A 143085-nucleotide genomic window follows, 5' to 3' on the forward strand; every position below is an offset into this window, starting at 1 on the left:
GTGCAATTTATACAGCCTATAAATCTTGACATTTAATTTTTGTCTTTTAACTATCAAAGATGTATCAGAGGGGCGCCACTTGGCTCAGATGGGTGCGCCCCATGTACAGAGGCGGCGGCTCTCATAACATTTGTCTACCCACCCTTTGCTACACGTCCTACCCGATCTCTCCTCCCCTCGATCTCTGTCTCTTTTCAGCTGTCCAATTAATCAAGGCCAAAAAAAATAAATGCAATAAACTGCAATAAACTGCAAAACAGCTTCAAGAAAATACACCACCAATGGTTTTGAGCAGCATCATGTCCTGATGATGAGGAATCATTTATCCAGATGTGTTTTTTTCCCCCCTTTAGCCTTTGCTGCTTGTCATGTTGTGCACAATGTATAGTCCCAGTTTAAAGACTTGGTCATCGTTTGCCACTCAGTGTTGCTCAGACTTGTCACAAAAACTGCAGACACCTCATCTTCTACATTTCATGTCAAAAGTTTATAATACGACACCAAGAACATGGTTATTCTGGTATCAGCTGTCAGAAAAGTTTTGTTGCAATTTTGTTAAATGCCCAATACCTCCAAACACATCCCATCCAGGCCTAAACAACACACTGGGTGGCATGTGATGTGTAGGAGGGCAGCAGCAGGCAGTAATGATCTTTATAATGAGGGGAGAACAGGAGGGGCTGCAGAGAGGGGGAGACGGGTGCCTCCGGAGGGGATGAGGACCTGAGAGTCTGGAAAAACAGAGACCGAAGCCTCAAATTACCTAAGAAAAAGAAGCACTGGATTATTTACAATGGAGAGGTATGAGATAGACAAGGTTTTGTTTGTTACAACTTTAGCATGAAAGTGTCAATACATAAATTTACTCTTCTGTCATTTTTAAAACAATAACAACAGGATTTCTGATCTGGTCTGAGACTTTGGTTCACTGGACAGGACAGCATCACAATCAGACCTTTCCATTAAACCAATCACCCCCCAGGAGCTCTTATAACCTTTCCATTCATACATTTAGTGATGGTTTCTGTGAATTTACTTACAATGGAAAAGAGTGGCTGATTGTAAAGATGCAACACATTTATTTCAGAGAGGCCGACAATTTAATCTATTTCAAGGTTTAAATACACTTTTTAAAAAATATGCAGGAAGTGTGAGTTTTTATTCTGTAAGTTTAACGCAGAAAAACCCTTAGAAAACAAGAAGAAACTTATATTTGTGTGTTGAACATGGTACTTAATTCAAAGAAGAAGAGCACTTAATGAGACAATTTCACTGTCCTCTTCTTGTAGTAAATAAAGGGTTTATGCAATATATTTCAACGTGTTCCCCCTGTTGTCTTACCTGAGAAATTTCTGATAACTTTGAGAGGTAAAACTTCTCCTCTGGGTGTGTCCAGCTCATTACTTTTGTGTTAAGAGCCAAGGGGAAGCTTTCTACTGGAAACGTTAGCGATAAAATAGGATATGAAAGAAGCAACACATTTGTAATAGACTAAGTGTGAAATTTAACCTTTTACCAAAAAGAAGAAATGAATTAAAAGTTGCTTATATTGGCCTAGTCAAATAATCTTGTATTACTTCGCCAACTGACCAACAAGTTTACATCGGATGTATTTGGCACAAAAAATCTCATCAAAACCCAGTACTGTAAAGAAGTGTGAATCCAGCAAAAAGAGGCTGATCTCTGTAAGTCCAGCAAATCAGTCCTTAAGCAGATAATTCCTGGACTAACATCTGTCCGCTGGATGCTTAGAGGGGCACAGCTCCCTGCTCCCTGCTTGTTACCTCCTCCTGATTGCAGCTCCGGGGGATCAGACACCCAAGCGCTGCTGCTGCTGCTGCTGCTGCCCGAGATGTGAAGTGAAAGGCTGCCCTCTAGCAGCAAATAGAAATAAAAATGGAAAGATTAAAGAAGATAAAAACAAGAAAACAAAAAGAAATTCATACCTTAATTCATCCAGTAATAAAAGCTGCATGAAGACCAGTGGTAACAGGAAAATTACCTTTTTGTTGTACTACAGAAGAACTTAACTTTTCAGACATCTGATGACCAAAAACATTAATTAAGAGGAAAGTTTTTCTGACTGCGTAACAGACTGTTTAAAACCAGTCGTCATCTTATAATGCTGCCTTTTTTCTCTTCACTCAGACTTTACATTATTTCCTTTTTTATTGAGTTTCTAAACTCTGAGTAGATTTTTTTTTTTTTCATATTTTGACCTTTTTAGAACCTCTTAAATGCCCTGTTCAGTGTTTATGGTTAATAAAAACACCTCATAGTGTCCCAACATGCAGGAAAACAGGCTCTGGTGCCTCCAGAATTTTCTGCCAGTAGAGAAACTTCAAGAAATAACATGCAAGAAATAGAAGTAGCATCCGTAGTATGGTATGGATTTATTTATTTATTTATTTTACTTTTAATGTGAATTCGAACCTAAGACTTGCAAGGTTTTACACACTTAAACACAACACAACCCTGTGTATTTTTCACTCAGTGTTTCAATGTTTCCACTTTAGAAATGAGATACCTTCACGACTGAAACTCAGCATATGGTGTGCTGCAGGTATCTGTCTTGGGACACCTGCTTTTTCTCGCAGTGACTTGTAGGTTATCCAAGCTCCTGGAAGTTCCCCACAGAGCAAAAACAATAGGACAGAGGTCGAAGTAGCTGCTGAAGTTAAGTTATTACCATCCTTTCACAGAACTCTGGTCCTGGTCTGTTGCTGTTTACTCCAGCCTCTGTAACTCGAGAGCTATATCTGATCAATCTACAGTGGTTCAATAACCACTTTAAAGAAGTGAGGAGAATTGTCGATGACTTGAGTTGAAGGTTGTGCTTTTATTCACAAAAACTTTGCCAAGTCGAGGTCTCCAGAGGCAAAAGAACAAAGGAAAAAAAATGTACATACAATTATTTTTGATACAAATGCCACAGTACCTGCAGCAGTCACTCATCTACCCTCTTGAAAGCCATGTTGTCCAGAGACTTTTAAATGCTAAACCCCTTCCCCAGCTAGAAACAAAAACTACTCTAATAAACCACCATAGATCAAACTAACATGAAAACTTAAAGCAGATAAATGGATATTATACCATGTATGTGGTCAAATTATGTCTTACTAAAATATATTTACAATCAGCATATGCACCCAAAGAAACAAACCCTGCTTAAGTTTGAGATGGTTTCGTCCCCAGTCAACACACCTGAGCCACTGCGTCCTCCCCCCTTTAAAGCAACACCCACAGCTCTGGTTGCACCAAGGGAACCTGTGGAGGAGCAGAGAAGCAGTTTGGGTAAATGAAATCCAAACTACAACCACTGAGGGAAAAAAACATGTCTGTGTGAGTGTATGTGAGTGAGTGTTTATGTCGAGTGTCTGATTCACTTCTGTCTTTGTCACAATCCTTTACTGTAATGTTTTATTGATCCCTGAATCAGGGGATTTGAGTTACTGTTTTGATCTGTGGCTCTAGGAATCATCTTACTGGTCAGTGTTTGAACGTTGCCTGCGTGCATTTTGCGGCATCTTGATTTGTCTTTATATTTTTGTAGCTGATTCACAGGCTGGAATAAAAACATGCTTTGTAGAGGAAGGTGGAGGTTTCAGATGATGGATCAGCAAATATGAAGCTGGATGAACTCACTGACTCTTAAAATCTTTCACCAGTTCATGTGAGGACATGTGAATGTATTTACTACCTAAAACCCTCTTGTATAAAAATCACCCACAATCTTCATGATTGCAGGGTTGAGTAGTCAGTTCTCAGTTTTTTCGCATAAAGTGTAACTTCCCTCCTTTTTTGACTCAGTCAATAAAATTAAAACACAGAGTTACAGTGTTGTGAGGCAAAGTCTGCATTTATAGATTACAGTAAGAGACAAGCATGATGAGGTTCACATTTAAACACTGACAGTGTTTAGTCACACTGGCAAGAGGGGTCAATGAGTGTGACACATCTTGGCAGCTCTGCTGTATAAAATACTCATTAAGTAAAGCTTTGCAATTTGTGGGATCTTGGCAGAGGCATCCTGATCACAGATTTGTTCCTATGGCACTGCAATAGCTGAATCATTGAAAACTGTTAAAAAAGAGAGATAGAACTTTGACGTTTTTATTAACTACTTATTTTTATACTCTTATTTTGCAATGGGCTCTCTACATTTACAATACTTGAGCAAAGCTGAAATGGCTTGACACAAATATCAAATGAAAGTAGCTAATGTTTCCTAGTGATGCCCGAATATTTGGGCTGCTCAACAGATTTATTTGTTATTATCAAAAAATGAATTGATGGATGGATTGATGTATGTCTGTATGTCTGTCATTCTTTCTTTTTTTCTTTCTTTCTTAAATAGGCGACAAGTCAGGACTGCTCTTAGGCAAGTTTGGCACCTGAACTCTTCTAGGGCTTCTTTGGAAAAAGCACTGTCTGGATGGCAGTGTGTGATTTTTCAGATGTCTTAGCTCCCCATACCCCATCTGCCTATTTGTCCCCATATCATCACAGACACTGGCTTTTGGAGTGTTTCTGATAGCAAGTTGGGTAGGGTCTCTCTGTTTTAGAGGTGATGATGTGGCATCTATGACTTCCCAAAAGAAGTCACATTTGATTTGGATAGTCTCAGTCAATATGAAATGGGCTCAGAAAAGTCCCCAGAGTTTCTGGATCATGTTTTTACACTTTTTTCTTTACATGGAAACATTCTAACCTGCGTTTGTGGATGAAATGTCAATCCATGTTTACTGACTATGGTTTTTGGAGGGGAATCTGATCACATGCTGTGATTTCCACAGAATCCCTGAACTTTTGACAGTTTTATGTTTCGGAACATTGTTCTGAAATTGTTGATCTTTATACTCATAAAACGCTCAATGAGTGTTGAGCCTGCTTGCTTCTAAGAGACTCAACCACTTATTCATGTTACTAAGCTGATGCATCTGTTAACTTCATTAGTCAGGAGATATTCCACCACGTGCTGCTCAACTCTCACTGTTTTGTCGTCTGTGTCCTAACTTTTATGAGATGTGTTGCTGGAGTCAAATCTGAACTGAGTTTTCACCCCCTTTAAACAAACAAACAAAAAGTTTTCTTTTCACTGTTTTACATAAAATAAAGGGATAGGACTGAAATTATCTGCAAGCCTTGAAATTCTGTTTTGTCAACATTTTGACAGCACCTTGGGTTGTATTACAATAAGTGTTAATTTTGTTATTCAGTTTGGGCTGTTTTTGTTGAATTTTTCCAAGGATGTTGTATGTTTAATGGTGAAAAAACACTCAAATAGACTAATTTGGGAAGTGACAAGACTTACCCTGGGGGCAAGATGATCTGGTTATATGGTATAAATGATGATCTGGTTGGAAGCTGAGTCACATTGACATGGCCCATTAAAAGGACCCAGGATTCCCATCACTTGTCAGCCCTGCAACCACTTTTTAGCGACTGTTTTTAGAATAAGCTTCAGGCAGAGTGTGTTTGCTGAACGCAGAGGCCTACAGGGGGAGTAACTGTGCACTGTGAAGGAGGCTTAGTCAGCAACTGCTTAGCTTTTGGTCTCTGATGTACACTGCTTACTGATCACTATGCTCCGCTTATCTACTGGTTGGTCAAAGAAAGAAGCCGATAACTAGGTAGAGGTTGTATGACTTTGATCATCATGGGTGCAAAAGCCACTCACAAATGCTTTCCACTTCCACCCCAGCCGAGCTTCCACCTGTCTCTAAGTTAAGGTATGGAAAAGTACTCCACTTCAGTGTGTAAGATAGACTGTGTAACACATGGACACAGTGTCAGTGATGGGAAGCCAGTGGCTGATGGCTGCCATGTTGGAAAGGCTGACTCAAACTGACTTTTGCCCTTAAGCCTCACTCCCCAGCTACAGTGATCCCACCTGTTACTGCCTGTTGTTCAGGGATGATGCAGAGAGTTGCTATGTGGTTAGTATATGATGAATCTTTCCTTAATCCCGTCTGATGTTCCCCTGGAGACGGTTACGAATGATAGACTGTATAATACATGGACACAGTCTCCATGACATCACCCATGTATTTCAGATACCAGGTTCTGAAGTCCATTGTCAGAGGGTGCTATCTAGAAAAGCTTAACCCAACCAAAATTTGCCCAAGATACGAAGCAAAGAGGCGGGTCTTTGGCTTGTTTGCAGGCAGAGTCCAATTCTTTGCTTACCTGTTATGAACCCCCTCAGGATACTTTTCCTATCTGAGCTGTACCTCCTGGTTGTGAAGAGTTGGTCATTGTTGTCTGAGATCAGGTTATTAGGGTGCGAGTAAGTCCAGTCAGTTTCAGTGTGATGTCATATGTTCCTTTGAGTCTTGGCAACTTCTGTCTTCTTTGTTAGCCCCTCAACCTGTGTTTATTTACCCCTCTTGCTGTTTAAACTTCTCTGCAGCATCTGTTGAGTTCTGCTGAGGGTTTCTTTTGCTTTTGTGTCCTCCTCACTGAAGTCCCTTACATGTTAAACATCAAGGAGCATGTAGATGTTCCTACTCCCTCATGAAAGTCCTTCCCTCTCTCCTCTTCTACTGTAGCTTGATGCTTTCCCCTTGAGAGCATGTCTTTGAAACTCAAGCCATGAGGAAGCTGCTGAGGTGCTCTTCTCCTCTTCTTGTTCTGCAACCTTCAATGATTCTTATGAACTTTTTAAAGATGAATTTGTGGTCAGTTTGTGTGTTTGTAACAGCCTGTGACATTGAGATTGTTTTGTTTGTTGGTTGTTTTATGTTTTCTTTATTTTGGCCTTCAACCTTGGAGGTGAAATCCTCCATCAAGATAGGGAGGTCTCTGCGTCCAACATGACAAAGTACACGGTTCAAATCACCGCATACCTGGCCTTGATCTTGGTCATGTGACAGATGTTTGTTCAGCTGGGAACAGAGACAGTGGTGAGCAGGATCTGTTAAAAAAAAATAAAAATAAAACAAGCATTAATAACCTTTTATTTAAAGACCACCGTCAAGAGGAAGTAATATCATGTGTCGATACATGACACATTCTATATCTTATCATATTTGGGAGAATCTGTATCTTTGACCTGTTCAAACAACATGTATAACACATATCACCCAGATGCAAGGCAAAAAGATATCAAATCAAGTTATATATTTTGAAACACAAGTCTTATAATATGCATTTCTGTGAGGAAACAAGTCAGTTAAAACTCCTTATACAGGTTCTTGGGATAGTTTAAATTTTGTTATCCTTGTCATAAATTTTTAATTTTTCTTGAGGGCATATCTGCAACTCAATAAATCTACCAGGAGAAAAGTGGGTTACAATAGATCCTTGAAAAACAGGCCTGGATTCATTCCAAATCTTTCCCCGCTATACATGCAGCAGCAAGCTGAACTGAACTGTGTGGGAAGGTACTGCATGGTTCAGGTGATGGGTGTCACCTGGGCAGAGCTTGCAAGATATGAATTGGCATAACCACAACATGTATTTAGATGCATCAACTTTACAAATACAATGGTGGAGAATGAACATACAGTTACTGAGGTGAATCAAAAAGAGTTAAAGGTTGCTAGAGTTGGTATAACATGAAAAAGAAATAGGGAAAGTTTTGACAATGTGAAGAAGGTGATTCAGAAGTTAATTTGCAGCTTCTGTAAGGTCATTTTTAATGTTCAGTGCATGTGAAACAGTTTTATCTGGACTTCCCCTCAACGCACGTGGCATGGTGAGAGACTGACCAGTGTTCAAATGAGGGATGCTTGTTTCACCACGTACACACAGGCACACACAGGCACACACACACACACACACACAATCTCTCTGGGAATATATATATATATATATATGTATATATATATATATATATATATATATATATATATATATATATATATATATATATAACACATGAGTGTGTATGTACTCGTCTGCCTTGTTTCCTTTATATACACAGACAGAGCAGGAACAAATGGAAAGACAAAATGAAGAAGGTAGTACACTACTCTTTTCTGCCGCAACCTACAGTGTGTGTGTGCGCGCGCGCACGTGTGTGAGTGTGTTTTTGTGTGTGTGTTAGGGGGTGCTGCCGTTGAGCTCAAAGCTTGACGCGGGACGTTTCTGGTCTCGAGCACCGCGGATTTACTCCACCTGGCACGCGCACGATGATGGGAATGAATATGGAATGATAACGCCAAACAACGCAAGATGGGCAGGCGTTGAGATAAGCTTTAACTTCCCACGGTGGCGGCACAGCTTCGATATGGTAGGAGAAAACCTCTTTCGGTTTTGTAATGTTGTAGAGTGTCCCCTAAGATTGGTGTGCTGCTCCGTGTTTTCCCAAAAAAAGACGCAATGCGAGGAGTTACGCAGCTGAAAGTGGAGCACAAAAAGGAAACCGTTGCTCTGACTGTCATCAAGCCTATTTGTCCAATTTAACTGTCCTGTACTTTAAAACAGCATCCGAACATTGCACAGTATTTTGATATGCAACGTCTGCTTGTGGAGTGATATGTCACAAAATGCCTACAAAAAATCGAGCAAATAAAAGATGATGAACTCGCCAGCAAGTCAGCTTACCTCCCACAACACAATTAAACAACTATTTTATTTGTTAGGAGCTGTTCTTTAATTCGGCACGTATATGATCTGCACAAAACGCTCATAATAAGAATTGTTCTACACTTTAGCAATTGGTCTACCCGGTCTTTCAACTGGCATCTTCCGTCGAAACCACTGTACAGGGCGGAAGTCAGCAGTGAGTAACTGTTGAAAACTTCACATTTTGTTGACATAACGCGTTTTTGGTGAACAGATTCTGAGCCGAATTGGCCGAAAAGAAAGTTGAAATTAATAATAATGGAGAGTTTCGTCTTAGATTGCAAGTGTATCCGTTACGAACACATTTTGTGGAAAGTACCATATTTTTGAACGGAGTTTTGAATGATGTCGCCTCCGAGCCGGAGAACCAGGATTCTTGGCTATAAAAAGGATCTATCCCACTGACAAATGTGGTTTCCGACCCCTGGTGGTGCACTACTGAGTGATCAACGTGCCGTGGTTTGTCGGCCTGTGCCAGAGCGTGTAGTCCTGAGTGAAAGTTGTTCAGTTTGTGGCTTTTGAAGATGAACATGCAGTGGCAGGCCCATCTGCCCCCTCTCCGTCATCACGCGGGACGGCGGAAGGCCAAGTTGAAGTTCAGTCGAGCCTCCCATTGGCTCGTGCGTGTTTATGTGTGTGCTCGCGCACGCGCGCGTTTCTGTGTGTGTGTTAGTCAGCAGAAAATGGCCGCAGTTAGAGCCAGCCGACTGACTGAGTCTGTAAAGCCGACAGAGGGCCTCCTGTCCCGGCATACAGCTGGGGCAGAGAGCCGCTGCGAGCAGATGCTGCTCTTCTGTATCCATTGTCTCCTCCGAAACGTTCAAGTTTGGATTAAAGTTTTGAAACTCGTCTCTGCACACACAGATGCCAAATAAGAGTTACCTTACTCCTGCATCACCACACCAACAGGATGACACATAAAACTTGTAGATTGACCATAGGTGTCTGTGGGTAAACCCTCACAACACAGATCCCATTGTCCACAAGGCTGATAGCATCCTAGATAAGACCGTGTTGGTTTTGCAGTTTGAATGTTTTGAACAAGTCAAATTCTTCAGCAAATCTACACTCTGTTTGGGCTGCTGATTCTCCTCGTGGTGGCATTTTTTTTTACCATATTCAGTTGTGTTTATACTTTTAGAAACACATAAAACTGTACCTAACTACTCACCTGCATTAAAATCACAACTAAAACTCCCTTTATGAAGGGAATTTCCCGATGGAGGGTGAATCCAGGTATAATGGCCCTGCACTCATGGCATGAACTACAAAACATAAACCAGCATTTGAGAAATTATGTTCCGCAATGTGTCCACATTGTTCATAGAAAGAATGAAATGTGTTTAATTGTTGTTTAAAAGCATGGCTTAACCTTGCATGTAGTTGGCAAAAAATATACCATTTTCTGACCTTTGCCTTAAATCCTATGTAACTGCAAAAGATGTTTCACAGAGTGTTTCTCGCCTTGCTTTATACTTCTCTGCACTCATCATTGGCTCCTTTGATTTTTTTCCATATTCAAATGGTTTTAAGTTTTCTTCCCTCAATTCTCCACGGTCCTTTGCACTGGCATTAAATCAAGTATGAATGGAGGATGAACCATGGATTAGACAAAGAGGCATTAAGAAAATAACGTAACCCGTAACATTGAAGCTCAATTTTGTTAAAGCTTTAATGTATTAACTCATCACATTTAAATTTTCAAGTCCAAGTCAAGTATTACAAAGGATAGTTTGAACAAATTGCAGGGTCTAAACATGACAAAAATGAGGAATTAGCCTATAGTTAAAGTTTGTTCATAACTCATTACAATTCTTTTCTGCAGCTCTGTAAATCTGTGCTGGTAGAGAGGTGAAGTCACTGTGATTTAAGGCTTTATGAATACACTAGTGTTTAGGTTCATTAGCCTCACTTAAAACCCCTGTAATGCAAAAGCAATACGCTCAAAGCCTTACAGCGGCTTCTTGTTTTGAGATTTTTAGCAAAGTTGACAAATTGTCTATTCCTAGAAGAAAATGTAAAACATGTTTTCAGATACAGCCCTTTTTAACAATGCTATTGTAATGTTTGGAATGGTACTGCTCTGGGTCTGTCAAATTTTAGCCTTTTTTTAATATAAAAAACAACCAAAAACAAAAAAAAAATACATCTAATAACCTAACCAAGAAAATTGTATGGTGGATATTTGCACTCAGTTACATATTTTTGACTATTAACGGACAGATTTGGACTTGTGTCTGACTGTGGAGGCCACCTCACGGTGGTTATGCACTCGCTGGTCTCTTTGATGAACTGCACAGTGTTCAGGGCAATAAGCAAAATACAACAGCTGTGGCTTTAAGCCCGTCAGGGCTGCCGTTGTTTGGGATGGGCTCAAGTCAACGTCATTTTAGTTCCCTTTCTTTTCCTCTTCGCCCCCTCATCCCTCCTCTCCTCCCCTCTCTCTGTCTCTGTCTCTTAATGACACAGTTCCTCTGCTGCGTCGCACCTCAGGCCACGCTAAGAATGATTATTCCTAACTCCCGCTCCCCGCTTCCCCCTGCGGAGCATTATTTCGGGTCCCTAACTTTTCTGCCGTGTCATCATTTCTGGAGTTAAGGCGGTAGAGTCATCCGATGCGACCGGAGCTCTCCCTCTCCCTCTCAGGATTCGTCAGAAACAGAAAAAAGAAAATCAACAGCCCAGGGAATGCGGCTTTCTCTGGAGCCCGGAGGTACAGCTGCGCAAGCGAATTAGTGAGGACGATCATGAACAAGGCTGCGAAAACCGATGAGAAAGCAATGGACATTTAAAAAAAAGATGTTTATGTGCACCTATATCCTGGTCTGATTCAGCTCCTGTCAGCAAAAATGATGGTCTCTCCTCTCCCTCTGTGCCAGGTAAAACCCCAGCAAACACTGCGCCTCACGCTTGTTCTGTGCTGTTGACGTCTGACGTTGTTCAAATAACCGAGTTAATCACGTCGTTGACCTTTAAAATGTGTTCAGTGGTGGTGCAAAGAGTGTGTGTTAATTTGATCCTTTTGAGCGATCTGTGTCTCCAGTTGCTGTTCATCATGTTATACAGTTATCATGGATTAATTTGTTGGAGGACTGAATATAAGTCGAGCTGAGCTGGGACTTGAATAAACATTTTACTGGAACATGCTGAGAAACTTTGGTCGATTACTGTTTTTGCTCCTGCTTGTCTGCTTGCAGTGGGCAACACTATAATTGGGCATATGTTTGCAAGTGTCTCTGCTTTATCTGGGGCAGAAAACCTCCTCTTCTCAGCTTCAGAGTTGACTTCCCTGGTCAATATCATTAATTGAATTCTCATTGCGCATCATTTAAAATTTTGATAGTAATTTTTAAAAAACATCAGAATTTAGTTTGATTTTCTTCTGTGTGCACATAGAGCGTGAACAGAGTTTGCAAACAAGTTTGCTGTGTGAATTTTAACGTTTGTTTTTAGCCACAGGTTGTAAAACCTGTGAGTAGTGCTGGTTCAAAGGGTTGTGTAAGTGTGTCATAACATGACCTCCATGATCTCTATATTCCAATTCAGTCTGTCATGAATTCAGCTTTTGACAGGCACTGCCTTAATGCTACTGCACTTTTGATTAGGGGTGGGTACCTTTCACATTTGAAACGATACCGTACCGATGCCTGGTACCTGGCAATCGGTACCGGTACTCAACAGTACCGAGTTTCGGTACTTTTTTATGTTTATGTGGTAAAAAATATCAATTTGTTTAATAATGAAATATAAAAAAATTAATTTGATATATTTATTCTTCAGTATATAACCTTGCAATGCTGTGTTCATGTCCAGTATGAAAAATCTCCTACTCTTCCACTCCCTCACAGTCACAAGGATGCAATAAGGTACCCAAACATGGTACCTTTTAGTTTTACATGAATCGATACCCCGTACTTTTGACAGAATTTGGTCAGTACCTATAAAAGTACCTAATTCGGTACCCATCCCTACTTTTGACAAAACAACACTTGTCCATAAAAAAGGAGTTTATATTAAACCCAAAACACAATAGGGTGGTAACAACAGTGCTCGCACAGGAGTGGGGATCTGTTACAATAGAAATGATCATTTCAAGGATTTTATGAATTGGAAAAAGATGTATTTCAGTATCTTTTTGTCCAGGTATATTGGTTATTTTAGATTTATTTCCAAAGCACATCATCTAAAAATAAGCCATTGATCCTCTTCTAACTGTAGTTTTGAATGGGATGTTGTTGATGCAGGAGTATGCATGAAAACAGCATAAAAACTACGGCTCCACCAGGGACATTTCATAGCTCCAATATAAACTATTTCCCAACATAAATTATTCAAAAATTAATTGAAAGAGTTTTTTTTCTTGGCAGAATATTTGTTCTAAATTTCAACCATCACATGAATCCTGTTCCTTTAATCACAAAAAAAGCCAACATCATTACTGTAATTGTGACTCAGTAAGTTACCCACATTGTTTTTTGAGATACATATGTATGTATAAATACGTAGAGAAATACATATTTGGTACCAGTGTGTTGTGTAGGCCAGAGCCTTCTCACTGTTTCTGTATTTTAATGAATATGAGGTGAACTCAGCTGTCACATGTCATCATGATGTCAGTCTAAGATCATTTTGCTGAGTGATGAGTTGTGTTTTGGCTTGAGGCGGGCTGTTGTGGTGCTGAATGGAGAGTTCCTGAATTGCACTTTTTAGAAACACACTTTTTGTTTTCTTCAGTTTTTTTTCTAGGGAGCAACAGAGAGGGAGAAAGAGGAAGAGAAAATCAGAAAGACAACCAGCACATATCTCTGGACAGTGAGAATAAGCACTGTTGCCCCACATCCAGAAGGTTCCTGGTTCAAATCCCCGTAGCATGTTCTTCCCGTGCATGTGTGGGCTTCCCCCGGGAGCTCTGACTTCCTCCTACAGTCCAAAAGCGTGTTCAACAGCTCAACCTGTCACTCTAAACTGAGTGTGTGCATGATTGGTTGTCTGACTGTACATGTCAATCCTGTGAGAGGCTGGTGATCTGTACAAGGTCTACCCTACCTTTCACCCGAAGACGGTGAGGCAGGCTCTAGCCCCCCACCACCACAAAAAGAAAAACTGGTTAGAGGATGGATGGGTATGGAAAAAAAAGCACTGTTTGTTGAATGATGAAAAGCTTGGTGTAGCTCGCTGTAAAGCTGTCAGTAAGGTTAAAGAAGTCCACAGCAGTCTGGAGTCTGTTCACAGTCACACGCAGAGTGACAGCTCCCTCTAACAAACACGTCTCCTACAGTATCAGAGGGTTTTTTAGATCTAGGGCTGAAATGATTCTTCAAGTAACTTGAGTAAACTAATCAAAGCTTTTGTATAAAGCAGACTTTACTGCTTATCGTACACTACACAAAACTTCAGCTATAGAACAACTATTAGACCTAAGGCCTGATTTAGCCTTACATAACTAATAACCTTCAGTTATCACAATAAAACACTTGAAACCAACCAACAAGATGAATTTATTTTCTTAAGTAATTAATTTAATAGTCTGTATGATTGTGCACGGACAGACAGTGCATAGTGCCAACCTGCTGTGCCGACCAAGATGCCTTTTGACTTCATCTTCAACTTCAACTTGTGTGAATGTTAGTCTATGGATTGTATGAAGTATTGTACACCAATGGCTGCCTGACAAGTGAGATTGGTTTATTCCTCAACTCTGAAGTCATAGGAGCTACTGTATTCAGCCACTAGGTGGCAGTATATGAAAGCTGTTTGACAAAAAAATTCAGACCTCATGCGACCCCACTGACTCTTCTTTACATTTGTTAATGAGTACCATGGAGCTGTAGTTTCAAAATTTTTGTTTACATTTTGTAGTATGCCTTTTGTTTGTACTGAGGATATAATTGTTCTCATCAACCAAAGTAAAATTTGTTATGAGTCTTGTTAACATTCTGTATTTACACTAATGCCCAGTTTAAACTCATTTTCCCTACCTGTAAAGGTGGGATTGTCTTCAGCTGAGTGAGGGGATTTCTCAGTTGTTATAAATTGATTAATCGTTCCATATAGCCCTAAATCACAAAAATTGCTTTCTCAAAACACTTAAAAACCAGAGCAGGTCTAGATGGTCCTGTTACATAATTCACAAGGACCCAACTCCAACACAGGAAGAGATTGAGTCTCACCTCAGAGGCAACAGTTTTTCCTCATTCTGATCCAACATGAGCAGAGCACTTTTCAGCATGGCAGAGAAAAACTTCTTCCTCCTTCTGCCAAAGAGGTTATGTTTTTGGGAGATTTTGTTTGTCTGTGAACAACATAACTAAAAAAGTAACAAACAGATCTTGATTAAATTTTCAGGACATGTTCAAAATGGGAAAAGGAAGACGTGATTAAATTTTGGAGGTGATCACCGTCTGGATCCAGGACTTTTTTTAAAGGATTCTTTATCATTGTGAGATCAAGCCGTTTTCACCATATGTGTATATAACTCCACGATAAATGGTCGCATTGTTTTGCGAAAGAATACAAGACAAGGTCACCATAATTACTGACAGATGTAAAAGTACAATCCAGATCCTGGCAATATTCTGGATACTAAGATCTGGGATATGAAATATGTACTGGGTCATCATAATTTTCAACACTATCAGGTAACAAATCATCAAACAAACCTGCAACTAACACCAAATTGTTGCAGACAGTCTGCTGAAAGGGAGTATAACATTAAAGTAGGACTAAAGTGTTGGTGACAATCACAATATGCTTGGTGGAGGTCTGAGCTTTTCTAGTGTCTTTCTTTTACCATTTGATTAAGTTAATTTGCAGATCAAATGAGGTGGGGTAAATAAGTCCACCACCATAGTACTGCAAGGGTGAGGCACCAAAGTTAGTGTTGCTGTGACTTGAGGTCCTGTTGTGTTTTATTGGAGCTGCAGCTCTAGGTGAGGGATTCCAGGCAGACAGCAGCTCTTTTAGTTGAGTGACTTGTTGTTTGGGATTTGTTGCAGAGGTGCTGCGTCCAGGATCATGTTCATAGGTTCCATCGTGCATGCAGGGAGGTCTGCCACCGTGTTGTAGTACTCTGCACCTTTTAACAGGTGCTCGTACCAGACCACATGGACTTAAAGTGTTAGTTTTTTAAGTTCCAGGCGGACTCGGGGGGTTAATTCAGATGGAGATATTTTCAAGGCTTGATAAGATGTATGTCTAGACTCTGGCATTTTCACATGGATGCTGTGTGTGCTAAAATGTTCATGAATATGCACTGTCCCCTTAAATAAAGAAATAAAAAATAAATGATATTTAACAGTAGGGATGGGTACCTTTCACATTTGAAACGATACAGTACCGATGCCAGGTACCTTGCAATCGGTACCAGTACTCAGCGGTACCATTTTTCGGTACTTTTTTGTGTTTATGTTGTAAAAAATATCAATTTGTTTCATATTAAAATCTCATTTTTTTAAACATTTAATATATTTATACTTCAACATATAACCTTGCAATGCTATGTTCGTGTCCAGCATGGAAAATCACCTACTCTTCCACTCACTCATAGTCACAAGGACGCAATAAGGTACCTAAACATGGTACCTTTTGATTTTACATGAATCGATACCCGGTACTTTTGACAGAATTTGGTCGGTACCTATAAAAGTACCTAATTCGGTACCCATCCCTAGATAACAGTGGTATAGATTGAAATAATAAGGGGACTAAGCACTGAGCCTTGAGGCACCCCTAATTGTAAACCGTATAATTTGCAAAGTTGACTCCCCCAAGATGCTGTAAAAAATCATTGAGTGAGAAAGGACATGAACTACTGTGAGGCAGATTGTGGTACATGCTGTGTGAAGATGAAGATGATGATGATGATGATGACTATGTGTTTAAAAGGGTCAAAGGCAACAAACAAGTTCAACAGCAACTGAGCTGAAGACTGATCTGTAACTCTTGTAAATAACAGAGTGCAGATTTTGAGACTAAGAAGGCGGCAAATCATGTTAAGAAGACAGTGATCTGACGTGATCAGGGACGAGAGGTGAAACAGGGTCACAGTCAGATTAGCTGCAGAGCTTTTCCTCGCCCAATCAGATAAAGAGTATTTCTTCTTTGTGTGTAGGAGGGGTTGTTTGAGACAAAAGAGGACAGCAGAGACATGAGGTTGGTTTCTCGGTTCTGTCAGCCTGGAGGTTTGCGTTTACCATGACCATCAGTATTGTGCCATTGTCAGGTATGACAAGGTACAACAATGAGTTCCCTTTTTTTAAAAAAAAAAAAGAAGAGTGAAAATGGGGACATATGTCTCTGAGGCCTGTTGTGTTATTCTTTTCCTTGTTTGTTTGTTTGTTTGCTAATGCAACACACCCCAGGACAGTCGGCTCTCCCTCCAAGTTTCTTCATCACCTTCTGAGCTTCTGTGAGATCTTATTGCCCCAAATGTTAAGTGTGTGGCGTAGCAGTGTTGAGAAATAACCTTGTGTGTGTGATCAAGAATTACCATGATAAAATTAGTTGTTTCAGTCCTTGAGTATAAAGGCTCCCCCAATCTTACTATCAGCTAAGATCTGAGTAGTAGTAGTGCAAGCAGGCAAAGTTTGTGAATACAAAACTCAGAAAACAGGACAAACTGTAAGCAAACGTGAGAGCTGGAGCCATGTACCAACTGAAAAAGCTAGGATACTCTGGCTGCTTCTACACTGCTACAAGGGGCACAAGAACAGCCGCTGATCACCAACAAGTCTTTCTGAGAGATCTGAACAGCACAGCCAGCAGCCTGCACAGATGGGGGGATGAAAAATACAGGACAAGACAATTCTCCAAGTCAAAACTAAATAAACGAAAGAGTTGCTAACTAAAAAAAAACCCTTACTAACAAAATACACTGACACAAAATCTGCCATGACAGATATCATGGATCAGTAATTGGTTTTCTTGAATCAACCATACACGTTTTCAAGTTGTTTTGGCTACCCATAATTCTGTGTTTCTTATAAGAGTGTGTTGAAGTTTCTCTGTCTTTCTGTTTTGTAGGATGAGTTTCATCCGTTCATTGAGGCTCTGCTACCCCAGGTCCGTGCCTTTGCCTACACATGGTTTAACCTCCAAGCCAGGAAAAGAAAGTACTTCAAAAAACATGAGAAGAGGATGACGAAAGAGGAAGAGAGAGCGGTTAAAGATGAACTGCTGGGAGAGAAGGCAGAGGTAAGAGAAAAATGAAGTGGGAAGTGTATAGGTGATTTATTAGTAAGAGGGTAATAAACCTACATTACTTAACAAATGCTGGACAATTTATCAGTTAAAAAAGCTTTCGTAAAAGAAACAACACACGCCCCTATGATGTGATGATTTCCCAGGTCAAACAGAAGTGGGCCAGTCGTCTTTTGGCCAAGCTTAGGAAGGACATTCGACCTGAGTGCAGGGAAGATTTCGTCCTGTCAATCACTGGGAAGAAAGCTGCATGCTGCGTCCTGTCAAACCCCGACCAGAAAGGGAAAATGAGGCGCATCGACTGTCTCCGACAAGCTGACAAGGTAAGACGGACTCTGCCTGATAGAGGACATTCTTTTTCTGTGTTTTTCCAGACAACTGTGTTTACATCAGAAATGTAAAAAAAATAATAATAATAATGATGGAGATTTAGACAAAAGAGTATGGTACATTTTGTTCACACATAACTTAAACCTACACTTTAGTGATCCAAGATTTTGATTTTATGGCATTTTAAGGAGAGGCTAAGGAAAAGACAAATGATTTAACCAAAGTAACTTTAGAGGATTTAGTGCTGCAATTATAAAAAAAAACATTTCCGTTTAGAATTATTACTTCTTGGTAATAAAACATCAAACTTTTAGTAAAATGTTGTGAACTTATATCAGGAAGTAATAAAAATTTGCAAACTGATGTCACTGTTTACACTTTTAAACATTACATTGCTCCACTGTGTAACAGTAAGTAAAACGATAAATAGGAAGAATCACATTTCAGTATTATAAAGTATATGAATGTTTTGTTATTGTTTATGAAATTTTGTTAAAACTATGAAGTCAGTTATGTCGAAAAACCTTTCCATAATCATATGACATGCAAGATTTTCTTTTGTCAGTGTTCATCGTGTCATTTCTTGCTCAGGTGTGGAGGTTGGACCTGGTGATGGTGATCCTGTTTAAAGGAATCCCGTTAGAAAGCACAGATGGAGAGCGACTGATGAAGGGAGGCCAGTGCTCCAATCCAGTCCTCTGTGTCCAGCCTCGACACATTTCTGTCTCTGTCAAAGAGCTTGACCTCTACCTCGCTTACTATGTACAGGAGAGAGGTATGAGCCACATGCTTTTAGGGTTTTTTTTCTTATCAAGTTATTTATCCGGGCTGTTTTGCCTTTATAAGTTAGGACAGCTGGAGATGGACAGAAACTGCTGTGACCATGAGACAAGGACTGCAGTGTTTGTACACGCGGCCCCTACTTAATCTACTGAACCATCTGCACCTTAAATGTTTTATCATGATCTTTAGTTGCTTAGCTTGCTGCACTTTCAAAGCAGAGAAAGGGTGATGCTAAAACAGCCAAAACATAATATTAAAAAATAGGAGGAGGACTAGTTTTTTGTTTGCTCCTCCTATTTTATCCTGTCTGTCATTTCAGCAGTGAATGTGTGGAAGAAAGGATGAAGAAAGGCAATCTGAAGCAACATTTCTAGGCAGTACACAAATGTTAGGAGACTGATTTGTATGCAGAAAAACATCTACAAACCCACCAAGTGTGACAGCGGAAAGACCAGCTAGCTGCACATCAGTGCCGGACCAAACACCAAGACTGCAACCACAGCACCTTATTGCATCAGTCGCATTCTGGCTTCACAAGAAGTAATCAGAGGACAGCACAGTCCAGAAAGAAGTGTTTACACTTTTATTTTTCACTTCTCCAACTTTGAGAGCTGCTCTTACTAGTCCTGGGTCTGGTAGCCCTCGCTCAAGGGAGACTCTCATGCTGCAGACCCTCAGTCTTTTACAAAGCACAGCATGGCTCTGCCCTTACCAGGGATGCACTCACCCAGAACTGGTGTTTGATATCAGTCTGACTCTGGTGAACATCAATGACTAAAGAGCATCTCGTTTCAATTCAATGAAATGTTTGGATCAATGTGTATCAAATACATAAACAGAGCACAAGCTATTGTCATAGGTGCCAGAGTCCTGCATCTTTTAACCAAAATTCACTAGGAGCAAGAAAAGTAAGAATACCTAAAAACATGTTTACAACTGATTAACATTTGACCTACGCTCTGCTTTTTCATTGCTTTGCGGAAAACATTTTTAAAATTTTTTTGATGCAATCATGTGCTGTGTTCAAAAGTAACCACAAGAGTGCAGTGTTCACAACAGAAACAAGCGAGCCTGAACCTCACAATAAAGCATCAGCTGTAACAACTCATGATACGAGTTACATCAGGTCAGAAAAATAGGAAATTCACTGACTGCAGATTTAACATGTTCAAGATCACGTCAGAAGAACTAACGAGGTTTGATTGCAGGATGTATTAAGGGCAAACTCTGTCTCAGTGGCATCATAAGCTCAGGTCTAAGGTTATCACACTGTGGATTCACAGACAGCTTTGATCCAGCAACACCATCTCAGAGAGGGTTTGAATGTTTGCAAGAGACAATAATGACCTGAGCCTTTCAATTAAACTAATTTATTGATCTGAGGTTATTGTCATTTATTAAATACACCTCTGCTTAGATTTATGAGACACTAATTCATAGTATCAGCTCTAGATGTGTCTATATCATCATCATTATACGATTCTGGCAAAGCTGCAAATCTGGCTCTAGAGTCCAGAGTAGGGGTGACAGATAGAAATATGATAAATCAGGATTTTTTTGTTTGACAATATCAAAATATGGATTCTTTGTCTCCAAATTTTTTTTTTTCAAATTCAAATTCTTCAATTCAGTTTTTTTTATAAACTGGATTGAAAAAAAAGTTCTCCAGCAGTGAAATGTTTCTCCCTGATTCACGTGATGTGCATTTTATGGGAAAATATGGCTCCTGTTATAGTCTGCAGACATTATCATCATCATTTAACTTTTTCACATGGTCTGGTGTTAAAAAAGTGAACTAAAAATTGCAAAATCTTGAATTATGAAAAACCGTAGTTTAAATCAAAATCGGGGCCCCAAAAATCGTAATAGGATCAAATCCCGAGAGTAGCATATTGCCCCAGCCCTGGTCCAGGGTCTCATGAAATACTTGCTGAAGATTTATGACACCACTGAACCAAAGTCATATTGAGTTAAAAGGGTTAAAACCAGTTTTATCAGTGCTCATCTTAGAGCACTGGCATACATCGCATCTGCCAATTTTTATTTCCCTGCTGTTGTAAGCCGGTGGGTGAACTCCTTTTTTTTACCTGCTCATCCATTTTTATTGATTTATGATAGGAGCAAGTACAGCATTGTCGTAAAAACTGTAATTTATCAAGGAAGTTATATAAAGCAATCAAAGAAGAAAATCTCAAGACAAGTAGTTTGATAAACCGACAGGCTGACCAACGCCCCACATGGACATGGTCTGTTCGGAAGACATCTTTTCTAAGCAGATTAAATTTCCCCCACAACAGGTTTTCATTGGCTCTGAAGAGTGTATGACACGTTTTTAAAAACAGTCTCTGTCTGCCTGTCTCTCCCTCTTTCTGTCTGTCTGTCTTTAGAGGCAGAGCAGAGCAGCAGTCCAAGTCGCACAGGAGTGGGCTCTGATCAGGAGGACAGTCGAACGGCTACCATGGGTAATGCAATGAATCTTCTGTCACAGAGCAGAAGGAAATGGCCTTTATATTTTATTTAACCAGTGTTACCTTGTAAAATAAGATCTTAGTTCTTAATCCCCTGTGTTCATGCTCATTTGAACTTTTTGTGCTTTTTTGTTAGTCCTGGGAACAAAAAAACAAAAATAAAGCTACGGTAGATACATTGGCCAGTCAGTGAAGTTTTCTGTGATAAGTAATTCTTCTTTTTACAGAAAGCTTAAATATTAAAAAGAGGATTGTGATCAATAAAATCAACTTGATGGGGCACAGATGTAGCCTTGGATATTAGGTCACGCGCCCCATGAGGTTAGTCCTCAGGCGAGTGACCCAGGTTCAGATCCAGCCCAGGGCCTCTTTCCTTCTTTTCACCTTGTTTCTTGCTCTTTTATGACATGTCCTGTCCAATGATAAGTTTGGCTTAAAATCTTCTGACTTTCTCACCTGCTCTACTTGTTTTTTTGTTTTTATTAAGAGAGGACTTTCGGCAGAATTGTCAAATGAATAATTGTCAAGTTTGATGTCGTTTGACCTAGTATGACCCTTATAATTACCCAAATTAAAGCATAACTTTGACGTCAAGCACAGATAGATCTGTACTTATCATTAAACTCTCATTAAACTCTGTCAGTGCCTTACTACTGCTGTGTTTCTACAGATGGTCCAGAGTTCCAAGAGAGTTTTGTGACATCAGGTGTCTTCAGTGTCACTGAGCTGGTCCAGGTCTCAAGAAGTGAGTCTGAAGTCGGATGTGTGATTGTTAAGATGACTGATTGACTGAAGAAAACATTAAACACAAAACTTTGTCTTCCTACAGTTAGGGGAATTTGGTTTCAAGTATTAAGTTAGCTCAACATCCTGTGTTTCAAGGAGGAATCTTCAGTGTGTATCTCATGACCACAGTGTGTTTTCTCCCTCTGTGTTTGTGTGTAGCGCCGGTTGTCACAGGAGTGGGACCTAGTTTCTCTATGGGGGAGCTCCAGGGTCATCTGGCGTACGACCTCAACCAGTCTGTCAACCAGCCAGTAAGCCTCAGACGATCACTAGCCAGCACCTCATCTAGCGGGTAATCACACATAATGACCCAACACTCTACAGATTACACATCCCTTTATATCTGCAGGTGTTACATGATTTGAGTTTTTGGTACAAAGCCCTATTTCTTTACACAGTCCATCTCAGAGTTTTTGGATAAACTAGTGAGGAAATACTCCCCCTACTTGAAAGACACAAAACAAAAACAAATCTCAATGGCAGATTCTTTTTAACTGTAACAAGCAATTCAGACCTCATTTTTGTCTTTAAATAACTTGTAACAAGACATTTTTTCTGGACTGGTCAGTTGAATGTGGCTCATATTAAGTGTAATAAGACAACTTTTACTTACAATAATACAAAAAAACTTAATAAGATTTTAGTTTTTTGCAGTGAGAACCAAAAACTCCTTTTACTGATGTCCACACGAAACCATGAAACCGGAGTTTTCTAAAACCTTCACTTTGGCCAGAGTTTTCAGAAAACATTGATTTTAGTGACAAAAATTGCATTTTTTTGTGGATGACAGGCATAAACGTATGAAAATATATGTGGTTTCCCAGATATCGCTACATGTGGACATGGCCTAAGATAAGCTGTCAGTCAGTCAGTTTTCAGTACCGATTGGTCAGGATGGAAAGACATCCTTAAAAAGAAAGTGTGTTGAGACCATAGACTGTAAAAAAAAAGGACGTCCGCTTGCTCGGCTCGAAGTGAGGTCTCCACAAAAATTGCTCTCCCTGGTGGCTGGCTTCTGTATAGGTTAGAAAAAATGGATTTCCAGCCATTCCAGATGGGCTGTGGTCAAACTTTAAAAAAATAATACTCCTCGTGGAAATGTTTCTCACATCCGATTGTTGTGGTGATTTGAAGATATCATTTGGCTGTATTGTATCCAAGTCTCAATGCCAAGTCCTCTTTTTCTGAAAAGTTTTGTTTTCATTAGTTATACGAGGTTAAAAACGAGGCTTTATGTAACGTTTAACGATGATTGACAGCTGCCTTTCTTGTGTATTTTTGGGGGGGGATTGTAAAATATGTTGGGAGGTTGAGTCAAGAAGTGATTAGACTCTTGTAAGAAAAAAAATAGTTTTTATTTTTGTCACCCGGCTCCACTTAGATTCTCCCAGAATCCCTCATCGTCTCTACTGCGCAGACTCTGGCTCCAAACTGCTACAATGGTGCCGCCTGAGACGGCGGTATTTTGGCTTCAAAACAGTAGAATGATAAATGGCGGAGCCACGCTGTCCACTCTATATACAGTCTATGGTTCAGACGTGTAGAGCTAGAGGCATGATGGACAGGTGATTCATTATGATTCAAATATCAATAATGCACTTTGTGTATGTTTGTCCTCACTCAGGAGTAAGCGTCACAAGTCTGGCTCTATGGAGGAAGAGGCCGACAGTCCAGGAGGGGAGTATTACCACTCACCTTCTTCTCCTGCCAGCAGCTCGAGGAACTGGACCGATGACATGGACGGAGGTAAGAGAGTAAGAGAAACACTGAAGAGGCTGAAAGGGTTTAGTGTCTGCTCTATGTACGAGCGATTGATATACTTAGTTCAGTGTTAAGATTTAAGATGAACATCTCTGTGTTTGTGTGGTGTGGCAGGTCTTTCCCCTCCTGTGAAAAAGGCAGAGCTGGACAGTCCCTCTCCACAGGAAGACTCACCCAGAGTGGGCTCCTTCACCCAGCACCACCGCCCTGTCATAGCTGTTCACAGTGGTCAGTCCTACACCCTCACACTCAGTGTTTTTCTCAAAGGAGAAAGAAACACTGAGTACAAAATATCACTTCCCTCTGTCCTCTCTCCGTCTCTGTCCAGGTCTGTCTCGGAGTCCACACCCCTCCTCATCTCTTCATTTCCCATCATCCTCCTACTTCCCCCATGGAGCAATTCGTTATCCTCCTCACCTCGCCCAGGATCCCCTCAAAGATTTGGTCTCATTGGCCTGCGACCCGGCCAATCAGACCCCCAGCTCTGTGAGTGGAGTAAACTAAACAGCCAGCTTTAAAAGAAATAAAATGAGTTTTTTGTTCAGATAACTAAAGTTCTTGTAGGTAAAGGAAAAGAAGAGGAGAGAGATGCAGTACAACATATCTCAAAAACTTTTTGCTGTTGTGCTTTCATCAAAGTACCTTCACCAGTATCTTACCACTGCTACTGTTGTATTGTATGAAGGTTTAAAATACTGCAGGACTTGTGAAATAGGAATGAATTTTGTCACTGTCCTTTTACAGCTAAATGGCAGCAACCAGGTTAAGGTTCCCAGTCACTACATATCCTCTCAGATGTTGGGACCTCCTGGACCAGCATCTTCCTTGGTTCCTCCTTCATCCTCCCTCCCCAGGCCAACACTGCCTCCTGAGTCGAAAGCCTCCACCACCTCCTCTGATGGGGGAACAAACTCCCCCACATCACCAAGTATGTGATTCAAAGTAGGGCTTATCATGTTAGCATTTCACTCTTCATCCTCCTTCGAATCAGACACAGTTCACTGAGAGGCAGAAATGTAATTTCTAATATAATAGAAAATAATAGAATAGAATAGAAAATACTTTATTCATCCCCAAGGGGAAATTCAGGAGGAGTCACAGCAGCAATCAAGAAAATAAAAGTAATAAAGTGTATAGAAAGTGCAAAAAGGTCCATAAGAAAATAGATGATGACAGCTTGTTCATCATTCTCCAGTTCAGCCAGCCTCCACCTCCACAGGGTCCAGGACTGAGCTTCTTCAGCAGTCTGTCCAGTCTCTGTCTCCTGTATCCTGTCTGCTCACAGCAGGTGAAGCTCTTCCAATGTGGTGTTGGTGTCTGGTGTTAGCTCCGTTAGCCATGCCTGTGAATAGCAAGATGCTACTATGCCTTCTGGTACTCCCTCTGTTGCTGGGTTAGCACAGCTAGCTTGTCCATCTTATTGGAGATAGATCTTACGTTCCCAATAATGATAGATGGACGGACAGGTCCATGTCGTCCCTTCTTCGCTCACACCTCAGTACCAGCACGTCGTCCTCACCTCCTTCTCCTCACCTTGTGGGAAAACATAAGGCCTTGCACCAGTTAGCATTGACATGCTACAGGCTGCTAACAGCTGAGTTCACATGTAAATAATGCAGCCATGGTTACAGTTATAGGATCCCCAGACAAACACAGGAACAAAAATAGTAAAAATATTACCCAACACATGTCCACGACCAACAAATAAACCATAAAAAGTAATGATCCACTCAACAAAAAGCAAACACCAGTTAGTAAGAGATTTGCAATTCCATACAACCGTCTTGAGCTTTAGACACCAGGAGCTGTGTTTTACCTGTATATAAAAATGTCACTTTTTACTCAGTTTTTTATTATTTTGAGTGAAGATTGAACTAAATGAGGGTAAATTACGATTTTTCATCCATACATGTATTTTCACTTGTCACCTCCTGCAGCATACTCAGCCCCTGGAACCCCCCCAGCCAACCGCACCTCCTTTATCGGAGTCAGCCCTCGAGACCCAGCTGGACTCTACCAGGCCCAGGTCAGTGTGTCTGATGTGACACAGGTTACAAGGGTGTGTTCAAGTTAATTCAGACTGTTGACAGAAACAAAGCATATTGGAAGTTAATGGTAATTAAACTCTTCAGTAAACTCTTAATTATCCATCAGAAGAAACACACAAACGCACATACTTATAAACGGGGAAGATGAACATAAAGATGAGAGGCGCTGGTCTGGATCAACACTAAATAAAAGTTTCTCTCACTAGATTTTAAAAGATTTTTATTCATGTGTTTTTAATAAATATAAGGTGATCCTCCATTACTCAAGTTTTAAAATTCATTTATAATATAGTTATTAGGGCTGTTGATAAATTTGTATAAAAAATTGCAAATATTATCATAACTGTCCACATCAAAGTTGCATTTATTTGCCCATTAAGCTCTTACAAATATAGCTTAGAGATATATTTAAGTTTTTAATACTCCTTTAAACATGGGAATGAACAAATATTATCCTTTTTATTTTATTTTGTTTTTTACTTTGAAAGTTTGGGCGACAGGGCGTTAGAGTTCCTGTTAGGAAACCACACAGATTATAAGTCCATTTGTAGTTTTAGTTTTTAATTCCTGGTAAACTTACAGCATTAAAAAATTGTTTAATTATATTTTTTTTGCTAAACTGTGGATTTTCATTCAAGTTACTTGACATTTTAACGCCTTTAAGTCATTATCCAACTTGATCTTGAAGGCTACTCCAAGCGGCAACCTCCGGTCCAAGAAAACACGTTTCTCGTGTGTCTGCTTGAGGCTGGCTCCAGAAGTACCGAAAGTCAGATACACACCAGGCCAAAAAAAGAAGTTTTCAAAGCAGAAATTGACATATTAACAGCGTCTCCTGTCTGAATCACTAATTTTAACTATCTGCACACACTGTACGGGGGGGGGATTTTTTTTCTATCTCTGCAGTTCAGAGGAAATTAAGATCATGAGTTCGCCCAATCAGAGGCACGGCTCAGCCCATGTTAATGATGGGTGCCCCACAGCTGTTAGTGTAGACTTGAAGCCTGCGTCTCTTCCAATATGGCCACACTTCAAAAATCAGTTTCAGAAACAGACGGTTGATGTCGGGGAGACTACGTCCATTAAATATACAGTCTATGAGACTATCTAACTATGGTTCTATTTTTAGTTGGGTCACAAGTCTCTGTCCTGCTGATTTTAATCCAGACCTCATCTTTAAAACTCAATTTGTAATTTCAAGCCTCGAAACAAAGTCCCAATAATAAAAGATTGTTTCGTCTGCTTTGTGTAGAGGAGGGAGACTTCAAAGATATTGCATTCAGTCAAACTTTGGACCTTCTCACGCATCCAAACATCAAAATTTGTCTGTGTGTAACATAATTCTTTTCAGCGTTTTTGTTCAAAGTTATTTTTATTGACTTAAATTTTAATATTATATACATTAATGTTTACACAAAAAAAAAAACATTGTATACATTAAATACCCCCCCCCCCCCAAGCTGTCATTCCTGTATTAAAGCTCTGCACTACTTGGGAACATTCCGTTGGTGGCTGAGATACAAAACTATCTGTTAAGGCACATAGTGGTAAGTAAATAAATAAATAAGATAAACATACATAAATGCATAAAAAAGGAATCAATAATAGAATACCGATGTATAGAAAAGATGGAACAAATAAATACAAAGGAAGTTTAAAAAAGACATAAAAATAATGACAAATGAGTAAAGTCCAGAAGCAGCATGACTAGGCCATAAAATAGAGTGTGTCAAGGGCTAAAGCAAGGACAGTGAACTATTTATTCCTGTATAAGTGTAGAGGGTTCGCTGAAGAATGTAAGGAAAGATCTCCAGGTTTCATTAAATTTCTTTTCAGAACCATGCAGTGTGCATCTGATCTTTTCAAGTTTCAAACTAACAATGACATCCCTTATCCAGTGAGAGATCGAAGGTGGGGCAGTATCCTTCCATCTCATAAGTATCAGACAGCGCGCCAAAAGGGTGGTGAAAGCTACAACTCTTTTCCCCCCAAATGGTAACTGTGTCCCCTCAGGAACTACTCCAAAGAGAGATACCAGAGGATCTGGATTAATTCTAACAGTAAAAACAGTGGAGAGGGCTTCATAAATGGCTTTCCAGAACTCCTCTAGGTTAGGGCATAACCAAAACATATGGATTAATGTGGCTTCCTCAGTCTTACATCTGTCACAAGTAGAATTAATTTGCGGATACATTTTTTCTAGTTTGGATTTAGACAGGTGTGCACGGTGCACTACTTTGAACTGGAGCAATGAATGACGAGCGCACATTGATGAGGAATGAATTGTTTTCTAAATCCAAGCCCAGTCTCGCATATCAATTGTCTCAATTGTCATTTGGAGGTCTTGCTCCCATGCATTCAAAAGAAATCTTTTTAGCTTTTTGTGTTACTCTTGCATTACTTTGTGTGTGTTAGTGATTGGTCAATAAAAATTTGAGTTAACTTATGATTGACTTTCTGTCTTTGGTAAATCGCCATTCAGTGGGAAGCCAAGCATTTGAGACACACGTTACATTCTGCTTAGCCAAACTGAGAGACATGTTTTGTATAAAATGTTGTGCATTTATGATTTTGTCATTTTAATCCTCTTGCTTTGTGTGTCTCCTTTCCAGTCTTGGTATCTGGGCAACTGAGTGACCCCCCAGGGAAAGACGATTGTCAGGGCTGTGCTGTCATGGAGAAATGGAGACAATGCTGTCCAGACATTGCCAGAGGAAAAATAAATTTAGCTTTATAGAAGCCTAACAGGTGGTTATACATACATATAAATATAAAGTGCTGCATATTTATACGTGTGTATATACCAAGAAGACACAGCGTGGACAGAAGAAGGATGCTGCTTTCTCTCAGCCATATTGCAGTCACAGAATGAACTGCACCAAATGATGCTACATGTTCTCAAGAACGACAGCTGATGTGAGTTGTGATTTTTAAGTTACAGTAAGGGATGAGTGTTTCCTACAGAAGACCTGCAGACCAGAGCCAGGCCTCAACACACCACATCTGGAGGAGCCTGTGATCGGACTGTGTGCCAAGGAAGGGGTCTGTTTCCCTCGGATGGATGTCAGCCTTTGTTCTTGCACCCCAGGTCTCCACACTAAATCTAGTTTAAGGCCTCCCTCCTGGGACGGATGTAGACGTCATCTCCTCTCAACACCCAGAATGCCCCTTACTGCTGCAGGTGCTGCTTCAAATATATGCAAATAAGCCTCCCTTTTTTTCCCAAAACTGACTAGAAAGAGAGATTCTCTTGATAATATTTAATGTTTCTTTGCACTTTTCAATATATTTTTGCCACATTTGAAAAACTGTCCGAAAAAAAAACGCTCTTTTTTGATCTTCCCAATTGAAGACAGAGGCTTTGTCTTTTTATTGACAATCATCAGCCTACAACCATTACTTTGCTTACTAGGCTCATGTTTTAAGACTGTTTGATTGTGCTTTTTTAATCAGAAAACTGTGGAAGATATGAGTGGAATATAAGAGCTATAATCACGTCTCCTCCAACGCTAGAGACAATGCTACAGTTTGACATCAGTTACAAAAGCTCCATGGATACTGGTATTGGAAAGGAAGACTGCGTTGATTTAAAAGCAGTCTTTTTCCTTTACCTCAGTAACAGATCTCTTTGTGACGCAGTGGTTAACTCGGCTGCTGAAGTCAGAATGTTTGGAGGAGAAAAAGAAACACCTCAGTTGGTCTGAGAAGAGGCAACAACAGATGGAAACCTGGATTTTGTGGCAAAGCTGTGTGTTTTTACATGTAGCATGGAGGTGTGTGTGTGTGTCTGTCTGTTTCCATGTATGTCAGAATGAAGTGGTGTGTTATGTGTTTGTGAACTCACCTCTGCTTCCTCGGCTTGGATTTGAGACGTGGGTTGGGAGTTGGGAAGAAATGAAGCAGGGATTGCACTATGAGATGAAAATGAGAGTGTTGTATTGATGCAGCATGTGTCTGAGCTGGCAGGCTGAGCTGTGTTTTTTTAATGAAGTTGTTGATTCCTGATACGAGGTGATGTGCGGGCTTATACAGGAGCTTTGGCAAGGTTTGGCACTGTTTAGCTCAACCACACCTTGACGGTCTGTTGAGGAACAGCAAGGGTGTGTTTGGGTTGGAGATGAGGCAGCTGGAGACCATAGTTGTTTTTAAGCCACCTTTGATGATTAACCACTGATGAGCAAGATATCAAGCATTTACAATTTGATTTGAAGGTCGTAACTCGGACTTTAGACCCATTCAAAATATGTTCTTCATAACACAGCTTTTTATGAGCTAAAGCAATAGTCCCATTTCTGGCTTCTTGCAGCTAAATTTAGTCAACAATCTTTTGAAAAGCATGCTATAGGTAAAGCTCTTACTTGTGCATTTGCACTTTAATGTTGATCAAAATGATCTGAAACGTAAGACAAGAAAAGCACTAAAAAAGTCCAAATATTCCTTAACTACTGTAAAGGCAACATCTCAGAACCATAGAGAACATGTTAAGAGTTAGTTCAAGAGGTAGAGACAGATCAGTCTGTACATGTAGAGTTAAAGAAACTCCAGAGTCAAATTTAAAAGCATAACACCATTGATGCTGGTGCATCTAGTTCAATGCAAACTCTAAATGCAAAAGTGATAAAAAAAATTTATGCACCCTGGTCATCAGATATTTTGTGAAACATCTCATTTAAAGTTAATGAAATTTGTAGGGGACTTTTTTAATCCTTGGTGTTTTGCAACCCTAAAGCAGTCATTTTTAGATTATTTGCCTTTCAGTGTTTTAAATTTGATGTTTCTGTGTGTAAGAGAGGTCAGACTAAATGTAAGAAAATGTTGCCTTCATGTGTTCACATAAATTTGGTTGCTGCAGCGTTCCTGCAGACATTTTCCCATGATTCGTTTGTGTTCCCTGTGCGTAAAACCCCCAGACTGAACCTTTTTACATTTTGTGCCATTAATTTTTTTTTTTAAACCCTGATGGTGTTTTTCTGATCTCACGTATTTCTTCTGTTTGTGAGGTAGGATAAAATATTTGTCAAAGGCAAAAGTGACGTTGAGTTCCAACATGTCTGTTGACTGTCCTGCAAACTAATGCAAACCAGTGAAGGGGAATGAGGCGGCGTGGCATGGTGAGTTCACAAATAGGGCTATAAAATGTCCAAAACGCCAACCAGGCACAGCCTCACCTGCTTTCGACTCATACAACATGTTCAAAGAGAGCAGGGAACTCCGGTTTAGCCCGAAGTTGTGTTTCCCTTCCTTTTTTTATGTTTTTGCATTCAAAATTTTGAGTCAGTCATGGAAGAAGTTACATTTTGTGCATTTCTCTTTGTATGCACAAAAGCATCTCCACCTGGTATAAGCAGCTCTATTTATACTGTTTGCTGTCCAGATGCATCTCAGATGTGTGTTTGGTGTGAATACCAGTGAGTGTGTCTTATAATTTTCCTTTCCAAGGCTTAGAGGTCAAAGTTAGCAGCAGTCAGTTGGATTTTGTACTGGAGGTGCTGATGTGAGCTCAAATATCTGTGGGGGGAGGTTTAACGTTTAGTTAAAGTTGGCTTAAGTTGGCTTAAGCTGATGTATACTGCATGGTGCTGCCATGGTCGCTGTGCTGACCAAATGAATGCATGGCTAAAACTGATGATACCTCTTCCTCTCTGTCCTGCTCTTTCTCCTCCTCTTCCTCCTCTTCCTCTCTGTGTTCTCTGTACTGAATCAGAGGGCATCAGATGGAAGGACTTTGTATTTCTTTACATTTTAATAATGGCCCTGTTGTTAAACCTCTATTTTGCACGATATTTCATATAACACATTATGTGCCTTGCCTTTAGTTAAAGAACAATAATACAGTATGGGAAAGTGATCATATTTTCATGGTACAGCTGGAAGCTTAAAGCATTAAAGACTAAAATATATATATTAAAAAAAGCTGCATGTGTGAATGCTCGGCGTTACCCTGTGTAGCAGGTACATAGTTTAGGTTAAACAGTGTCGGTGTATGAACTACCGGCTGGGATACTGGCTTGAATGTCAGCTTTGTAAAAGCTTTCATTAGTTTTAGAAATGTTCATGTCCATTCATCTAAAAGTCAACACACATTTTTACAGCACAAGAGAAACACAATGACAGTTTTAGAAACATACTTTGCTTTCATTCACTACCTTCGACTGTAGCTTTTAACCACGCCTGACAAACAGCCTCGTGACTCGGCTGAAGTCGGTGATGAACTGTTTAGTAGCTCCAGATCCTTTTATTGATTTGAAGATTACGGTCTGGATATTTGTCAACTCGACACAAAAACTTGTTAACAAAGTTAACAAAGCACCGAAGTTCTTTTCTTGATTTAATCATGACTGAATTATGACGATGACAGCTAAAAAAACTTGTGTGTAAGGTTGAACTGGACACACGGACACTGGATATTGTGGTTGATTTCAGCAAAGAGCTGAGCTTTCAGAAATGTCGGCCTGCTCCTTTAAGTCCGGATTTTACATGCCAGCGTTTCACTGATTGCACTCAGAGACCTGATGGCTTAAAAGTGTGCAGGCAAGTTATTGACATTAACAGTGTTGATTATCAAAGGGTCATTGTTCCAAAATGTGGACGCTGTTGTTTTGTTAATCATCCTGTATGTCAGGTATGGTTAGAGTGTGGATTACAAATGTTTGATGGGAGTACAAACAAAAAAAAACATTCTGCATGGATCTATAAACATCCTGCTTTGATAACAAGTAGCAAACATTTTATAATATTTATTGCTGGGATTTTTTTTTTAACTTTCTTGTGAATAGTTGTTTAGCCAATGTGACAGAGCCGCCCATTGATGTGTAATAGAGGAGTGCAGGATTGGAGTTTAAGGCTCAGAAGCTCCATGATTGGCTGTTTGAACACCGTCCATTTGCCTGTTTGATGATTCTGTAACTAATCACATGACCAGGCATTTCAAGAAGCTGCAGGTTAAATTTCAGTTTGATACGGATGCATGCACGTAATACTACTAAAGTTGGCTTTAAGGTTGTGACTTTCTTTCTTGAGTTTTTATCATGTTGCTTATAGAAGTACAGTTTTCAACACAGCGGTGTGTATAAAAACATGAAGAGTAAATAAGAGTAAGTTACCCATAAAATGGGCTCATTTCAAAGTTTGGTCATGGGATGAATGATGTTCGGTGCAATGATAGTGTGAAAGAGAGACAATCTTGGAAGTGAAGTTAAGTCTGAGTAATCAATAATGCACTTATAGACCACAGAGCTCTGCTGAGGCTCCACAGCCCTCTAAACGTCCGCTCCGCCTCACAGCAAACTTTGCCCTTCAGAACCGTGAATGCTGAATACTGAATCTTCCCAGGGCGTACATAACAAGGGATAATTGTTAAACAGAACACTAATTGCACAATAGTATCATCCATGTCTATGTGTCAGCACAATTTATGAAATGGTGCATTGTTTGTAAGATGTTTTATGTCATAGGCCGTTTCTCAGTGTGTTTGTGTGCGCTAAACATGCCAATTCAAACAATTAGCGACAAATTTGATTGAAATTAAATGATCAATTGTTAATGAAAGAAGGGCTTTATATGAAAAAGATATAAAATCTGATTTTATCATTACTGATATTGATGGTAATATGAATTAATATGGATTGTCTTAACCTGGATTGTCTTAAGACTGAACTGCAGAGGTCTCAGTCATTACACATTTAAGCCACAGCTAGAAAGTCTGATCCTGTTCAGAGAGAGCAAGCTGGTCACACTGAGACTGACCGCCAGTAAAAAAGAAAAACTGAGCAGTGTATTTTTTTTTTCCTTCCCATCCTTCCTTTTATTTTTTAACTTGTGTCTAGTCGTAAAAATAGCTGACCACCTTGTGTCCCTCGGTTACAAGACTTATTTACACAGGAATCAGAGATCTGCAAGCGGTGATGTGGGGCCCGTCCAAAACCAGGTGACCTGGGTCTTGACTCAGGCCTTTGGCAGTTGTGAGGCCTCTTGTTCGGAGCGTTCCCAGAAGTTTTGGGCCAATGTAAAAAGTGCTTTTTTATTGTACTCATAGACTGCTTCTGATTTGAAACTGGCACTAACTTCAACTTTTTCCACAAGTAAGAAAACAAGTTGAAGTTTAACTATGCACTGATAGTGACAGGCTAGATTTGGAAACTAGGTCAATAGTATCATTAATGGAATTATTTATTTATGTTTGTATTCCCTTTTTCAGTCAAAGATATTTAATGGTTAAAACTTTCCTTAAAATCTGTGCAGTGATGAGCCCAGTTAACACCAGGCATGAACCATGCATGTCTATGTGGCTGCCTTTGAAGCTATAAGCAAAAGGTTAAAGGCTATTTCTGTAAAATGTTGTGGGACTGGGATCTGTCTGAAATGAGGTGCCGGCTGTGTGTTTGTTAAATCCAGGAACAAAAGGGAGAATCTCTGAGTCCAAAGACAAAATAATAAGGAAGCAGTTTGACAGTGAATTTTAAATTCAGGACATTTTTATCAAACTGAACACTAAAAAATTGTAAATAAGATACCACAACTAAGAGAAATACAATACGACATTCACACAAGTTCTTTTCAAGAACTGCACAACAAAATCTGGAAACCATGCAGCTGCCTGCGACACTGTTAGCATCTAAAGCAGGGGTGGCCAACCAGTCAGAGACCAAGAGCCACAAAAATTACTCTGGTACTACAAAGAGCCGCATCACACATAAACAAAAGGACATAAGATGAAAATTAATACACTTCCAATTTTTGAACTGACATTTATTGGGTTTGTAAGCGTGTTTCAATTCGTACTTGGAGCCGTGTCTTAGACAAGTTTCTGTTTTTACTGCAGAAGAGACAAAGCTACATCCATCTATCTATCTTTCTAGATTGTAATGAGCCCATGTGCGATGTAGAGAAAAGAAACTGAAACTTAAGTATCAATCTCATCATCCAAGTATTGATCAATACTGATCACAACATCAATGAATCAATAATTTAGATTGATTGGTACACCACTACTCATAACAATAATGAATGGATCAAAGAGCCGCACACCGAAAGGCAAAGAGCCGCATGTGGCTTGCGAGCCACAGGTTGGCCACCCTTGATCGAAAGAGTAAAATTCAACCAACCCTTGTGTTTTAAGAGGCTGTGTAAAAGTGCAATTAAGAATTAAGTATAATTTTAAGACTATCGTGGTCAATGGATAAAAGCTTGTTAATGATGTGGGAACACTGTTTTGTTATTAAACCAACCTGCACACTCAAACTTTATGAAAGTCTAAATTATTCCATCAAGCAGTGCCTTTGATTTTACTGCTAGTTTCATTTTAGTTTTCATTCATTCACAGAACACGTACATGGGTGTATGTGTGTGTGTGAGACACACTTCTATCTCGGGATTGGTGCTTAGCATTGAAAACATCACCAGCCCTGGCCAGTAGAGACAGGCTGGGTAGGTCCTAAGATGACAAAGCCATAAATCAACCCAAAGAGTTACAGAAAATTTGGAGGACTACTAACAACTGACTGTCTGCTTTTTTTTTCTGAGGGAAATACATGTGAAGTGGTTTAATGCGTCCTCATTTTAGGTTAAATTATATTCAGGGATTACAGCCGTGTCCTGTTTTGTTTCATTTTTAAGGTTTCACGTGAGAAAGGCTGAAGCAACTTTAAATGCAGCTTTGTCATGATGCCTCTGTACAAAGGGAACAACAACACCATGTGTAGTTACCAAAAAACAGAGGGGGAAATAAAAAGAGTTGGAGCAGTAAAATTGATGATCCTTTAAATCAATGATAACTTTTTTCAGCTGCTCAATATGTCAGCACGCAGACCTCACAGGTCTCTGTCACAGAAGGCTTTCATGTGTAACAGTTAAACAACACAGGTCTTAATAATATAATGAATGATGGCTGAAGCCAAATAAACCAATTCAGGGTCAGTGTCCTGTATTTCAAAAGTCTTTAATTTATTCAGAAACTTTTAGTGAACTGTCCAGTGATCAGAAACTCTTTGTTCATTAATATGAATAGCTGCAGTTGGGAACGACTCAAATTTTGTAAACTTCATGATTTAGTGTGTTAGGAAAATTCATATTATCCAATGCTCCTTTTTTCTCACTTTGATGGGATTTTGGACAGCTAGGATACATAAAAGATTTTCCTTTTTGTGGTACAAGCTGAGCTCTGTGTTTACCACTGTTTGTGGAGAATGTTCAACAAATATTTCTGTTTGGATTCATCTTATTTGAACCATAACTGCTTTCTAATTCTGACAGATGGGCTGTGGTAGGAAATGAGTGGATTGTATCCGAAGCTTAAAATCTCTTCTTTGGCTAACACGAGGGCCACCTGGGACTGTGAGATGCCTGATAACCTGTTTATTAGGGTTGGTTTTCTAAGAGGGCTCTATTCAATAAACTTGCAATGTTACTTGAATCACTTCTGTTGCCCTAAAAGCTTTTTGTAGATCGAGAATCACAGCAGTTTGACTTCCTTTTTGGTAGTTATTGAAATACATTTTTGTTTTCCCTCTGACAGTGATGCCATACTGATTCAGTTCTGTATCGTTGGGGTATCTTGCATCTGCACTCTGTGTACTCCATGTGCTGAAGAAAGTTTGTAATTAAAGAAAGAGTTGTTTCTCAGAGAACATTTTAATGCAGTCTCATATTTTAGAGATTTTTTTCCTTACCTTTTCAGATATTAATGTAAAGGACTGCTTTGCTTGCTTCCAAATATATATCCCTTACATCAGAGAGAGCGAAGGCATGATGAGCTTTCAACAGTTATTGCATGACTACAATCCACACAGACAACGTCCTTTCCACATGAAGTGTTCATCAGGACTATCAGTGATTTGTTTATGTTTTTTTCGGATTTCAACACTAAATCTTTGGTTGTCATCGATACACCAAAATTTCTTAATATTTGAGGTAGAGGGCAATTTCTCTACAGGTGTGCACCTTTATGATTTATTGTCACTTTCTAAAGAACACACTAAACAGTAGTGTTATCACCGATTCCCTGTACCCCATCAGAGGACTGTGGCACAACGTCATCATCTGACCCAAAATACATGTCTGACACCTGACAGCCAACATGTTACATGCAGTGTTGCACCTCTTGTTATTCAGATACCACAAACAAAAAAAGGGTAAAGGAAAGTTGTGATTTTTATGCTGAGTTTATATTATGCACCAGTGAGCTGACATGAACCCTGGCCTGAGATGTTCACTGTGTAAAGGGCTAGTGCTGTGGACTGGATGTAGTTTGTAGCAGCTTAGCAAGAGCTTTAAATACTTCTTCTTTTGGATGTTTTTCAGTTGAAACAAATGTCAATACTCTACCTTTGTTTGCACGATGTTAACTATTTCTCTACGATTGCATTGAGACAAGAACAGGAAATCATGTTAACACTGTGGCGTAGTGTTTTTTTCTTCTGGTCATCTAAACTGAAGTTTTAGACTCACAGATGTTTCAAGATTTGACTTTCTGTTCCTGTTTGAATGTATCATAGTCTGAGATGGCTGTCTGAACCAATGTTTCTGACCTAATATTGTTCATCTGCTGTGGGGGATATTAACATCTTTGATAATATGTCATTGTAACCATATTTAGCCATTGCTATCAGCAATTGCTGATAATTCATTACTGGAAATGAGTATGTTTCCCTATGCAAAAATATACCATTAATAAACAAGCTAAACCACAACTCAAGAAACAACTTCCTTTGTTTATTTCTTTTAGATCTGCTCATATTCAGGGCTGTGCTGAGACTTTTGAACATGCATATTTTTACAGCTCATCAAAAGAAAATGTGCTACTGTACAATGAAGCAAAAACTACAGTTGACCATTCCTGGAAAGCTCTGCCACAGGTAAGACATTAAATACAGGAGTTTGGAAGGTTTTGGGTCCATAACAGTGTTAACTTAAACTGTTTCAGTATGAGACAGGATGTTACCACAAATGACAAACTAAGAAATTGTGGTCATGACAAGAGGTAATCAGTTTTAGAGTTTGTCCTTGTAGATTCTCATTAATCCAGGTCATGGTTATTCTGAAGACTTGAAAGCAAAGCACCTGGACTTTATAGAGTTTGGGAAGACGTTTCCCCTTTCATCCAAGAAGCTTCATCAGTTCCAAATTGCAGGTGAGAGAGGTAAGTTTTTGTATTTGGTTAAGGGCTTGTTAGGGCCTGATTTGTAACAACAATTTGAAATGTAACAGCAACCTGATTTTTTTTTTTTTTTAATAAAGTTTTTACATTTTGGGTAGTAAAAAAAACAGATTACATTTTGATTCAGTTATAACATTGTTGGTTTTATCATATTTTTTAATAACATTTTGGGTTCAGCACTATGGTAGAATTTTTATATTGCTTTATGCCTCTTCTTAGTTGATTTTGTAAATCACCTCTAAGTGTGTCAAATAGTCCCAAACCCTCTAGTTGGCCTTAAACTTATCTGTATACAGAGACAGTTTATCTTCAGTCTGAGCTGGATCAGATTCACATGTTCCTGTCTCCTTGAACACTGTTTCACACATTGAAATCCCAAGCTGAATCCATAGGCTCATAGATTGACATAGCAATCCCAATTTCAGGAATGATAAATACTGAGCACTCAGACTGGTCTGTTGGAGTTGACCCTGCATTACACTGGACACCCATGTGTACCGTCTGTCACTTCCTCTCAATCAAGCTATATAAACTATTTTAACTTAAGCCACCTGAGTCTCCTGAGTCCTCTTCATCATGTGGTCAAGATTCCTGAAATTTCCTCAACAAGCACTTTTGTTAAATTATCGACCAGTTATTACATTTTGGGTTTTATTACATTTTTTAAAGTACATTTTCGGTTGATTTTACATTTTGGGTTCCTGTTTTATATCTCTTTTACAGCTCTTACAGGCTGTCCTTCAGGGGCTGTTGTGCGATGATTCTGAGGCCCAATCACAGAGAGGAGCCCAAAGAAATTCAAGAATAATTATTTTCTGAATCAAAACAAAAAATCATGAAATGTACAGATAGTTGCTGTGTTTTAATGCCAATATATACCAATTAGCCATGACAGTAGGACCACCAGCATGATGGCATGATACTGTTTATATATGTGGCTATGCAGTCAGTAGAAAACTACTTCTTCAATTGCAGTCTTCCTACTAAACCTTCTGATATATCATTTTAAAATGGTAATAATAATAATAATAATAATAATAATAATAATAATAATAATAATAATAACAATAATAATAATAATAATGATAATAATAATAATAATAATAATAATAATAATAATAATTATTATTATTATTATTATTATTATTATTATTATTATTATTATTATTATAGAAGAAGAAGAAGAAGAAGAAGAAGAAGAAAAAAGGTGGAAAATCTATATATCCAATACATTTTTCTCTGCAATCGAGCCACACACGCGCACGTTACACTCCCGGTCAGAAGGTGGCGTTACGTGTCAGCATACATTTTTACGACGGGAAGAGATAAGTCACGTGATTTCCGTTTCCAGGGTGATTCGGTTGGCGGGTGCTAAGCGCCAGATTGAAAATTAACCACGAACAACAAACAGCATCTAAATCTGGTGTTTGGTGGGGAAATACACCTCTCAGGATTACCAAATTAAGGTTTATCCATGTTTTTTAATCAGGACAGGGACCAGTGGTTTATGTAATTATGGAGGCGCTCTTTAGCAAAGTGTTACAAGTTTACGTCAGGTGCAGGGATGGAGATGAAAGGTAAGCAAACTTTTATGCTGACGTGCATGTGAATGTATGTTAATTATGACAACATTTACAAGAGCAAGAGCTGGAACTCCACTGATAACATTCATTATTAAAACGTGACAGGGGAATCCTCAACGTGTAGTGGTTAGTTTCAATGTGTGAAACAGGAAATAATCTCTGTAACTGATTATCCAAAGCGACAGATTTCCAGTTTTGTTGGCCCAGTCTGACCAGTCTAATGATACTGTTACTTTATCACTTGCTCCAGAGCAACTGTCTAGTACAACTACTACTGACATGCTGATAATGTGTTTATCACGTAATGCCTCTAGCCAATAGTATCTTTTTGTTTCATTGTTTTAATTTCATTTATCTAATAATCAAGGCACTTTGTAAAATCATAGGTTTATATTTTGACCCAATACTTAACTGATTCGCATAATCTAGTGTAAGAACCAGGATGCAGTTAGAAAAGACTATGCATATAAAGCACTTCTCAGCCAATAGGTGACATTAACCAAACTGTGGGGTCAGGTTTTTCCGGGTTTTAACAGTTTAATTTTACAGGAAAGCAAATATCCGTGTCACCATTGAACTCCAACAGACATCAAGTCCAGTGCACAAAAGGGTGAGTAGAAGTCTGACTTTCAGATGTTTTGCTATGGTGTTCTCAGCTTACAAAAGAGGAGATGTAATTTATTTCACAGTTTTGATAAATACTTTTGACTGCTGCCACCAGCTCAGTGTCAGCAAGCTGCCTTTGTTTACTTTTTCCTTTTCATGGCAAAACCCGCACTTAGTGACACATTTTACTGTTAAATAGAAGTAAGGTAAGATTAATAGTGTAAACTAAATAATAAATTGTGTGGCTTTGTACGCAAACAATCGGAAGTTGCTCTCATAGACAGTGAGCTTTGTTTATTGTGACTAACTCTCTTTTTCATTTTCCCAACGTTAGGATCTTCTTGTTAAACTAACAGATGATAAAGATCCTTATTTCCTCTTCAACCTCTTTATATCAGAAGAAGACTTTCAGAGGTAAGCTTTGGTCGATTGAGTAGTATTCAAACAAGCTTCTGAATCTCTCACTGAAATCTATTTTCATGTCATTTCTTATAGTTTGAAAGTACAGCAGGGGCTTCTGGTTGACTTTGCATCATTTCCTCAGAAGTTTATCGACCTGCTTAATCTGTGCCACGGTGAACAGGAGTCAGACAATCCAAGGTGTGAAGACCTGCAAACAGACAACTGGCATTGCTCTACACAACATAATGAACTCAGTTCAGGATTTTTAAACAAACTATTTGGTTTCACATTTCAGGAAAGAATGCAGCACCATGTAGTTATCACACTGTTTATCCTCTTTTTTTTTTTCTCAGGTTCCTTCTGCAGTTGTCATGTCAGTCTCAGGTGCTCGACGGTCCTGCAAACTTCAGTGTCGTGGAGACGAACCCATTTAAACACCTGAACCACTTATTTTTACGGCTTGCTCCAGGCTCTGACAAAGAGATTAAAGACTATCTGGCAGTGTGTCTCTCGTCTCTGAAGGTTAAATTTTTATCATTTAAATCATATCACTGTGTGGCTTTTTGAAAAGACTTCTGATGTTAAAGACTGGAATGTACCTGATAAATTGTAAAGTTTTCTTGTCATTAATCCAAACAACACTGCAACACGACAGCTTTCTTGGTTTCTTTCTTCTTTCATATCAGCAAAGTCTAAGCCCAGTTTATCGTTACAGAACAGCTTTTGGTGGCAAATCTTTGTTTCTGGAAAATACAGACTGAAGTTGCACATGTTAATTTTTGTTTCAGGCTGACAAACAGGCCCTGGAGATGAAGCTCAAGAAGACTGAGGACGACCTGACCAGGCAGCTGAGTTATGTTCAACAGGTGTGATTGACTGATGACTTCCGGGAACTTGAATCTTTTATTGTACATCCTAAAACAAGAAAAAAAGCTTCTAAACCCATCGCTGTCTCTAATAACTAACGACGGCTGGACACAGAGACTTTAAATGATGTGCAGTCTAGCTTTTCATTGTGTTCTGTTGTGTTTTTGTGCTGTTAGAATAAGAGTTAATCAGAATATAATGATAATATATAAGGAGGGAGTTGTAAAACAAATCATAAACCTGTAGATTTATAAACTTATCTGTGCCACTTCTTTCAGTAGCTGCATAGTTAGGACATAAATCAGTCAACAAACATCCAACAGCCCATCCATGCCACTCCAAACCCACATACATTATCACAAGTTAACAAAAGTTATCAAAAGACAAAGGAAGCAGAAGAAATAAAAGCCAAAAATGGAGTCACAAACACAGTGGTAGTGCTATCAGAGTGGAGCTGTGTGAATAGAGCTCTTCTTATCTTAACATATCTGATTTTCCTACCAGACCCTGTCTGAGAAAACTAAAGAGCTGGACAAACTGCGTTCAGAATGGACAAGTCAGAGCAGCTGTCTGTCCAGCCGTCATACGCAGGAGCTGCAGTCAGAAAGAGAAAAGGCTTTAGAGGTAAGACTGCTCTGCTGCCTTCATGGATTTCAACATGATCCAGCACTGAGCAAACGTGTCTATTGTATCAAAGGAGTTGGAAAAGTTGAAATAAGAGGTGTTTAATTTCTAATTATCCTTGATCATTCAGTTACAGACCCGACTCCAGCAGCAGACTGAGCAGCTCCGCCAGGAACTGGAGGCTACTCACAAGAAGAGCAGCCAGCAGCTTCACAGCAAAGTGTCTGAGCTGGAGACGTCCTGCCGAGAGCTGACAGAGAGGAAGTACAAGAACGAGTCTGTCATCAGAGACCTGAAGATTAAACTCGTGGGTCTAGAGGAGGTAGGATTGGAAGACTAATCCATTGGTTCCTGGGTCATTTGAGGACAGCAGGTTATAACAAAACAACACAGACGTTTGACTGTGAACTGTTGGAAACGAAAGAGTAACATCCTTTGGCCCCTGTGCTGTGATGAGTGTCTCGTTCTTTGTGTAGGAGCTCCAGCATTCGAAGCAGCAGGTTCTGTCTCTCAGAAGAGAGAACAGCACTCTGGACACAGAGGTCCATGATAAAGAGCGTTTGGCGAGCCAGCTGCAGATGAGAGTGGCTGTACTTGAACAGGAGGTCAAAGATAAGGAGCAGCTGATGCGTCGCACAAAGGAAGTGCTTGATGCCACTCAGCAGCAGAAGGTCAGAGCTGCAAATTCACATGTGCTTTACCACATCAATAGAGAAGCCACAAAGGGTTCAAAGACAGCAGCACTCTTTAGTTACCAGTTAGCCTTCATGGAGCTGTGGAAAGTCAAAGAAGACTGTCTGATATGTTAGACATGAAAGTTTAAAAGTCTCTTAATGAGCCTGGTGAAAGATTTAAAGCCTTTCAAAGTCTCAAAACACATCAGTGGCCTCTGCAATGCCTTTCTTCTCCAATGCAATGTCTTTATCTAACTCCAATACATTATTGATGATTGCATAATGTGTACTTCATGATGATTTACTCAACTATTTATTTACATTTTATTCATCTTAAAAAAAAAAACTACAAGTGCTGAAACTAAATGCTTGAATAATGTTAACTTAAAACACATCCTGGAGGACGATACCTTTCTTTTTTGAATTGCATGAAAAAAAAAAAACACAAAAACAGATCGAAGGAAGTCCTTTAATAGTTTTTTTCCATCTAGTATTTCCATTATTTTTCAAATGCTGATAAAAACATTCAATTTGATGCAGAAATCTCATACTGGAGTTAATATCTATGGGCAGGACATAGAATTTAGAGAGTAATGTGAAACACAGTAAAGCCCTGCCAGCATGCGATTAGTATTACCTGGGAACCTTTGAAAAAATTGTTATAACTACAAAGAATGAGTGTTTTTATAACATATGAGTAATAAGAATCCAGAAATTAATGATAGTTGTTTCTTTTTACAGTGGATTTACAGTAGATTTTCCTGCCTTCTTTCAGTCAAACATGATACAGGACACTATAAAAAAAAGGTGTTGACAGCATTTTTGGTGCAAATTCAGCTGTTGTTACACTTCCCTTTGTAGAGACATTTCCACATTTTTTTTGTTGCCGCTGAACCCCTGAGGTGACTCAGCCAGGATAACAAAGTTATCAGCAGCAGCTGATTAACTTCTTTTTTTTTATTGACAAATGTTTTCTATTTCCCAGGAATCCATTGAAGGGAACGCAGAAAGTAAAGAACTTCAGATAAGAAAACTTGAAGCAACTGTAAAGTCACTGTCTGAGGAGCTGATAAAGGTATGTAAAGCCTGGATTCTTCCCCTGTAGTTTAACTCCACAGCTGTCAAAAGGCTCAGCCCAGCAGATTTGCACCTCTGAAGATTTTTTGATTGAATAAATGATGGTTCCTTCAAAGATACAGATCACACTGCTTTCGGGAAAAGGAATCTGATGGGGTCTGGGCCGTGTTCCCCCGGAGAAAGATTTAACCAATGAACTCCTGATAAATGCTCCCATACATACAATATATAGGATATCACACAGTCACATGTTTATGAAGTAGCTTTGGTTGAAAACAGTTTAAAATCTAAATTTAACTAGATGTAAACTTGTCTCCTGTGTATGTTTTTCCAGTTCAGCACTCACCCTCTTTTTATGTTGTTTTCATCAGGCTAACGGTATCATTAAGAAGCTGCAGGGGGAAGTTCGAGGTCTCGTTGGAAAACTAAAAATCAAAAACACTGTGACCGTGTCACAGGAGAAGGTCCTCCAGGAAACATCAGAAAAACTTCAGACTGTTGAGAAGAGTCTACAGAGCGCGCAGCAGCAGCTCACAACCAGGGATGAACAGGTATGTCTTTAAGTCAATCGGACAACAGACACACTGCAATGTGTCCTCCTTTAATCTCCAGTTACTTTGATATTCAGCAATAATCGTTTGAATGTAAGGCTAAAAATTAGCTTAGCTGTAAAGTAGAAATTCTTAAAAGACATCTTTTTAACTCACATATCCAGAACGTGGGCTCTGCTGAAGGCCCGTTCCATCGTGAACTTCAAATTTGGAGTCTTTTTTTATTCATATGTTTTACAAATTGCTGTAGTTCACCCACATCCCCCTCAAATGGACAAAATATCAATTAGATCAGAGAGAGAGACCAGATCTCAGCTGCCCTCAGTGCCACAAACTTTCACCATGAGCCACACCGGCTCTCCTTCTTGCATCCTTTTTTTTAAACTGAACATGAACAGACACGACATGAAGCACCGCCACTTACAGTTCAGGTTGCTTATTAGGGTCATTTTTAACTGTTTGATTAAAATTGTGTGAGCTGGATGATATTGTAATGTCATCCTTTGAATGTCACAGGTTTCAAAACTCAAGGAGCAGCTGGAGTCAACCGTGCAGAAGCTGAATGAAAGCAAAGAGGTGCTGAAAACCAATGAAAACGGTGAGCGGTCATATTGTTCTAGGTGGGATTTTTATTCCTAGATTGGCCAAAATGTAAAATTTTCTTCCTTGATGTATGACCATTTTGATATATCTTTACTTTCCCTTTGCTACAGTCATTAGTTGGTTGAACAAGCAGCTTAATGAGAAACAGCTCATCAGAAAGCCACAAACTGCAGAGTATCCTGAAAATCCATCAGTTTTATCCACAACAACAGGACTGAAGGTATGAAGTGCTTAAAGTCAAGCTGAGTCAAACTTGGTAGCTGTTTGTCTACGATAGTGCTCTTTACTTCTATGCTGTAGTGAACATCAATACTACTAATACGATTTTCATCAACTATGACCACTAAAGCGTCTCAGAAACTCCCATGTGTCTGTCTCCTCAGGCCCAGTTTAATCCTCAGTCAGTCAGACCTGCTGTGTTTTCTGTGGGGGCTCTTGATGTTACTCCTGCTGAACAGAAACTGTCTAACAGACGGATGTAAGTTGTTTTTTTAATTTCTCCCCCTTTTTCTTACACATAGATTTGTTTAGTGCTGAAATATTTCAGGTAGAAGCCCTGAATAAGTATTTATAGAATGTAGATACACGGTGGTAAGCTTAAAGTATGAGAAAGGACTGGTACATGTTTTGTTTTCACTCTGATATTTCTACTTTTTCTTGTTTATTAGAGAAGACTCCGGTGGCCTGGACACTAAGTACTTTGAGAGAAGAGATCAAAGCATCCCCGTGTATGGATTACCATCAAATTTACACAGAGGTAATGAAATATTCAGGCTCTTGTTTATTTCTTTTGTGTGTGAGGCACTGGTAAAAACTGTGTGAGCATGGTTCAAGATAAGATCATCACTAGGCTGATGTTTTTCCCCTTCCATCTGATTGGCCAGCCTCCTCTCATCAATTCGGCCAGTCTTGTGGCATTTTGAAACAGACCATTTAAACCAGTTTACAGACAGATTGAGGCATTTCTACAATGAATTAATCTGCAGGTGTATGAAAATCTACACGTTCAGTTTGAACATTCAGTATTGCTACTTTATAACCGTTTAAAAAATCTAGTAAAAAAGGATGAATTCTTGTCTTAGTTTATTTCTTGTATTCAAAGACTTTCTTAGCACCTCAGCTTCCCACTTCGCTTCCCACAGCCTGAAGTTTTTGCTCGCTATTGGCATGTAGGAATCTTGAAGTATTAAAGAAAAAGCGTTGGATGGCATTGAGGGTAATAACACGGAGGCTTTCAAACGCTTCCTGTTTTTCCTCTTGCAGAGCTCCCTCAGGGATCAAAGCCCACAGTTCCTTCTGCTTATTTCTCAGCATGAGGCAGAGGCAGCAGATTTGACAACCTGAGTCCAGAATGAAATTCCTGATCCAGGTGCTGTGTTAAATACTTGTGTTTTTAATGTATCGACTGTGAAATTTAATTTATGTTTTCTTTTTTGTTCATTCTTTTTAGTTGTTGAAGTAAAACTATTTTAATGCATTTAGTAAATGTATCATTATGATTGATTAATTGTACAGTTTTTCTCTGTTTTTACACTGATGTGCATATATTGTGTTTTTGTTTTGTGTCATAATTCATAAATCAGTTGTATTTTATTAAACCTCTCCTTCAGCCTCGAGTTAGTTGAATCCAGTAGCTGGGGGAAGGATTGTTCATATGTTTTTGTGCCGCTCTGACCAATCAGACCAGCCTTCCTCACTGCTGCTGCTGCTCTGTGGGAGGCGTTTCATGTCCCTCCTGGTCGGTGCACTGCTCACACACCCTCAAATAGTAAGAAAGAAATCCTCACCAAAAATCCACAACAAGACAATAACACAGGATATGCTTCGTTGTGAGATGGAATATCATTAAACTTGTGTTGCCGCTCTTTCACACACACACACACACACACACACACACACACACACACACACACACATACACACACTCTAGATACAAGAGTATGTCTTTTGTCTTTTGAGGGGACCATAGGAGAGATTATTAAAAATGATCAGCACCTTAATGTTTTTATTTTATATGATGCAGCGCTGAAACTTTTCTCGAAAACTTTAGGCTTTAATGATGCGGCCAGTCGCAAATTGGATGGAACTCTAGACCGGGGTTTGTATGGCAGGGGTGCATGTCTGGAATAGATGGGGGTCGGGGGGACAGCCCTCCAGGAACAGGTACTACTGGACCAGGAGGTACAGGAGGGCCAACGTTAATAGTAGGAGCTGGCAAACATTCAGACTCCTCTCCAGTGTGCTGTTGAGCATAGAGACAAAAAAAAGAGTTAGCATTTATTTCTACATAGCTTCAACATATATAGGTGAAGATTATGTAAAATTTGATTTAAAAACTGATCATTTATACTTCACAAGGAGAACTGGGTTGTTGGGATACACATGTTGAGCACATTTCATATAAACACACTGTATTTGAACTTTGGACCTACCGCTGGTGGATAGTATTCACATTCAAGGTGTATTGATCCACTTGATTTAGAATGAGTTGCTTTGCAGAAAGCGAGTGTCTTTTGAGAGAGCAGAGAAAGAGAGCAGTAAGTAAACCATTGGAGTGACAATAAACAAAATACTTCCTCTTCTTACTGGAAGCTGCTTCTCTAAAAATGATTGAAGTCTCAATAAACAACTAGTTTTTTGTTTTTATGAAATCAGTAAATAATCTCCTCGATCTTCTCACACTGTCATAATCACACCTTAGTCTAATTCTGCTGCATTTTTTTTTCAAATCCAAATGATATCAGTCCAAAATGTGCAGACTTCTACAGCACACACCCAAAAGTGTCATATAACATTATCGTATAGGGGCTGTTTATGTTTCTAGGTTGAGTCTCTACCAAGGTTATAATAGTTTCGGATTTGTCATTATAGTTTAGTTTTAGTTAGTTTTGACATTTTGTTTTCCATTACAGTTTAGTTTTAATGAGTTTTAGGGCAGGCATTCTAGTTTTTATTTAGTTTTGATTTTTGCAACAAGGCTTCGTTTTAGTTGTAGTTTTTTCATACCTTATTAACCAGGTGCAGGATTCAAAAAGGTCAGAGTAAATATTTTGTCATACTGTTTATTTTCCAGTCCAACATAGTGCTCACTGCTCAGTCAATGCTGATACTGAACTGTTGGCTGCTGCCTTAAACACATGAAAATAATACAAACTTAGTATAAAAAATATAAAGATAAATTATATAAAATTATGTTGACATAAATTACATAAAAATAATATTAACATAAATTATGAAAAAAAACAGTATAATATGAGCTTCAATAAATAAAAACTTGGACTCTGTAACAATGAAACTATTACAGATGCTCTGATTCATTGCTCCACTACGTTTTGTTGCAGCACAGCGCACAGCCAGTCAGTGCAGTAAACAAGCTCGTCCCAGTACGTTGCTATGATGGTGCTGTGCGGCACTGACAACTGCCGAAAACTGTTGTAAAATTGGTTGGGAAAATGTGTCGGATTAATTCAAATCCTAAAGGCTATTAATATTGTCAAAAACGATAACTAAGGGAATTTTGTCTATAATTTTAGTTAGTTTCAGTTATTTTTATGAACACAAGATACAGTTTTAGTTTACTGATCGTTTTTGTTTTCTTTTCTAGTTTTTATTAGTTTGAGTTAACTGCATTGTATTTTAAATTTTAGCTTTCCTATTTAGTTTCGTTTTAGTTAACTATTACAACCTTGGTCTCTACTTTTTTTTCGGTCCACTGACAATGGTAGTTCCTCCCTAAATCCCTGTTAATGGTTTCAGAAGTAAAACCATTCAGGCGTAGGGCTGGGGTTTAGGTCTCTTGTAGGAAGGGTTGGGTGGAAATTGATAAAGGAGTCACAAAGTACAGAGACAAACATGAAATCATACATCATGTTCTCTCCAACATTCTGCACACATCATGTCATACACCAGGCTGAAGCTTCTCTATGAATAAACTACTTACCGCTCTCTCAGGACACAAAGGAAGGCACGCAGAAGGGACTATCCTGGAATGCATTGGGCAGTTAGACTCCTGGAGAAGGATCTCACTGTAGTATTGCATCCCTAATCCATTAATGTACTGAGAGACACAGAAAGCAGGAGAGGTTACTGAGCTACATGAGTTATAAACTCTCAAACATACAGTGCTGTTGTAAATTGTGGATGCTATAACCTAATAACTTGAGATAGCTGCACTACAACAGAGAAAACTGTGCATTCATAAGAGTATGACAATAAGAAGTTCTCTGACCCCAAGACTGATCCGGCCCACTTCCTTCAGGATAAAGTAGTGCTGGTTACTGGTGTTCTGGTTGAATTGTTGCACAGCTGCCTGAACAGACGCGAGGCCTTCAGTGTCGTTCAGTGGGATGAGTGTAGGACAGTCTGGGCAGATCATCCCCAGTTCCGCACCTGTAAGCGCTACAAACATACAGATGTATTGTTAAGACTGTGTCTGCTGTGTATGAGATCCACTGAGCTGATTAGTAATATTAGGGTCTCTATAAAACCTCTAGTGATAATCAACCACAACCTCAAATACATTTTCCCCTCAGAGCCAAAATCACAAAAACTGCTCTCCAGAAAAATGCCCCACAGTGGGAAAAGTTTTCAGTGTTTGATGTAAGATCCCAACAAAGAGACATCTGCCACAAATCGAGTGCAGCAGGACAAGACCGGAGGTTTTAGCACTGCCAGCCTGCCTGGCTTCCCTCAGACAGACTAAAGGGGAAATAGAATTATGACCTGTTCAGGCTTTAATGTCACAGGTTCATTATGTTAGGGCATTTCTTCAGCTTCCTTAGAAGCTCATCCTTCCTGTGGGAACACACATTATTCTGTATACTTAGCCTATTTCAACCAGATTAATGTTTTAGCTGTTGAAGGACTGGTAAAGGAATGAGAAAATGCGGAGGTGCTAAAACCTGATGTTTCTCAGGTGTCCGCTTGAGGCTGGCCCTGAAAGTACTGGAAGTCACATACGCCAAGCCAAAAAAAAGCTGTTTTTAAAGCAGAAATTAACATATTTACAACCTGGTATGAAAAAAAAATTTCATCTGAATATCTAATTATCTGTGCCGGGGGGTTCTAACTTTTCTCGAAGCCTGCACCACCGCCAGTACAGCCAATTTGCAGACTGGTGATGTCGGGGAGACTATGTCCATCAATTATACGGTTTATGGTGAAAACTTGAAAAGGAATAAGGGCACAAACCCACAAGACATTCCCCGGTTTCTCAGATGCAAGAGGTTCAGGGTGTAGAGGGTGCCCTCAGCTGGCTCATCCTCACCCTGGCCTCCACTGTCACCAGTGATATTATTAGCTAATCCTTGGAAGCCATTCACTCTCACTGTCACTAGTGTTGTCCTCATTTGTCTCAAATGCAAGCTTCACTCTTCTATAGGCCTTTCAATCACGCCATCAAACGACACAATGTGAGGTCTCATTAGGATTTCCTCACAACCTAACATTGATTCTTTAAAATATGAAAATGAAGAAACCTTTGATGTTGTTTGATACTACAATTCCTTTTTTTCCAGCAAGAGTAAGAATGAAGGACCAGGTAGACATTAGAGGTACTTTGTACTACCAGCTTGGCTGGAGGTGATCTTGGTTAGGAGCATAGACAGTGATAAAAATGGACGTTCTCTTGCGCGGCTCAAAGTGAGGTCTCCACAAAAACTGCTCCCCCTGGTGGCTGGCTGCAGTATAGGTTAAAAATCCGGCTTTCCAGCCATTCCAGATGGGCTGTGGTCAAACTTTAAAAAATTAATACTCCTCATAGAAATGAATCTCACTTCCATGTTGTGGTGATTTGAAGATATTATATGGCTGCCTTGTATTCAAGTCCTCTTTTTTCTGAAAAGTTTCGTTTCCATTAGTTATAAGAGGTTAAAAGATTTGTCACCCAGCTCCACTCAGATTCTCCTAGAATCCCTCACAGTCTCTACTGCGCAGACTCTGGCTGAAAATGCTGCTAATGGCTGCGCCTGTGACGGCGGTATTTTGGCTTCCAAACCGTACAATGATAAATGGCGGAGCCACACTGTCCACTCTATATACAGTCTATGGTTAGGAGGGGAAAAATTGCAAACAGTGGTGCCAGTGATCTCCATTCATGAAGGTCTTTTTTGACTTGGATGTACATTTCTGTTAAATGTCAGTTATTTAAGGAGAATGACAGGATTTTTGCAAAGTTGTCCAACATGCAAACAGTGCATCCAACCTTTTTGTGTGGTGCAGGTGAAGCTGTTGACTTTGGCATCACTATCTTCTACAGTCATCTTTACAGTGCAGCTGGCTGTCACTGCCTACATGGACACAGAGAAACAGAGATGATGTGTCACATTGGAAATCTCACTGATAGATGTTTAAAATCAGTCTGTCCAACAGCTGACTTTAGATGAATGTGATGAAAGACTTTTGAAGGAGCCATCTTTGACCAAAAAATGTTAGTTCAGTACCTACCCCCTCTGACTCTGACCGGAACTCACAGTCCTCAAAGTGTTTGGGGCTGACAGTCGGGCATACAGTCTCCCCAAGCTTCATCTCTAGCTCCATGGTACAACCTGTATCAGTCTGAAGCAGGAAAAAGGAAAATGTTTGGTAAAAACTTCTACGTGGACTCTCATACGCTGCCTACTTTTGATTATAAATACTTCTACATCTTTTGTATTCTTCTGAGAACATATCTGTTAACCGTACATTCAGAGCCAGAAAAAAGCTTTTCTTCTTTTTTTTTTTTTAAATACTGAATAAAAATAATTGAAAGACATTTCCAGCTTTTGAAACTTTTAAAAACAGTTTTTGTGGAGCAGTGGACAGAATTGTGCAAATTTTTCAACACAATTACATCCTGTTGCTGATTTGTATGAGCTGTCAAAGATGAGGTAGATAAGCTCTAAAGGTAAAAGTTACTCAAAAACTAAAAGAGCAGCAAAACAGTTCACAGAAGAGCTGTCAGAAATTCAGGTCTTGGATGATATCTGGGAGCTACTGATTTCAGAAAACAGTATGGAAAATTAGTTTGAAAAGATGCTCATAACATTTTAGTCTGTGGGAATTCTTTTGCATATAGCCTCAGAGAGTGTTTAACGTACTCCATCTGTTAAAAGGTCTCGCTCAGTGTGTGTCAGAGAAACTGTAAAAGTCTCCACTGAAATATCCCAACTTACTGGAATCTCCAAACTGGACCTATTGACAAATACAGGTTTTTCTTAATTCCATACCTTTTCAATTGAGCTGGCGTTGCCCTGGAGGAGTCTGAACTTGTAACCGTGATCATGATGTTTATTGCCTTCATGCATTGCCAGACGCGCTGCTGCAGCAGCGCTTTCTTCGCTGCATGTCACTGGCTCCAAAGCTGGGGCAGCGCTGCAAAGCAGCACCACTGAGGACAGCAGCAGCAGAGTGGAAAGGGCCTTCATGATGCAGAGGAGAGACAGGCTGACTGCTACAGATAGAGAGCTTATATAGGCAGGGACAGGTGGACAGAGGCAGACATGGAGGAGGACAGAGAGCTGCCAAAGTAAAGGAACAAAGGTACAAAGGTACCTGTTTAAAACTACAAACCGCAGCCGTCTGTCCAGATCTTCATACTATCAAACATCAGGGACACTGTTAACTTTTCTGCTTCAACTTCAACTTAATTTCATTCATATGGCACTTTTTGTGCAATTGTGCAACACAAAGTGCCTCACAGAGGATAAAAACAAAAACAAAAACAAAACAAAACAAAGCCAAACAAAATAAAAAAGAAACAAAGGAATACCATTAAAGCCCAAACCTCCCACCCCATAAATATACCCATTGCAACACAGTTATTTACACACCCACGCACATACATAGACATAAGCACAGACATACATAGCCGCACACACAAACATACACACACACACACACACACACACACACACACACACACACATACACAGGCTGTTGATGAGGAGACATGGCTGGGCACCAAGATCTGAGGTGAGGAAAAAGCTACCTTTGGGGTCTGCGCAGACCGGGAGGAGCCATGGCCCATGGCTAAAGGGGGGCGCCACCACTGGAACCAGCCCAGCCCAGGCAGACAGGAGGCTCCACACCAAGGTGTAGAGCTCTCTAGCCACCAGGGCCGGAGCCATCCACGGGACAGCGCCCCAATCAGTGGACCAGAATCAGCTCCCGGTGTGGCAGGCCCCCAGGAAAACCGAGGGACTAAAATAGTAGAATGTGATAAAAGGTAAAGAAGCTAAAACTGAGGGAATAAAACAGAACAGATTAAATAGATAATGTGAAATAAAATGAATCTGTGTCCTAAGTAAAACATCAAAATAAAATATTGAAATAAAACAACAACATAAAAAAAGAAAAAAAGGATAAACTAAGCTAAATAAATAAATAAATGAATGAATAAATAAATAATGATAAAAGTATAAAACAGAATAATGATAAGAAGTGTAAAAATAGGGGTAAGCATTAAAAGGATTAGGAGGAGTTAATCTAGTCAGTTAAAAGCCTGATTAAAAAGATGGGTCTTGAGCTTCTTTTTAAAATATCAACAGTCTCTGTGCCCCTGAGGCTCTCCTGGAGGCTGCTCCACAATCAGGGACCATAGTAACTGAATGCCGCCTCCCCGTGAGCTGTAGAAGTCTTTCAGGTATCGTCACATCACACCTTCAGTGCATTTATTCCTCCAGCTTCTGATTCTGTGAAATTGTGTAAAATGCAACTCTTCTCTTTGCTGTCTGATATAATTTGTACAAAATTCTGGTGCCGGGATGCTTAAAGAGGACTGATACCAAATGTTAGCACAAGACAGAGTGGGAAGGGTGCATCCTTAGTCATCAGTAAAAGCTTGTGATTGTGAAATTATTGCTTCAGTCCTCACACCTTCAAGGTCACTCTGCAGAGAGATGAAGCAGCGCATGCTCTGCTGACACCACCACTAACATATCCATCCCAGAGCTCCCCGTTTTCCACCATCACTGTCACTCTTTAGCTAAGACAACACACAGAACAGACAGACATTAGATAGTTTCCACTCCACTCCTCAGGGCCCGTCATGCAGAGGTTGTGTCGGGTGACTGGGGGGTAAATATGAACATCGATCCAGTAACCTCATGGTTACCCAACCCTAGTTTCTGACCTTCCCTTGTCTGTTTTGGATCTTAGCCCACCTGCCTTTGCCCGTCAGTCTTGTTTGTCTCGGCCAGTTTACCTGTTATTGAATCCTGGTGAACTTTGTGCTTTTCTTTGTGAGACTTAATGTAATGAGTTATCATTTGTTTCATTTTGTCTGGGTCAAAGCCTGATCACCTTCATATACTGAAAAAAAACAAGTTGTTTCTGTGCATCAAAGCTTTTTTATTATGTGTATGATTAATAATAGCCTATTATTTTCAAATATGATCAAAAAAAGTTCTGAAAGTCTTTCTTTCATTGTCCAGTTTGACCTCTGAGATACGCAGCCTTCCCCTCCAGGGACTTTGATTTTATTGTTTTTGGCAAAATCTTAATCAGGATTTTTGTGTGTGCTCCATCCGACCTACTATCACAGAAATTGGTGAGTCAGCTTATCCCCTGCCCACTACAACAGTTACACAGCTGCATGGTGCAACTTTTCAGCTGATACAGCACATTTGTGAGAGGTTAATACTCCAACTTGACTCTTCTTGAGATTTAAAACTGGTGTTGATCTGAGAAACAACAAAAAGAAAAAAACTATATATCATCCTTTTTCTGTTAGCATGCACAGACACTAACAGTAACTGACCTTTATTCATGTTAAAATTTTAAGACCAGTTGAAAATGGTGGAATTTACATTTTGCACAGTTGAATCTAAAAGAGTTCTAAGTAGAGTTTCAAAACAAGAAGAAATTGGGAGTGGGACAACAAAAACAAAAAAAACCCTACAAACTGATTTGGTAATTTGGTGGAGACAGCATTTAAACTGATATGGGCTGTTCATCAGCTGATCAAAAGTTTGAGACCATTGCTGAAAAAAATGAAAATTCCCTTAAAAAGAAATAAAAGATCGAGAAAGGACTCGGAAATTAGGAGCTCTATCGTTCTTGTTGATCACTTCAAAAATTGGATTAGGCCTGCATGATGCCAGTGTTTCCAGGAGGTTAGTGGGAACGCTGCTTCAAGTGGTGAAGATAACTTCACTGAGAGCATCAACTTTCTGGAACTGATGTCCATTTTTTAAAAGTTCACTTGTCTTCCATCCCTAAATGTTCTCAGTGTGAACACGTAGGATGGTCCTAAAGAGTGATGTTATTCCTCTGGAAGAAGTCCTCTGTCAGGCGGGTGTTGTGAACTGCAGCGTTGTCCTGTTGAAAAACCGAGTTATTACCACACAGACCAGGGCCCTCAGTCATGAAGGAGGCCCCCTGCAACATCTCCACAGAGCCAGTCGCTGTTAGACACCCCCCCCCCCCCCCCCCCCACAACCTGAAGCTCCATTTTTCCACTGAAGGAAAAAAAAAACCCAGACCATGATGGCGCTAGGTTCACTGTGCCACATTAATTAGGATCTCTTTAGAAGCCATCAGGATCGTGGAGGTTTAATTCTTCTCATCACAGAAAAAACTTTCTTCCACCTTTCCAGATCCCATGTTTGGTGCTCTCTGAAAAAGTACAAATGTGTGATTTTGTGGCGTTGAAGTAGACAGAGCATTTGAAGACATTTTTTGTTCTTAAAACCTCTCTCGCAGATGGTCACTGGGCTGCAGTCAGCTCTATTAATGGCCTTGATTTGGGTTGAGGATCGTCTTGTGTCTTATTGGACAGCCAATCAGATCTTTTAGATATCACTGGTGACAGTTTTTTGGGTCTGCCACTTAACTTTTTTGTCTCATAACCTTCAGGATCTTTTAGAAAATTCAGATTGTCTGTCTTACTGTGTCCTACCTCAGCAGCAATGACACGTTACAAGAGGCCTTGCTTATGCAGCTCAATGATCCAACCACATTCAACTAGAGAAAGCTTTTTCAGCCTTTGCCATCAGGAGGTCATGGCAGTGTGTGCCAATGTGTGTGCCATTTTAGCTCCGATTTCGGCTTTTAAAGGCTGTGGTCTTAAAAAGTTTAATCAGCTGATGAACAGCCTATTTCACTTTAATTGTTCTTTGCAGTAATTCTTTTCGCAAATTTTTTAGTTCTCTCTTCCATTTTTTCTTTGCATTTGAGACTCCAAAATCCACTTGTGCAAAATGTAAATTCTTTCCATTTTTCAACAGGTCTTAAAATTTCGAACAGGTGTATATTTAAGGACACAGCAAATGATACATAAAGAAATTAATCTTTGGTATTAGACACTCAGTGGGACAGCGACCCTGTGTTTCTCCACAGCTGTGTTTAATGGTGGGAAGATTTGAAACACAGAAGGAGAATGAACTTTTATCTCAACGGTTATGAGCTGTATGAATATCAGACCACAGAAAAATGAAACTCAAGGTAAATAAATGTCATTTAATCAAACATCATCAGTTCACATGGTTTGATTGTTTTGTCGTGTGTGTGTGTGTAATGTGAATGAAGATACATACTGTTTGTATGTACATAAATACACACACATACATATCCAGGGTACTATTAATCTTGTTGCACTGCCTTATTTTAAATAAATACACTCTGAAAAATAATCCATAAAATGAGAGCAAAACCTGTTTTCAGTAGATTTAAACAACATTCCCAGTGGATCCTTTAAGGGAAAACAACGATGGTTCCTTGTTCACTTTCTTTTGATGTGAATTTCTCATCAAACAGTTGATTCTTATTGAGGAGTAAAAAGACAGATCATGTTGTGGGCTGTTAACCCAGCTATCATGGACACACTGATAGTTTAATCATGTCTTCATCTTCTAATTAGATTGTTCCCTGACTGAAAACCTTAAGTTGTTCTTCTGTATGTTATTGAATTTCCCAGTTATGCCTCTGCGACAGCTCCATTTCTCAACTTCTAAACATTTTAATGTTATGAATCATTCACTGCACTGTTGATACTGTCAAATACCGAATACAGAAAAAAAAAAACACCCAGGGGAAGATAGACCCAAGCAGCCTTATGGAACCAGTAATCCACATCCAACACTGCCAGACTCGCTGAGGCCAGCTGACTCAAACAGAGACAGGTCATATGACGGTGTTGTTTGAACATGGACAGGATGTTGATCGGAAAAAACACTCAGACAATAAATAAGGGTAGGATATAAAAATAATAACAAAACAAACCCTTTATGTTTCATCCCTGTGATGATTTGCATGCTCACACACAAAAACCAATAGTTAAAAAAGTAGGCTGTTGTTGTCAGTACATGATAACAGTTCTAAAGCAAACAGAGGTCCTCTGCTGCTATTAAGAAAAGTCCACCATATCCTCTCTGCGTACGCTCACCAAATAACCTTTTTCAACCTCTGTTTGAGTCCTCCAGAAGAAGGCTGTTGACTCTTGTGCAGTCATGATGTTGGAGTAGTATAGATTTAAAGTCCCTGTAAATGTTGATCCGGATGTTCATGTACATAGAGGTTTGGTTGTGTGCAGCTCAGTGTGTACTGGAGTAAGACTTGAGTTGTTTTTCGTGTGAGGCATTTGACCCACCAGCCCACTCACCACTGACGTTTTGGTGTTAAGGCTGCAGTGTTTCACTGAAAGTACCAGTGCTTTGGATCAAACCAACCAGAGTGTTTGTTCTGTCGGATGTGCAAACCCCCTCCAGTGAGGGCTGATGAGTCATCAGCAGGGATGAGACTTCCTGTCAGTCACTGAGAGATCCCAGCAGTGGCTCCCCGACCCTCTCAGACAACATGTGACAGGCTTTGTTGCACACTTCGTCTCCACACAAACAACCCGTCTCTTTCAGCAGTGGATTTCATAAGCAATCTGAGAGTCCATGAACAGGCCCGTGTGATTGAGAAACATGCCCTCAGTTTCTGAAGAGATCACGGGCTCTGCCTCCCCTCCCTCCCCTGCCATTCTCCTCATGGTCCGTATGTCCCCCTCCTGCTGCTGCTGCTGCTGCTGCTTATTGGGGGCCAGGGTGGGACTCGCGCTTTGGCCCGCCCCTGAGGAAAGAGTGTGGCTGGAGGTGTCTGATGGAGCAGGGCAGCCCAGGTTAGTGGTGGAGACGGCAGTGGGTGGAGCAGGAGGCAGCACAGGCTTGGCTCTGTTGAGAACAAACATTTCGTGGCCACGCTCATCACGGTACTCCTCCAGCTGGGCGAAGGTGGTGGGGCCGTCAGAGTAATCATTCACGTACAGGATACTTTCCTCCTGCTGATAGAAAGTCACAGTTACTACTTAAAGTTATAAACAATACCACTGAAACACTGAGACTGTATCATTTAATATTTATACTGTATGGTGTCTTTCAGTGTAATCGAAAGAGATGCAATGTTAGAAAGGAGATATAAAAAAATAAAAATATAAAGCTGTTAAGTCAAGAAGTTCTCAAGACACAGTTCCTATTCTTTATCAGCCAAATATTTTAACATGGGAAAAGAAGGTCAGGGTCATGTTTTAGCTAATAAGGACCATCCTTAATATTTATTGTGTGAAAACGGGATTAAAAAAATATAGAAAATAGCAGTGTGAATTATGCTACTTCCATTTCTATGGTGATGATACTCAGGATTTGTTGACATCAGCTCAGAAGTCTGTTGGAGGGAAAAAGAGCCAGCTCCAAACTTGACAGACTGTAGATGTGACACTTTTGGGTCTTCTATCCTGTTTTTCTGTATTCCTGATTGTTGAAAGCCTGACACGTTGCCCCTCATATGTCAGCTTTTTGGTGGGGGATCATAGTGAGGAAAAGCAAATCTTTGAAATTGGGAACTGTGTGAAATATTTCTCAGAGTCAAACACAGATCACTGACTTATGTGACTTCTGTAGCAGCTAGAAACACGCCATCATAGCTTCAGACATCTGGGATACGTTTAGGTATAGGAGATGAATGTAAATATAAAATATTCTCACTTTTACTTTTGTAGCAACCTTTAATAGTTACATCAATACCTGCATTTTTTGTCTTTTCAAATGTAATCTTGTTGCATATATTGATTTTCTTTTTTAAATTTGCCTTAAATGTGTCTTAGAGATGCTGTGAGAAGGATCTGTTTTAAGTGGACCACATTGCCACCTTTTGGCCTAAATGTCATGCACACTGTCGTGAAGACGTCACTTTGTTTTGGAAATAAATGGAGATCGGAACAAATTTTCTTTGTTCAAGACAACTTTTTACTGGATACAACGTGATGAGGTAAGGTATGTATCAACAGTTATGTAACACTGTCATTTGAAATGTGACAAAAAAGCAAACATTGTCAGTTTGTACTGTAGTTTAATAGCTGTCTATATTTAACAGAGCTGGCAGCCCGGTGCTCTGAGACATGTCTGTGATGTGTAACATTAGTAAATCCTGGTGAGCTATGTCCTGCCAGCCATCTACCAAGCAGAGCTAACATAACCTCACTCTTCATTTTATTGATAGACTCTCAAGTTTAAACAGACCACTGCAGAATAACTGCTGACTGTGGGTTGGAGTGAACATTATCACAAACAGTTTAGCCAGTGTGTTAGCCTTTAGTTCGTGTTTTAGCCTTTAGCCCGTACTGTTTTGCTTCCTTCTGCTCTTCTGTCCTTTTTCTGTCAGACAGTTTGGCTCCTGTGTCCACCATCACTACAAAATTAATCACAGAAATCATTCTCAGCAGAGAAAAATACAAATCTTTCTTCTCACTACCAAGCTTTGTTTGCTAGCCTGGTGTTGTCATAGAGACTCAGACGTGCCGTCAAGTCCTGCTTGACCCAATTGGAAAGCTAAGAAGAAGCATTTGGAAATAACCTATACTGGTGCTGATGATCTCATTTTAAAGTGTGGATTACGATCCAGCATATATCTAGAAGGGAGACTTTTTAAGATCACTTTCAAACTCCTCACAGCCCTTTCAAATTTACACTTCCTGTTTCATCTCTTCTGAACAAGTGAGTTAAAGTAAAAGCAGGATCTTTGGATTCAAAGTTTCCTTCCTCCAAACATTTATCATTTTCATCTCTTAATGTCCTGACAACTTTGATCGTTTTACAATATGCTAATTACTCCTTTTACAAACAAACACAACCTTACCTTCTCAGCAGCATCTGTTTCCTTGTCCCGTTGGTGATGTCGACTGTAGATCATAGCGACCAGCAGCAGGGCGGTCAGAGCCAGCAGGGAGATCCCTACGGCGATGGCGGTCTGAGTGGCAGCTCCCAGAGCGCTGAAGGCCATGCTGCCCAGAGCGTACAGTGGCTCCCGGCTCACGTCTGAGCCCATAGCAGGACCGTGGTTCCTCAATCGAGGCCAGGCAGGTGAGTACGCCGAGGACACCTGTGACCATGATGCCCAGATGGAGGAGGAAGAGGACGAGGAAGAGGAGGAGTTGATCGCGAGCTGGAAGGTCACTCGGGCCACACCTCCTGCATTCCAGGCTTCACATTCATAGAAACCTGCATGAGCCACGGTGACATTACTGAGGAACAGCATCCCGCTGCCGGTGTCGGGGTCAAAGCGCTCGCCCTCCGTCTTCTGAAGACTGACTCGGCTTTCCTCTGAAGGCTCCTCTGCTCTGCTCCCCCCAGCTCCTCCAGCACCCCCCAGCTCCTGAACCAGGCCTCTGGGAGAAAGCACCACTTTACCCTGGGATGCTTTCCTCCAGGTCACCTGCAAAAAATTAAGGATTTTCATTTGATTGTGACAAAAAGGAGAAAAAAAAACAGATTTTTTTGGTGGGAGTCCGTTTATTTGTGTTCTTGGTCAAGTCCAATATGGCCCTGTCTGAGTGCAGAGTAAAGTGGCAGAGGAGCACGGAGGGGGTGTTTGGTGCCAGCGCTTTGGGCTTCTGCTGCACAAAAACACTGCTGTGGGGGTAATTTCTGCCCTAAACCTTGTGATAGGACCCAACTTGAATATCACTTTAAAGTACAGTCCGCAGGATTTTCCTGAAAAAATAAAATCTCAACTTTTACAGGAATAATCCTGCTCAATCTTCACTTCTGGGCCTCTATACACACGTGTCTGTGTCAGTGTGTGCCTTGATCCCCTCCCCAGACTGTTTGTTGATGTTTTGGTTGTTGCAGGACTTTTCTGGGAGGCCAATAAGTGTGGTTACATCAGCCAATCACAGCATGACCATGCGCAAGTAACTTAGCATGTTGATCAGCATGGCTAGGATAGTGGATGTAGCACAGAGGAAGAAAAATACAACCAAAGTGAAATGAAACGCCAAACAGAAAGAGCTTTTTACTAAATGAGGGGGAAGTTTGGCTCGACTTTCACTCACTTTAGGGGGCTTGGAGAGCAGCTTGGGATGAAGAGTGATGTGAGTTGGCTTTCTACTGAGCAGGTATTTGTCAAACACCCCTGATTAGCTTGTTTTAACATGTCAAGTCAGGTGCGCAGCTCTTGAGTCTCTCCCACATAGGAACATGATGCTACGCATGGTTTCTGGGCTAGTGAGTGTTCACGTAGCTTCGGTTTGGAGGTGGTGGGTGTGTGCTGCTGCTGGCACTGATCCAAGGAGGAGGAGCCCAATATGAATCTGTGTTTACAAACAAGTAGAGTAGTAAAAGAAGCAAAGAGTATTCCTGCAGACCCTACCTTTTTTTTTTCATTTTATGTATTGCAGATGAGACTGAAATTACTTTCCTTGTGTGTCTATATCTCTTTTACTTATCATAGGTTATTTTTCAAATCAAGCTAAAAATAATCATGATCTCATTCTGAGTAACGAGTCTGTTGGAATATAATCTATTTGGAGTCAAAATGTCAAATGAAGAGATGGGATGATACCAACAGAAGTCCTTTAATTTCCTGTCTTTTATTTTCAGTGTCCAGGATCCCAGCCAATGATCAGACCTCTTATCTCTCTCAATCCACCAGAGAAAAAACTGAAGCCAATATTTTTTCTTTTTTAAATGGGATGATCAGTTTTACCCTGTTAAAAGTAAACTGGGAAAATATATTCTCTTCCATTGTTAACCAAAGAGGAAAGCCCACTTTTTTCCAAACCATCTGTAGGTTATCTGCTTGAGCAAGAATTTTTTAATAATCTTAACAATGACTGTACTGTAAAAACTTTCCAAGAGCACCTGAGTGGTTGTGTTGTTAAATCTCTTTGAGATAAACTGCAGAGAACATGTTTGTAACATGGCAACAGCTCTCGTTTATTATGCTGGCTGCCTGTCACTGTCAAAAGCTGTGTGGCTCCTGAAGCGTAGCCAATGAGAGACAGCCTGGCTTGAACCTTTGTTGTCCAAGGTATTACACGTTAACCTTGAAAACCTCTTGAGATGAGTGCTTCAAGTAGCAACACTCACTGCTCCACGTTTTTCGCTGCTCTTCAAAGGACAACCTTTATGAATCCTGGTGGTGGGAGGAAATACCACATAGCTCAAGCTTGGTAGAAGAAAAAATGAGTAAAGAGGAAGGTTATGGCATGAGTGGCACATGAAGTGTTCACTTGCATACCGAACGTTGGAAGTAAAAAAGTCAAAAAATGAACAAACACAAGTATGAAGCTACAGTTGGGAAAAGAGCACAAGGTGACAAACAACACAACAAAGAAACTACTGAGGTTCAAGTTCTGCTGATGTAATTCCAATGGCTAAATATTGCTAAGATGACCACAAGGTAATTATTTCTACCTGTGGCCGAGGGTACCCAGAGGCATGGCAGGACACCCTGAGGCTCTCTCCGAGGCGCACAGCGAGTCTCCTTGGCTCCAGCTGCACCAGGGGAGGGATGCAAACCAGGCTGTTGAGCGGGACCTCCACCAGGCTGAGATGGGAAAGACGCGGCGGCTCGATGCAAACCAGTCGACGCTCTGCCGAACTGAGCAGCCGCTGGCCCTCCTCATCGATCCAGCTTCTCAGCCAGTGGAGGGCACAGTCGCAGCGCCATGGGTTGTCTGCAGAGTGAGCAGAGGTTTCATGTTACTCCTGGATGCTCAAGAGGTTCAGCTGTGGACAGAGTATTTTGTGAGTAGTTTCTCCTTCCGTCTCACCTGTTATGCGCAGCACCTGCAGGCTCACCAGGGGTCTCAGAGTTGCAGGGCCAATGGTGTGTAGATTATTCCTGCTCAGGTCCAGCAGAGCCAGAGAGCTCAGACCAACAAGAGCCTGGTCTGCCAACAGCTCTATACTGTTGTGCTGTAAATGGAGTTCCTGCAGGCGCTGCAGAGACATGAAAGAAGTGGTTCCTGTCGATTAAGCCGCTTAATGTGGGAGTGAAGAAAACTGCAGCGCTGAGTAGAAAGCTGGGAAAGTTTCTCAAATAACCCCGCAGCGACTTTGCATTTTGTTAAACATGGCATTTAAAAGTGTAATGGGTGTCATTACTCATGGCTCTCACCTGTAAGCCACGGAAGGTGTAGTCGAGAAGGCGTGTGATGTCATTTCCTGCAAGGTAAAGAATGCGGAGATGCTCGAGTCCCTGAAACATGTCAGCTGTCACCAGGTGGATACGGTTCCCGTTCAGAGCCAGCTCCAACAACTGACCCTGGTTCTGGAAAGAGCCCGGCTCCACGGCTGAGATGGTGTTGTTCTGAAAGGAGATGGACGCGAGATGGAAGTCTTAAATCTTAACTGCAGGTTACAAACTGAGATGTCCTTTTTTGTGTGTGTGGTATTAAAAAACATTGTAGCATTGATGGCTTTAACTCTGTTTCTTCTGTCTGATTCTGACGCCTGACAAAGGGACTTATCTCTTTTCTCTATCCAACCATCACAAACTGTACCCTCCACTGATTCTGGTTTCTACCAAACAGCTTCTGAGAGGGTGTTTTTTTTAGCTGGTTATGAAACAGACTCAAATTGCTATTAGTGCCTCTTTGTGACCTCCAAAAGCGAACAATCCATTAGTGACAAAATCTAACATTTCTATTCGGTTATTTTCATGCCTAACATCCCTGATGCATGGTAGGCGTCACAACAAACTGCATCTATGCTTTTGTTCATGTTTTCTACAGAAAGTTTTACCGTGAAAAATATTTGAGGTATCTAACAAATATAACATATATAATACTAATGGAAATAAATGATGTTTTAACAACTTCAAATTTTATCTTTTATTTGTTTTAATTAATTGTTTCATGCTATGAAAAGTACTGAAAATCCATATAGGTTTATTTTTAAGTTTTTTTCCCTTTTTGAAAATTTATTTATTTTTTATTATACTGGTTAAGCTTTAAAATCAAGACCAAATTATGATCATGTGACAGTTATATGTTATTTTTAATATCCTGTCCATAGTCATAAGTTTCTGGCTGCTTGTTTATTCAAACTTGGAATACAGGATAAAAACTGCGTTTGGTTATTTTTGTTTGGAAAAGCATTTAATATGTCAGAGACAAAGGAGACGATAGAAGATGCTATATTCCCTTAGGAGTTATAAAAAATTGAAAAAAAAAAAAAGACAAAAAAAAAAAATCAAAGAAAAGAAACAAAAAGTTGCATTTGGATGTAAATTAAGAAGCATGTGGTCTTTTGAGTGGAGTTAGTTGATGTTTGTGACATTTTTCAGTGTAACAAAGACGGAGTCTATCTATTTGGGAAAGTAAAACCAAGCAGATCCGTCTCAAAAGAAAGACTCTCAAAGTTTCTAAATCAGAACTGTTGTTAAAAACTTTTTGTAGCTTAGGCTAACTGAACCAGCTGGTATTATATGTAATTTAGTGTAAAGTATTGATTTCTCTTTCAATATCATCAAAACATGTTTATCATTTCCTATTTTGGTAAAATTGTAATTTCTTCATTTATTTGATCATCAGTAGTCACAATATTTTGTGAGGTTGCATCATTTTTCTACTAAAAAAAATCCTGTTTAATTCTACCAATGCTGTTTCAAGTTTGATGAAAATGAAAAAATAATAATAAGAGCAGATTATATGTATGATTATAGAGGATTATGAGGAATACTCAACACTTTATTAAATTACCATTAAATTACCAGATGTAAGAAAAAAAATACTTTTGTGTGTTTTTGCATTGCAAGCGGGTGATGACATGCTAAAGTTTACTTAAAAAAGATTTACAACCTCTTTAAATGTAAATGACCCCTATGCACACTCAAAACAAGACTACATCAATGTTAAAATCCACAGGTCCTTAATCAGGTATTCAGCTCTGATAAAGTTGTGTGTAACATTGTGCTCCTTTCATATGAAAATATGCAGTTTATTAAGACATAGTAATTAAAATAGTAGTTTGTTATTGCTTATAATAAAATGGTAAAGGGGATTAATTGAACGGATAAAAACACAGCAAGAGACACTGTCTGGGTGTTGTGGCTAAATCTTTTCACCCGAGTCTGACCTGACCCCTGTCAGCAGTGACGTTGCAAAGTCTTCCACGAATGGACCAATGATGAGCAAACGCTTTATGCAGGCAGTACTCATGGGAGTTGTAGTGTCGTGGTCTTATATTGCAGTTGGTTTATTATTTCAGATGCCGTTTGAGAAAACCACAATTAAACGTGTACATAAAATTCAACCCGCCAAAGTGGCTAGTGGGAGTCGGTGTTACCAGCTCCTGCCGAAATCCACCCACATTTGGCCGGTTGGCCGTTGTTAATGTCAAGCCCTGTATATACACATATATATATAATTTAAATCATAATATTATTTATTATTATTTAATTAATGGAATTATTATGTATTTATTATTATAATATCATATTATTAGTTATATAAATAAGTTATATAAAATATACACAAGTTCAACCTCTAACCAGTATACTGGGACATGTGTAGTTGATACGATTATTGGTATGTGTAGAATATGATTCATTAGGCATTAGTGGGATACAAAGGTCATTGAGCCCTTATTAGCTAAAACATCTCTCTAAAACAAGGTCAAGGAAGGTAAATGAAGAAGGGCAGACACGCACACACACAAACACACATACACACACAGAGGCATAATTACCTGCAGGTATAAGTAGTGCAGGTGCCTCAGCAGAGCGAGGTCCTGTCGGCGGATCTGGCCAATCACATTATCCTGGAGGAAAACAGTCTGCACAGAGAGAAGACAGGATTAAAAAGAGACAGGGGTAGAGTTTCAAAGGGAAAAAGGTGAACTGTTGTTTCTTTAATTCACTCAAGAATGCTCTGACACCTTCAGCTCTGTCAGTAAAAGCTCACCTTCACCAAACTGAACGTACCTGAGTGGACGCAGGAATGTGTTTGGGGATGTCCTTCAGGGCAGTGGAGCCGCACTCCACGGTGAGGCTGTAGCATCGGCAGCTCACAGGGCAGGAAGGAGCTGCTTGAGCAGGAGTTTGGAGGGAGAGGAGGACCGTTGAGAGGAGGAGCACTAACAACACAGCCATTTCCCCGACAGATAGACCGGACTGAAGGTGAAAGGAGAAATTCAGCAGCAAAGATTAACAGCTTGCATTCACCTCCTGTCATTGATTTCTCTTATTGCTTTTGTTGATATCATAATGTTACCCTGCTCTTATTCCCACAGATGAGACCTTTACTTTCTAATCTTGATGCTGAAATAAAAAAAAAAAACTCTGCTTGAACCACAGAAATATTAGCTGTTATCCTGTCAATGCTTGTCAAATAAACAAAACATACTCTCATTCAATTTTCAGTTTTCAAGCTTTCTGAGAAAGATCAATTCATTTTAAGATTAACAAAGGATCCAACAATTTCAAAGCAAGTTACAAAAACAAATACAATGTTAAACTCTGGCTTTGTGAAAGCTCTTAAACAAAGACCTGAATAAATAAATTGAAATGCAGAAACAAGACGTTAACCTGTTGGAGACGTATACTTTGCCAGACACAGTTTCTCTCAAAAAAATTGGTTTATTTCAAGTTTAGAGTCACTGTTCAGAGGTTTGATTGCCTTATCTGCTAAACAGTAGCTATTAGTAAATTTTTTAAAAAAAAAGTTAAATAACTACCTATAAAACTGATTCTTGATGTTAAACTTCACTGTGCACAAAAGCAAAAAACCTTAAAGAATCAAAGAAGATCTCATTACTCATTTAGTGTCTGGCACAACCTTTCATGCTGAGGTTTTTGTACCAAGTTGCAGGAAAAACAGCTTCTTGACAGTAAAAGGAAGAGAGCTCAAGCAAGAAGTAAAGTACCTTATGACAGCAGCTTCAAGGGAGATAATGTCTTTTTGTACAACCCACTTGTAACAATCCAAATACTGGTAACTCCACTTCCAAACAAATATCTTTCAGCGTCAACTTGTGACTTTGAATCACTGTCACCATAGGAACCATCCCTGCTTTGATAGATTTACTTGTGCATCAGAATCCATCACCAAGGCCTTCTCTTTGTCTCCCTCAGAGCTGCATGTCTGCACAGAATCACCCTCCACAGCATCCTGCTTTGATCATTTTTCAACTAAGACTGTTTCAATAAGGCAGGGATGTGTAATACTTGCGGTAAGTGCTGTTATCTGAAAGTAGCTTAAATTGTAACAACGGGGACTTAAGCTTTAAATCCTGAGCAGCAAGATAAGCTTATTAAAAAGTATCATAGAAGTAGAGTTATGAAATGATTTCTTGGGAAAAAACATTTGTTCTAAAACCGAAAGATTTGACTTTAAAATCCTATTGTATGAAAACATAACACAAGGAGGAGGTTGATGCCGCCTGTGCTCCACGGGTTGTGTCACATTTGACCTTTTGGGCTATTTTACACAGCGCCAATATGTCCATCAGTACGGAAGAATGGGGTTGGATGTCACAAATTATACTTTCCTTACATCTCACATTATATGTCATTGTATCTCACCACCAGAGGGCGCGGTCTCTCAAATTGTGATAGGGTAATTCACAGAATTGAGATCAGAGCTCACCTCCATAGTTGTTCTGGAGTAAGACAGCTAAACTTTTTGTATTTTTATGCCAAATTGTAAGTATTCAGCTTAGTATTTTTCTTGTGGGCTTTCACACAATGGGTTTATAACAAAACATCTGTTCCCCTTAAAAAGTGTGAAAGGAAAGCTGTAGTTTGGGTTGTTATTGGCTAGCTAACTAGTTGTTACATTGTTGTTACCCTTGATGCTAGCGGGAAATTGCAGTTGGGGTTCGATGTCACTAATTTTGGGGGCTTGGTTGGCACCTAAATACCTATTTATCGTGTTGACCCTAATATACGACATCCCTGATTATAAGATGACCCCCCTCTTTTCGAGACCAATCTTCAGAAAAAGACTCTGATAACCATTATTTACTTCACTTAAAGAAACCTTTTTAAATTGAAAACCTTCTGAAAACTTTGAAATAATATTTAGAGACTGCTTTTCCTTTTGGCTCTAAATACAATCCCTAAGAACTGTATTTCAAATGCACTTCAAATGACAGCTGTGGTCATGGGCATTCCTTTGTTACCTTTCTCAATAAACTCACACACCCACCTGTCGGTCTCTTGGAAACGGCCTCTCTAAGGCCCACAATAAGCTTTTCTTTTACATTTTGCATTTTTCAGATTGTCTTTCTAAACTAGCCATCTTCATACGTTACACTCCGTAACTCCATATTTCTTTTGGCTGCCTGACAATTGTTTAACGTATCTGCTGTATTGACAATCATTATCTTAAAATTAGCATCATAACTCAGCCTCAGTTGTCTGTTACCTTGCTAAACTTTTGGTCCACTTTGCTCTAGACAACCCTCTCTCTATTCCTCATCTCCTGTCCAAAGCTCCTGTCACTGCGTCTCTGCTGTGATTGACAGATCAGCTGACAGCCACTGTGAGGTCACTGGCTTTACTAAAAGCTGGTGCTCTCTGCTGTTACACTCATGTAGCAACCCTACACATACTATTCAGGTTAGCTGATGTATTGATATATTCAATTCAATGTAGGAATGACTACTGAAAGATGCTTTGATAATGAGCAAATCACACTGGAATAATAAGTGTGACAACTAACCCCGTTCTCCCCTGCTGGTCTTTACACATTCACACACTCACACCTAGGGATGGGTACCTTTCACGTTTGAAACGATATGGTACCGTTGCCTGATACCTGGCAATCGGTACTGGTACTCAATGGTACCACTTCTCGGTACTTTTTTGTGGTTATGTGGCAAAAAATATTAATTTGTTTAATGATAAAATATTTAAAAAATTTCAATTTAACATATTTGTTTCTCAAAATATAAACTTGCAATGCTGTGGTCATGTCCAGCATGGAAAATCGCCTAATCTTCCACTCTCTCACGGTCACAAAGATGCATTTAGGTACCTAAACATGGTACCTTTTGGTTTTAGATGAATCATACCTGGTACTTTTGCCATAATTTGGTCGGTACCTATAAAAGTACCTGATTTGGTTCCTATCCCTACTCACACTGTGATAAACTATTAGAAATATGAGCATAAAGCATCATTGAGGGTTTAGTCTTGTCCAAGGACACATCTGAATGTAAACCCACCAGTAAGAGAAAAACTGTAAAACTGAGTCTCTGACGTGAAAAGCAAAAAGTGTTATTCTATCATAACAGTCCAGACAAAAACCTATTGAACATCAATCTATCAAAAGCAAGAGAGGCAGGGAGAAATAACTTATTTTTTATTTAATCAAGAGCTACTCTTTAATTTTTACCTCTTTTAGTGATGTATCTGTGTAAAATAGGCCTACACTCAGAGGTCATGTCTCTCTCATTGTAGGTTCCTGAAGATTTCTGTAATAAAAACTTTGTGTAGGTGGAGTTTTCTGCAAAGCTGTCATTATGAGTTGCATTCAATCCACTGAGATCAGACTATATGGTTAACTTTGCTCCAGTGTCCTTCAGGTAAATACCAAAAGTAACCTGTGATAAACCAATCACTCAGTCTTTGTCATTGCACTCCATGTTTTGAACCGTTTGGTGTCTAGTTTCTGTTCTGGGGCTGATCCTGCAGGTATAATGATTTGAACACAGTCAACCCTCCTATTGACCGACTGAACCCAGCTTTACCCAGCTTTACTCAACATAAACCACACTGTCTTGTTTATTCTGGATTGGAAAATTCAGTTTCTGCATCCACGGTGTGTGAAAACGTGAAAAACGGGGTATCCAGCGGTGCTGCAGGCCATGCCACCTTAGTCTGAGCCCACAACACACAACAGTAAACAATAGCCTGTGTGACCAATGCACGGCACGTCCAACTGTAGCCTCCCTACGTGACAGAGTGGAAAAACCTGCAGCAGAACAAACCAAAAAAACCAAGATGTTTCTGTTTACACCGGTCACTTGAGCGAATAATAACAAAATGAACCGCACCTGGCTCAGAGAGATGAGAGGTGGATCAGACTCTGATAGTGATGTCTGCCCTGCACGACGCCCTCCTGTTCCGCTTTGCTTCAAATCCTTCAATTTTTACTCAGATTTATTTCCCTTTTTAGAGACGGAGCTCCTGACACCTGAAAGCAGAGCAGCTGCTGATGGATGTGACCACTGAGCGCACAGCTCCGAGGGCCCGACGCATCCCCAGAAGAGCCGACGGAAACAGAAGAGGATCAAGCAGCGGCCAGTGCCCCTCAGGTGGTACAGCGAACAACGGCGGGCAGGACGGTGGATGATGAAGAAGTGAGAGTGGATCGGCGTAAAATCAGGTGTCTCTGTTAAATCCCATCACCCAGCTGTTCACTCACCCCTCTCTCCCACAGCATCCTCTCATCCAATTATCCCACGCTGCTGATGCTGATGCTGCTGATGCTGCTGCTCGTAGGGACCGCCGCCGTCAAGTCCACGCCAACCTCCGACAGCACGAGGAAGACGCTTCCGCCCCACGCGGTTCACAATAAAACTCACCGTCGCTTGAATCTGGATCAGTCATCAAGGTAATCAGGTAACGTGCTCACGATTTGATGTCTTTTAACAATCACAGCCTGGGACTGCACATTTTAATGGCTACTGCGATTTACCAGCCTAAAACAAGAGGCTATGTATTTCGGTATCTCAACCTGCCTGACTGATGAACACGGGCATTTAATTTATTTTGATAAGCCTGCTTTTACTTTTTTAAACCCAGCCTATTCCTGACATCATTAATATCAATTTGACATTTCCTCTGCCATGATTACTTTGCTAAGATGTGTCTATTACTGTAGTAGACAACAGAACTTTAAAGCTGAATTACTCTGACCATGTGGGAGTGGTTTATTTTCCAAACACCAGGCCCACAGAGTGAAAGGAAAGGTTGAAACCTGGTCATGTATTTTACATTTGAATCTAAAATAAATTCAATAAAGGATTTTATTTACTGTAAAGGTAGACTGTCCCACCCCTCCTTAAATCACACATCACACCTTACTGGCTTTGAAAACAGCATTGTCTCATGAGTATAGGCACTGGTCCCTTTGCAGAGGTGCTAGAAGAAATTATGAAACCAGTACAGAGACAATCTCTAAGGGTCTCTTAACAGCATTGATGGCTATACTTTATTTTATTTTATCTTTTTGGAGTCATTTTAACATGAAGGCCCTTTATGCCCACGAGTATGGAAGCATATTGCTGCCAAAACTAAAATGACATTGCAATCATGAAAATGAAAATGCAATACACTAAATGCATTTTCAATTCAAGATTAAAGGTGCATTATTTGCGTCAAAATAAAAATTAAATGTCAAATATACCATTTTCATTTTCATTTTCATCTACAAGACTGCAAACTGTGTCACATAATTCAAATTAAAATGAAAAAGGGTGTTTGCATTTTAATTTTCAAGAAATGGTCCAGTTTATTCATGACAAAATTCAAATGAGTATTCAAAGTCAGTATTGTATTTTCATTTTCATGTTTGCATTTACATTTGAATTATGTCATGAATAAACTGGACCATTTCTTGAAAATTAAAATGCAAACACCCTTTTTCATTTTAATTTGAATTATGTCACACAGTCTGCAGTCTTGAAGATGAAAATGAAAATGATAATGGTATATTGGACATTTAATTTTTATTTTGACGCAAATAATGCACCTTTAATCTTGAATTGAAAATGCATTTAGTGTATTCCTTTCTCATTTTCATGATTGCAATGTCATTTTAGTTTTGACAGCAATACGCTTCCATACACGAGAAACCTGAAGGGTTCAAATCTGCCAGTGGCAAAGGAAAGACTCCATAAGGAGCTACAGCAGAAAACAAGAAGTCAGAGAGGTGTAAACAGATTCAACCTTTTGTTAGAGAGTCAGGTTGTAAGGTTATGGAAATAAAGTGCTTCGCTGTAAAGTTCTAGTGTGAACATGTGGCCTCATCAAATAAAAAGTATTGTTCATTTAAATCGCTACACTGTAAAGAAGTAAAACTGTAAAAGAGTAAGCGATACAATCTTTACCCTAAAACTGGGGGTTGGGAGTTCAGACGCCAAAAAAGCTCTCCCTTAAACATTTCTTCCTCTCTATATCTCACTTTGCTCAGCAACTTGTGGAGACAGCCGTTTACCACCACTCTGCTTCTGCTATAAATTTCTACACAGCCCCTGAATTTCTGAACCCTTTTTAAACCCATGAACCTTTGAACCTACCCTTCAAGCCATGAGACCCCCTGCTGTAACAAATTCCACAATTAAAAAACAAAATCAAATGGACTAAGAGCAGAAAATGTATTTCTTGTTTTTGATTTATTTGAACATCATCATAACATCACATCTTGCCAATAATAGTATAAAATAGTAAGATAATAAATCTAAGAAAGAGTCCATCCACAGCCCTGTCTCCTGAGAGCTGTGGGTAAAGAGGCTGCCTGGCAGCAAAGTTGCAATGCCAACTTCTGTTTTTTAGTGACATTATATCATTTAATGACAGGCCGGTGTTCTTCATCATCATCATCACCATCATGATGATCATTTACGGTGTCTAAGGCCTACTGGCTTCGGACCAGCTCTTTTTTTTCTTTATCAGATGACTGTTCCTCTACCTCAGGGGTCCTGTGGAGGCTTTAACTGAGAATATAAATAATGAATGAAATATGTACATAATGAGTTTCCAATCCACCTGTTCCTCTGAAGAACTTTACATCACTTTTCTTTGTACCATCACAGTCAAGGCTACACGTGTTCAGCCAAGAAACAGCAGTTGGGCTTTTTGTACTGCATCCAGAGTGACAATCAGTGCTATGCAGTGAGATACACTTCTGAGTTCTGAGGGAGATTAAAAAAATGAGCCTGGTTCATCTTTGCTCTATTTTGTTGCTGTTGTAAAAATCAGATCTATTGATTTCAATTCTGTTGAAATACTATTGGGTAGATTTGGCTGTAGTGATCCACAAAGTGAACCTCCAGACCCTCAGTGATGTAATCTGGTAGATCAGAGAAGTCTTTCTTATTCTCAGCAGGAAGGACGATACAGGTAACACCAGCACGGCGAGCCTAGGAGACAAGAAAATCCAGTTTAGATTCTGGAGAACATACAGAAAGTAATAATTAGGAATGCATGTCTTTCTCAAGCTAAACTGTGCGAGAAACAAAAAGGTCAAGGCGGGTACACACCACATGATATTCGGGCTGTTTTTTTTGCGATCTCCCCCTTACGATCAAAGCCAGCAAAGGCCTAATTGTCTGATGACATCATGTGTGATTTTCCTGTGTTGTGGGGTGTGTTAAGAGTGATTTCTTCAGGTCGAAGCAGCTCAGAAGGCCTCCGATTCAGTGATCGTACATAATGAACATGTTTAATATTTGGGACCAGCCTTTAGTCTGTGCTCATCTACATTTCTGCACTGTATAACAACACAAGCTTGGACGTTTTATTCACCAAGCAGACACTGATCACATCACTAAAACTCCATGAAGCCATAAGGAACACTGATGGAGAAAAAGTAAGGGACTCATCTAGAAGAAACAATCACAATGAGTGTTGGCATCAGCTCACTTGCTTAATCAATGAGAGTGCTCCTAAGACTCTGCATCTCTTATAACATACTTTATACTAATATACCACTTAGAGATGTCCTCAAACTTCCTGAGATGACAGAAAATCTCTAAAGCTCTTGTACTTACAGCTATGGTCTTTTCTTTGATCCCGCCTACAGGCAGTATTTTTCCTGTTAGGGAAACTTCACCGGTCATAGCCACATTCTGACGCACAGGCTGGTTGGTAGCTAAAGATAAAAGTGCTGTAACAATGGTACACCCGGCACTTGGTCCATCCTTGGGAGTTGCCCCCTAAAAGAGAGAGACATAGAGAAATATTAACTATTGCACCATCAATATAACAAGTATTGAATGAAAAAAAAATTAAGCAGGATAATCAGAAAGTAATTTGATTGCAGGATTTTATTGCTATGGTCACCTCAGGAACATGCAGATGTAGGTGTGAGTTGACCAAGAAGTGGTTTTCTGGTTCTTTGGTCATAAGAAATGCTCTAGCAAAGGTTGAGGCGATCTTTGCACTCTCCTTCATGACGTCACCCAGCTGACCTGCAGGAGGAAAAGGAAACCTTCAGCATGCTTCGTTCAGAATGAGATGAAGACATCAGGTGCTTGGTACCGTTAAATCCTCTCCTCCTGTATCCCCTCTTATCAAAACCGTCCTGCCTCACCTGTAACCTCCAGTGACCCTTCTCCTTTAGAGTCGGACCCTCCAGCAGGACGGCGCAGTGACGTCTCTATAAAAAGCGTGGACCCTCCTGAAAGAATGCAGAAAAAACGTCTTTTTTCAGTTTTACATTCATACTAGGTTGTGTATGTAATACTGCACGAGTTTCTCACCTAGAGCGGTCCATGCCAGACCCATGACCACTCCTGGTGGGGTGACCGTGTACATTCGATCCACCGTGAAAACCGGTTTACCCACAAAGTCCTGCAGGTTGTCAGGTGTAACAGTCACTGTGTTTTGCTCACCGCTGACGATATTGAACGCCACCTTACGGAAAACCTGACAGACAGATGAGACAGAGGAAACAGTATACAAGTTAGAAAATGAGAGATGAGCTATTTAATGGGGTCACTATTGCAGTGCTGTAGTATTGAGTCCAGGATCCAGACCCAAGTCAGACTCAGTTCCTTATTTCTGGACTTAGAACTCAACCTTGCTTTGACTTTAACTCAGACAGGAACATTGGCTATTTGGAAGGTAGAGAGTATTAAAGATAAAATATGGATGTAGACCGTTTATATCTTCATGTTGGACATGTTTGATCAGACTTTAACAGACATCTGACCTGGAAAAAACTACAAAAGCAAGTGAGATAAACAAAACCACAATAAATGAATGACAGAAATTGAAATGATCACATTTATGGCAATAAATCCAACAGTAATGTTAGTGAAAAATGTTTTTGACACATCTTGAAAGGTTCCACACAGTCAGTCCAGGTTCCTACAGACAACAATCTTTGCTGCACGTGTGCTCTGGTAAAGTATAAGGAAAGGTAGAACATGACAATATTTTTACCTTTTCAACTTGTTTCTGCAGGTTCCTGACTCCAGATTCTCGGCAGTACTGCCTGATGAGCAGACTGAGGGCGTCTGATGAGATGGAGGCCTTTTCTTCAGTCAGACCACACAGAGTGCGGAGCTGAGGCACAAGGTAACGCTGAACACAGACAGACACACAGACACATTAAAGACAAGCAGGAGATTGGGAGGAGGTTTGATAAAATTCAACAACTTGGCATGAGTGAAACAACAAACTTCAAAACTGACAAAAATATTACAACAACCTACTTCATAGTGTGTACTTTTACTGTAATGTTGCACCTTATAATGAGATAACTGTGTAACTTACTGCAATCACAATTATCTATTGGCTTTGTTATCCACTGTATATAATATAAAGTATAACAGATAAGACATTAAGCAGATGTGTCTAATATTGTTATCTGGTGAGTCTTCTTTGTGGCGGCATTTTTTAAAAGGCCCATTAATTCATGATAAGACCTGTTTGACACATCATGAAGTGTTCATATATTGTCCATTAAAAATGTCTAAAATTGTTTTTCCTCATAAATCTGTAGTGTGCTTTTAGACAAGACAGTGTGTAAAAAGCTAAAGTTGGCGTTACCTCTGCAATAGCCAGTTTCTCCTGGGCCACATATCCAGACACATTAATCATCTCCATCCTGTCTCGGAGTGGCTCTGGGATGGTGTCAGTCACGTTGGCCGTGCAGATAAACAAAACCTTTGTTGAAGAGGGCATAAAGAAGCCAGCTTAATAAAACATGAAATTTTCCTCTCTGATCCAAGACGGCCAACAAGTAAAACATTTTCTCACTTTTGAGAGATCTACAGGGACATCAAGGTAGTGATCAAGGAAGTTGGCGTTCTGTTCAGGATCCAGAAGCTCCAGCAGGGCAGAGGATGGATCGCCCTGGTAACCACGGCCGATCTTATCCACCTAAGAAAGAGTCAGTGATATCAATCGTAATATCACACAGCCTTCTTAAAAAAGGTTGAATTGCATAAATCCTGAAAGCAATCCAAGATGCTGACTTAAATATAGTTTAAATATTGCCTCTAATGGTTCCTTGCATGTAGGGACAATATGTTCTAAGTTTACAGTTGTTATAATAAAGAGGCTATATATCAGCCGTGTGTTGACATGACAGCTGTACAGGCTACAGACCAAGATCTTGACAGCCAATCTGTGTGCAGAAATAATGAGCTGGTTAGGTGGTCAGAGAGCCATGATTAAACAGAAAACAGTATTTTAAGGTGAGAACAGTAGTTATCACCTCCACAAAGAAGGTTATGTTTTTGGGAGAGTTTGTCTGTTTGTTTGTCTGTGAACACCATAACTCAAAAAGTAACAAACAGATCTTGATGAAATTTAAGAAAATGTTCAAAATTGGATAAGGAAGAAGTGATTAAATTCTGAAGGTGATCCCGAACATTGTCTGGATCCAGGATTTTTTTTAAGGACTCCTTATCATTGTGAGATAGGGCCGTTTTCACCATATGTTTATATAACTCCACAATAAATGGTCAGATTGCTTGGCAAAACAATACAAGACAAGGTCACCATAATTTCTGACAGATGTAAAAGTACGATCCAGATCCTGGCAATATTCTGGATACTAAGATCTGAAATATGAAATATGTGCTGGGTCATCATAATTTTCAACACTGTCAGGAAACAAATTATCGTACAAACCTGCAACTAACACCAAATTGTAGCAGACAGTCTGCTGAAAGGGAGTATAACATTAAAGTAAGACTAAAGTGTTGGGTGAAAATCACAATATGCTTGGAGGGGGTCTGTGCTTCTGGGTGCTTTTCTAGTTAAATATAATATCATTCCACAACCTCCAGTTCTGTTATTATTGTTTTGTTACAGTATGTGACTGAGTTTTAAGGGCGCAACTACAGTACAGCAGCACCAGACTGACCTCATCTATTAGCACTAGAGGGTTCTCTGTCTTGGTTTTCTTCAGGCACTGGATGATCTTCCCTGGCATCGCTCCAACATAAGTCCTCCTGGAAACATAAATTGAGCACAGCGTTAGTCCAGGAAGGTCATGAAGTCAAACTCGGTTCATAGTATCAGTATCAGTTGCTCTCTACCCCATTTCTGCTGCATGAAAAAAGGACAGAGGGTGTTCTTGCCACACCTCAGGCTTTGGCATTTCACTAAGGCATATGGAAGAATGGATTATGTCTATTTTCCACTAACAGAATTTAAGTCTAATACAATGTTTGATGATGTAAAAATGCTGATCCACTGCATAATCATACATAGATGAACATAACATAGAAGAGGCCCATCATATAGAATGAATCAGACTTATTCCAAAACCATAGATTTGGATCTGCGCATGGCACATTGATAAGTAAAGGTTGATTAAGGCCATGAAAGACTTTCAGACCTGTGTCCTTTAATCTCAGCCACATCAGTCATTCCTCCCACGCTGAATCTGAAGTACTGTCTGTTTAAGGCTCTGGCGATGGAACGGGCAATGGAGGTCTTTCCAACACCTGGAGGACCGTAGAAACACAGGATCTTTCCTTGCGTGGAGCCACGAAGCTGACTCACTGCGATGAATTCCTGCGTGAAAAAGGGTGTCAGGTTCATTCCTCGTATAAGAAATGCAGTTGCAGTTTTGAAGAGCCTAAACAGGTAACTAAACATCATCTATCAACATAATGAAGTTTTCTATAATAATTGTATGTGCATTTACTAACCAATATCCGCTTTTTAACATCATCCATTCCATAATGGTCTTCCTCTAAAACCTCTTTGGCTGTGTCCAGTAACAGGTTTTCTTCACTGTTGATACCCCAGGGCATGCTGGTCAGCCAGTCCAGGTAGTTACGGGTGACACTGTAGGAGGATATTGAAGTAGTTTCGTGTTGAGCCAATTATTACAGGACACACTTTCTCTTGACAAAGGTCAAAGTTTCATTGTCAACAGGTTTTTCTCATTGACTTTGCATCTTGAATGTGCAGCAAAACTGAGATCAATTTCAAGAGATCAAACACTGAACAGCATGAAACCATCAAAAGAATCAACCTCAGGTCAACTTTGTGTCCTTGTGTTCTCCTGGGAGACTACAAATTGCATTTGCCAAACTCAAGTATTACTAAAAGCATTCCTGGATAAGAAACACAAAGATGACAGAAGACTAACTTGAACTCTGAGGAGTGGTTGTCCAGCAGCCCGAGCTTGTTGAGTTCTTCATTGATGACGTCCATAATGTGCTGAGGGACGGTCCTGTCTTTGAGTCGCTCTCTGAACTTCTCTTCTATGGCTTCTTTGTCTTCTTTTTCCAGACCCAGCTCCTTAAAATCCACATCAAAATTTTGTTTAAGAGTCAGAGTTTACAGATCTGTTACCATCACACAGTTTACCCCATGTTGTTTTATATTTACAGATCAGATTGCTGATCTAAGATATGATCATCTGACAGTAATTTAATAACCAAACACAGGCCAAGTCTGTCACATTGATGATGTTAAAGTCTTAAATGCTTCTCTTTTGCTTCACAGATATGTTGTCTACCTGGTTTGAAAAGGGGAAGTTGCAAGTCTAAATCCTCAACTGTTTTTTACATCTTATATAGGCAGGAGTAGAGTTTGAATGTTTTGCCGACTTTGCTGACTGATAATTCCGACTGACATGCAGCATAAAATAACATCCACCTTTTTAATGATCTTTAGCTGCTCCTGCAGGAGGTACTTCCTGTGAGTCTGTTTGATCTTCTCTTCCACCTGTGATCACAGCAGGGAGACGGGTCAATGAGATAAGCAGAGCAGTGGTCTGTCAAAGCTGATATGTTTGGTTTGGTGATGACCACTGACCTCTCTACCAAGTCTCTGCTGTAGTTTGCTCAGCTCGTACTCCTTCTTCAGCAGAGACAGAGCTTTGTAGAGACGCTTTGGGATCTGTAAAAACACAGCAAAAGGTATAGAAGACACCTGCACACTTGTGTTTTGTTGCAAAAAGTCAAGCTTACAATATACAGACAAAAAAACTGCTGGCATACTGAAAATCTAGAGGACACTCCAACTAAAAAAGTTAGGGCAAAAAAGCAGAAAGTTGATTCATGTGCATGCCTTTACATTTTGTTAAGAGAAAGGGAAAATAACGAATCAGGACAGTTTTGCTTGACAAATGCACATCTGATCAACTTCAGTTTCAGTGCAGCACACAGCACCTTCTCTGTGCTTTTATACAGGCATCATATCAAACAGTTTCCCATTACCTGTTCCTCTTTAAAGCATAGAAAGCACTTACATTTATCTCCTCCAGGACATCCTGTAGCTCATGTGACTCTGCTCCTGTCAGAGCTGCTCCCATATCACTGAGGTAAATGGGGTTATCAACCACTCTCTGACCAGCCTGCATCATCTGGAGGACCGACTCCCTGAGAATCACAACAATGAAGAAAGCTTGAGAATGGTTCGGCAACAGTGCTGGAAGACAAATCAAGTCAGTGGCAGGAAACAAATTAGACTGGATAACTCAGGGTGACATCACCATGATAAGGTCCCATTCATCATTATATTATAGTGATGTTGAACGGAAAACTGTAAGACTCGTAAAAAGGATGCTGCAGGAGCTCAAAGCTAGATCATTTAGAGGTTAATCATTGGAGGGGAATATAGAATGATTAGTGTTGGTTTTTTTAAACAAAAAACACAATGAGCATTTTTCCATACATATGTATACAAGCCCCTTTTCATCAAGTCTGTTCATTTCATTGTGGCCCTTGTGCTTGTTCAGAGCTGGTTCAACTTGTGAACATCTAAGAACAGGGCTGGTGTTTAATCTGGAGCCAGTTCTTTATGTTTCAACCACCAGAGAACTGCCCTTAAGCCAGAAAAAACAATTCCAACCCCTTGCTGTGCTTGAATAGATCTGCTTACATCAGGGACTGGAGGCGGGGTTATTGTTTTCAGAATTATACCAAAGGAAACTGTGGTGTAGCCAAAGCATAGGCTGTATAAAAAAATGGATGTAGTCTCCCTAATGTCACCCGTCTGTTTCTGAAACAGATTTTTGAGGCAAACCGTCTGGGGCGGCCATATTCACTGCAAAAAACTGAAATCTTATCAAGTGTTTTTGTCTTTTTTTAAGTAAAAATAGTCTTATTATACTCAATATTAGCCACTTTCAACTTATCAATCCAGAAAAATGTCTTGTTTCAAGTTATCAGAGTACAAAAAATGAGGTTTGACTCCCTTGTAACCAGTAAAAAAATCTGCCAATGGAACAAGAAAAAATTGCTTGAAAATTTCCTTGAGACTAGAACAATGTCTTAATACAAATAACTTTTCTCTTGTTCAACTGGAAGATTTTTTTACTGGTTACGAGCAATTCAGACCTCATTTTTGTCCTTACATAACTTTGAACAAGACATTTTTCTGGATTGGTCATGTGAATTTGGCTCATATTGAGTCTAAAAAGGAATTTTCTACTGAAAATAAGACAAAAACACTTGATAAGATTTCAGTTTTTGCAGTGTTGGAAGTGAGGCTGGCTTTGAACGTCCCCACTAACAGCTATAGGGTGCCTATCAGTCACATGAACTGAGCTGTGCCTCTGATTGTGTGAACTTGCGATCTTAATATCCTCTATACTGCTTAGTTAGAAAAAATAACACTTCCTGTACAATATATGCTGATAGTAAAATTAGCAATTCAGACAGGAGACGTTTTTTTGTACCAGGCTGTAAATCTGTTAATTTCTGCTGTGAGAACAGCTTTTTTAAGCTTGGCGTGAACTAGACAGATTTTAGCACTACAGCATTGTCTCATATTTTTGGAGGAGGTTGCTTTTTGTGCCAAAGACAGCTAAGACAAACTTACATTTCAATATTTGGAGGAGTTAAATGTATTAAGTTACTACCTGTCTAGTTTCATTGTATGTTAACTTTACTTTAATTTGCTGTAATAAAGCATAGCATACATCATTTAAAATCCCATAAATGTAAACTTTTGTGTTTTTAACACTTTTTCCATCCATGAATTCAGTATAAGCGGCAGAGTCCTTCACACCACTCCAAACTATTAAAATTAAAACAGCATGTTTAGAATAGATAAAGAAAGAAAAACTGTCAAACATTATAAGCTAAGCCATAACAGACCTGTACAGTGGGTTGAGTGCGATGATATCTCTGATTGTCTTCACTATCTCTGCAGTAAGTGCCTGTGGAACACAGAAATCTGTCTTTTTAAATCTCTACTGATGTTTGAAATCATTTTCATGAGACATTTTATTAAAAACAACTAACATCTGTTCAAAATTCATAGCTTTAATACACAGAATTACTCGTTGTTTTGTACCTTGACCTCCTCTGTGACAGTAAACTGTTCATGCTGAACGTTGTCCACTTCGACCATCAGGATGTTGGACGAGGGCAGAGGCTGAAACTCTGGACTCAGGTCTGCTTCAGAAATCTAAGCATCAACATTGATTAAAAATTACTCCCCCTGTGGTGAATATTAATATTCTAAATGTAAAATAGTAGCCAAAATTAACACTGATGTAAATGACAATTAATTGATTGAACTTCTGAGTGACAGTAGCACAGAGGATCACTGACGAGACACGTGAGGGTCACGTTACAGACCTTTTCCTCCAGCTGCTCTGCCAGAGAACCTGGCTGGTCTTTGCGGTTGCGTTTGGCTTTACGTCTCGGTTGTGGTTTGGGCTGGGACTCTGTCTCAGACTCTGACAACACCGGGGCTGCTGCTTCATCTTCAAGCTCCACCTCCAGCTGCTTTGTGATCCGTATCCTGACAAATTATGTGGACAGATTGCAGAAGTTTATAAAGGTTTCACACAAACTCTGTGCATTATTTCTAAAATATTTGCTCAGCAGCAGAGGTGTTTTCATCATTACCTGCGATGCCCCATTACGATCATCCTCAGCTTGTCTCCCAGGTCCTGCATCTCATGAATCTGAACAAAGGTCCCTGTCGAGTAGATAGCCTCAAGAGACTCGACCACATCTGACTCATTACTGCAAGAGACAAAAACAGTCTTAACTACAAGACACAAAAATAGATCAGGTAGCAGAAAGTTGAGTTTTAACAGATGGGACTAATTATTAAAGACAGCCCTTCTCTTGACTGACCCAGTGTCTTGTTTTATCACAGTAGATCACACCAGATTTCTAAGTAAAGAAAAGAAAAATCTAAGCTCTGTCAAAGCACTCAACTCTTTAACCGGCTATCAGTTAGGTATAACAAAGTCTACTTAAAACCCTACTAATGACATAGAATTATTATAATTTTGCAGCCATTCAACATTTCATTTTTGTCAATTGAACCATGTTTTTTATTAGTTACTGGAATGACATTTCTCTTACTTATCATCCCTCTTCAGGAAGACCCCAGCATAAGGCTGAGCCAGACGGACTTTTCTCCTCAACAGCTCCATCAACTCTTTGTTTTTAACCTGACAGAAAGAAAAACAGAAAAGAGATTTAAAAATGTATTTCAGCCTTTTGATGTCTTCAGAGCTTCACACAGGTGATGATATTTGGAGCAAAACTTTTCCCTGTTAAAAAGCTTGTCCCGCCTAAAGCTGAAACTTTTAACTCTTTACATTAGCAAAGAAAAACACTAACAGAAGAACAAAAACATAAACAGGAACACATTAACGCGTAAGCAGAAATGTTAAAGTGTATACGACAATTTTCTGCATCCAGATTGTTGCATCATCTCTGTGTCCTTGAACCCCCTGTAAACACTGGACAGGACATGAAACATTACATCATCCTCACCTCAATGATCTTGATGAAGCGGGGAAACACCGGGTTTCTGCTCACAGCGATCAGCGGCACATTAGGAAAAACCTCGGGGACCATCATAGGTGTGAGGGCAGTCATCTGAGGCCCGGTGTATGGTACTCCTCCATCTCCCCCTGACTCCTCTCCCCCAGAGCCTGCACTCTCGCCGCCGTCCTCTCCAGAGAAGCCAGCACCACTGGATCGGTTCCCGAACATTCTGCCCTGAATCGTGTAGGGTGTAGTGGAGGGTGTGAGGAGATCTGTTCGGCTGCGGATAACAGCTCCGACCCGCATCCATCGCTGACTTCTGGTGGCCAACCTGCAGCCAGCTGTCATTGATGTGCTGAACGGAATGTAAGAGCAGCGGCTGGGGCATGTTTTCTGTGCGCTAACGGTGCTGCTGTAGAAACGTGGAGGCTGGAGTCGACCCAAGGCCGACGTGTCAGCCAGTGAAGAGCGGCCAGCCCTGAAAACCACTGGCCAGTCCGGCCTCAAAAGGACTGTTTTTCTGTGCAGCTGTCTCGAGGCTCCGAACATCTTCATGCACGCCGCCATGTTGATCTGGACTGTTCTACAGCACGTGACAAGCCCTCTTCCGTCAACGTTTGATCACGTAGCTGTTGCACAAGGCGCTCGCATCGGCTCCGAGAAAGTTCGAGAAAGATACAGTGGAGTTTTATGTAATGCTTTCTTCTACCGAGACACTGTTCTGTTGTTTTATAATACCAATTTTATTCAATAGTAACAACAATTCAAAATTCTTCAAAGTTTATTTACAGGAGTCAATATAAAATTACTAAAACATCAGTGCTTCATCTTCTGGAACGTTTCTAGAATCTATTAATTCAGAAAATATATATATATATATATATATATATATATATATATATATAAATATCAATCCCCCCCCCCCCCCCCCCCCCCCCCCCTTTTTTTTTTAATTTAGTCAAACAGACTGGTTCAAAGTAGCCCAGATACCTATATAATTTCAATGTGTCTGAAGTCAGGGGATTCTTTTTCACACTGAAGAAGAAGACTTGCAGGTTTGGAGGCATTCCAAAAGAAGTCAACCATGGTTGTCAGCACCTACCTGTGGCACAAAGTAGTGGTCGAAAATACTAGAGGTGCAGTTTATTTACAGCAGGTGGATACTGCTTACATCAGATGTATCACCAATCATTCTGCTCAGAGAATAGGTATCAATGCTTCAACTCGAGACCAGCTTTCCTAGCTCACTTTTTCCTCTAACTTGGAAATTAACAATTAATTAAAATGAACACTTTTTGCTGGATAAGCTAATTTATTTTGTTTTTGACTTAAAAAAAAGTTTAACAGATAAAACAATTATGAAAATGGTGAACAGTATATATGTATATTTTTAGTCATCATCTTCCTCTTCTTCTTCATCTGATTCATCCATCTCCTCTTGAGCAGCTTGCTGTTCCTCCAAAGCTTCTTTTAGTGCCTGTTCCTCCTCAAGTGACGGGTCAGTGGCCTCTGCGATTTCTGGTCCACTTGGGTATTCCTTCTGTGGTAGTGGAGGGACAGGTGGGCTAAACCCTTCTCCTGCATACTTCAGACCCCATCCAATATAAATGTTCTCAAACTTCCTAAATAAAAAAGCACATGATCATGGATTAAATCCTTTCTTTTAGGCTGCTGCAATAAATCCATCACAAAGATAGAAGGCTCTGAACCAGTAACTTACTTTCCACATGCATATGCATATGCTCCTGGCCAGAGATTCGATCTCAAAATAGCTATTGCATGCTGGCTGGTGAGAACAGATGATATTTTGGAGCTCCAGGGAGGTGTATTGAACACTTCTGGGAAATAGAAACAGTAAAGACACTTAGCTGCTTTTAAGAACACAGATTTGGTTTTAGAAAATGGGAGTAATAATGAGGTTGCTGGCTAATTAACAAAAGTTGAGGGATGCAGACAATATTATCTCATCTTATCTTATCATTTCATCTTAACAGTACCAGTAAAGCAAAAGATAAACTATGATACAATTATCAGTCCTGTGAATGTAAACTGTAATTATGTTTTCTGATTTTAAAGGTATTAGAGGTTACAGAGCTCTTCTCTCGCTGTGAACAGAAAGATCAGTTTAGAAAGGGGGATTATCGGCTCCAAAGTTTAATTTAACTATTTATAACAAAGTCATTTACAAGCTAGTTTAAATTTGTTTATAGATCTTTGTTTATAAAGGTTGTGAAAGGACCTTATTTCACTGCTCCAGCATTTTATTCCTTCCTGTCTTAACTCACTGGTGTTTTGGCAGCTAAACAATTAGATTTTAGAAAGCTTATCACAAATCAAAAAAGACAACAGAGATGCAACCATCCCCTCTGATAATATCCAGGATGCATTATTTATCTTTCAAACCCTTTACTGGTATGGTAGGAATATGTCCAAAATCAAAGACTGACCTTCATCTTGGGAGAGGGGAGTGAGGAGAGGGGGTCCAACTTCTTGCGTAGGTTCATCAAGCTCCTCATCCCTGTCCTCACCCTCTTCTTCATCATGAGTTTCTTCTTCTTGTTTCACAGCCAGATTCACCCAAGTACAACGTCCCTTAAGAAGTTCATTTATACATTTACATGCAGACGAAAGTAAACACTTTCAACACAAGTGTGTATGTATACAATGTATACAATGTATACATTAGGCAACAATAAGTCAATGTGCCAGTTTTGACCTGTACCTGCTGCAGAATGTGCTGAACATGGTGAACCCAGCTAGACAAAGCCTCAGCCATCTCAACAACTGGCATGCCCTCAAATTCAAGATTTACTTCGTAGCTGTCTCGATGCGTCTCCTCTTCCTCATCACCCTCCTCTTCCCCAGCCTGGAAGAAGCCGAAGGGGCTGACCTGTGTTCCAGCAGATATACGAGCTATCTGTGCTCTCAGGTAGTTGGCTTCATTTCCAGGGAAAGGTGGGTAGCTTACAACTGGGCTATCAAGCTTCCCGGTGAAGAATTTACGGATCTGGCGAGCAATAGTGATCTGTGCAGGAGTGACTGAAGGGAGCTTTACCCAAGGAAGACCAGCTTCATTACACACGTAATACACAAACTTGTTGGCACCTGTTCCTATAGCCTCTTTTGGGACGACTGGTGGGGGTTTGAAGGTCGATGGGGGCAGTGGATCCACCTGAAAATCAAAATCAGGTAAAAACCAAGTAAGCACTTTCTCATCTAAGACAGACCAGAATATCACTCAGGAGATTGCTTAAACATACCCAGGTAATACCCCTTTAGTTGTCTACGAAAGATTAAAACAGAATTACTTGATTGGTCTTTAGCCTATATGTTCAATGTTGTTGCAGTTGTTAAGGATCTAAACGCTGCAAAGTGATGCTCTGTACACATTGGAACCAAATGTGCTTCTTTTATACAAAATGGTTGATTTTCTGCAAAGATTGTATTAATTTTCAACACAAGACTTGAAGATGTAAACAAACACAAGAAATTGTTCACAGTCTGTCAAAAGAAGGAAAAAAACAACAAAAACAGACATATAAGCAATTTTTTTTTGTATTTTCACCTCATTCTCCTGAGTCCCCTCTCTCTCCTCTTCTTCTGCTGCCTCCTCGGCGATCTGCTCTTCGTCTTCATCCCCTTCCCTGTACTCTGCTTCAGCCACAATGTAGCTGCTCTGCGTTCCCAGAATTTTGCCCCAAAATCGGCAATGTTGCAGTGCTTGTGAGTCAACAAGTTGCTTGAGTGCAAGGAAGATCCTCTGCATCTCCACCCTGCCCAGACTCACCCCAGCCTGCTCCAGGTAAAAGCTAGTCTCATTCACATTAGGATAAGGTGTGTCCACCTGACAGAAAAAAGGGTAGAAAATTAAAATAACAGAAATAACATTTTATTTATGTACAACAATGGGAACAGTGTCATGTAGTGTGAAAAAACCTCTTGATACACTGCATCAGAGGAAAGAATGCTTGATAAAAGATTATGATTTCTCAAAGCAAGAAGCAGGGAGCAGTAATTTTTTTTCCTGTACAAAAGGCATCTTTTTTTCCAGTTAAATGCAGTTAACATCATAGAAATATATAAATATATAGGTTAGATGTATATATATATATAAAAAAACTACTTTTTTAAGAAATGTTTTTTCCCAATAAACCAAGTGTCATCTGGCTCTCCCCTTCGAAACAAACAAGCAAAAAATAAAAAATAAAAAATAAATGTGTTGTGTGTTTGTAGCCAATACCAGTTCGTCCTCCTGGTCACGAGAAAATAGCTGGCGTTGTTGCTCAGCCACTAACTCAGCAGCTGTAGTCTGAGGGAGATCACGCAGGGTGCTCTGCTTTTGTTCAAATAAACCCCGTTTCACATCACGGCTCATATCTTCAAACACATCCACAACATTTTGCGGACGTTCATCCATCACCTTCATCAGCAACTGAGTGAGGTGGTCATAACTGGAACATTACAGACAGGATCATTAGTTTTCCATTAGTAATGGTAATTTCACAAAAAGTAAATGCATAGCAATAGCCTTCATGCTGACTGTGCTTGTAAGTCACTTCTAATTCGTATCTGTTAAAAACCCTGAGTTCTGAAGGTAAAAGTTATGTTTTGACAGGAACATTCGAGTAAAAATTCAGGGACTTACTATAAGTTAAATAGTGTAAGTACTGTGCAAATTCGCATTTCTATTGCTTTTTTGTTAATATGCTTTCATCAACGTTTCCTTTTGTAACCTAAACTCAGTATAAGCTAAGCAGCTGTAGATTGCCTTACTTACAGGTTCAGGTTGTTTTTCGTGTTGTTTTTCAGTAAATAGGCCTTAAACGAAGCGGCACTGTTCGCTTTCTGTTCATTTCTGTCTTGGTTTCCATTCATAAAATCCATCTTTACTCCGTTTTTCTTTGTCCTGTAATATCTATCAAGCCCACTGATGCGTTTAAAATTTCTAGCATTTAAACGTGACTGCAGGCTCGGTAGAAACCGGCGGTGTAGACAGTAGACCAAACTTCCATGGTTGCTTGGTAACTGTCATACAACGGTTGCTCGGTGGCAGTGCGCTCCTAGTGGACAGTTAGTCAACAGAATTGGACGTTTGCCAGGAAAGAGGAAATGACAGTTGATATCCCGGTAAATCTTTTGAATAAATTATCAACGATTAAGTGGGTTGTTCCTACTGCTTTCAAAATTAAGCCAATACTCGCATGCAACGTTTGTAAAGCTCACATTGTGTCACGTGATCATTGTGGCGCATCAACAGTTCAGTGATAAAAGCGCCAAATGCACCAAACCAACAACCTGAAATGATGGCGGTTGACAAGTGATACGAGATTAAACTTTACACATATTACACTGAAACATGTATTTGGAGAGACCTAAAATGTGCAAAGTGAGGCACAAAGTATTCCTGAAACATACACAGAAAGTCTCACATGGCCTTTTTGTAGTGTAGGTTAAAACCATAGACTGTATGGTTAAAACATGAACCGCAATGTCAGCACCAATTAAAAGGGACAAATCCATTAGGCATTCAGGCTATTTATGAAAGCCAGGATGGTTTCCTTCACATATGTTGCTGTTCATACCAAGAAAAATGCACTCAAGTTTTTGTGCACTAAGTGACCATGTAGAAATACAGGTAGCTAAATATAAAAGTTGAGATGAACAAATACAGGTTCATCTGTTTTACTCTGAAAATGGTGGTGTACATTGCTAACATGTGTCCTTATATATTGTTATTTCTCCAAACATCATCATTTGATGCTGATGATCTTGGTAGATTTGATCTATGGTTTGTGTCGACAACAGAATCTGACTTATTGATTCACTGAGGCATCTCTGCTCTGATCTATTTTTGTCTCAGCCCCTTGGATGTTCCTTAATTGCTACCCAATCCTTTAAGCATGACAACAAAAACACTCTGTAAGCCTAATGTCAATGTAAAATTTTACCACAGCAAGAAGAAGAAAGAATCAAAAAGAGCTGCATGAAAATAAAGGGATTCTACATTGCTGCTTTGACAGATTGAGTCGTATATTTAGGGCATAAAAGGTTTACTGAGAATCTCAGATCAAAACACCAGAAATTTGAACAGGATAAAATGAATTTGCATACATTCACATGTAACCGAGGACAATGAAAGAGATCAAAGGGATAACCTGTCAGTCACAGCAGTTTGGTGAAAAGCAACCATAGGAGCTCAAGAGAATCAATATATAACCACTGTACAACTCTTTGAAACACATTACAGTCTTAAATGAACAATCTCTGAAAAAGAATCGGACAACTGCCTAAGATACTTTAAATCTTTCAACAGAGAATCTGATGGGTAATCTTGATTAGCTGCAGCAGAATTAAAGGACAAAAGATCAGAATTTATTTATTGCAGCCTAAGTTAACAGTATTGCTTTAACATTAAGCCAGTCAGTACAATGATCTCATAAGTATTCATAATCCTGCGCAGCCCAGATGAAGAAAAACAAGACTGCCAGATATTTCCAGAAAAATAAATATGTCTTTATAAAAGGGTTTGTTATATTTTTCTGTCTGGATTTTTGTCTTCCAACCTAAAGCTGATACAGGACTATGAGTCAAATGAAAGTAAACAGTTTGCACCAAATGCAAAACAAATGCAGAAATAAGAGGGTTTGAAAGCAAAATTACCTTTCATACACTACTTTTACAGACTGCTTGTTGTCACTGGCAGGGTGTTGAGAAATCCTGCATTTTGTAAACTGGAAGATGGGAAGACACAAAAATGACTTGAGTACTCTTTTTAAGACCTAACATTTTACATAACCCTTGGTAGCAATAAATTCTGTCTGGGTTGTTTGGACCTCTATGGTTTCACTTTTGATTATATGTGCTAAGCAGCGTTTATAATGTAGAGCATCATCCCAGAAGATCCAAAAGCAGTGTAGTGCGTAGTGGTCCACCTGTTCTGCCATATTTGGTAATAAAAACAGTGAAGAGAGCACAAGTGTTTTGAAAATAAGCTAAGGGGTATATACCTCTAACCCTGCAACCGAACCAGTCCATCTGCATATTGGAACTGGTCACTGTTTTCATAGTCCAGCATGTCCAGAGCAACCTCACAACTTTCTTTGACTACACGTTCTGTATCTCCACGGAAGCGCTGCAGCACAGCCAGACACTCCTCTTTGCCAATTGAGCCAAGTGCCTCCGCGGCCTCATGGCGGACCATGGGATTTTCACCTAGGCGCTCCAAAGCTGCACTCAGGGCGGGGACTGCGGCTGGGTGCTGCATCTGACCTAGGACATAGCCGATTTCATGACGGAACAAAGCACTGGAGCACTGCAGACCTGGAGACAAGACATGAAAATAACATGTATTCAGGTGTGAAGCAAGTCAAACACTGTTTTTATTGCTCAGGTATGCTTTAAATGTACTAAAACAGATGACGGTATCAATGCACTCCATGTGCAGTGCAGTGGGCCATGCCCAAATAACACCCTGTCACATGTCTCATGGCATGAATTAACCTGTCAATAATGAATGGGCTTTAATGTATATCCCAATAACTAATTCAGAGTTGATGTTATTTTCCAAAAACTGTAAATTACAAGACAGAACTGGAAGTTCTACAAAGGTCAAGAAATGTTAAAATCGGCCAAATAAAGATCTGATGAGCTTGTCTCATTCAGCTTTTCTGAGTTTACGCAGATAAAGTTGTAACAGGAATTTTTTTTTTTTTTTACAATTTTTAAAAATGAGTGACATCCCTTATATGTAGTTCAGACCTTTCAGCGGAACCTTCCAGCCTTGTTTTCATTTCAAGTTACAAATCTATGATAGATAGAAAACAATGCATCAACGACACCTCTCATTTCTTACCATCTCCCAGTGCCAGTGCAGCCTCCTCGTTTCCTAGGTTACGCAGTGCAAACATGGCCCTGTAACGTTCAAACAATGGCAGGCTCTCATCCAGCAAAGCTGAACGAAGCTCCGACACACTCTTCCTCTCTGCTGGGGGGGCTGGATCAACAGAGCAGTATGGATTATCGTCTGTGGTCGCGTTATCCAACTGTTTCTCTCCCCCACTCTGCAGCCACTCCAGTCTCCGAACAGCCAGCTGACACGTCTCTGCAACCTGCAAGGAGGGAGCAGGCAGTGTGTTCAAATGTACCTCTGTCGTATCTTTTCATCAAGTTACATCAAGTTAGTTTTGAGCTGTTGTCACTTTTATCATAGACTCCAGTCTGCTGTGTAAATTCTAAACCTCTGACCAGAGACAAAATTGCAATGTTAACAAAGGCCTCATGAATAAAAGCATGAATGGAAGCACTGGAAACCACATACACACCAAGCCAAAATAAAGCTATTTTTGCAGCAGAAATAAATATGTTTACATCCTGGTACAAAAAACGTTTCCTGTCCAAAGAGCTAATTTCTCAAACGCACACCCTGTACGGGGGGAATTTTTTTCTGACTCAGCAGTTTCGAGGATATTAGGATCACAAGTTCACCCAAACGGAGGCACAGGTTAGTTGACTGATGGGCAGTAGCTGTCAGTGTGGAGGCTCAAAACCCACCCCATTTCCAATATGACTCATGCCGACGGTTTGCTTAAAAACCGTAGACTGTATATGAAGCAGAGTTTTAGCTTTCTTTCTAACAGCTAAAGGGCGCCCATCAGTCACGTGAGCTGAGCTGTGTCTCTTATTTAGCGTTTCAGACTCAAGCCATTTTTGAACCAGGCTGGATTTTTGAAACAGATGAGTGACATCATGGAGACCATGTCCACTTATTACACAGTCCATGGTGTGTACTGGTCAAATTTAACATGTCAAAATATGCCTAAAATAAACTAAGTTATGTAACTGTCTTGAAGGAGTTGGAAATCATGAGCCCCCCAACAAGCATATGCTGCACCTGAGAGAACAACTGTGGAGCTCTGATTGTTTTCTTCTTACCTCTATAACAGGATCCTGACTGTACTCTTTAAGCAGATCTAGAACCACAGGGTCACCAATGGCTCCCAAAGCCTCTCCTGTAGACACACACCCAGTGAGATTTATAGATTAACTGATGTTTTTTTTTGATGCAAAGTCCTTCAGAGGATTACTTCTACCTTTGATCTATCCATAGTTAATAGGCACAAGCAGACAGCACTGTTAGACCTTGTTCTTGTAAAGCTCAAGTAAATGGTAAATAAACTGTACTTTCACAGCACCTTTTCAGTCGTCCACCCACTTAAGGGGCTTTCACATTTCACTCTTCGTCCTTTCAAACTCACTTTCCTAATTCATTAAGTGCCAAGCAAGGTATTCAATCAGCTGAACATTTACATACATTCATTTACAATAGAAAATGCCTTTGGTGGCAATTTAAGGCTCAGTAACTTGCCCAAGTATACTTTGTCATGCCGACAGCAGAAGTCAAAGATTTGAGTGGGGACTGAAACATGTGAACCAGAAGTGGCAATAAATTCTGCCCAAGTGTACATTTACCTGCTTCGTGTCGGACCATCGTTTCCTGCTGTGTGTCCTTAAGAACAGCAGTCAGAGTTGGTATGGCCTGTTTGTCCTGCATTTGCCCCAGGCAGTAAGCCAGCTCATGTTTCAGCAGAGCAGAGTCATCACTGAAGGCCTTACTGATCCATTCTATTGCCTCAGCACCTAAAACATGATTCAGCCTAAATCAGTTCACAAATGCAAAACTTCAACAGACTGTAAATGTTTATTCCTGAGGACTGCTTAAGTAGACTACGTGTGGTATTCAAAGTGGGATACAACTCATACTGTCTATCATTCACAAAAGACTTAAGTTGTTAATATGTTAACTTAATTTGTTGAAAAAAAGTTGAGATTTTGACACTGAATAATAACACTGGTTGTACATGTTCCAATCTGACTTGATTAAGTCTTTTAAACTTTAAAATTAAAGCCTAATCTGCAGAGAAATTAAGTTGCTTTAAGACAATTGGGAAAAAACAGCAGATATTAAACTGTGAGTATAACTTTCCTTGTTTACAAGATTTAGCAGGTGAAATTATTTTGTACCATAAAAAAAGACTTTTCAGGTCATTTAACCAATCTCAATAATCAGTTGTTCTATATTAGATAAGACTTTCTCAAAGTCTTCATTTATCTTTTTTTATTTTACCACAATAAATTCTGTACCATAGACTGCTTTATACAGTGTTATCGTATCATCAGTTTGTGTTACAGTTACATTCCTATTAAGAATGCCTTAAACAACTAACAATAAGGCCAGGATGAAGCACAGTGGTTGAATTGTGTTATGTCACATGAAAACTGTAAAGCCGCAGATCTAGATCTGACTTTCTTTGGACCTGAAAAACAATTTAATGTTCAGATCACACTTGAATTTTACCCCAGAGTTGCCTATTTTTCAAACTTGACTTTTTTAAAGAATTGTTTTCTTTAGCCAGTGTCACCATTTACCTCCAAGGTTCTTCAGTGTAAATAAAGCTCTGAACCGCCGGGTCAGGTCCTGTCCTGGGTCCACCAAAACCTTTCCCACTGCTACCACCTGCTCGCCACTGGCCATAATGCTGAAATGGGAGAAAGACTTTGTGTGTGTATGTGTGTAAGGGGGGGGGGGGGGGGGTGCTACGTAACAACATCTGTTATGACCAATTCCATTCCCACAACCAAGGCAGTTTAAGTGTGGGTTCCTTCCAAGAAGTTACACCTGGGAACGAACCCCAAAGCTTTGGACTGAGAGATGACCCACTCTGCTACTTCGTCACTACATATAATTATGACTTGAAATCAAACAGTAGCAGAGAAAAATGTCCGTGGTTATATTTAGAGATTAGAAGCTGTTATTGAGTTCTACTTGTTGTAGGTACAAATTTAGAAAGGCAGATGACATACCTATTTTGAAACAAATTATCAGACAAATTGAACACCAAAACCTAAAAAACAACAACATAATGCTAATCTCGGGATGGACGTCATTAACTCTGGCACAACATTATACACATGATGCTACAACGTATAAAAAGAAATCCTATCAAGAAATAACAAATCAGTCTTTGTATGTCATGTTATATGATTATTTTCTCTCATTAAATAATCAGCCAACCGAGGTAGAAGTCCCCACATAGAGAGTTCAAAACGACCTTAACCCGCCGACACTTACAGGTCATAGCGTTTATTTAACAAATTACTCAGGTGTCATATTGATGCTAAAAGCTTCGTGTCAATCGGTTAAATCCTACAATGCCCAGCCCTTATGAAAAGGCCACCAGCCACGTTTCAGGCTTTGGTGGTTACCAGAATAGGTTTCGTTGCCAGCAGTGGTTATGAAAGGGTAACTTCACTGTAGCTCACTGTTAGCTTCTTTAGATAAAACCTGTACCGAAACCAGAAAAAGCGATCACTTTACTTCGTACAACATAGACTACATGAATAAATGTACTCACAACGGGTATAACAAAAAACACAAAACACACAAACCTCCCGGTTCAGATCCAGGGTCTGACAAATACCAGCAACGCAGGTTTGCTGTGAGGATTACACATGGGCAGGAAGAGTTTGTACTTCCGCTTTAGTGACGCTCATCCGGAGTAGCTCTTCAAAATAAAAGTATTACTTTGCTACGTCTGATACCCTTTTTTTAAAGGTCAGTCCACTTTAAAATTATCTTAAACAAGATCTGGTTACATCAGATTTCTAAATTGATTGACTTTCAAGTTTTTTTTTAAGTATAATATTTTACCTTTCAGGGTATTGATTTACCAGTCGCTTGTTAAAATGTGCTATAACTTTGTAGGTCCACAGCACAAACCCTGCAGTTTGTCAGCAAGGGCTCTAATGCTGGTTCAAGCCTCCTATTACCCATTCTTTTGTACAGAAATGCCTCAGGTCACATGGCTACCAAGTTTTTCCCCACTATGTCAAGAAATTTTCCAAAAACATGAACATGAACTCTGGCTTGTTGGAACTTAAATGTGGAATTTTTTCGGTCAGGATCAGAAAAAGAAGAGACGCATGAGTCTAGTGCTAAATCTCTTCTAGTTTATTGGTTTAAATACATCAGCTACTGTCTGACCATAAATCGGTTGAAATGAAAAGAATTAAAACTAATTGAAATAAAACAAATTATTTACATGAAATGACTTAAAATAATGCAATACAACTAACTGATTAAAATAAAAACAATTAGAACAACATATGATAAATCAACCAGAAGTGAAACAAAATTAATTTGATCTCCTTACAAATAAGCTTTGAGGGGATTTGTTTTTCCTAGCCCTATAGAAATTGCAGACATAGCAGAGCATGCAAATAACAAAAGGCTAATATCCGTTTTCTTGGTAAATTGCCTCTAATACGCACGCTATCAGGTGTCAAATCTGGATGAAATTTAAGTGTTGATGACTCTAACTAACTAACTAACTAACTAACTAACTAACTAACTAACTCACTCACTGACGGTTCATCTATCTGTCTATCTATTGTTCAATTGATTTAAATGCAGAGATGCGCACATTTTGGAATTGGGGGCACATAACTTTATGAATCTTTCAATGTTTCTTAAAAATACAGAACCCTGTAGCATTTTTCAATATAGCACAGGGGGAAAATAGACTGATAAAAAGAAGTGCGGTGTAAAATGCAATCCTCAACCCTGCCAGGGTGGCGCTGTAGCCAAATCAGACAACATTCTGTCGTGGCGCAGCTTCTGTGCAACAATACTTCCGGTGTAAGTGCAGAGCAAGTCAAAGGATTTATTTAAAAATTTTGAAGCTTTCTGGGGATATATAAAAAACGATTTGAGGGTTCTTTGATTGTCCATCAAAGTTCACCGTTTTCTCCAGTCATGGATATCCCAAATCCCCCTGAAGGTGAGCGGTCCGCTGCAGCGCTGCATGATTCTCATTGAACGTTAGGTAGCACACATGCTACATTTAGCCGCTGCTACATAACACAGCTCACATCGCCGCTGCATTTAGCAACTATTCTGTCACCAAAAAGTTTTTTCGGCAAATAACCCAGCGATGCAGCATTGAAGATAAAGTTAAAAAGCTGGCAGTAGCTATTTCCACTATAAGAATGTTCATTTTTACCCGATCAAACGCTAATTGAACCAACAAAACATGTTTTCGTTCTCATGTGCGATTTTTCTACAAACTTGTTTTGAAATTATAATTATAACCATCTTATATTAAAGTAAACGAAAACAGATGAGTATTATATGTTTTCCGAATAAAATTTGAGGTTATACACGCCGTGTGTGTGGTTAAACACAAAGTTGTCTCTCATAAGTAGTTGATGCCTGTCATGTCACATGAATAATCGAGCAATAATGCTAGATTCTTGAAATATAATCTATTCTCAGATTTCAAAAAGGTATTCGGATTCTTTGTTACAATCAATTTAACAAAAAGTTGTTTACCTTAGATATTTAAATGAATTTGCTTGCTTAGTTTAGAAAGCTCTTCATCTCTAACCTCAGAAAGTAGACTTAAGTGGTATCGTTGCTCATCTCAAACATTGTAAACAAAGAGAAAAACACATTTATTGAATGCTGAAATTGCTTTATACTTTTGTTATATGCCTTGAGTTCTAAGTGGTAATAGATAACGTTTTTTTTGGTTAATTGCTGTGCAGCTCTTTTGTCAAAGATGAGCAAAAGTTCCAAAAAATATTCCTATGACCAGATGGTAAAACACAAGAGGCACTCACATTCAGTGTTTTAGTTGTGTCAAAGTACCACAAGTCACAGTAACTTGAAAATTTAAACACAATGTAGCTGCCACAATTTTGAATATTTCTTCTTCTTCTGTCCTTTTTCAATGTAGATCAAGAACTGAGGAATGTCATTGACAAGCTCGCCCAGTTTGTTGCTCGGAACGGGCCAGAGTTCGAGAAGATGACTATGGAGAAACAAAAGGACAACCCTAAATTTTCCTTCCTCTTTGGAGGAGACTACTTCAGCTACTACAAGTGCAAGCTTTCTATGGAGCAACAGCAGCGTATGTAATGAAGGGACAGTCCACCATAAAACCACTGCACATAGATTCTTCAGAAGGATTTTGAAATGTTCAGTTAGATTCCTCACACTCAACATATTAGTGCTTTATTAAAATTATCTATTACATTCATGTTATGATGCAGCTTTAAAGATTGATTCAAACTATCAGGCCAACAAGTAATAAACACAGTAATAATTCTAGTAAGTCTGGGCCATATGAAGTCATTTTTGAAAGTAACTGTTGATTGAACTCCATAACATCTTATGTGTGTTTTTTGGTTTTAGGGTGGATTTTTCTTCTGTATTTTTGGGGGTTCCCAAGCATGCCTTTGTAAAAATCCTAGCAAGCAAAACTTTTACTGTACCCTCTTACAGTTACTTACATCATTGTGCTTGCTTCTAGCACACAATAGTTTTAAACTAGAAAAGCAGTAGGTGTAAAAGCCTTCTCCATGTCCTGCTCATTTTACCACATGTCATGCAGCTGAGTAATTCTTGGCTGAATCAAACTTACACTTACTATCCTACGGACATGTAACCAGATGTAGCTGTTGTAAAATACAAAACACAGCTTTTAACAAAACTCTGTCCTCCAGATGGTGACATAATCTTTGAGATGTAATAGTGAAGAGACAGCTCACATCTCCAAGGGAATTTCTCATTTTGTAAGAGTTGGTTCTTATTACTGTGAACTTGGTCACTTCTTCTATCAGCCATAACAACTCCAAGCCTGGAGTCCCAAGATCACAATTTAGTCTGTGCTTTGGACTCTAGTCAGTTGATCTTTTAATTTCTTAGGTGTATTATTCTCACTCATTTGAGCACAGAATCAACCCACTCTGTAGCTCTGTAAACTGGTCTTCAACAAAAAGCTTTTCGTGTACCTAAATGGCTGGTATTTCTTAAGTTGATGTCTTAACTTGTTCGCTGAGACGTATTTGACCATGAATTTTAGAAATCAGCTTATCTCTCTTTATGTGTTCTTCATGTGTTCAAATCAAGAGAATTGTTTTTGAAAAAAAAGTAGTACACAGTTTGGCCTGCTCAGTTGTTCTTCCAGCGTATGTTAGAATACTTCAAGGAGTGGTGTTTTTCCCCTTGTTTTAGAAATATGTTAGCATTTGTCTACTAGAAGTTAACCCAGTTGCATCTGAATAATGTTGGTGCTCAGTGAAATCCATGTCTTATTTCATTGATGTGTAAATGGAAACCAAACTGTTACCAAACTGGAGATACTGTTGATCGTGGAGGATCTTCAAACTCTTGATTCTAGTTAATTGCCGCTGCCATGATGGACCAAGCATGTTGTGTGTAGTGTGCTCTTGGGATAGACTGATTATCAGCCGGGCAGTTATCGGTGCAGATATTTTATTTTTTAGTCATATCGGCATCAGCCTTTTTTAAAAAATCTGATGGCAGTTAAAAAACTATTTAAAATTGGGTTATTTTAGCTCTGATGCAGGCCCACTCTGTGTCTGGGATTGTGCCACCCACAGCACCGTCTGATTAGTTATATGCAGAGCCACTTTTTGGAAACTTCACTTACTGTAGAAAACTTTGAAAGCTATAGTTTTTTAGGTTTTAATTGAACTTTTTAATATACTCTGCTGAGCATGGGAGCTGTTTAATAAACATGCTTAAAGGCATTTAAGCAAAGTTAAGCGATGGAGTTTGTATTATTCAAAATTTTGATGCCAATGTTTTCACTCTTACTGCAAATGATTATCGGCTCCAAAAATCGGTGAACGGCCCGCTTGACCGCCAATAATCAGTATCCATTTAAAAAAAGGTATCATATCAGCCCTGAAAAAACATATCAGTCTTTCTCTAGTGTGCTCCCACCTTCTAGAGTTTGTGGGAACTCTTGTTTGAAGCACGTTTTGTTCTGCATGTGTTTGGATCACTGTGAATCCTAACCCCGTTAAAAGTCCTTTGCCAGATGCAGTGGCATACACACACACCCCTGCAGTTACTTACCACTTTCTTGGCTTTTTGGAGCAACTTCTCACAGTTTAAGTCAAAGGACTTTGTGAACTCACCACTAGATTTGCTTGTGTGTGGCTCAGGGTGATGGTAATAACCTTAGAGAGACAACAGATTTATTTACTTTTTAAGTACAAGGCCGTTGAAGGGGAACACATCATGCATGTATTGCTGTGTCACATAACATGAATACTCTGTTATCAAAGACTTTTTTGTAATCTACATGGATGGTAACCATTGGAATTGCATGTATATACAGCAGCATCACAAATAGGACTTTTTAACCTGTATTCATGGCTGGAGATTCAATTTGAACACACCTTCTTATTTCCTCACACAGAACCTCAATATATGCTAGTAAGGTTGTATGAGAAGACATCACTCATTATTTTCATGGACAAAACCTCTTCTTATTGGTTAAAAAGAAATCTTTTGACAACCATGGAAATAGCCTTCTGGCAGAATGAAATTAAAAGAAAAGTGAAAGACAGAAATGACAGAGCAGTGGATAAGAAAAGTGCACTTTTTTTTAGCGTTACCCAGATTCTGAAATGACCAGCAGCAAAGTTTTCGTTAGATGATGGACAGTCAGTGTTAGCACAGTGCTGTGCAGGGCTGCATGGAGTTCCTCTGTCAGAATCAGTCATGTGATATTCCTGAACTGCATTAAAGTTTGCTTTTCTCCATTTAGATCCCTCTACCCACGATGGGGAGGAATTTAAATCTGAAGGTATTTATTTGTAACCAGATATTTTTTTCCAACAATCTCAGAATTCCAGTTGGAAAGCCCCATTTTGTTATGCACTCTTTACGCGGATGATTCCACCTGCGCTTTTAAGCATTTGCTTCGTTTTCAGTTGCACTTTTCATGTCAGTATCATTTTCTTTTTATAGTTGTGCTGCATTGCTAAATGAAGTTTGGATGGAGAAATTGAGGAAGATAACTGATAACTTGCTCAAAATTGGCCTTAAGTATAATTTAAGAAACTTTCAGATATGATTAAACAAACAGATAGAGGAGTGATTACTTCTCTTTGAGCAAGTCCTTGTTCAGAAGAGACTGGATTTCTTTAAGTCTTTGGAGTCATGGTAGTTGAAGTTCGATAATTTTGGTCTATTAATATTTCACATAAATTGTAAGCCTTTAGAACAGTTTCTTACTCTCATCACTCTACCAAGTATTGCTGTAAACGTTGAGCCCTAAAACATTGGGACATACAAGTTTGTGGAGTCCGTGTTTGGCTGAAGATAGGGCAGCATTTTTTGGGGGTAATCAACAGCTTGTCCTGTAGGTCTCTAACAGAATAAAGTGTCACAGACTGTAAAATACCTTGACCTCTTAAAAATGTGACTGAAGGTCATTGTGCGGCCTGGCTGTAGTTTAATAAGCATACATTGCACATTTTTTTGCTTTCAAACCTTGGTGATGTCTTTGTTCCTACAGGAGTCAGGGAGGTTAGACTGACAGTGGTGCAAATGCAGATTGCATGTCTTAAAAAGTTTGCAAAGTTTTCCTTTCATTCTTGGTATGTTTCATCTGCTTGCTGTTTGAAAAGTCTTCTTTTATTTATTTTTTCTTACCTCTGAAGGTGGCTTTGATTAAAAAAAACAAATCAGTATTTTCCTTGTGCATAATTTTATGGAACACATCTTTCTTTTTAGGGTCCTGCATCAAGTCAGCAGTTATTTACTCTTGACCATCCAAGCTTCAGCTCAAAATCAAAAACTGGAATCAGCATCCAAAATTAATCTTAAATTTCTTATTCTTTTTGCAGATCTGTACAACCCAGGTGCTTCTGATGTAGTTGACATCCCTCCACCATCAATACCAATAATTCCTCCTCCGTCACTGCCTCCACCTTCTGGCCCCTCTATCGATGAACTTGTTCAACAGAGCCAGTGGAATCTGCAGCAGCAGGAACAACATATGCACACTCTCAGACAGGTATGTGGCAGCAGACGACACGTCAGGCATCCACCTTGTGGAAGATATAATTCATTTTGATGAGGCAAATTACATCATAAAACATATTTTCATCATCAACTAAGTACTTTTAATTTCTAATATTTCTTCTTGTGTTGAGTCTGTTTTAATGATCTGTTTTATCTGTTAGCACGGTTCTGTTACTGTCAGATACAAAGAGATGGGAAACATTGTGAGAGTGCACTTTAAAACTGCAGGCACAGCTTTCAGGGACCCTGTCCTCTTGTGCAGGGTCAAGGCTGCAAAGAAAGCTCTGGCTACTCTGGCTGAGAGTTCTTACCTCCTACATGCAGAGAACAAGCTGCTGTTATCTGTTGCAGATATAGTTCATCCAGGCAAAAGCACTCACATGTTCCTGGTAGCATTAGTCTCCTAAATAACATTATGTAACTCATTGTTTCCTATTCCAGTGACTATTGTCTCTGTGTGTTTCCATGTTCATTGTGTATGGAGCATATAGTCATCTTTTACTATTTTGCACAAATAGCTTTAAAACAAATTGCCACTTGGGGAAAATATGTTTTTCTTATGATGCTTTGTTTTAAATCCAGAAACTCCTGTTTTATGCTTGGTGACATCAGAAGTACAGTGGAAAGCTGGAGAAGGACTGTTTGCAGTGTTTCTTACACCTTTCCTTTGCCTTTCTTCGTGTAGGAGCAGGTCACTGCTGCCATAGCTCTAGCTATGGAGCAGCAGACCCAGAAACTTCTGTTGGAGACACAGTTAGACATCACTGAGTTTGACAACCTTCTGCAACCCATCATAGACACCTGCACCAAAGATGCGATCTCTGTAAGCTTAACATTCATGATACCATGGGTGTTTGTCTGTTAGTAGAATAACTCATAAAGGAAAAGTTATGACTCACTTGTGTTGTCTTTTGTCTGTCAGGCTGGTAAGAACTGGATGTTCAACAACGCTAAGAGTCCACAGCACTGTGAACTGATGACATCGCATCTTCGCAACCGCATCACTGTCGACGGAGCACATTTTGAGCTTCGCCTTCATCTCATCTATTTAACCAATGATGTCCTCCACCACTGGTATACTGTCCTTTATACAGTTTTACATAAACACAATTTAATCCTGTACTTAATTTAAGGAATAGTTTGCAGATTTTCTCTATTTGGTGTAATGTTTCTTTAACTGATTAACTTTACATTGAGACAAAAGCTGTAGCTATGGGATAAGTGTTAAAATTATTACCATATTGGAACATTAGTAGCCGTTATGATCTTTTCTATTTATTAATACGTATGGGATACTCATAGGTTAGTTTTGGGCTATGTCTCTCTCATAAAATGTTGAGGGTAAGATTTTTTTCAACTGTTTATTGTGGCACAGAGACTAGGTACCTACTTTAAGAGGAAGAGCTCAATAAAGAAGGGAGAATGTAGAAGGGAGGAATCCAAGGGTTTGCAGAGTGATCAACACTCTGCGATTATAGAATATAATAGAACTTTATTGTCATTGTAACAAGTACAACGAAATTGAAGTCACAGCAGCAATCAAGAAATCAAGAGTAATTAAGTGTATAGAAAGTGCAAAAAGGTCCATAAGAAAATAGATGATGACAGCTTGTCCATCATTCTCCTGTCAGCCAGCCTTCACCTCCACAGGGTCCAGGACTGAGCTTCTTCAGCAGTCTGTTCAGTCTCTGTCTCCTGGATCCTGTCTGCTCACAGCAGGTGAAGTTCTTCCAATGTGGCGTTGGTGCCTGATGTTAGCTTCATTAGCCATGTCTGTGAATAGCATGATGCTACTCTGCACTCTGGTATTCCCTCTGTTGCTGGGTTAGCATTGCTAGCTTGTCCATCTTATTGGAGATAGATCTTACGTTCCCAATAACGATGGATGGAAGGACAGGTCCATGTCGTCACTTCTTAGCTCACACCTCAGAACCAGCACGTCGTCCTCACCTCCTTCTCCTCACCTTGTGGGAAGACATCAGGCCTTACACCAGTTAGCATTGACATGCTACAGGCTGCTAACAGCTGAGTTCACATGTAAACAATGCAGCCATGGTCACATGTAGGATCTCCAGACAAACACAGGAGAAAAAGTAGTAAAATATCTGAAGCCACAAAAAGTTTGGTGTCCATGACCAACAAATGAGCCAAACAAAGTGATGTTCCACTCCAAATACAAAGATTATAAAAAAGAGACGAAAAAATTACAAGAAACGGACAAAGAAGAGAGAGCTGCTGCAAAAGGCAGCCATAGCCAACAAGGTGGCGCCTAGCAACCATATATAGAACCATTTACATAAAAGGTTAGGGTTAGAGGATATATCAAATGTGTTGAAGAGCACACAGCCCTATTGGAGTTCCTTGGCAGTGCCAGGAAAGATTGTAAAGCTGGTTAAGCCATAATTCCAAGTTATTAGTTGTGTGAAAGTATGATAGGTTTCACAAAAGATCAGCAGAGACTGGAAACAGGCATTAAGCAGGGTGTGTAATGCCTCTTCCATCATTCACAATAGTGATGAAAGTCAGTGTAAGAGCTTTAAAAGCATGGTAGACTGTAGTGTCAAGGGGAAGGTATAGAAAGGAAGAAAGGTGAGAAAGAGGACAAGCCAGTAACAAGCTTGAATGGATGATAAACTGAGGATCTAAATGACTGTAGACAGGAAGAACAGTATAGAAAAGATGTTTTTCAGTAGACAGCAAGGAAAGATAAGTCAGGGTTCCCAGGCCAATTAAAGCTGTGAGACTCCTAATTAGTACTATTGTAAAGTCTGTAGTCATCAAAGGTGAAAAGACATTGTAGTTTTACCTGGCTTTAGAAAGCTATGTGTCAGGAGTTGAAAAAAGGGAGGCGACAGGTGAACTACTGGAGGAATTGGAAAAGGGGAGCAGCCATTAAATTTGTCTGTGAGGGAGAGACAGGTTTTCACACCAGCAGGGGTCCAGCCAATTAAACCGTGCCATTCTGCACTAACCTGAAGCCAGACAGTAGCTACTTTTACCTCATGTGACGTGTGTTTCATTATGTTCCCCCAGCCAGCGGAAACAGCAGAAGGACCTGTTGGCAGCGCTGCAGAAAGTTGTTGTTCCCATCTATTGCACCAGCTTTCTGGCTGTAGAGGAGGAGAAGCAGCAGAAGATCACACGGGTAATTTTAAAAGCACTCACAGTGTTGAAGTTATACCATTTTTGTTTTTGAGTTGTTGTAGATAACAGGAGTATTTAACTCTTTCTGACAAATATAAACATGCTTTGTCACCTGAACTGCCCCCTTTACTATCACCAAAGCGGCTCTAGATATCATAACGCCTCACTGGAAGGAAATCAAAATTAATTAATAACCAATGATAAAACTAATATCATCATGACTGTTCTATTAATGTTGTCATCTCTAGCTTCAGTCTGAACCCTGTGTAATTGAAAAATAAATGCTGTCTCTTATATTAATTCATTAATGTTCAACCTACAGCCTTTGTAAGAATGTTTTTCTTTACGTTTGCTTTGTTCTATTGTCAATAGAGAACTCTGAGATACATGAGTTTTTGTCTAATGCTTTGCTTTTGCACCCACCCTTTTCTTTCTAGTTGTTGCAGCTTTGGGAGAAGAACGGATACTTTGACGAGGAGACGATTCAGCAGCTTCAGAATCCAGCACTTGGCCTTGGCCAATACCAGGTGTGTGTAAAAAAAGACCTCAGTCTCCAGTTCCCTGTTTGAGCCTGTTTCTCCATCAATATTTATACATTCACTAAGTTTTAAATGTGCTCTGAAGAAGATTATCCACTTTTGTCCACAAAATTAATGTCTAATATATTAAATGTTCGCAAATGTGAAGCCTGGGGAGGTGTTAAATTCTCTCAGTGCTCTCCAATAAATAACTGCAGTTATTGTAACACAGCTGGGCTAATCCATTAGTTTGATCTACAGTCTCAAAATTCTCAAAAGAGGTTATACCTAATTTTGTTCGGGGATGGGGCAAAGCAACCTCATGAATTAGTTTGCCTTTCCAGACAAAGGATTTTTTGAATTTTCACTCATTCCATGGAAATAAAACCCTGAGCAGTTTTCAATTACTGACAAACACAATGTTCCCTCTCCACTTTTCACACCTCCCTCGTCGCCTCTCTCAGGCGTCTCTGATAACAGAGTATGCTGGAGTGGTGCAGCCAATCCAGTTGGCTTTCCAGCAGCAGATTGCAGCTTTGAAGACCCAGCATGAGGAGTTTGTTTCCAGCCTGAAGCAGCAGCATCAGCAGCAACAGCAGCAGCAGCAGCTGCAGCCTGCCCCTGTAGCACAATTACCGACCCCCACAGAGCCTGAAAAAGCCCCACCTATGACAGCACAAGCCGGTAAGACGAGACACACTAAGGCCCTGTTTGCATGATGGAGTTTCACTCGAGAACGCAAAAAACATAGTGAAAAAAGAATCAGTGTTTACACAGAAATGCTGAGAGACTGAAAACGCCATGCATGCCAGGCCTGTAGACAGCGATAGGGGTGTTGAGACACACCCCTCCACAGACCAGGAGGAGTCCAGTCGGCTGCTAATTAACAAAACAGGAGATATGATGCAACAGATTAGTTGTTCAAAGGCAGTCTGCATATTCAGCAGCACAAACACAACACCGTAGGCCGCCATTGTTACTGTTGTTGTTGTTGTCCGGTTTGGGCACGACAGTTTAAGCAGCCACAATGAAAGTGTAATGCACGAACTGAGACATCAGCGTTTCCACTGAAAACTCCAGCTTGCTGTAACTGTGGTAACAGCGTTTCGGATAAATTTGACTTTAGAGGCCCCTTAGCCTCTTTAACACATGCAAACCTGAAAATGTCTTAAAGTTTATAGAATCTGAGTGTCTCCTCACTCACTTCCCTCACAACAAAGAGTCTTTCCTGTCGAACAGTAGGAGGTGGTTGGTAGGGTGGTTGTTCACTCTGGGGCGATAAGGAAATCAGACATCAGAAGCACGCAGCCAAAGCCACAGTGAAGTGTGAACAACTTGATGAAGAAACCTAGGCCAAGATGACTGCTTTTAATTTTTATATCCATACCTATATATATTATATCCGTACCTCATGTGCTATAGTTGCACGATGCAAACATTATCACCCTATCCTACCTCACATTGGAATTTTTGAAATACCTTTTAATTGCGTTCTGTCATTGAGTCACTCCAAAATCATAGGACACTCTACAAAAGGGGCTTGCACGACTGATTCCTCAAAATTTCCATCATGTTTACATAACAAGAGAAACAAAATGAATTAATGAAGTCATAAATAAAGACAATGCAGTTTCATTTTTGTTGAATTCTAACCTTCTTGTTCAAGGGAAAAAAGATAATACTGCTTCCACCATCGGTTAAAGAATTCAGGTTCTCCTCTGGTTTAAAGTGTACCTGTGCACATTAACGACTCGCTCTATTCTGAGTATCTGCTCGTGTACATCTGTGCTAAATTTAGTCCTTGGATTTTCTTCAGGGGATGTGAAGCCTCCCATGTCAGGTCTTCCTCCAGGAGAGTTTGATGGAGCTTCGTCAAGACCACAGGACCAAAGCAACCCCAGTGGACCCTCAGATATCTCCTCCAACAAGCCTGCATGGTTTGAGCCCCAGCCCATGGGCCCCTGGAACCCCAACCAGCCGGTAAAAGCCCTTACATTTACCCCCATTTTAAGTGCTGCTTTAGACTCAGCAGGTTATTAGTGCACAGGTTAAGGTGTTTCTCCTTGAATGTATTTTTTATTCACAAAAACATCTCTACCTGTAAACAGTCTACGAGGTAAGGATTGAGGCATGCTACTTTGCTCTGACACAGCAGTGTGCCTTTATCCTTCTCTGTATAAACAAACCCAAATAACAGAAGCAGGCTGTCACCTTGACAAATTGTGAACAATTACGCGAAAGCAAAATGATTTGGCAGTTAAATGTAACATTTCACATTTTTTTGAGCATCTGGAAGGATTATGGTTGTAGCCCAAATCATGCACCCCTTTCTTCTTGGCTGTGTGATTTTTGCGGGTGTAAGGTTTGCACTCTACAAGAGGATGTGAAGCGAGCATGTAGCCATCATTGTTGAATAGTTCAGATCCAACCTCATGAAATTTTTCTTCCTCTCTAACTTTTGGCATTTTTTCAGCCTCCTTTCGACCCAAATCATCCCCCGCCACCCTGCCCTCCTTGGAACAGCCATGAGGGGATGTGGAACGAGCAGAGGGACCCTGGGAACTGGAGTGGACCTCCACCCAGAGAAGGTGGTCCCTGGAGTGGTACAGGTGGGCCTGAACAAGGCCCCCCATCGTGGAACTCCTTTGATCAGCAGCCACCCTGGGGGAACCAACCCGACCAGCCCCCATGGGGCCAGAGGGATCCACCTTTTCCTCCACGCATGCAGGCATGTTGTAGATGATTTCTGTGGTCTGATTTATTGTCCTATTTATATTCTTCATCACTGTGCACAGAGTATGGACTATCTGAAATCAATCGCATCTTAACCAAAGATAAGTTTCCAAAAAGACTGATGGTGTATCCCCTGTGGATTTCCACAGAGACCTCCACATTTCAGAGGACCCTTCCCTCCCCACCAGCAGCCGCCTCCTTTCAACCAGCCACCTCCACCACCACACAACTTTGGACGCTTCCCCCCACGCTTCATGCAGGACGACTTTCCTCCCAGGCACCACTACGACAGGCCGCCGTATACTCCACACCGCTTTGAGTACCCACAGGGAGAATTCCAAGGAGGTGTGAAGTTATGATGAGTGATTTTACTGAGATGTGTTTTGTGTATCCCAGTTTTGTGTATCTTAACAACTTCCTTCATTTTTCAGACATGCCAGGTCCTCCTCCACATCACCATCCCAATCAGAGGCTTCCTCCCCCAGGCATGGGAGCTGAACATCCCCCCTGGGGCGGAGCACAGCACCCAGAGTTCGGTCCACCCCCACACGGTTTTAACGGCCATTCACCTCACATGCGTCATCGACAGCATCCGGTCCAAGATGACCCCAGTTTGGTACCAAATGTACCCTACTTTGACCTTCCAGCTGGCCTCATGGCTCCATTGGTTAAAGTAGGTCACCTGTAGGCCAACCAATCACACACAAGCACAGATTTGAAACAGACATATTTGTCCACAGCTGTCAAACCTCCATCCTTATGATTCTCTCTTTGCTGTCTCCTGCCCAGCTTGAAGACTATGATTATAAACCTCTCGACCCAAAAGACATCCGGCTGCCCCCTCCAATGCCACCCAGTGATCGTTTACTAGCTGCTGTTGAAGCTTTCTACAGCCCTCCTTCACATGACCGGCCTAGAAACAGGTACACACTGGCAGATCATAGCTCAGTCATCAAGATTCATTAATTTACCAGCTGCTCAGTCTTTTCCACCAGCTCCTGTCTCAGCTGGATGAACGTTTTTGATATCTCTAAGTGGAGTGGATTGAAGTCATGTTTGTTTTTATTCCATCCAGTGAGGGCTGGGAGCAGAACGGTCTGTATGAGTTCTTCAGGGCCAAGATGAGAGCCAGGAGGAAAAAGGGACAAGAGAAACGCAACAGGTAAGCTTTCTCTTCATTTGTTTATCTTTCTTGATTTTCTCACATATTAAAACCTTACAGCTCATTGTCTCTTATTTCTATTTTCTGGTTCCTCTTAAATAGCAGTGATCATAATCTCCGTGTTTGAAGAGTTGTTGAACTGAGCTATTTTAGCTGTGTCCATCCAACGTCTTCAGGTTTGTTGAAATGATCTCATCCTTACTCTGTCTTTCCCTTCAGTGCTCGTGGAGGCAGTCGCTCTAGGAGCCATTCTCGCAGCAGAGGAAGATCATCTTCTCGCTCCAGCTCTCGCTCTTCAAAGTCCTCCAGGTCCAGGTCCCGCTCGTCTCGTTCCCGTTCACGCAGCCGTTCTCGCTCTTACTCCAGGTCCAGGTGTGCAGACACATTTCATACATGAGTTTGTTTGATACTGATGTCAACATGAACTAAACTGTGTATATATTGAATAGGTTATATACAGGAGCACTGTTCAAAGCCTTGTCCACATTTCCATTGATGCATCTTGTACATGAGGGAAAATGACCTCGTAGACTGTTTGCCAATTTGTAATCTGGCTGTTTTCATTTTGTAACATATCTTTTTGTCGTTACACATGTTTACAGTTTGACGAACTTGGTCTGACTCAGCTTTGATATCTCTCTGTTTAGATCAAGGAGCGGATCCAGGTCATCCAGGAGTCGATCTCGCTCCAGATCAAGATCCCGCTCGCATTCTCCAAGCAAGAGGCGGCGTGGCCAAAAGTCACGGAGCTCCTCACCTCCGTAAGTCCCCTCTCACGGCTTTTTCAAACACTGGTAGACTTTATGCTTTGTCACAGTGAGGATAACGACCTCTTCCTCTCTCTGCAGCTCCACATCAGTGTTGGGCACACCTTCCTCAAAAGTGCCCCCAGAGACCCGGCTAGGCGAGGAGAACAAAGGCCATCAGCTGCTGATGAAGATGGGTATGCTCTTCTTTTTCTCTCTCAGTTGAAAGTTGATGGATTCGTCTTTTTGTAGGATACATGCTGATGCATTTAATCCTGGTGAAATCAGAGTAAAATTAAAAACATGCTGTAAAATGATTTCTTCTCTTCTCTTCGTTAGGCTGGAGTGGCTCAGGTGGTTTGGGGGCCAAAGAACAGGGCATCCAAGACCCCATCAAAGGGGGAGACATCAGGGATAAATGGGACCAGTACAAAGGTGTGGGGGTGTCACTGGACGACCCGTATGAGAACTATCGCAGGAACAAGAGTTACAACTTTGTCGCTCGTATGAAAGCAAGAGAGGAAGGTAGATACACTCTTTTTGATATCATATCTTTTTCTTTTCCTCGGTATATGGGAATCCAAAAGATTCATAATTAAATAAATAAAAACAAGATTTTGAGATAAATTCCGTTTTGATAAATAACAGAAAATCATGTTATATTGCCATTAAATTGTGAAATAAGGCACTATTATTATGAAATATGTTTTATTACTCTTTAATTTAAAATTATTGTAATTATTTCATAATGATTATTTTAGCAATACATTTTTTTTCTTTAAAAAAAGCTTGTAAAATGAATTAAAAAGTTATTATGAAATTGTTAAAAAAATCATCTTAAAATATTTAGTTTTAATAATTTGAGATTAAAGAATCATAAAACATATTTTATAATTAAACTACTTTTTTTCCCATTTCAATGGCCATATTATATATTTGTTTGTTATTTATCAAAATTGTACAATTGTACAACATTTCAAAATGTTGGTTTTATTTATTTAATTTTGAATCTTTTGGGGTTCCGTATCTGTTAGCTCAAATGTCTGACAATGCTTTCTAAATTTTTTTTTTGCAGAATAACAAACTTTTCTCCTCTTTCTTATGATTTAGTCAATCGGGAACCTCAGGAGGCTCCTCCGACCGAATGACCGAATCAAGTGGTATCAGATATCTCATGTTCCTGTGTGCTGTTGCTGCCAAAAAACGGAACTTCTCTGTTTTTAATTCGAGATTCTTTCTAGTCAGCGATCCCTGATCCTACTTCACTTGCTCTGAAACACATGGTGTAAAGTTCAACCACATTCATAAAGCCCAAGAAAGAAAGAAAGCTTTCCTGGCTCCCTTCAACCAGACCAGCTCTTCTAAATAGAATAATCAGAAACACAGATGAAATGTTCAGCAACAGGGCAAACTTTAAACTGGACATGTCAGTACATCTTTATTTTAGTCTTGAAATAAAGTCTAACGATGTACATGGACAGCATCATTCACCTTTTTTTACTTCCTTTAGTTTTCATTTCAGTCTTTCACCTCTTTTAGTCTGAAGACTGATCAAATCAAAAATAAAAGAAAATATATGGGACAAATGTGAGAGCAGAAAAAGTATCAAGGAAGTGCTTTAGAAAGCAAAAGCGTCATTCATTTTACTCCTAGGTTGCTAACTAAAGGGTAAAATTTACTCAAATAAGAAAAATAAATTTCAATTTTCATTGCAGAGAATTTTTAAACATGCCAAATGAAAAATGACATTTTCATAAGTATGTGGCCCAATGTGTGACCAACAGACTCTAAAGTATTTTTTCAAAATAAATAACTAAAACTAATGTAAACAGCTTAATATGGATGGTGTCAGAAACATCATTAAGTCAAACCTTCTGCAAATAACGCTCTGTATAAAAATGATCAGGTGTCAGAAGGGATTAGTGAAACAGGAGTTTGTCACTTGTGTGAACCAACTCGATGATCTTTGTTTTGTTTTTGTTTTGTTTTATTTTCTTTTGCTGCTGAATATTGTGATACTTTTTCATGTTATGACTCCTTCTCTGGAGATAAATCTGTCATTGAGTTGCTGTAACAAAATAAACTCCACAAACGTAATATACATATGAAATCAGGCTTCATTTTATTTGCCTCACAAAAACAGCAGAAACAGAACAGAGTCAGCTTACAGGTAGCAACAGGAACTCTAGATTGCTGCAGTTTGGATGCAGGCTTTACATTTTCGGAGAAAAGTGAATGGAGCCCACTTTGTCAGTGATGTTATACAGAGGTACAGTCAAGTTCAAATGTTTAGAGGTGAAATGCTGCTGGTGCTGCTGATTTACATGTTAATTGACTTGCAATTACAGAAACATCCATCGGGTGGCACTGTTACCACAGGAATAAAGATGGAGATCGATGCCCTTAGAGTGTCATCTGCTCCAGAGTCTGTCTCCTAATGACTGAGTATAGACGGAAGAATGCTCCACAAGCAGATGTATATTATGATTCATTTTAATAGTTTTTTTGTGTTTAATAATTTTTCATGCACAACAAACTTGATCAAAAATCTTGAATGGAATCTGATTTAAGTTACTGAATCCAGGATCACTACGGCCGGTTGCTTTGGTGTGTGGTTAAAAACTGCTAAAGTTTTAAGCCGAGTTTCAATCCAGCTGTATTGTGTTTCAGAGAGGAACGTGTGACTTTTCCAATTCCACTCAGTCCAAGAGTCACTGATGGAGCAGGACGTTTTGGAACATATGTGTATGTGTGTTTGTGATGGTATTACTAGCACCAAATACACATTGGGCTGTAATAGTGAAATATATTGGGGACTTTAACATACATGGCTACTTCTCTCAGATTCACCCAGAAGAAAACACACAGACACAACCAGTCGGCAGGGTTCAACCTTACATCACAGGAGACTCAGGAGCAGTACAGCTATAAGTGAGCTTTTTTTTCTTTGAGAGATAAATGAGCACAGTCGTGTGTTGTTGTTTTTTTGAAACCTTACCCTGCACATTGTGCATCCTTAAAAGTGACATGAGTTTAAAGTCGTCAATTCCACCAGATTAATATGAAATGAACAAAAATAAAACCAAGTTTTTGGTTAGTAGGGGAAGAAAATTACATTTTATGACTTAAAGAGTCAGTATTTTTGTAGTGTATTCGAGTCGGAGAGAACTCTTTCTCTGGTTGAAGTCATCAGATGGATTTTTTAACCATGCACTGTCTTCCTCTAAAGGATGCTCTGAATTGTCCAGCTATCAGTTATCTTAAATATTTGACTTATAGAAACTCGTCATGTTCTGCAGGATGCTAATTTTAGTTCCTGATACCTTTACAAATACAGTTAACCACTGTAGATATATCCAAAACTAACTCTGAAGAGGTTTGGTGTTTTTATTGGAACATTTTCAGAACACTTGTAGGCAGCCAAAGACCCAGAACTACTAAAAGCTGCCACGCTCTTGGATTCCACATATTTCAACTTTTCAGGGTGTAGGAGGACTGGTTCTGACTGCTGAGGAGTGGGAGCCCTTAAAGCTTGGGAAATAGCTGAGCTGAAAGTTCAGGAATGAAGTACAGCTTTGTAATGTTTGGGTAATAACACTTTACAGCCCCACTGGTGAGAATCTGAGTCTGCTGGGTCACATTTACAGTGGACTCAAATGACTTGTCACATTACTGAGAGTGGTCCTTGTATGTTTGAGCCCTGAAATAAAAAATGATCAAATAAAAATTTTCATAGATGCTTTTGATTTTGAATTTAGTTTTACATAGTTAAGTTTTTTTCGTCAATTGCTGGGGTTAGCATGTGATTGCTGGTAAGATAAGACAAGATAAGATGCCCTAAGATGCAATAAGATAAGATAAAATTTTATTGATCTCCAGGGGGGATTTTGTTGCTGTATCACAGGTATTGCAACTAAGATACAAAATAATAACAAAAAAGGAAAACCTGGAGTTGATAAAGTTAAATCAAATAAATACTGAAGTAAATTTAAGATGCGTATACACACAGTTACTCATCAGCATAGTATATTACATAACATCATACATGACAGTTGGGACATCTGACACTGAAGTGACATGTTGCATGACACAGATAAAGTGAGATGGTGTGTGAGGTACAGAAAGGAAAGAGGGGCAGGGTGCAGAGGGGGGCTTGTTCGGCAGAATGACTGTTGTTGCAGTCTTAAGGTTGTGCCGTGGAAACAAAAAGTGAGGGACTAAAGGGTTACACATTTTAAACAGAAAGCTGCCACCTGTTTAATTTGTGATCAATATCGCTGTGAAATACTATGATGCCATTCATCTTTGGAAAAACTTACTGTTTCCTAAAACCCTCTCCTGATAACACCTAACTTAAGATTTGCATCTTTTCCATCAAAACAAGACTTCAAAGTTATTGTTCATCCTGGCTCTTTCACACACAACAGGTTAAGCATAAATAAAAGAACAACTTGATTTAAACTAGGGGTTCTCAAACTTTTTAGGCTTGTATTCCCCCTTTCAAAAAAAAGTTCAGCCAAGTTACCCTTCATATGGATGAGGAAACATTTAAGGAAATAAGGTAAAATAACATGAATAAATGTACGTTTTTTTGGGGTTTTTTTTCATTTAACCTTTATATAGAGGTCCCATATTATGCAAAATCACTTTATTAAGTCTTTTAGTGAAATTTGTGGGTCTTTGGCTTTCCTCCCATAAAATGTGATACATAATGACAAAACATGTACTTAGTAGTGCTTGTGAATGTAAAATCCGGACCTAAAATGAGCTGTTTGGATTTTGGGGATTTGACGACAATTCCCTTTTTTTTAACAAATCAGGAGCAAGTCTGTCCTGATTGGTCCACTAGAGCAAAAACCCCGGACCCTCTCCCCACCTACTCCCCTCCCTGCTGCTGCTCCAGCAGCCATCACTGCCATCACTGCTTTGTTTTCGGCTGTAAACAGCCACATAGTTCCATGCACAAGCTTCCCGTCTTGGAAGAAGACAAGACTAAGTGGTTAGAGTTAATTTATCAAGGAAATGTGCCAGCCACACTCAGTAAAACTGTGCATGTGTGTGCTAGTCACTTCACGGCCGACTGCTTTTCCAACTTTGGACAGTACAACAGAGGGCTAGCAAATAGACTGGTCCTGAATCCAGGCGCATTATCAACCATCCACCAACAAACCTCAGACCCTGGAAATGTGAGTATTTTAAATGCTGTGTGCTGTGGAGCAGACTTGAGAGCTTTTCCTCAGTGTCCCCCCTGTCTCTGTGTTAGCTTCAGGATGCTAACTTTAGCTGCGGTTAGCCTGTTGTTTTAGCCTGTAATGTTACGGTAAACGAGCTTTGCTGTTTCCTAATCATGTCCATAGTTTCTTGTTTTTTATTTAAGATGGAATGGAAGGCTCTGAGAGAAATTAGTCCGGACAGGTTAGGATCAGTATAACAGTGTCATAAGAACAATGAAATTAAATATGACACAAATTCTGTATTTTTGTAGTGCACTATTTTTCAGAAATAGTTAAAGACTGAGGCAGCAAGTACCTTTGATGGCCCAAGGAGCATTACAATTTATTTCAGTCAAGATGTCACACTGACAACAGGTAAAACATATTTCCTTTTCTGCTCACTGAACAATTAATGTCAACAGATGGAAGCTGTCTGGTCCATGTAGTTTTGCAAACAACATCTTTTATGAATGAATATGCTCTATTTGGAAATACTGTCCTATTTGATGTGGCATATAAGGTTGCTTTTTAATTGGTCTTTTTGTTTAATTTGTTGTGATGCAACTTTTTGTTAAACATTTGTCACATACCCCTTGCAATGCTCTCATATGCCCCTAGGGGTATGTGTACCCCCATTTGAGGATCACTGTTTAAAACAGGTTTTACAAGAATCTAATGGAAAGTGTTTTTGACTTCTTGTATGATAAGGAAACACTAAGATGCCACAAAGCCCTGAACATCACAGGTGACCCGGTGGGTTGCTCCCATCAGGTTGGCACTTCAGTCTGCCACAAATCACTTTTCCCATCAGATCATTGATTTTTGTACTCCTTAACTTTATTTTTTCTGATTGTTGTCTTGTCTATAAAGTAAATTCCTACTCTATTTGTTATAGCTGCTTGAAATATTTTGCCAAACTCTTTAAAGATGAAGAAAGTTGAAATGAAGCAGAACAGTCCTTTAATTGTCGCTCTGTGGTTGGTCTGTTTATTTGCTGCCCTGTTGTTGGCGTGCTGACATCATTCAGTCAGCTAGTTTTGTTCAGAGGAAACGGATAAACTGGCATCCATTGTCTTGCTGTTGGTTTTGACACAAGTGTAAAAATAAACTCCAGAGAGTCGGTTGTTGAGACTTGAACCACAAACCTTCACCAGCCGAGCAGGGCTCATTGTGAAACAAGAGCCAGAGACGCAGCCTTCAATTAGCCCAAGCATTTTCATCGTCATGAACCCAGATCCACTTCTAACCAGGCCGCACACACCACTCACCTCACAGGCTCAACCTCAACTAATGGCACCTTGTAAAGACAGAGACAAGAGCAGAGGCGGGTGGTGGAGAAGCCGCAGGTTTCTCAAAATAGCTGCAAAGACTTGGATCAATGGAGACATCATTACAGAGATGCTGCCATTAGTCGCTACGAGGCATGCTATTACTGAGAAATCACTTGTGATGAGGAGCTATAATGTGGCCTGAGGCAAGACCCCCAAGGTCCCTGCTGGTACCACACACACACACACACACACACACACACACACACACACACACACACACACACACACACACACACACACACACACACACACACACACACACACACACACACACACACACACACACACACACACACATAAAGACAAGATGCCACAGAGTCGTGATGACTGCTGAGTGCAGGCAGCACATCTACAGGCACTTCTTATTAGAGGGAGCACTTTATTTAAGTGTGTGTGCATGGGTCTTGAACTGTGTGTGTGGCTGAGGGTGGGTTTTTGGGTAAAGTGTTGTTGGTGATATGGTGAACAAATGTTTGTGTGTTGCACATTTGCTGTGTGTGTGGCTGTGTGTTTCAGTGTTTTCAAAAAGAACCACAGCCTCAGTCTTAATTACACAGCAGTGAATAACAGCCGAAAAGATGGTGCAAGTGTTGAAGTGTCTGCTCGTTTATCTATTCATCTCCTCGTCTTTACTTGTCAGACCACAGATGGTAACAGATGGCAAATGACACCTCCAGAGATTCGTCCTTTTTCTATCAGATATCAGTGAAATACTGTTACTTAGATAGATATGATTTTTTGATAGATATTTGGTGCTGGAGGTAAAGCTGGGATTCAGGATGTTGGGTTTTAATGAATATGATGATAATAGATGGTGAAAGGAAAAAAATAAATGCATCTTAATTCTAATAATAATACTTTATTTATATGGTACTTTCTGATACAGGTAACAAAGTGAAGGTTGTTTGAAGGTACAATCTGCAGGATTTTCCTGAAAAATAAAATGTCAACTTTTACAGGAATAATCCAGCTCAATCTTCACTTCTGGGCCTCTATACCTGTGCGTCAGTGTCTGTGTCTGCCTCAGCCCCCTCCTCAGCCTGTATGTTGATGTTTTGGTTGTATCAGGACGTTTCTGGGCAGAGAGTAAGCATGGTTACTTCAGCCAATCACAGTGCGTCCAGAGTGCAAGTTACTTTCCCTGTTGATGATAGTGAGTGGAAGAAGCTATTCAGAGCAGCTATGATAGTGGGCGTTGCGCAGAGGAAAAAAAAATCCAAAGTGAAACAAAACTCCAAACAGGCTTTCTGCCAACCAGGTTAGCTTGCGCTAACAAACCATGTCAGATGCACGACCCTCTAGTCTCCCATGTAGAAACACAATTCTACAGGTGATTGTCGGGTTAGTGAGTGTGTTCACGTAGTTTTGGTTGAAGCCAATCGGTGTGGGCTGCTGCTGGCACTGATCCAAGGAGGAGGGGCCCAACTTGTATGTTGTGTTTACTAACAAGTAACGAAAACTCGTGCAGGCCCTACCTTAAACTTATCTGTCTCCTTCTAGTAAGATCCTTTCCTTTCATATGTGTTTTTTTACTTTTTGATTTATGTTGCCTTGGGGAAAAAATCAGCTCCTGACTCAATCTTTAGTAATTCTAAATCTGGATAAAACTGACTGAAACTGACTCCTTACTCATTTCTGTTTTTTCCGGCTGCAGCCATTTTTATGCGTGAAAGTTTGACCCAGTAAAAGCTTAACTGGATGGATTGAACACCTATTTATTACTGGTAAGAGGGCTTTTATTTATAAGTTTTCTAGTGAGGAAACAAAGTTTATGTTGTTTCTATGATTTTAGTTGTTTTCTTCCTGACACAATAAAGAGTGATGCCAAACAACTCACTGTCACGACCATACTGTACCATATCTACAGCATCTGAAACTCATATAATTTCATATCCTACTTTCTGCTTCACTACATCTGAATAACACCTGCACAGAGTGGTATAACCTTTATATAAAAACATGTAATCACCTCATAAAACACACACACTTTAAGCATCTTTAACCAATTACTTCCCTCCATCTCAAACACAACTCTGACGAAGCTCGCAGCTTGGTGTGTTGTAAACAGAAACATAAAGCAGACTGAGCTGCTGAGGTTTAGCTGCTGGCCCTGGCCCTCTTCTGACTCACTGCCTCAGCTCAGGTATGGCAAAAGAGCGGCTACTGGGATTTTTATGATCTGGAGTGAGGAATACAAGGAAACACAGGCTTTGATTTAAGAATAAGAAATATGGACAGTAGGTATTGTCTCTTCTATTTAAAGGTTTGATGTAAACTTTCTTAAACTTTAAGAAAATGTTTTCAGAAAAATGTGATCAGCTACTGGACTGACTTGAATGACAGGCAGGCATCCTGTAAGTGTTTGTGAAGAGGCTAAAAGCCCGCCTCTTTATCTCCCTCTAACTTTAAACAAAGTTAGGTTGAGTTCAGCATTTTCAGTTTGGCCCCTGCCATCGAAAAGTTTCAAAACTATTTATCAGAAACAGAGTATAATAGAACAGAATAGAATAGAATAGAATAGAATAGAATAGAACAGAATAAGACCCTTGATAAGAAGCCATTAGGCTTTCATCATTGCTATATTCTTGAGAAATTCAGTTTGCTTATCTGGAAAAATCTCATCAAATATCAAAACATCAGTTTAGTTTATAGGGTCATACATGATTTAGCTCCTCCTCTTCTTCTCTGTCAGGCTTTGTCTCTTTAAAAATTAACATAAATAAAAGCACAAGAAGTGCAATTAGGGGGGACTGCATTATTCCTCTTCAGAAACCAACCTTTGGTTAGAGAGTATCATTCAGAGCATCACACCAACAGAAATCAGTACCACAGTCCATTTAAAACATCACCATCTTACTGTTAATTTTTATATAAAGTATAGAAATGGCTCCTTGAGAAGCAAGGTCACCATTGCTGTGTCACATTATTATCATCATTATTATTGTGTTACTGGATTATCGATTTTATCAGTATTACAATTATTGTTATTATTATTATTATTATTATTATTATTATTATTATTATTATTATTATTATTATTATTATTATTGTTATTATTAATTTTCAAATAAGTTGTACCGCTGCTCTACGTTTCCAATTTACGCTTGACAAAGGGACTGCCAATGAAAATTAGCCTTTTTGGCTAACTTGGGTACATTTATATTTGTTCAAATGTCAATTAATGTACATTGCCCCTTCAAATAAATAAAGTTAATTTAACATTTAACAGAATGGAACATGATGTATTTTTCAGAAAAAGGCTGACGAGGACAAATGAACTCCACACAGAAAGCCCCGCAGCCAGAATTGAACCTGAAACCCTCGTGTTGTGAGCACCACACACTGCTCACTGTACATCCTTGGGTTTTTAAAAAAGAAAGAAGAAGAAGAGGGGAAAACAGTATTGCCCAGACAAAGGGGTGGGCTTGTAGCTTCTTCATAGACACCAACAGGGTTCCTGCCTGTTAGTCAAGTCAGCCCAGTGGCGTGGACATTTCATGAATGGTGCAATAACATTAAGTGTTATAGTAGGCCTATAGATTCCCCTCCACGTATCCTCACACATAAAAACACAGGATACACATGGCAGAGCTAAAATAAAGACGGTTAGACTGACCGAATTATAATAACAATAGATTAATTAACAAAAATGTAGCTTGATAATCTGGGGTGAGGCAAGTAGTGGGCAGACCTAGACCCAGCTGGACCCACCAGTAGATACACAGCTGAGTCACTCATGTCCTTATGTGGCAAAACTGAAAAGTTTAACACCTCTAAAAATAATGTGTTGTGAATAAATTCAAAGATCAGCTTTTTTTTAAATGAGGTGTGAATGTTGTGTCCGGTGTTTCTGCAGCCAGCCTCAAGCAGAATTTCAAAGACCTGCAGTATTTAACACTACTATATAGAGTGGACTTGGCGTGAGCGTGCCTACTTGTTAGTCCCCATCATGTCAGTCCTGTGACTTATCAAAGGTGCACCGTGTCTCCATTCTATTGTGACCCTGAAAAGGGTAAGCTGATTAGATACCAGTTTGGAAAATGGATACATGAAAACTTGGCTGAAAACAAATCAACACAGAAATCACAGAAGAGTTAACCCCCATTTTTGATCTAAACAGGTCTATGAAGGTCTATGTTCAGGGGTCAGTTTAGTGAGAAACAAGCTACAAGAGGTGTAATGAGTGAGTGAAACAGATCGACTGGATTGGTAACCATAGGTGTGGTGTGAGTTGATAATCAACTGACAGAAACAACAATCCTTATTCTGTAGCAAGAAATAAGGTCAAAATATGTCCAGTATAAAATCATTTGATAGCGAGATATCTTCAGTAGGACCTTAATTTTTCCTTAGACAACGTAAAGCACAGCAGTGAACAGTCTAATGTTTTACTGTTTGTGCTTACACACACAGTGCGTGTGGATTTTGAGAAAGATCTTAACCTAAAGTCCACAGATGAAGGGTTGTGAAACACATATCTGAGCCAGATCTCACTGGGTGAAGGAGCCCACATCTCTTCTCAGATCCCAGTTCCAAAATAAAGCTTCAGAGTTGGAGGAGAGCCCGCGTTTAAATCCAACAAGACCCAAAGTCAGTGACCTGATGTAATTCTCTCAAACAAACACCGTGAAAAACAGGCTGAAGTCCTGTTTCTAATGTTATCCATAAAGAGAGCCATCATTAAGCATGGCAGAATGAATCCCTGTTTACAGTCCCTGAGGAGCTGCTTTAGTTGAGAGCGAAACTGTGCAGTCAGGTCTTGATTTGTTCACATGTTGAAACAGTTAGAGATTCTGCAAATCTTGATGTTGTTACAATTTTCTGCACGAGTGCAGAAGAGGGAAAAAAGTGTGTTTAGAAGAGTAACACAGGAGAGGGGAAAGGTCTCTGTGTGTCTGCAGGGACACAGAGACACTAAGTGAGAGAAAACAGCAGCATTCAGTGATCTCTTAGCAGACTGACCCGCGATTTGACTCACAGGTCAGCCAGGGTGTGTACCAGTGTTGACCGCCGCGCTTCTGCTTCGAAATGTTTCTGTTCCCTCTTGTCGCTGGGCTTCTGCCAGAGCCCACAGCCGAGAGAGACTGAGGAATTCTCTCGCAAGAGAAGGAGATCTGCCTCTGCTGATGGGAACAAATAGCTAACATTTTTAAGTCTTTCTGCCCTCCTTTTGTCCATTTGAAGTCCATCATATGTATCAACATTAACCTGAGTGCAAGAAGCACGGAGCATGTTTCCAGAAGAATCTCTGATTGAAAGATTTTATGTCAGGGTTTTTAAGTCATGTTTTGGCATTCACGACAATTTAAAGTAAACCAGAAAGTTTCCAAAAGAAGTTTAAAGCTGATGTGTTTACAGATAACTGCATCACTAATGTCAAAATAAGGAGACTGGTCATATTGAGCATTTTTTTAATGGACTGATGAAAACAAAACATGTCATCCTGTTATCTGGTTGCACTTGCAGTTGCCTCAAAGATTCGGTTATTGAGCAAATGCCTTCCAGTTTATACTTCATGACAGTGATTTTAGTTCCCCAAATGATGAGCAGTTTTTTGTCTGAACGCAAAAATCTTCACCTTGAGAATAAAGTCAAATGTGCTGAAACTTTAAGATGATGAAAACCTGATGCATGTTTCTTTAATTATATTCAAAAAGCACAATTATGTGTGTTTAAAATTTATTTACCCATAACCAATTAAAATGTTTTATAGCCTGCTCTGTTAGCGCTACGGTTTCACCCCTGAACCATCGAAACACTTTTGCCCCACATGGAGTGCAGTGGTTGCAGTGTGTGCGCGTGTTAGTGTATGTGTAATTTTTTGCGTGTCTGTGCTCAGATGCAAACAATTTAGTGTGTGTGTGGCTTTGAGACAATACCAAACCTAAATCCTTGAGTCAGCAAAAGGAAAAAAAAAGTATCATGTACCACTGCAGCCATAAACAGTGCACGCGTGTGCCAGTACACACTGCAATTGCAAAGCACACACACACACACACACACACACACACACACACACACACACACACACACACACACACACACACACACACACACACACACACACACGCTCACAGATACAGAGAGCATAGTCGTCTGCCTTGCATGCGTCCTGGGTTGGAGCGAGGGGGAGAGGGGCGTATTTAGTAGCTCAAATTAAAGACCTCCCATGAGGTTTTTCAGTTGAAGGACCCCTCTTTAAACACCAAGCTACCAATTACCAGCAGCCTCCAGCCCTACCCCTCTATTACCACATCCAGAGGAGAAGTGGGGACCTCAGCTGTCTTCCTCTCCTCCCTTTCATGTTTGGTTGCTCCAAAGCCTTGTAGGAAACCAGTAGCAGTGTTTGATGGTTACAGGACAGGCAGTTAAAGCTGTGGTTAGAGGAGGGGGAGAGCGCTGCAGTCCTTTCATTGTCTGCCCTGGCACGCTGCTATATGCTACAATTAGAAATACACGACAGACTACAGACGGCCAGTTGTGCCATAGTGCCACACAGCGGGTCGGTTCAAGAACCCGAGGCTGTGGTCTGTACATGTCATGCACTGTTTCCCTTCTTAGCCTTTATGAAGAAAACGAGCAGGGAGACCACTGTGAACTGTCTGACCAAAGTTTCCTCATGATACCTGCTCTGATTATTGTTTCAGCTGTCTGTGCAGCCACACATGGCACAGGTCGGCAAAATGTTACCAAGATACCCCAAAACTCCACATTATGTCAGAGAATATGTATACACCAATAGAGGAAACCTTAAACTGAGGAGAAAAAATGGTTAGAAAGGAAATTAGAAGTCTAACTCAGTTAATGTGTACTGGCTTAAATGTACTGATAAAAAGCTAAGAGTATATTTTAGTCTATTGTGTACAGAGTTGATGACATATATGTAATCAAAATTATCTTGTGACACTAATAAATAAGTTTTTATCTGATGTAACTCAAAGATTCACTTCTTTACATAATTTCACTGACAGTTGGAAGAAGTTTGTTTAAGCTTTGCTAATGATAAAACTGTTAAGTTATACAAGCTGAAATCTTTTGACAAAGAACTTTATTTATAAGTTTGTTAGCTTGTTTTAAAAGCGGAGAAGTCTGACCCAGTTTTGATGTTATTTAAAAACCAGCAACTGGACTCAGGTATGAAGTGTCAGAGAATGACGCTGCTAAAATGGAAGTTTAAGCACTTTCTTACTCATCAGCTTTAGCTGACTCAGATCGAGCTGCTTGACTCTTTGCTTAGGGCCAGGTACCTTTCACACGTGAAACAATACGGTACCAATTTTCGGTACCTTTGTGTGTTTATGTGGTAGTTCATAGTAATTTGTTTGATGATAAAATTTTGATTTTCTAAATTTAAAGGTGCTGTAGGCAGGATTTAGCTAGTCAATGCTATTTTTTTGTGTTTTATGTGGATTGAATGTTATATAGTATAAGTATAATTGCACTACCGTGAGGTCGCAGCATTTCCATCTGTCTCTGTTATGAGCTGACAAAGATCCTCGACCGCTCCAGGTATCATTGCCCAATCAGAAGAGCCCCTGAGGCTCTATCCTAATTGGTTGAGGGGTGGCGCTTTGTCCTTCATCACGATTAGTTGTAAAGCTCTTCGTTCTCGTGAACGCGCATGAGGAAGTCCTGGCTCGCATATTTACTTGCCTTTATCGGACATCCAACCCCCAAAACACCAAGGAGTTAAATGAGGACAGCACAAAGAAAAAGAGGAAGAAGAAGAAGAAGAAGAAGAAGAAGAAGAAGAAGAAGAAGAGCAAAAAGAAAAAACATAAACTTGAACAATGGAGGACAGTGATCATCCAGCGGGCAGCGGTAAGGTCCTTGTGGGAGGGGCGTGATGTCAGAGAACACAGGACGGGAGGGGCTGTGCTGGTTTTCAAATCGCCATCTTACATGGGTCAAATCCTCACCTTACCTGGGTAATCCTGCTTACGGCACCTTTAACATATTTATTTCTTGGCATATAAACTTGAAACACTGTGTTCATGTCCAGCATTGAAAATCACCTACTCTTCCACTCCCCGACAGTAACAAGGATTTGTTAGGTACCTGACTTTGGTACCGTTTGATTTTAAGTGAATTAGTAAGTACTACAGTACAATTGGGTTTATAAAAGCACCTAATTCATACTCACCTCTATCTTCACTAATACCCTGTTTCCACCAAGCAGTTCAGTTTAGATCAGTAGAGTTTGTTCCGGGTTGGATCAGTAAAGCCTGGTCCTCTTTGGGTTTCCACAGCCACCTGTGCCCCAGCTTGTGAGCTGCATGCTGATAGCAGCGTTACACATGTAATAGCGTGTTGCCATAGCAGCACAAGCACAGTGTACCCTGCGAATAAATCCAACAAAGAAGAAAAACGTGACACAGCTAACAATAACTCGACTTGCCTTGCCAATGCATTAATCCATCATTAATTTGTAATAATTAAACCAGTCATGCATCTTTTCTCCATTCCTCTCTGTTTTCCTGCTTTGCTGATAGCTCATAGTGGCAACTTCTGTCTTTAGATATTGAAACACCAGTTTTTGCTACACCTATAACCAACTGGTCATTCTGCTGCCGTCAAAATTTAAATCTGTAACCCCTCTCCTTTGTTGTCAGTTTGTCATTTCAGTGCAGATCTTTACTGCTCTTTTCAACCCCCACCACTTCCAACACATCTCATCAGCGTCTGGCTAAAGTTCTCGTCAAATGTCCACCAGTCTTCACAACTTGCATCCTTCACCACTGCTGGCGTCTTTGTCTCTCTCTTCCTCCCTGAGTGTGTGCGTTTCCAGAAACAACAGACGGCATTTGGCATGAAAAGTCTGCACTTAAGAAAACTTGGCAGGTACCTCGCTTGTTTGCTGAATTAGAAGTATACCAGCACATTTTAACTATACAGCTGTGCTATTGTTTCTGAGGTGCCCCTGGTTGCCCCTGGCAACACTCAAAAACACAGGGCTGCCATGGGCTCTGATTCTAATTGCTCTTAAAGCAGATCTGGTTTGAGGTAAATGAAATCCAGATATGCTGGGCTTACAGAGCAAATAGTTCCAGCACTCCCGTGCCTAACCTTAAGCACACACAACTGTGTTTCCATAACACAAGCCATGTGTGTAAGCCTTGTGTGTGTGTGTCAGTGAAGTTGCGTGTGTGTTATTGTTATCATTACAGAAATCATAGCTTGTGTTATTTAGATGGCTGAGTGCACCATACATACTGTCAAAGCTTATGGGATGACAGAAAATTCTTTTTGGAGCTTTTTTTGTGGAAACAGTTGAAAAAAAAAATCAGTACTAAAAAGTTAGTGGCACCAGCTAATGCAATGATATGTACAACATAAAAAAACCCCCAAAACACTTCAGAGGCTGTCTGCTAGCTTTTCATTTCATGATGTACCATCACCAAAGCAAAAAATATACAACCCATTTCAGGTTGTTCCAAAATTATTTCAATATGGTGGCGCATTGTAACCGTGGTCGGCTAGTTTTTCACACTTAAGTGTGAAGTCTGCAGTATTTATGAGTGAAAAAGACAGTCATAGAGACACTACAAGAAAGGCGGCAAGGACTCAGCCTTAATTTATAGGATGTGCAAAACCAGAGCTTTAAATTTTAAATTTTTAAATTTAGTGAAAGACACGAGTCTTAATATCACTATATCTTCATATCATTATAGCATACACGTTTTGAATTTTTGGAAATACTTTGTAATCCTATCTTTTGAGAAAGATCTTTTCCAAAAGGATTTTTTTCACAATAACAAAGTAAATTTGAAATAATATGAGAATATTTCACAAATGTAAAAATATATATTAAGAAAAGCACATTTTTAATCATTGCGCCTTAAACCAGAACTTTTCTGATCCATAAGTCTTTTGTAATGGAAACTGCTTTCATATTTTTAAAACTGGATATGAAAGTTTGTCTGTGGGAGAACACTTTTTGAACCATGGCGTTATTTTCAGAATAGAAATATAAGTCATCACCGCAGTGTAGCCACAAAACGAATGTGTAAATGAGGTCACATCCAGAAATATCAAACAGGAAGTCATTTGGATTTTAGCGGCAGGGGAGGAAGCTCCCCAATTCAGAGGAAAACATGCTGACAAATGTGCAGGCACACACACACACACACACACACACACACACACACACACACACACACACACACACACACACACACACACACACACACACACACACACACACACACACACACACACACACACACACCAAACTTGTGTTTCCCAAAAGTCAGGGCTAAAAGTGGATTGTATTGTGTTGCGATGTTCCTCGACTACAGCTCTGTGATTAAGAGTGACATTGTTTACTGAACACAATAGTGCTAAACTGAGTTCAGGCTCACACACTGAGACACAATGTCCAGATACAATGACAGCACCATGAGATGTTGTATAAGTCTGCTAACAATGATTCCACCTGCCCTGTGTTTATGTGAGCTGTAATGAAACTCAGGGAAAGCTGAATTGTTTTTGTATCATCTCTCATGCTGTTTGTGTATCAAACCATCTGGGAAATATGACTTTGAACTGTTACTGTTGTAGAGCATGAAACCAGCCCTGCCTGAAAGGCATCACTGTACGTATATGAAAACAATTTTTGGTCCAACATATTGTTTCCATCCTGTTGGTCTCATGCAGTGGACAAACAGCTTAGCTTGAGTGGGTGATGTAAGAGCACTCCAATAAAGTCTACAAAACAGCAACAGCCCCATAAATAAAGAAAATTTAGGTTAGATTAATATTTCACTCCTGAGCAGCTGGGAAACAATGCTTTAACAGCTGTACTGTCACAGGGCCTGTAGAGGCTTTTGTTCAACAGCAGTTTCACATTTTTCACTAACACTCCTCACTTACACTTTCCCGGAGAGAAACTCTCAACAACATTAAAACTTCTGCCAAAAATATTATTTACTCTAGTGAACCTGAGCGAGACCATCACAGGCAAAGACCAACTCACGCTTTACAACTTTCACGCTTAAATTGAAAAGCCAATTATACTAATCCTCAAAGAGCTGGCAGAGTCACAGTCACACTGGACTCTTTAGGTGATTTGGTTTTGGATTCTATTTTGATTACACTTTCCTTGGAAAAAAAGGATCTCACTTTTGTGTGAAGACAAGATTTGTTTGAAAAGTAACATTAATACATTACAGAAGAGGATTAGGGCCACTGGGAAAAAAATCTCAATATTTTATTATTGCTATATTTTTTTCTGAGAATAAAGTCAGAATTTTGAGATTAAAGTCAGAATTCGTACACAGGTTGTTCTTTTTTTTGTTGTTGTTGTTTTTTTTAGTGGCCCCAATCCTCATCCGTAATGCATTCAATTGGTTGTCTTGGGAAAAAAAAACCCGAGTGAGTACAATCAATCTGTTCAATAAGTCTCAAACAATATCTTTCAGAGGTGACTACTAGACATTTTTTTCAAAAGAAATTTCATCATGTAAAGTATTTCAGAGACGTGGTGTGGCATGAGTCGTGGCGGATGAGTGTGAATGTTTTTTAAGAGTAAATGATTACTACATTTTATACACACTTTTCCTGTCACTAAATAGCACATACATTACATTATTATTATTACTTTATTCTATTGTGACACGTCCCACCCACACCTTATACAACATTTCACATGAGCACAGCTGAATCATATTTACTGACAGTGATGAAAACTCCCCGTCAGTCACTCGTTTCTCTCTACATCGTTCCCACACAGAAAGTTGGAGTCAGTGCGTGTTCATGGTGCAACAGTCCCTCAGCAAGACTTCAGTTCAAGGAAATCAGTATTTTCAGTTGTGTCGTGTTTGATCGGGGTTGTCGTTGTTACCTAGCAACTTCAGACCTCCTACAGGTTTTACTTTTTAGCGGCTGACCTCCCAAAGCTCACTGAGGAAGTGTGGGTTTGTCTTTGAGCATCATGGATTACACTGAAGTCCCTGCGTGAGCCACATGTCACAAGGAAATTTTTTAATGTTTTAGTGTGTCCTTAAAAAGCTGAATGCTGTGCATGGTCATAGTGCTGCACACCCACAAACACCAACAATGAATGTGTTGTTTTTTAAGGAATGACTCACTCATATGAAACAGAATACAAAGAGACTCAGGACTCCTTTATATTGTTATCAGTGAGCAAACAGAGTCTGTCAGGTTATCTGTCAGCAGTGTCAGATAGACAGATTGCTGATGTAGAGACAGCAGTGACCTGTTCTATGTCCCTGATTCATTAAAAAAAAAAAAAAAAAAAAAAAAAAAAAAAGAGTCTTCTGTTTTCTGATGAAGAGTCATTTAAATTAGAGATAATACAACCGAAAATGAAATGCTTCAGAAAATAAACAGGAACTAAACAATGTGAAAAATGTATCTGTAAAAACAAAAAGACCACGAAGACTTCATTTATTTCCAGTCTATGTACATTTGTAAACGTGAAACACAAACTTATAGATAAGACTGTTCTCACTGCAAAAACCAACAAGAACAGGCACACCTGAGCGTCATTACGCGGTATTTACAGCCCATTATTTGAGGATTTAGACTGAGTTACTCCTGCACTGCAAGTGGAGCTGTCAAACAGAGTACAGGTCATTTTTACTTCCTGGACTTACACTTCCATTCATCTTCTGACTGCTGAGGCTTAATGAGAAAACTCATTAATCAATGTGCAACACATTGATTAATGAGTCAAATGTTGTAAATGTCACAATCTCAGATAGAGTTCATTTGTTAGACCTAAAATCAGAACAACACATTGAGTCATTTTTTAGCTCAACCTGGTTTTCTTCTGTGTATCAATCATGTGGATCAAAGACAGTCTGTGGTGAAACAGATGCAAAAAATATAAACTCACAAATTTTCTATTTTAAAGGGGCTGTGAGGGTTTGAAAGTGATTGTGTAAAAGTCTCCCTTCTAGATATATGCCCGATGGTAATCCACACTTTAAAATGGGAGGATCAGCGCCAATGTAGGATATTTCAAAATGCTACTTCATAGCTTCTTTGTGGCTTTCCAATCAGGTCTAGCAACACCTGATTCATTACAACCCAAAGTTATTCTGCAGTGGTCTGTTCAAACCTGAGAGTCTATCAAAAAATGAAGAGTGAGGTTACGTTAGCTCTGCTTGGTAGATGACTGGCAGGACATGACCAGGATTCACTGATGTTAAACATCACAGACACGTCTCACACATCAGTAGCACTATCGATGGCAACTAAACTCCTGTGCCAACTGATAGTTTGCTTGTTGACACCTTAGCTTACCAATACGTCGTAGCACCGGGCTGCTAGTAGCGCTACATATAGCTGGCTACTGATGTACAGTACAAACTTTCAACGTTGGCTTGTTGTCACACTTCAAACAACAGCACTATGTAACTGAACTGGTAAATACCTTACCTATTTGTGTTGTATCCAGTAAAAAGTTGTCTTGAACAGAGAACTCACTTTTCATGGTGTCACAAGGAGATAAAACCAATCCAGTAGTCATGAATATTGTTCAGACAACATACGGTGTTCTATAGTCTGAGATAGATATCCTTTTGTTTGGCATATGCTCCTTTCTCAGCAGCCAACATCAGCTGAATCACTTATTTCACTGTCATGTATTTGACAAGAGAGGAACACAAGGAAAGTGACAAACAGTGCTGCAGATCACTTCAGATATGGGGTTCATGTACAGAGCAAAAAAGTTACATACTTGAAACTTTTGACCATCAGGTATGTGTCACCCAGTCACATGTATTTGCAGAAGTTGCCTGTCTTACCTTCAGCTCTACATATGACCAAATGGCTGCAGAGGATATTGTTTGATTACACTACAGCAGACATATGGTCCAGTCAAATGCAGCAGCTGTAGGAAACAGGCTCTGCAAAGTGTCTTTCTCCAAACATCTTATTTCTCTGATGATGAAAGGATGAGCTAATTGGCCAAGGGATAAAATCTTGTCGGCAAAGAAAATTTGGTACAAATTGTAAATTGTGTGTGGTAAAATAAAATTATAAGTACTGTCTTAAGCAGTATTGCCTAGCTCTGCTAGTGAAAACAATAACATGAGGAGCCACATTTTTAAATACTTTGTGTCAATTTCATAGACTGTATATAAAGTGGACAACGTACGGTTTTGAAGCCAAAATACCCCTGTCATAGGTGCAGCCATTGGTAGCAGCTGCACAGCAGCTGTGCAGCCAGAGTCTGCGCAGTAGAAACAATAAGGGATTCTGGGAGTATCTGAGTGGAGCTGGGTGACAAAAATAATATATGTTTTTTTTCTTTCAAGAGTCTACTCACTTCCTGACTCTACCTCCCGACATATGTTACAATCCCCCCAAAAAATACACGAGAACGGCAGCTGTCAATCATCGTTAAGCCTTACGTAAAGCCTTGTTTTTACCCTCCTATGACTAATGAAAATGAAACTTTTCAGAAAAAAGAGGACTTGAATACAAGACAGCTTGATATCTTCAAATCCCCACAACAATCTGAGGTAAGAAACATTTTTACAAAGAGTATTGATTTTTTGAAGTTTGACCACAGCCCATCTGGAATGACTGGAGAGCCAGATTTTTTTTTTTTTTTTTTTTTTTCCTATACTGCAGCCAGCCACCAGGGGGAGCAGTTTTGTGGAGACTTCACTTCAAGAGAAAGTCCATTTTTTACAGTCTATAGTCAATATTATTGAATTGTCTTAGAAAAGTAAGTATGGACTATTAATATATTCCAACTCGTGTATTCTCAGCCTCTCTTTTACTTAGGTTTGCAGTAGCTACATATTAAGAATTAAAATGTTTAAAAACTAAACAGTTAATATCATGTTTGCTATTTTAATGACATTTACTGGTACTGATTAAAAACATTGTCGAAGAAGGTCATCATTTTTCAAAACAAAAAGTTCTTGCAGAACTTTTTTTTTTTTTTTCAGAAAATGCAAAACTGCTTGTGGTTAAATCTCAAGCCTTACATTGCTAAAAGTTCAGAAAGGGCCAGATTCCTCATACACACCAACATTTAAATCTGCAGAGACAAGTAAATCGAGATACTTCTCCAGATTCAAATTATGTCAAAATATTTAGGCCAAGCTAAAGGTTCATCCTGTCAACTGAGTGTGATGGGGCTGTTATGTAATTTGGGCGTAAAACACATCAGTAACTTTGACAGGAATGTTGTGAATCAACGGTGCACCTTTTTAAAGTTAATGCTTCAGATATGTCTGAGTGTGAGACAGAATATTTTTTTACAAAATGCATTACTTTTATTCCAAGAGTCACAAAAAAAAATGGGACCAATAATTTAACTGTGACCCTCTTTGGCATCAGTCTAACCTGCTGCACAAAAGTAACCCTTCAGTCATAAACATGCCTCTTGTTTTCATACCAAGCTTTGAGTTTTCATCATTTGCTGCAAAGGTTTTGTTTTGCTCTTTACACATGATCTAAAAGACTTAAATGCTTGTTTTGTTTTGTTTTGTTTTGTTTTGTTTTGTTTTTTGTTTTGTTTTGTTTTGTTTTGTTTTGTTTTGTTTGAGTTCTTGCATAATGCTGATTTTTAGAAAAAATAGCTCGTAAGAAATCTCAACGGAAGCTTCAAAGATGTTACACTCTTTAGTACTAGGCTTTCACAGACCCCTTCATTCGTGTCTTGTTCACTTTGTACATTATAAGACTTGTTTTTCTGCTATAACCTGAGCACATTGTTAAGTATAAATCTGTTTGCCTGAAGTAACCTAAGTCAAACTGACAGCTTTGATTCAAAGCCGCCATAAAGTCTAAGCAGCCTGGTGCATTATATGCTTAGTTGTTTCACCACCCAATGAAATGAAGCACAATTAACTTAATCCTCTGGAAAGTGTCCCATGTCACTTAAACATACTTTGGAGGAGATTGGAATGATGTGTGTGCATGTTTGTGTGTGTGTGAGAGGCAGAGAGGTGCTGTGCAGTATCATAAATCCTCTGCTTATCTGTCCTTTTCCAAGACTGACTTTGCTGCCAGGACATGCCAGGACCCAGCTCCTCACCTGTAAACCTCCATCACGCAAACAGCAGAGATGACAGTTTAATTGGTTATTAAATAATGAGCTGAGGCGCCTCTAACCAGAAAAAAATATTCCAGTGATGCGGCCAAAAGCAGCCAAGCCTTTAATGTGGTTTCACTACAGACAGGTAGGACTGTTACTCATGCCTGGGATCCCTGTATCATCAAGGCAGACTCCACTGCTCTCATGACAGCTGTTTGACCTGCTGCTTGTTGCCTGGCAACACTTTCTTGGAGAAGGAAACACTTTATGTGTAATTAAAGTTATGACATCAATGTATAATCTTTGGCTTTGTGCACTCACATATACATACACAAATAGACACAATACGTACACAAAAATGGTTAAACACACCTACGTGCATTAAAGATTTCTAATTCCCACTCAGCTACTGATGCCTCTCTAAAGACCAGGGTTAAAGTCAGGTTTCTTTAAGGCCTGGTTATCTGAGGTCACAAACTGACAGGATGATGTGCTGTTCTTATCAAAGTAATCCAAAAAACATTTTGTGACACAGATCCTTCATCGAATCACCAAAACTGCGCTTTCCGATCAGAGGATTCATCCAGAGGCGTGTTTGTTGTCAGGTGGTTAATCTATGTTTGGTTTGTCACCAGGAATTTTATTAAGCTCTAATGAACTGTAAGATTATGAACTGTGTTATTATTAAAGATAGAACAGAATAGAATAGAATAGAATAGAATAGAATAGAATAGAATAGAATAGAATAGAATAGAATAGAACTTATTGTCATTGTAACAAGTAAAAGGAAATTGAAGTCACAGCAGCAATCAAGAAAACAAAAGTAAGAAAGTGTATAGAAAGTGCAAATAGGTCCATAAGAAAATAGATATTGACAGCTTGTCCATCATTCTCCAGTTTAGCCAGCCTCCACCTCCACAGGGTCCAGGACTGAGCTTCTTCAGTCATGCTCCATCTCTGTCTCCTGGATCCTGTCTGCTCACAGCAAGTGAAGCTCTTCCAATGTGGCGTTGGTGTCTGATGTTTGCTCCGTTAGCCATGTCGGTGAATAGCATGATGCTACTCTGCCATCTGGTATTCCCTCTGTTGCTGGGTTAGCACAGCTAGCTCATCCATCTTATTGGAGATAGATCTTATGTTCCCAATAACGATGGATGGAAGGACAGGTCCATGTCGTCACTTCTTAGCTCACACCTGAGAACCAGCATGTTGTCCTCACCTCCTTCTCCTCACCTTGTGGGAAGACATCAGGCCTTACACCAGTTAGCATTGACATGCTAGAGGCTGCTAACAGCTAAGTTCACATGGAAACAGTGCAGCCATGGTTACATGTAGGATCTCCAGACAAACACAGGAGAAAAAGTTGTAAAAATATCACTGAAGCCACAAAAAGTTTGGTGTCCATGCCCAACAAATGAGCCATACAAAGTACTGATCCACTCCAAATACAAAGATTACGAAAAAGAGACGAAAAAATTACAAGAAACGGACAAAGAAGAGAGAGCTGCTGCAAAGGGCAGCCATAGCCAACAGGGCGGCGCCTAGCAAGGAGAAAAGAGAGAAAAAAAAGAGAAAATAAGGTTTTAAAAATCAAAAGCAGAACTTTGTCACATTTCTAAAAAAAATACTATGTTTTTATTTTACTCTTTCTTTGTGGTAGGTTGATAAATTGAGCAGGTGCCCCTGCATGACCTTTGAAAATGTATTTATGTAGAAACCAGCACTTCTTTTCCTTCAATGTTTTTGGTGTAAAAACTACCATATCTTTTGCTACATTTGCTAACTTAATATAGATTTGTTTTTGTTTATGCTCTGATGTGGTTTGGCTCTTTTCTCTTGGTTGTTAACACTCACCAACAGCATTTTAGGATCAGCATCAGGCGGCTGGTATCGAGCTAAAAGTCATCCTGTGGTATTTATAGATTCAGTGCTTTTCTTCCTCCATGATGAGCTTCACAACGTCCATGTTGTCATCACTGGTCTGTTGACTGCTCCGCTCATGCACAGATTTGTTTTTGTAGTTAAATGAGATACCATCTGATGTCAACATTTACTGTGTCATAACTATTTTGAAGCTATTTTGGGCAGGTGCCACATTGAAAGTCTTGAGGAAGAGAGATGGAGTTGATGTGAGCTTTGACCTCCTTTTGCTGACAGCTTTGTGCCCCTATCAGTCAGGGGAGCTGGGTCAATGATCTTATTGTCTTCTGCTGTCTTCTGAAATTTTGAGTTATAAGAAACTTCACACCTTGTAAAGTGTGTGCTGATAGAGGAGACACGGAGAAATGAGTTATTCTGGCTTTAGTTTTTTTCTTTTTTTTCCAAACCAGATGGAAAAACATGTTCAATTCAGTTTTAAGCACTTCTGCATTAGCTTCATTTCTGACAGGTTGCCGAATGAAAATCTGAAAATCATCAAGATGTTCTGATGTATTTTTTTTCTAATGTTTGGCTTCCACAGTCAGAGTTCTTGAATTTGTGCTGCTTGGTGCTTCAGATTGTTGGAGCTAAGACGGCGCAGAAACATGATGTAGCATGATGCAAAGAGTCCAAATGGCAGGTCTGAAATACTGAAACATCTCCTTTGGTTTAGGTTTCCGCTTTTAACACATTACTCACGAAAACATGTACACGCAACAGAAGCAGCAGTGTGAGAAACTACACACAGAAGGCGTCATTCTTAGGACATGAACTTCTCATCATGAAGACATCCCCTACAGGTGCATAGATAAACACCTGTAGGTAATATTTGCGAGCAGGCAGACGAGTTCCGTTCAAAGCACATCCCTCACACACACGAACACATTAACCTAACTGTAGGTTAAGTTGAGTTGCTTCCGAGTTCCTGCGGTAATATTTTTCTCACCCCGTTCTTTGAAGCTGATATCTGAGTTATGAGGCATTTTTACTTCTCAAACGTCACCTCAGCCAACACGATGGGAACACGCTCAGGCAGCTTACCACAACAAGCAGGTTATTAGAGCACTGAAATGACTGAAAGTGTGATGAACCTGCCCCCAAATGACCTGCCACAATTTGAAAGGTGATTTCAGTCTGTCACACTCACAAAAAGATTTGTTTATTAAAAATGATAAATGTAAAGGAAAGGAATAAACTAACAATATCAACATCATACTGACAAATCTGGTCTTTTTTCATCAGACCCTGAGGCATTTTTGTCATCAGCTGACAGTTTGACAGAAATTAAGAGATCTATGTTGTTCCAGGCGTCTTTTTTTGTCCAGAAGAGGTTGTTCACTCCATAGCTCTGTATTTCATCTCAAACATAAACCTCACCATAAAGAGAGCTCTGCACTTCTTGTCCAAAATACGCAGTAGTGCAGCGGATTATTGCGTGACATGTTCATCTCAGGGGGCTTAGACACAGAAACCTGATGTAACTTGCATCAACTGGGGTAAGCTTAAATGTCATTTTTAAATACTACCATTTATCCAAACAACTATAATCAGCGTGTTTGTGCTGAGTGCTGAGGCACACACACAGAGCATCACTGCCCCTGTCTAACCTCTAACCTGAACACCTGCAGGTTTTCCAGGGCTTCTGTAAAACTTCTATTAGGTCTGAGAGAGCGCTAGATGGGAACTTGATACGTGAAGTCTTTTACTTTTGGCTGTGTTTTTGTCTTGTATCAATATATGTTAAATTAGCTTGAGAAAAATGTCTTTTTAAAAAAATATTTCAACTTTTATTACAGTTCACTTTTATTCCCCGTTCTACATTTCTTCTGTTTTTTTTTTTTTTACCTAATTCAACCAGAAAAAGTTTCAGAGAAGTACAGCAGACAGTTACTTGATATGTCAGATTAGTACAACATAATGTGTGCCCTTCTGAGAAAGATCATAGCCCCATTTCAAGTTCATAAAATCCAGTACCATATGGATTATAGATGAATAAGATGCAAAATATCCAATGCATAGGGAGGACTACAGTTGAGGTGGGGGAGCATGTTTCAGTAATTGCAGCTGATTCCTTTATTTCAAACAGAGCATCGGTCTGCTGATGGAGTCAAAACCCCAATGGGGGTGGGCCTGAAACGTTCTGGTAAGGCTGGTGGGGGCTCAAATGTAAAAATAGAGCAACCATACCACATAATGACATCTAGAAAATGTCAAAAATAGATTCTTACACACAGACTTGGGGAAGGGAGGGGGTCTGAGGGACCCCACATGTGGTGCGGACAAAAGAATCTGAGTAATTTCCTCGAGACTGGTCATTATGCCATTTAAGTTCCTGTAACTAGAAATAACAAAAATCCACCACAAAAGCTCCACTGGATCATGTTTAATGTCAAAATTCAGAGAGGATGACATCAAGTGCACTGTATCCATGCAAACACAGTCAAATCTGCAAGATAATTACAGCTTTAAGCTGGTTATCCTGGAAACCTCTCTACAATAAAAGCCTGTGCAGAGTCTGAGTCTCTGCAGCAGTAAAAACAGCTCCCTAAACCATAACACAGCTTTGTTTTAACTCTTTTGTTTTAGCATCTACTGATCACTGTAAGGCTCAGAGGCCCCAGAGGGAAACAGTCAAGTGTCCTCATACCCACTCAGATACCGATACCCCTTCAAAGACCAAGGGTAAAGTCAGGTTTCTTAAAGACCTGGTTGCCTAAGGTCACAAAACTGACAAGATGGATCACGTTTGCTGAAGCAGAGAGCTGCTCTTATCAAAGTATTCAGCAAAACAGTTTGTGACACAGATCCTTCATTTAACCACCAAACCTGCGCTGATAAGATGTTTTCAACAGCCTTACAAGTAACACATAGAGGGTATGACAACATCCTTCAACAGGTTTATTGTAGCAGGAGATCAGGTGACACATAATCAAACATGGTACATGACCACAGGATGGTTATGGAATCGGGCTTAAACTAGCTATTAAAATACCTGGGACAAACCACTGACAGCAATAGACCACGATCACTTCTTTTAAGTTCATCTAAGCAATTATTAGCTCAAATTTTGGATGTATCATTCTTAAAGGTTGTTTCTTTTTATTTTTGGACGCACATTAGGTTTAAAGTTAACTTTTCATTCTGAAAGGTGAACAAGTCTCCAAGTAAGTTCAAATCTGATGATATGGACAGTAATCACAGTGTTGACAAACCCAATCATTTAATCTGCTTCAAGTTTGTGAGTTATGGCAGTGTGCCAGTTTCTGTAGATCTGACTCACAAGTGCAGTCAGTCCTCTTTATGTCAACATCTCAGCGCAGAACTCAAAGCAGCACTGGTTAATGAACAGCACTGTGCTTGCACGAGGATGAAGAGCGGGCATTGTTTGAATGATTCTGAAAGAAGCTCATTGTGAAACTTGTACATGTTCTAATAAATCTGGACTCAGTTTTTTATCAAGAAGCTGAGTAAAATCTTAAATAAGTTGACAGTAAAACAATGACATTACAGTTGGCTGTGCCGTTTTTGTACAGCCAGTGGGTCAGTCCCAGCTTTTACAGCAAACATGCTGAAGTGTCCTACACTACGACACCGAACTCAAAATTGCTCCTGGAGGCGTTGCTCTTAGTGGTCATAGGAAACAGAGTCTTTGTCCCTGAAAAACACCATGATTCAGACCAAATGTGTCATTACAATCAACACTGAACAAAACTTAAACGAAGGCCCCAGGAGAAACAAAAGAGCACAAGGACACTGGAAAGGCGCATTTCCACCAAGCAGACCGGTTTGGTTCGTCTTGGTACGGCACTTTTTGCAGCGTTTCCAGTGACTCATCCCGGGACAGATCCCTAATAATTGAGCCGGCCTACTTTTTTGGGATCCTTCCATATGGGTGCCAGACTGAACCGATCCGCTCTCGGAAGGCCGAGCACCACACTGCAGACCGTTGATTGGTCGGAAGAATCGTCACTTACCCCGACAACAGCCGCATTTCTCCTGGTGGCACACAGACTTCTCTGAAACAAAGCTTGATTGCACTTTGTATCAAGGAGCTGTATGCCAATCACAGAGAGGACGAAATGCTGCACGTCTTCCATCTATGCTCTTTGTTTACTGTGTCACGTTTTTCTTCTTTGTTGGATTTAATAGCGGGGTAAGCTGCTAATGCGTAACGCTATTGTTTAACAGCTGCAGCTTCCGGCATCCGGCTTACATGCCGCCCACCACGAGAGGGTGCAGTTTGCTGTGGAAACGCAAACGGGATCAGACTTAACTGTACCAAACCGTCCCAAACCGTACTGAACCGACCCGGACTGCTTGGTGGAAACGCGGCTTTAGAAACAAATAGCGCCCCCTCATACATCTTTTAAAAGTATTTTTGTCCACAACCCAGGCAAATCTGCTGATAAGTGGCATACTAAGGCATGTCAAACCCACGCTTGGCTGTTTTTCAGATTTAAAACCTGTTGCAATCCATTTACAATGATGCCATGAAACCACAATTTTCCAAAATCTTATCTTTGGCTGGAGTTTTCAGAATACATCATTTTTAGTGACGTCAAACTGCAGTTTCGTGTGTATGACAGGTGTAATAATTTAAAAATATATACACAGGTGTGATGAAGACTTACAGGTAAAACTAATGAGGTGTAATCAAAGCAGAGCAGGAGGTAAAACTAAACCACACAAATGGAGCAAGAACCACAAAGATAAAACTAGAGACAACAGAACAAAACAAGAGCAACTTACGTCACACACCTGTTGAAACCACAAATGATCACTGTATTAAACTTCTGTATGCCCATCAGTCAAAACAAACAGAATCAAAGGAGAATGATAACATCATCAGCTCGAGTCTTAGACACTTGAACGGCCATGGCTCATTTGCACTGTGAAATGCATGACATGACCACGCCGTTCATCACGCCTGTTTCTCCACCTTTCATCCAGCAATGCTCTCCAGCAAGTTACTTTTCAGTTTTTCCTTCTGCTCACTTTTACTTTGATTCAAATATTTTCAGATAAAACTTTTTGATTCCACATCTTTCTCTGTATTTAGCTTTCATCTCCTCCAGCGTCCTCCCACATGTTATTCATTCCTCCTCACTCATTCCCGCTGTGCAGGGAAACACGTAAACATGTGTGAACAGGTGCATATCTTGCAGCTACTCCCTTAAAATAAAACTGTGCACAGTAAATACATACCTTTATATCTTTCTTCTCTCTTTATAAACAAAATAAAAGTCATGTCCATTTTACCTTATTTTGATCATAACAGACACAGACAGGAAAGGTTCATAGTGCAACCCAAAGTGTGACATTGATGTGCCGCTAAATGAAGCTGCAGATCTTAAAAAGAGATTGAAGAGCTTTAAGCATTTACTCTGTTAGTATTGTATTGACAAGGTCTGTCAAAGTTAAGACACAACCACATTATTTGTTGTTTCATTTCTGTTTGAAAGGTTGCCAGGAAAATACTGTATATTTTGCATTCCTTTTAGTTAAACCTGTTTACAATGGCAACACACCTCATCTTTTACCCCTTTAACCACAGAACTGTGACTGTTTAGCCACTGGTTCAGGGCGTCTCATTGTTGTTTTACTCTGTTTATCAGCATCCATGTTGTTAATTTGGCTATCTTTGATTATTTACGTACTCAGTTTGACCTGTAAAATGCATCAAGTTCAAGAATTCCTTTAGCAGCAAACGTTCATCTTGTTATGTAATAACAGAGTCTGTGAACAGATGTGAGCCAAACGTAGAGGGATTACTGTGCCAGCTGCAGACCAAAATACCTGCACCATGTGTCAGGTACGGGAATCTTCGAGTAATCCGTTCCGTGCCAGCAGACTGAGGAAAGCAGGACTTTCAAGGTCATCCCAGGCGAGTCAGTTAAGGCACCACTGTAAACAAAACATATTGAGCATGTTTTTTTTCCATCTCTAAACATGAACTCCAGACTTGTTTTGAGTATGAGTGTTTCAGCTTTCAATGGAGACATGTTGACAGTGATGAATTACTGTACACCTTACTAAAATTAACACAAAATGACGAGTATAATAAATTTCTGTCCTGAAATATACATTTTTTATCTAGGTCCAGCATTCTGGTCCAAAATGAATGACAACTCAGTGAAACAAAACATAGTGTCATATTCTAAGGAGCCAGAGTGCACTTTATGACAAGTAGGGGCCTACAGGTTGCTTACTCTTAAAGGTCCCATATTGTGCAAAAATCACTTTATTAAGTCTTTTCGTGAAATTTGTTGGTCTTTGGCTTTCCTCTCAGTCCACAAAATGTGATATTTAATGACAAAACCTTTACTCAGTAGTGCTTGTGTATGCAAAATTCTGACCTAAAACGAGCTGTTAGTATTTTGGGGATTTGCCGATGTCAGCGATTCCCTTTTTTGACCAACCAGGAGCAAGTCTGACCTGATTGGTCCACCGGAGCAGATACCCCCAAAGTATTTTAAATGCTATGTGCCATGGAACAGATGTAAGAGCTTTTCCTCAGTGTCCCCCCTGTCTCTGTGTTAGCTTCAGGATGCTAACTTTAGCTGTGGTTAGCCTGTTGTTCTAGCCTGTAATGTTACGGTAAACGAGCTTCGCTGTTTTTGTAACATTGTGCACTCAGAGCTTGGTAGTCATGGTTACATAGCGCCGCTCTTAGTGACGCGGAAGAGCAGGGCGGTATCAGCGGTGGTTCATTTACGTATGAAGGCCACGCCCACTAAATCAAACTGTTCTGAACAGAGGGGCTATGAGAGCCTGGAAACAATGCTGCTGTGCTTGATTTATTGGCTTTTTGGACCAAAACATGTTACTACTATTTCAAGACATCAATGATCCATATTAGACTGCAGGAAAGGAGCAGAATATGGGACCTCTAGGCGGCAACCTCCGGTCTAAGAACATGAGACAATGCTTAAGTGCTAAAACCTGCTGTTTCTCGAGTGTCTACTTGAGGCTGAAAGTACCAGAAGTCACATACACACCAAGCCAAAAAAGTATTTTTCACAGCATAAATTAACCAATTTACAGCCTGGTTAAAAAAAAATGTGTACTGTCCGAATGGTCAATTTCACTATCAGCACATACTGTATGTGAGGTTGAATTTTTCTAACTCGGCAGTTTAGAGGATTTTGAGATTGCGAGCTAGCCAAATTAGAGGCACAGCTCAGGTCACATGACTGACGAGCGTCCTACAGCTGTACTCAAAGCCCCCATCACTTCTAAAATGGCTGCCATAGCTGATTTGTTTCAGAAGTCTGCTTCAGAAACAGACGGGTGACATCAGGGAGACTACATCCATTAATTATCCAGTCTATGCTCACTACTCAATACACCAAATTAATACAGTTAAAATAACCTTTTAAAAAGTATTTAACTTGACAACAAATCGTAATGGTTTAAGGGGTTTAGAGCAAAAGATGAGCATGAGGAATGTTTGGTGTCACATTCACAAATTTGAGGCATGATAAAAGGGTAACTGGGGTTAACTCTTTTTTTTCTCTTGCTTTTTGAAGTGGTGCTGCTTGAGATGATTTTCCATTAGAAGCTTTTCACCCACAGGAACACCGAGTCAGTTCAGCCTCTTTATTGAAAAACTGGATGAGGATCCAGCCCAGAGGCTGAGACTATGAAAGTTAAGGTAGCGTGCTCCACAACACTATTAGCCCTCAAGCAGCTGGCTAACGTTTGGGTCTCTGTGCTGCCATTTACATACCTTCACCTGACAGTGCAGAGCAGCTCAGTCCACAGCTTAGAGCAGCCCACGTGAGCACAGCTCTGACGTGGTTCACCTGAGATGATGAATCAAAGCTAAAAAGTTTGGGTGCCTTTCCCTCTTGGCACTGAGTCAGAGAGAAGATTCATAGTCCTGCACGTGCTAGAGAACAAACAGTTGTCAGATCTGACATGTGAATACAGAAGTACAGATTACAGGTAGGTGAATGTACCAACTTACAGAACAGAGAAAAACTGTGATTAAGGCTGTATTCACACCTGGATCGTTTGGGGCAGTTGTTCTGAATTTGTGAGAGAAAATACTCAGAAAGCTATACTGAAATATACTGATAAAATGATAAAACAGAAGGAATGATAATATGAAGCTCTCACAGATTCTCATGCAGACAATTACATTCCCAAATATACATGTCAATACAATACTCAGCCTCCCATTCATTCATCTCCTTTACTCCCATCACTGTATCTGTCTCTCCACCCTCCTCTCCACCCTTCTCTTTAAATCCATTTCCCCTCTTCCTCTTGTTCCCTCTCTTTGAGCGGTGTATAAAAATGGCACTGTTGTTAAGCCAAACCATGAAGCAGGGTAAGAGGACAAAAAGCAGCTCTCACTAAAACCACACTCTGGTGACTGTATGGGAAGTGCGGAGAGCTAAACAGGTCCTGGGACCATGGGAAAGAGTGATCAGAGAGGAAACTCTTCCATCAGGGAAACACACAGAGAACCTGAAAATACTCACTTATAACTCGCACATGACGAGCTGAGACAGCAGCGCTGGTTCCCACTAAATGTGGCCACAACGGTGTGAGTCATTTTTTCACTCTAATGATGTGTGACCAATGAAACTATTCACTACTTAAGCTATTGAATAAAGTATAGATATACAAGATAAAAATCCATGTCTTCATGGAAAATTCAAAAGAGCAGTGAACTATGGGTAAAACTAGAAGAAAAGGCATTTTAAATACAACAACATCAATCACACATTTTTTTTTTTGAGGCCAATAGCTTTTGGACTTTAGCGGTATAAGCCGGCTCAGGTGAAAATTCCCATTTCGGATATTTGCCCATCACTCTGCAGATGTAAAACAATGCTAATTTAACAGATAAGCACTGGACAGTTTATTAGAAAAAAAAAAAGGTTTAAAAAAAAAAAGATTTAAAAAAACAGATGGGGGTGTGGAGTTTCCCCACAAAAAAATGAAATATGAATAATTTTGGGCTTGGAAATAGCTTCTTGTTAGTATTGTTCAACTTGAACACTGTCCTTTAAAAATGATGACAACCCTAGATTACAAACCATTTATCTTTGCCATGAACAGGTGTCATGTTTACCTCTTAATTGATTTTTATTAGAACAATCCAACAACTTGTTTTTTTCAACTGTCTGCTGTCAGAGTGGGCCTGAACCTGGCAGTCGCTCGCTTCCTTTATTT

The 143085-nt window shown here is 39.8% G+C and overlaps 7 protein-coding genes across 13 annotated transcripts; 3 read left to right on the forward strand and 4 right to left on the reverse strand.

Moving 5' to 3' along the window:
- The first annotated feature begins 8066 nt into the window (after positions 1 to 8066).
- nfic (nuclear factor I/C) lies at positions 8067 to 37627 on the forward strand. Of its 2 annotated transcripts, none has more exons than XM_074667785.1 (13): positions 8067 to 8236; positions 17593 to 17763; positions 17916 to 18092; positions 18691 to 18874; positions 21270 to 21344; positions 22021 to 22095; positions 22296 to 22428; positions 23761 to 23882; positions 24012 to 24125; positions 24226 to 24383; positions 24642 to 24825; positions 25835 to 25923; positions 28558 to 37627. In XM_074667785.1, exons 1-13 carry the CDS (start codon positions 8156 to 8158, stop codon positions 28576 to 28578), a joined length of 1584 nt encoding a protein of 527 aa, XP_074523886.1. In that variant the 5' UTR covers positions 8067 to 8155; the 3' UTR covers positions 28579 to 37627. The 2 variants fall into 2 exon arrangements, with proteins under 2 accessions (XP_074523886.1, XP_074523887.1); XM_074667786.1 differs by lacking the exon at positions 8067 to 8236 and adding an exon at positions 11026 to 11450.
- Positions 37628 to 39408: 1781 nt separating this feature from the next.
- On the forward strand, positions 39409 to 46721 carry sass6 (SAS-6 centriolar assembly protein). The gene is made up of 16 exons (XM_074668354.1): positions 39409 to 39676; positions 40232 to 40292; positions 40623 to 40702; positions 40784 to 40888; positions 41044 to 41212; positions 41479 to 41556; positions 42062 to 42181; positions 42312 to 42503; positions 42658 to 42852; positions 43841 to 43930; positions 44304 to 44483; positions 45000 to 45081; positions 45197 to 45306; positions 45470 to 45564; positions 45755 to 45843; positions 46350 to 46721. Exons 1-16 carry the CDS (start codon positions 39615 to 39617, stop codon positions 46400 to 46402), a joined length of 1761 nt encoding a protein of 586 aa, XP_074524455.1. The 5' UTR covers positions 39409 to 39614; the 3' UTR covers positions 46403 to 46721.
- An 8928-nt stretch (positions 46722 to 55649) lies between these two features.
- On the reverse strand, positions 55650 to 70794 carry LOC141789505 (leucine-rich repeat-containing protein 24-like). Of its 3 annotated transcripts, none has more exons than XM_074668929.1 (8): positions 70325 to 70794; positions 66249 to 66437; positions 66014 to 66100; positions 63441 to 63632; positions 63094 to 63262; positions 62735 to 62997; positions 60177 to 60752; positions 55652 to 58323 (listed from the first exon to the last, which is right to left on the reverse strand). In XM_074668929.1, exons 2-8 carry the CDS (start codon positions 66414 to 66416, stop codon positions 57910 to 57912), a joined length of 1869 nt encoding a protein of 622 aa, XP_074525030.1. In that variant the 5' UTR covers positions 66417 to 66437; positions 70325 to 70794; the 3' UTR covers positions 55652 to 57909. The 3 variants fall into 3 exon arrangements, with proteins under 3 accessions (XP_074525032.1, XP_074525030.1, XP_074525029.1); XM_074668928.1 differs by having other exon boundaries at positions 55655 to 58326; XM_074668931.1 differs by lacking the exon at positions 70325 to 70794 and having other exon boundaries at positions 55650 to 58323; positions 66249 to 66434.
- Positions 70795 to 72670: 1876 nt separating this feature from the next.
- lonp1 (lon peptidase 1, mitochondrial) lies at positions 72671 to 83847 on the reverse strand. Its single transcript, XM_074668810.1, has 21 exons — positions 83216 to 83847; positions 82799 to 82887; positions 82331 to 82450; positions 82058 to 82223; positions 81771 to 81884; positions 81572 to 81633; positions 79720 to 79849; positions 79284 to 79367; positions 79125 to 79193; positions 78613 to 78764; positions 78167 to 78305; positions 77851 to 78029; positions 77374 to 77461; positions 76260 to 76382; positions 76050 to 76166; positions 75441 to 75581; positions 74756 to 74921; positions 74587 to 74673; positions 74337 to 74464; positions 74045 to 74209; positions 72671 to 73414 (listed from the first exon to the last, which is right to left on the reverse strand). Exons 1-21 carry the CDS (start codon positions 83774 to 83776, stop codon positions 73265 to 73267), a joined length of 3030 nt encoding a protein of 1009 aa, XP_074524911.1. The 5' UTR covers positions 83777 to 83847; the 3' UTR covers positions 72671 to 73264.
- Positions 83848 to 84150: 303 nt separating this feature from the next.
- On the reverse strand, positions 84151 to 88146 carry rsph4a (radial spoke head component 4A). The gene is made up of 7 exons (XM_074668519.1): positions 87987 to 88146; positions 87450 to 87660; positions 86775 to 87053; positions 85932 to 86381; positions 85657 to 85801; positions 84930 to 85047; positions 84151 to 84831 (listed from the first exon to the last, which is right to left on the reverse strand). Exons 1-7 carry the CDS (start codon positions 88091 to 88093, stop codon positions 84600 to 84602), a joined length of 1542 nt encoding a protein of 513 aa, XP_074524620.1. The 5' UTR covers positions 88094 to 88146; the 3' UTR covers positions 84151 to 84599.
- Positions 88147 to 89285: 1139 nt separating this feature from the next.
- Positions 89286 to 94775, reverse strand: dohh (deoxyhypusine hydroxylase/monooxygenase). 3 transcript variants are annotated; one of them, XM_074668258.1, is made up of 6 exons: positions 94655 to 94775; positions 93635 to 93744; positions 92678 to 92845; positions 92141 to 92217; positions 91062 to 91317; positions 89286 to 90529 (listed from the first exon to the last, which is right to left on the reverse strand). In XM_074668258.1, exons 2-6 carry the CDS (start codon positions 93738 to 93740, stop codon positions 90219 to 90221), a joined length of 918 nt encoding a protein of 305 aa, XP_074524359.1. In that variant the 5' UTR covers positions 93741 to 93744; positions 94655 to 94775; the 3' UTR covers positions 89286 to 90218. The 3 variants fall into 3 exon arrangements, with proteins under 3 accessions (XP_074524359.1, XP_074524361.1, XP_074524360.1); XM_074668260.1 differs by having other exon boundaries at positions 94621 to 94761; XM_074668259.1 differs by lacking the exon at positions 94655 to 94775 and adding an exon at positions 94472 to 94548.
- Positions 94776 to 95861: 1086 nt separating this feature from the next.
- cherp (calcium homeostasis endoplasmic reticulum protein) lies at positions 95862 to 112949 on the forward strand. 2 transcript variants are annotated; one of them, XM_074668533.1, is made up of 20 exons: positions 95862 to 96045; positions 97003 to 97176; positions 99850 to 99888; positions 100934 to 101103; positions 101797 to 101934; positions 102034 to 102185; positions 104145 to 104256; positions 104693 to 104782; positions 105238 to 105457; positions 106590 to 106753; positions 107247 to 107501; positions 107656 to 107851; positions 107938 to 108179; positions 108296 to 108429; positions 108582 to 108668; positions 108888 to 109040; positions 109316 to 109429; positions 109517 to 109611; positions 109754 to 109939; positions 110525 to 112949. In XM_074668533.1, exons 1-20 carry the CDS (start codon positions 96021 to 96023, stop codon positions 110560 to 110562), a joined length of 2784 nt encoding a protein of 927 aa, XP_074524634.1. In that variant the 5' UTR covers positions 95862 to 96020; the 3' UTR covers positions 110563 to 112949. The 2 variants fall into 2 exon arrangements, with proteins under 2 accessions (XP_074524634.1, XP_074524635.1); XM_074668534.1 differs by lacking the exon at positions 99850 to 99888 and having other exon boundaries at positions 110525 to 112948.
- Positions 112950 to 143085: the final 30136 nt, after the last annotated feature.

Source organism: Halichoeres trimaculatus, unplaced genomic scaffold (assembly GCF_033239565.1).
Source record: "Halichoeres trimaculatus isolate MK-OKI-2021-1 unplaced genomic scaffold, fHalTri1.1 fHalTri1_scaffold_4, whole genome shotgun sequence".
Taxonomy (NCBI): Eukaryota; Metazoa; Chordata; class Actinopteri; order Labriformes; family Labridae; genus Halichoeres; species Halichoeres trimaculatus.

Coding starts and splice junctions, on each gene's coding strand:
- rsph4a (XM_074668519.1), bottom strand. CDS start 88,093: ATGGATTTTATGAATGGAAACCAAGACAGAAATGAACAGAAAGCGAAC. Junction 87,054..87,449: donor GTGACCAGGAGGACGAACTG/GTATTGGCTACA, acceptor TTTTTCTGTCAG/GTGGACACACCTTATCCTAA. Junction 84,832..84,929: donor TATGCATATGCATGTGGAAA/GTAAGTTACTGG, acceptor TTTTTTATTTAG/GAAGTTTGAGAACATTTATA.
- nfic (XM_074667785.1), top strand. CDS start 8,156: ATGATAACGCCAAACAACGCAAGATGGGCAGGCGTTGAGATAAGCTTT. Junction 23,883..24,011: donor GACCGATGACATGGACGGAG/GTAAGAGAGTAA, acceptor GTGGTGTGGCAG/GTCTTTCCCCTCCTGTGAAA. Junction 24,826..25,834: donor AAACTCCCCCACATCACCAA/GTATGTGATTCA, acceptor CACCTCCTGCAG/CATACTCAGCCCCTGGAACC.
- lonp1 (XM_074668810.1), bottom strand. CDS start 83,776: ATGGCGGCGTGCATGAAGATGTTCGGAGCCTCGAGACAGCTGCACAGA. Junction 82,888..83,215: donor GCTTCATCAAGATCATTGAG/GTGAGGATGATG, acceptor TCTTTCTGTCAG/GTTAAAAACAAAGAGTTGAT. Junction 75,582..76,049: donor AGAAACTGGCTATTGCAGAG/GTAACGCCAACT, acceptor GTCTGTGTTCAG/CGTTACCTTGTGCCTCAGCT.
- sass6 (XM_074668354.1), top strand. CDS start 39,615: ATGGAGGCGCTCTTTAGCAAAGTGTTACAAGTTTACGTCAGGTGCAGG. Junction 39,677..40,231: donor TGCAGGGATGGAGATGAAAG/GTAAGCAAACTT, acceptor TTAATTTTACAG/GAAAGCAAATATCCGTGTCA. Junction 45,565..45,754: donor AAACTGTCTAACAGACGGAT/GTAAGTTGTTTT, acceptor CTTGTTTATTAG/AGAAGACTCCGGTGGCCTGG.
- cherp (XM_074668533.1), top strand. CDS start 96,021: ATGGATATCCCAAATCCCCCTGAAG. Junction 97,177..99,849: donor TTCTATGGAGCAACAGCAGC/GTATGTAATGAA, acceptor TTCTCCATTTAG/ATCCCTCTACCCACGATGGG. Junction 101,935..102,033: donor GCACCAAAGATGCGATCTCT/GTAAGCTTAACA, acceptor TTTGTCTGTCAG/GCTGGTAAGAACTGGATGTT.
- dohh (XM_074668258.1), bottom strand. CDS start 93,740: ATGGCCAGTGGCGAGCAGGTGGTAGCAGTGGGAAAGGTTTTGGTGGAC. Junction 92,218..92,677: donor GATGGTCCGACACGAAGCAG/GTAAATGTACAC, acceptor GTGTGTCTACAG/GAGAGGCTTTGGGAGCCATT. Junction 91,318..92,140: donor GTCAGGATCCTGTTATAGAG/GTAAGAAGAAAA, acceptor CCCTCCTTGCAG/GTTGCAGAGACGTGTCAGCT.
- LOC141789505 (XM_074668928.1), bottom strand. CDS start 66,416: ATGGCTGTGTTGTTAGTGCTCCTCCTCTCAACGGTCCTCCTCTCCCTC. Junction 63,633..66,013: donor TGCACTACTTATACCTGCAG/GTAATTATGCCT, acceptor ATCTCCTTTCAG/AACAACACCATCTCAGCCGT. Junction 63,263..63,440: donor ACACCTTCCGTGGCTTACAG/GTGAGAGCCATG, acceptor ATGTCTCTGCAG/CGCCTGCAGGAACTCCATTT.